Source organism: Moschus berezovskii, chromosome X (assembly GCF_049115385.1).
Source record: "Moschus berezovskii isolate FMDL1 chromosome X, NW_MosBer_1.0, whole genome shotgun sequence".
Classification (NCBI taxonomy): Eukaryota; Metazoa; Chordata; class Mammalia; order Artiodactyla; family Moschidae; genus Moschus; species Moschus berezovskii.
In genome coordinates, this window is record NC_142488.1 from 134615591 (window position 1) to 134759769 (window position 144179).

Here is a 144179-nt window from a genome sequence, read left to right on the forward strand (position 1 = left end):
AAAACTAATGATAATCTATAATAGAGTGGTGGGAATAGGAGTTGTACTTCCCTTTCCTTTACAGGAGTTATTAATTTCTCATCCTTTTGTCTCTGTTGGTAGGATTCAGGTTAAAGACCATCACAAAGGAGTTTTGTCTCTCAATACTTGCAGTGTGAGGAGCGTTGAGTCTGCAAGTTTGCCCTTCTGAGATGGGCACTGGCATATTTCTCTATATGTGAACAGGTCATTCAGCTCATGCATGAAGGGCTAATCTTGTGGAATCCTGCTCTGAGCTAATTATATTTTTAAATTGCCCTCATTATAAGTTAGTGAATGTCAATAAGAATTATCTAAGTCCAGTGAAAAACAAAATGGAATGTCAAAGTTATGAGGTATCTATCTATTTGACTATTGGACTAAGAATTGCAACCACTGTCTTAGTTACAGTCTTTTCTCACTATAAAGACGTGGGGAAGATTTTTATTTTATTTTTTACTGAATTTAGTTCATGCATTGGAAAATTGGAATCACATCTTTTTCAAAAGGATGTAAGGAACATGACTTTCGCTGTGGACTAACTTGAAAAAAAACTGGAAAAAATAAGTAGAAAAACTATAGTTCAACTTTGAATTAAGTGATAAAGATGGGGCAGAAAAGACAGGGCAAGAAGAGGCCAGGACAAACTCATTGCTGGGGCCGATTTTTGGGCACTGGGGCCTGACCTGAGTGTGAACCCTTACTCTACAGGTTTGCACACAGTAACAAATAATCATTCTTCTTTTGCCTCCTTTGATCAATTAAGATACCAGTGTTTAACTTTTAAGGATTCAGTTCAGTTCAGTTCAGTCACTCAGTCGTGTCCAACTCTTTGCGACCCCATGAATCACAGCATGCCAGGCCTTCCTGTCCATCACCAACTCCCGGAGTTCACTCAAACTCATGAGAGTCCCTTGGACTGCAAGGAGATCCAGCCAGTCCATCTTAAAGGAGATCAGTCCTGGGTGTTCATTGGAAGGACTGATGCTAAAGCTGAAACTCCAATACTTTGGCCACCTGATGCGAAGAGTTGACTCACTGGAAAGACTCTGAATCTGGGAGGGATTGGGGGCAGGAGGAGAAGGGGACGACAGAGAATGAGATGGCTGGATGGCATCAACGACTCTGTGGACATGAGTTTGAGTGAACTCCGGGAGTTGGTGATGGACAGGAAGGCCTGGCATGCTGTGATTCATGGGGTCGCAAAGAGTTGGACACGACTGAGTGACTGAACTGAACTGAACTGAACTGAACTGAACTGAATTGAATCCTTAAAAGTTAAACACTGGTACATTTTAGCAGAATGGCTGTGAGAAATAAGAAAGGCACTAAAGGATGGACATTCTTTGGTAGCACCTTGTATAGAACAGGGACCGTGTTAATCATTATGTTTAGAAGACTCTTGAGAATCCCTTGGACTGTAAGGAGATCCAACCAGTCCATTCTAAAGGAGATCAATCCTGTTTTCACTGTTTCCCCATCTATTTCCCATGAAGTGATGGGACCAGATGCCATGATCTTCGTTTTCTGAATGTTGAGCTTCAAGCCAACCTTTTCACTCTCCTCTTTCACTTTCATCAAGAGGCCTTTGGGTTCCTCTTCATTTTCTGCCGTAAGGGTGGTGTCATCTGCATATCTGAGGTTATTGATATTTCTCCCAGCAATCTTGATTCCAGTTTGTGCTTCTTTCAGCCCAGCATTTCTCATAATATACTCTGCATTTAAGTTAAATAAGCAGGGTGACAATATACAGCCTTGACGTACTGCTTTTCCTATTTGGAACCAGTCTGTTGTTCCATGTCCAGTTCTAACTGTTGTTTCCTGACCTGCATACAGGTTTCTCAAGAGGCAGGTCAGGTGGTCTGGTATTCCCATCTCGTTCAGAATGTTCCACAGTTTATTGTGATGCACACAGTCAAAGGCCTTGGCATAGTCAATGAAGCAGAAATAGATGTTTTTCTGAAACTCTCTTGCTTTCTCCATGATCCAGCAGATGTTGGCAATTTGATCTCTCTCACCTATAGTTAAACTTCTGTAAACCAAGAAGTGTCTAAAGCAGAACTGTGCTGAGTAACTAATCTGTGCCATACTCTCCACAGAATATGGTTTGAAGAAATCATCTACTTCAATCATAATCATTGTTGTTTAGTTGCTCAGTTGTGTCCAACTCTTTGTGACCCTATGGTCCTTGGTTATCTATCTATATCTATGGACTATAGCCCACCAGGATCCTCTGTCCATGGGATCTTTCAGGCAAGAATACTGGAATGGGTTGCCATTTCCTTCTCCAGGGATCTTCCCAACTTAGGGACCAAACCCATGTATCGTGCATTGGCAGATGGATTCTTTATCTGGGAATTCCAGTCATAATTATAGCAACCTTCTCAAGAGAACATCAGTGATCATGTCAGAGATGTTTCCTGGTGAAGGCAGGTTAGAGGAGCTGACTGGCTAATAATACTTTCCCTTCATCTTATAACCTGTTGTCTTCATAAAGTTCTTTCACATATATTTCACTCTGTCTTCCCAAAAATCAAGTAAGAAAGCCAAAGGTTTATTGAATTCCCCAAATTTGCATAGCTAAAAGGGGAAAAGGGATTCTAACCTAGTGTGTTCTGATTCCAAAATCTGTTTTTGCCAATGTACCCCTCAGTGAACATTTGTTTCCTGAACAATGACTTGAGAGTACCACATTAAAGACTCCATGTTTCAAGATATATAACTATTAGAGTATAAAATATGATAGAAGTTTTTTTTAACAAGCATTTCCTTTAGATTTCCGTTCTTTGGCTTTCAAATGTTTTTTAAATGAAGGGTTCAAAAATTATACATGCATTCAATTGTGCTTAAAATGTGGAAAATCTCACAATGCCTTTCACCAAAGAGAAAGCATTGCTCTAGAAGAATTATCAGAGTTCCTAATTTCCCTTTTGTCTTCCCATGAATGCTCTCAAATTTTCATAGAAATTTGAACTTTAAGAAAACACAATGTTTCTCACTGCTTTCAAAACCCCCAACCCTACAACTAGCCACCCATAAAAAATAATCTTCAACTTTGGGACAAACAATTTAACGGTAAGATTATGAATAGTAATACGAACCAGAGCTTATGAGACGGAAACAAAATAGCTTGTCATGTTTAACTGTGATTACACATTATTTCAGTGAGTGCAAGGCTTGGATTATTTCAAAAGTTTAAGAATGTTTTCCTTCATACCATCATGAAATGGAGGAGTTGAAATAATCAGTCACTGAAACTTATCTTAAACTTTAACAACTTCCTATGTCTTTAACTTGAAATTTATCAACGCTGGCTAAATCTTATTATAATTCATGGGATAAAGCTTGATTTAAGATATATAACATTAAAATGGCAAAAATCGAAAGGGAAAGATATTTGGGGTTGGTGGACAGGGAAGATAGATAAGGAGAAGCAAAGGCATATGTTACCTATTTATTTTATTCCTGATTCCCTAAGATGCATGAGGATCATTCCTGGGTTATATCATTCCTCTCACAGATGCACCCTGCTATCTTATTCTTACTCCTGCCCCATACCTTTTGTACTCTCACTGTATAAAAGCCCTTTGAAACCATCTCTTACTGGGACCAGTCTGGAGAAAAGGGACTTTTGAAAGTTCACAGGACTGGTTCATGGCAAAATCACGATTACAATCATCTCTCATCATTCCCATTCCCTAGTCTTTTAAACATTTCATAATTAATTAAATAGTACAATCGATTCTTTATGAAGGCGTTAGTAAAGTTGTAAACAAGAAACAACTACCGTGGAAGGATTTTGACCAAAACTAAAAATGGAAAATATTTATCTGTGCATGAAATTGTTGTTTATAATAGCAGGTATAAAACTATCCTCAAGTTTTGAGTTTGAATATGATCTTATTAAAATAGTTTATCTTCAGTTCAGTTCAGTCGCTCAGTTGTGTCTGACTCTTTGTGACCCCATGAATCACAGCACGCCAGGCCTCCCTGTCCATCACCAACTCCCGGAGTTCACTCAAACTCATGTCCATCGAGTCGGTGATCCCATCCAGCCATCTCACTCTTATATTATAGTTATCAGGTAGATAACTTTAGTCATGAGAGCAACGTTCTGCTAATTAACTTTGTATCTTAGTAGCTATACATATAAACCTACTATATCTTCAATTACAAAGAATTGAGGCTATAAGATGACCCCCTATTTCAGTGCCTTGACCATCAAAGGATTCCTCTCTCACTGGCTAGGACTAGAAACATGGGATCTTAGTGAAAGTACCAAGGAAATATTAAAAAATGCCTTCAGGACTCACCTTCAAATCTCTTGCTGTTTTTGACTCTCTAGGCTTTATATCTGGATTCTCCTTGTCATTTCCCTTCACTTGGATGTGGCAGCCTAGCTTAGGTGAGTTAACAGTACTGAAAAGCAAGCGATGTGACACTCTATAACATGATCTCTAGTAAATGACCCACATCATATCCAAGAGAACATAAACGTGAGTTCAGCACTGCCAGGGCATCCCCCGAAGTTGTCCTGAACTACAGAAAGTAGCACCAATTCTAGTAGCTTCTTTTGCCATATGGTATGCTGTCAAAAGCTGTACTCAATATGTGAGCAAATTTGGAAAAGTTAGCAATGGCCACAAGACAGGAAGAGATCAGTTTTCATTCCGATCACAAAGAAGGGCAATGTCAAAGAATTTAAGAACAACCATACAACTGTGCTCATTTCAGATGCTAGTAAGGTAATGTTCAAAATCCTTCAAGCTAGACTTCAACAGTATGTGAACTGAGAACTTCCAGATGTACAAGCTGGATTTAGAAAAGGCAGAAGTACCAGAGATCAAATTGCCAACAACTGTTGGATCATAGAAAAACAAAATAATTCCAGAAAAACATCTACTTCTGCTTCATTGACTACATTAAAACCTTTGACTGTGTAGATCACAACAAACTGTGGGAAATTCTTAAAGAGATGGGAATACCAGACCACCTGACCTGCCTACTGAGAAACTTGTATGCAGGTCAAGAAGCAACAATTAGACCTAGGCATGGAACAATGGACTGGTTCAAAATTGGGAAAGGAGTATGTCCAGGATGTATGTCCAGTATGTCCAGCCTATTTATTTAACTTATATGCAGAGTACATCTTGTGAAATGCTGGCTGGATGAATCACAAGTTGGAATCAAGACTGCAGGGAGAAATATCAACAACCTTAGATATGCAGATGATAGCACTCTAATGGCAGAAAGTGAAGAAGAACTAGAGTCTCTTGATGAGGGTGACAGAAGAGAGTGAAAAATCTGGCTTAAAACTCAACATTCAAAAAACTAAGATCATGGCATCTGGTCCCATCACTTTGTGGCAAATAGAAGGGGAAAAAGTGGAAGTAGTGACAGGTTTTATTTTTTGGGCTCCAAAATCACTGTGGATGATGACTGCAGCCATGAAATTAAGACACTTGGTCCTTGGAAGAAAAGCCATGGCAAACCTAGACAGCATATTAAAAAGCAGAGATATCACTTTGTCGACAAAGGTCCGCATAGTCAAAGATATGATTTTTTTTCCAGTAGTCATATACGGATGTGAGAGTTGGACCTTAAATAAGGCTGAGAGCTGAAAAATTGATACTTTCAAACTGTGGTGTTGGAGAAGACTCTTGAGAGTCCCTTGGACTGCAAGGAGTTGAAATAAGTCAACCCCAAAGGAAATCAGCCCTTCATATTCATTGGAAGGACTGATGCTGAAGCTGAAGCTCCAATACATTGGACACCTGATGGGAAGACCTGACTCACTGAAAAAGACTCTGATGCTGGGAAAGACTGAGGGCAGGAGGAGAAAGGGGCACCAGAGGATGAGATGGATGGATGGCAATATCAAATCAATGGACATAAGTATAAGCAAACTCTTGGATATAGTGAAGGACAAAGAAGCATGGTGTGCTGCTGTCCATGGGGTCACAAAGAGTCGGACTCAACTTAGCAAGTAAACAACATAACAAAAGTATGGAAAGAGTAAAGGATTAAATATCATAACTTCAAGTTCCTATTTTGTGACCTCAATCTTCCTCTTTCTATTACACGTTTCTAACTTGTAAAATAAGAAATGTGACTGGTTCAAAAATTCTCAATCCTTGCTATTAATTAATATTCCAGGGATATTTTAAACATACAGACTCCTAGCAGCCATACTTCATCTATTATGTCATAGTACCAGGTTCTGGACTTAGGAAAGCTCTAATTTGTAAAACACCCCTAAGAGGCTTGATGGACATGCATTTGAATAAGTTCCATGAGATGGTGAAGGATGGTGTGCTATAGTCCATGGGGTTTCAAAGAGTCGGACATGACTGAGCAACTGAACAACAAGGGCCTTTAATACTCATTCAGTATACAACTTCACGGCATTCAGCATTCTCTACAGTCCTCTTCAGATCTATAACTTTCTCACATATTTTGGGGGAATTAGCAGATACTAACAGATTGGGGGCAGGAGGAGAAGGGGACGACAGAGAATTAGATGGCTGGACAGCATCACTGACTCGATGGACATGAGTTTGAGTGAACTCTGGGAGTTGGTGATGGACAGGGAGGCCTGGCGTGCTGTGATTCATGGGGTCACAAAGAGCTGGACACGACTGAGCGACTGAACTGAACAGCAAGAGAGTGTAATCAAGCTTTGTTATGTTGATCACTTCAAAGTCATCTGAGAGATCTTTAAGTCTTAAAGACTCCACATTTTAGATTCCACATATAAGTGAGATCATGCAGCCCTTTTCTTTCTGTGACTGCCTGGTTTCACTCAGTATAATGTCCTCCAGATTCATTCATATTTTTAAGTGTCAGTATCTCCCTATTAAAGCTGAATAATATTCCACTGCATGTTTGTTTGTGTGTGTGTTTGATATTTTCTTTATTACATAGGTTGTTTCCATATCTTGGGCTTCCCTCATAACTCAGTTGGTAAAGAATCCACCTGCATTACAGAAGACCCCAGTGCGATTCCTGGGTTTGGAAGATCCCCTGGAGAAGGGATAGGCTACACACTCCAGTTTTCTTGGGCTTCCCTTTTGACTCAGCTGGTAAAGAATCTGCCTGTAATGTGGGATACCTGTGTTCAATCTGTGGGTTGGGAAGATCCCCTGGAGAATGGGAAGGCGACCCACTCCAGTACTCTGGCCTGGAGAATTACATGGACTGCATAGTCCATGGGGTCTCAAAGAGTCAGACATGACTGAGTGATTTTTGCTGCCATATCTTGGCTATTGCAAATAATGCTACAACAGACATGTGAGTACAGATATCTCCTTGAACTGTTGATTTCATTTTCCTTGACTTTATTTTCCTATATATGCAGAAGAGGGATTGCTGGATCATATGGGTTGTTTTTGAGGGACCTCTATACTGTTTTCCATAGTGGCTGTACCAATTTACATTCCTATCCAACAGGGCACAAGGGTTCCTTTTTCTCCATACCCTCACCAACACTTATATTTCATTTTTTTTTATAAAAGCCATCTTATGAAGAATGAACTCATAGCTCCTGTTTTTGATTTGCATTTTCCCAATGATAAGTGGAAGTGAGAAATAGATTCAAGGGATTAGATCTGATAGAGAGAGTGCCTGATGAACTATGGACAGAGGTTCGTGACATTGTATAGGAAACAGGGATCAAGACCATTCCCAAGAAAAAGAAATGTAAAAAAGCAAAATGACTGTCAAAAGAGGCCTTACAAATAGCTGTGGAAAGAGAAGCATAAAACAAAGCAAAGAAGGAAAGATATACCCTCTTGAATGCAAAGATCCAAATAATAGCAAGGAGAGATAAGAAAGCATTTCTCAGTGATCAATGCAAAGAAATAGAGGAAAACAATAGATTGGAAAAGATTAGAGATCACTTCAAGAAAATTATATACCAAGATAACATTTCATGCAAAGATGGGCACAATAAAGGACAGAAATGCTATGGACCTAACAGAAGCAGAAAATATTAAGAAGAGGTGGCAAGAATACACGGAAGAACTGAACAAAAAAAGATTTTCACAACCAAGATAATCACGATGGTGTGATCAGTCACCTAGAGCCAGACATCCTGGAATGTGAAGCCAAGTGGGCCTTAGAAAGCATCACTATGAACAAAGCTAGTGGAGGTGATGGAATTCCAGTGGAGCTATTTCAAATCCTAGAAGATGATGCTGTGAAAGTGCTGCACTCAATACACCAGCAAAATTACAAAACACAGCAGTGGCCATGGGACTGGAAAAGGTCAGTTTTCATTCCAATACCAAAGAAAGGCAATGCCAAAAAACATTAAAACTACTGCGCATTGCACTCATCTCACACGCTAGTAAAGTCATGCTCAAAATTCTCCAAGCCAGGCTTCAACAGTACGTTAACTGTGAACTTCCAGATTTTCAAGCTGGATTTAGAAAAGGCAGAGGAACCAGAGATCAAATTGGTAACATCCATTGGATAATCGAAAAAGCAGAAGAGTTCCAGAGAAAGCATCTATTTCTGCTTTGTTGATTATGCCAAAGCCTTTGACTGTGTGGATAACAAAAAACTGTGGAAAATTCTGAAAGAGATAGGAATACCAGACCACCTGACCTTCCTCATGATAAATCTTTATGCAGGTCAGGAAGCAATGGTTAGAACTGGACATGGAACAACAGATTGGTTTCAAATAGAGAAGGGAGTGTGTCAAAGTTGTAGTTTGTCACCCTGCTTATTTAACTTATATGCAGAGTACATCATGAGAAACACTGGGGCAGATGAAGCAGAAGCTGTAATCAAGATGGCTGGGAAAAATATGAGTAACCTGAGATATGCAGATAACAGCACCCTTACGGCTGAAAGTGAAGAACTAAAGAGCCTCTTGATGAAAGTGCAATAGGAAAGTGAAAAAGTTGGCTTAAATCTAAACATTCAAAAAACTAAGTTCATGGCATCTGGTCCCATCATTTCATGGAAAATAAATGGGGAAACAGTGGAAACTGTGACAGACTTTATTTTTTTGAGCTCCAGAATCCCAGCAGATGGTGACTGAAGCCATGAAAGTAAAAGATGCTTGCTCCTTAGTGAAAAGCTATAACAAACCTGGACAGTGTATTAAAAAACAGAGACATTACTTTGTCAACAAAGGTCTGTCTAGTCAAGGATATGGTTTTTCCAGTAGTCATGACCATAAAGAAAGCTGGGCACCAAAGAATTGATGTTTTTGAAATGTGGTGTTGGAGAAGACTTTTGGGAGTCCCTTGGACTGCAAAGAGATGAAACCAATTAATCCTAAAGGAAATCAGTCCTGAATATTCCTTAGAAGGATTGATGGTGAAGCTGAAGCTCCATTACTTTGGCCACCTGATACAAAGAACTGACTTGTTGGAAAAGACCTTGATGCTGGGAAAGATTGAAGGCAGGAGGAGAAGGCGATGGCAGAGAATGAGATGGGTGGATGGCATCACCGACTCAAAGGACATGAGTTTGTGTAAACTCCTGGAGTTGGCAATGGACAGGGAGGACTGGTGTACTGTGGTCCATGGGGTTGCAAAGATTAGGACACAGCCAAGTGATTGAACTGAAATGAACTGGATAATAAGCGATGTTAAGCATCTTTGCATATGCTTGTTCACCATTTGTTCATCTTATTTGAGAAAATATCTACTGAGGTCCTTTGCTCATTTTTATTGGTTTTGCTATTGAGCTGTATGAGCTCCTTATATATTCTGAATATTAATCCCTTTTCAATACACAGTTTTCAAATGTTTCCTCCCATTCCATAGCTTGCCGTTTCATTTTGTTGTTTCCTTTGCTGTACAGAAGACTTAGTTTGATATAGTAGCATTTTTTAAAAAAAATTTTGCTTTTGCTGCTTATGCTTTTGGTGCTACAACCAAAAAATCATTGCCAAGACCAACATCAAGTAGTTTTTCCCCTATATTTTCTTCTAGATTTAGTTTCAGGTCTTACATGTAAGTCTTTAATCTATTTTGAGGTTTCTTTTGTGCATAGTATTGTCACCTTGTTTATTTAACTTATATGCAGAGTACATCATGAGGAACGCTGGGCTGGGAGAAGCACAAGCTGGAATCAAGATTGCTGGGAGAAATATCAATAATCTCAGATATGCAGATGACACTACCTTTATGGCAGAAAGTGAAGAGGAACTAAAAAGCCTCTTGATGAAAGTGAAAGAGGAGAGTGAAAAGGTTGGCTTGAAGCTCAACATTCAGAAAACAAAGATCATGGCATCTGGTCCTATCACTTCATGGGAAATAGATGGAAAAACAGTGGAAACAGTGTCAGACTTTATTTTTTTGGGCTCCAAAATCACTGCAGATGCTGATTGCAGCCAGGAAATTAAAAGACGCTTACTCCTTGGAAGGAAAGTTATGACCAACCTAGATAGCATATTAAAAAGCAGAGACATTACTTTGCCAACCAAGGTCCATCTAGTCAAGGCTTTGGTTTTTCCCGTGGTCATGTATGGATGTGAAAGTTGGACTGTGAAGAAAGCTAATCGCCGAAGAATTGATGCTTTTGAACTGTGGTGTTGGAGAAGACTCTTGAGAGTCCCTTGGACTACAAGGAGATCCAACCAGTCCATTCTAAAAGAGACCAATCCTGGGATTTCATTGGAGCGACTAATGCTAAAGCTGAAACTGCAATACTTTGGCCACCTCATGCGACGAGTTGAGTCACTGGAAAAGACTCTGATGCTGGGAAAGGTTGGGTGCGGGAGGAGAAGGGGACGACAGAGAATGAGATGGCTGGATGGCATCACCGACTCTGTGGACATGAGTTTGAGTGAACTCCGGGAGTTGGTGATGGGCAGGGAGGCGTGGCGTGCTGTGATTCATGGGGTCACAAAGAGTCGGACACAACTGAGCTACTGAACTGAACTGAACTGATCTTTCTTCTGCATCCAAACATCCAATTTTACCAAAACTATTTATTTGAAGACCAGGGAAGTTGGCTCAGATGGTAAAGAATCTGTCTGCAATGCAGGAAACCTGGGTTCAATCCCTGGGTTGGGAAAATCCCCTGGAGAAGGGAACAGCAACCTACTCCAGTATTCTTGTCTGGAGAATTCCATGGACAGAGGAGCCTGATCGGCCATATTCCATAAGGTCACTAAGAGTTGGAGAGGGCTGAGTGACTAACACTTTCACTTTTCATTTATTTGAAGAGATTGTCTTTTCCTCATTATGTGTTCCTGGCACTTTTGTCAAAAATTATATGTGTGTGTTTATTTCATATTTTTAAAATGTCCATACCCAAAACTACCTATATTCAATAATCTATGATGAGCCATAATGGAAAATACAAAAATGAATATATACATATATGTATATATAATTGAATCACTTTGCTATACTGCATAAATTAATATATTGTAAATTAACTATATTCAATAATTTTTTAAAAAGTAAGTTTTTTTTTCTTTTTTTTCCTCTAATATTCAAAAATACTAAATGCTGTAATAACAATTTTTAAAGAGATTCATCCATGGAATTAATCCTAAATAATTCTAGACATAAAAGGGACATTTATTAAGAGAGAAATGGGGCTTTATTTTATCACCCTAAGAGAGTTCCTTGCAAAGTAAAAGTCATTAAAAATATTCTTCAAGACCCTAAGTTCAGAAAAAAGAAGCAATATCATTGATTATCACATATACACTTAATACCTATTAGACGTGGCAAACTTTATGGTCATAGTATCTTTGTTCTTATGAGATACTGTTGGTCATATATATATGATGTATTACGTGGCAAATTACTGATTAAGAGTACAACCTCCAATACCAGCACTGTTCATTTGGGAAAATATAACTCAGTTCACAATGAATTGCTTTCCTTGAAGTTTATAGGAATGCACTGTGACAAAAAGTAGAGATTACGTGTCTACTCTGTACGTGCCTAATTTAGAATGACAATACAAAAGTTAGCCAGCCATTGAAAATCCTGTATTTGGGGGCAAAATACTTAAGAGTTTTTGCTCTTCAATTTCATGCCTTTCAAAAACTATTCCACAGTTTACATGAAATTATGTACATAAAGTCTCTATTATAGTACCTATATCACAATAGATGTTTATCAATTTCTAGACATAACTATTCCAATGGTTATATTATGTAAATATGTCACCATTGCCATATTGCTTCACCAATACATGAAATACAAATACAATACAGGTAAAATATAAAGTGCACCTTTTTCATTTTCCACAAGAAAATGAGTTTTCTTTGGTTTTCTTATTTTTCACAGTCATAGCCTCGTTTTGCTGTTGAAGGAATCCTGAGTTGTGTATCATATAAAGAATATTATAAGCACTCTGCTGAGACTGCACCACGGTACTGCTGGTTTGACTACTGCCTCTGTTGTATTTCCTTTGTACCAACAAAACCAGCCAACCATAGTCCCCCTTGGAACCTGTCAGATAATCAGATGTACTCATACTGAAATTTAACTCAGAAGAAGCACCTGTGTTATCTCATACGATCCCAACAGTAGTCCTGTGAAATAGATATATAGTGATATTTCCATTTTACAAATTAAGAAACTGAGAGTCAAGAAAAATTAAGTAATTTACCCAAGGTCGTAGAAAAAGTGCCACACCCAGAGCTAGAAATATCAACCACTCTACCACACTGTTTATTCATTTTGGCATTTGTTTAGTAACCTAATAAATTGTAGGAATCAATGAACTAAAATGGATAAGAATGGGCGAATTTAATTCAGATGACCATTATATCTACTACTGTGGGCAAGAATCCCTAACAAGAAATGGAGTAACCCTCATAGTCAACAAAAGAGTTTGACATGGAGTACTTAGGTACAATCTCAAAAACAACACAAAGATCTCCGTTTCCAAGGCAAACGATTCAATATCAGAGTAACCCAAGTCTATGCCCCAACCATTAATGCCAAAGAAACTGAAGCTGAATCATTCTATGAAGACCTACAAGACCTTCTAGAACTAACACCAAAAAAGGATGTTCTTTTCATCATAGGGGACTGGAATGAAAAAGTAGGAAGTCAAGACATACCTGGAGTAATAGGCAATTTTGGCCTTTGTGTACAAAATGAAGCAGGGCAAATGCTAAGAATTTTGCCAAGAGAACACACTGATGATAGCAAACACCCCCTTGCAACAATATAAGAGACAACTCTACACATGAACATCACTAGATGGTCAATACTGAAATCACATTGATTATATGATTATACTCTCTGCAGCCGAAGATTGAGAAGTTCTATACAGTCAGCAAAAACAAGACTGGGTAGCTGACTGTGGTTTAGGTCATGAATTCCTGATTGCAAAATAAATTGGAAAAAGTAGGGAAAACCACTAGGTCATTCAGATATGACCTAAATCAAATCCCTTATGATTATATAGTGGAAGTGACAAATAGATTCATTAGGGATTAGATCTGATAGAATGCCTGAAGAACCATGGACGAAGGTGTGCAATATTGTACAGGAGGCAGTGACAAAATCATCCCCAAGAAAAAGAAATGCAAAGAGGTAAAATGGATGTCTGAGAAGGCCTTAAAAAGAGCTGAGAAAAGAAGCATAAAGAAAAAAGAGAAAAGGAAAAATATACCCATCTGAATGCAGAGTTCTAAAGAATAGCAAGGAGAGATAAGAAAACCTTCCTCAAGCGATCAATGCAAAGATTCATGTCAATGTATGGCAAAACCAATACAAGAATGTAATTAGCCTCCAATTAAAATAAATAAATAAATAAATAAAATTAAAAATATAAAATGTGAATAAGATATGACCAAAAAAAAAGGAATACAGGAAAAAAATACAGTGAGAAAGACTAGAGATCTCTTCAAGAAAATTAGTGATATGAAGGAAATATTTCATGCAAAGATGGGCACAATAAAGGACAGAAAACATATGGACCTAACAGAAGCAGAAGATACTAAGAAATGGTTTCAAGAATACACAGAAGAACTATATAGAAAGATCTAAATGACCAAGATAACCACGGTGGTGTGATCACTCACCTAGAGCCAGACATCTTGGAGTGCAAAGTCAAGTGGGCCTTAGGAAGCATCACTATGAACGAAGCTAGTGGAGGTGATAGAATTCCAGCTGAGCTATTTCAAATCCTAAAAGATGGTGCTGTGAAAATGTTGCACTCAATATGCCAACAAATTTGGAACTCAGCAGTGGCCACAGGACTGGAAAAGGTCAGTTTAGATTCCAATCCCAAAGAAGAGCAATGCCAAAGAATGTTCAAGTTAAGTTCAGTTCATTTCGGTTTAGTTCAGTCGCTCAGTCTTGTCCGACTCTTTGCGATCGCATGAATCACAGCACGCCAGGCCTCCCTGTCCATCACCAACTCCCGGAGTTCACTCAAATTCATGTCCATCAAGTCGGTGATGCCATCCAGCCATCTCATTCTCTGTCGTCCCCGTCTCCTCCCACCCTCAATCCTTCCTAGCAACAGACGCTTTTCCAGTGACTCAACTCATCGCATGAGGTGGCCAAAGTATTGGAGTTTCAGCTTTAGCATCAGTCCTTCCAATGAACACCCAGGATTGATCTCCTTTAGAATGGACTGGTTGGCTCTACTTGCAGTCCAAGGGACTCTCAAGAGTCTTCTCCAGCACCACAGTTCAAAAGCATCAATTCTTCGGCGATCAGCTTTCTTCACAGTCCAACTCTCAAATCCATAATTGACCACGGGATAAACCATAGTCTTGACTTGACCTTTGTTGGCAAACTAATGTCTCTGCTTTTTAATATGCTATCTAGGTTGGTCATAACTTTCCTTCCAAAGTGTAAGCATCTTTTAATTTCATGGCTGCAATCAGCATCTACAGTGATTTTGGAGCCCCCCAAAATAAAGTCTGACACTGTTTTCACTGTTTCCCCATCTATTTCCCATGAAGTGATGGGACCAGATGCCATGATCTTCGTTTTCTGAATGTTGAGCTTCAAGCCAACCTTTTCACTCTCCTCTTTCACCCTCATCAAGAGGCCCTTGAGTTCCTCTTCACTTTCTGCCATAAGGGTGGTGTCATCCTCATATCTGAGATTATTGATATTTCTCCCAGCAATCTTGATTCCAGCTTGTGCTTCTTCCAGCCCAGCATTCCTCATGATGTACTCTGCATATAAGTTAAATAAGCAGGATGACAATATACAACCTTGGCGTACTCCTTTTCCTATTTGGAACCAGTCTGTTGTTCCATGTCCAGTTCTAACCGTCGCTTTCTGACTTGCATACAGGTTTCTCAAGAGGCAGGTAAGGTGGTCTTGTATTCCCATCTCTTTCAGAATGTTCCACAGTTTATTGTGATGCACACAGTCAAAGGCTTTGGCATAGTCAATGAAGCAGAAATAGATGTTTTTCTGTAACTCTCTTGCTTTCTCCGTGATCCAGCAGATGTTGGCAATTTGATCTCTGGTTCCTCTGCCTTTTCTATAACCTGCTTGAACATCTGGAAGTTCACGGTAAACTACCACACAATTGTACTCATTTCACATGCTAGCAAAGTAATGCTCAAAATTCTCCAAGCCAGGTGTCAACAGTACATCATCTGAGAACTTCCAGATATTCAAGCTGGATTCAGAAAAGGCAGGGGAATCAGAGATCAGATTGCTAGCATTCATGGGATCATGGAGAAATCAAGAGACTTACAGAAAACCATCTACTTCATTGACTACACTAAAGTCTTTAACTTTGTTATCACAACAAACTGTGGAAAATTCTGAAGGAGATGGGAATACCAGACCACTTTACCTCCCTGCCATGACACCTGTATGCAGGTCAAGAAGCAACTGTTAGAACTGGACATGGAACAACAGACTCTTCCAAATTGGGAAAGGAATATGTCAAGGCTGTATACTGTCACCCTGCTTATTTAACTTATAAGTAGAGTACATCATGTGAAATGTCTGGCTGGATGAAGGACAAGCTGGAATCAAGTTTGCTTGGGGAAATATCATCAGTTGGTTTTGCAGATGACACCACCCTTATGCCAGACAGCGAAGAAGTAAAGAGCCTTTTGATGAAGGTGAAGGAGGACAGTGAAAAATCTGGCTTAAAGTTTAACATTAAAAAAATGAAGATCATGGCATCTGGTCCCATTGCTGCTGCTGCTGCTGCTGCTGCTAAGTCACTTCAGTCGTGTCCGACTCTGTGCGACCCCATAGATGGCAGCCCACCAGGCTCCCCTGTCCCTGGGATTCTCCAGGCAAGAACACTGGAGTGGGTTGCCATTTCCTTCTCCAATGTGTGAAAGTGAAAAGTGAAAGTGAAGTTTCTCAGTCATGTCTGACTTGTAGCGACCCCATGGACTGCAGCCTACCAGGCTCCTCCGTCCATGGGATTTTCTAGTCAAGAATACTGGAGTGGCTTGCCATTGCCTTCTCCGTCTGGTCCCATTACTTCATGCCAAATAGATGGGGAAACAATGGGAACAGTAATAGACTTTATTTTCTTGGGCTCCAAAATCCCTGCAGATGGTGACTGCAGTCATGAAATTAAAAGACACTTGCTCCTTGGAAGGAAAGCTATGACAAACCTAGACAGTGTATTAAAAAGCAGACACATTACTTTGCTGACAAACGTCCGTCTCGTCAATGCTATCGTTGTCCAGTACTGATATATGGATATGCGAGCTGGAACACAAAGAAGGTTGAACACTGAAGAATTGCTGCTTTTGAACTATGGTGTTGGAGAAGACTCTTGAGAGTCCCTTGGATTGCAAGATCAGTTCAGTCGGAAATCAATCCTGAATATTCATTGGCTGCACTGATGCTGAGGTTAAAACTCAAATACTTTGGCCACCTGATGCAAAGAATGGCCTCATTGGAAAAGACCCTGATGCTGGGAAAGATTGAAGGCAGGATAAGGGGATGACAGAGAATGAGATGGTTGGATGGCATCACCATCTCGATGGACATGAATTTGAGCAAGCCCCAGGAGTTGGTGATAGACAGGGAAGCCTGGCATGCTGCAGTCCACAGGTCACAAAGAGTCAGACATGACTGAGTGACTGAACAACAGCAACAACTGATACCCGTGAATACTGGAGGCAGTTGCAACCACATGTGCCTGTGCAAATTCCATGTAGGGTCGTCTTGTGTTTGTATATATCAATTATTTTTTGTAGTCATCCTTTCCCTTTTCCTAGCTATTTCAAAAAGGTTTGTTGCTGGGCTTTCCCAGTTTAGTTCATTGAGATGGATTGTGACAACATCACAGGGGAAATGAAAATCACCTAGAGATCAGAGCACGGTAACCCAAACTTGAAAAATTGATGAGTATTTATATCACCCTTTTAGAGAGAAGGTGAATCAGGCTTTGCTTTTTCATTTATTGGTTTATTGGGGGCTAGTAGTATTATGTTAGTCTCTATCACTTGTGTTGTTGCTACCTGGGGTTTTAAGTGTGTAATAAATTAATAAGCTGGTATCAGAAACCCTAAGAGGTGAACTGGTATAGAAGTTCGTTGGTATTTTTGGTTATCCAGAATACTTGATATAGTTCCTGTCTTTGGGGAAATTTTACCATCAACTGGTTTCCTCGGAAAGCAGATCCAAACATTTGAGTGGTAACACCAATTGCCCAGTGTAGGAGAACTGGGAGTACAAAGTGCATCATCTGTGACTACTGGAGACAAGGATGACGTTTTCCCCAGATGAAACAAGTGCTGTAATTTTAGGTTTTGTCCTGTCTGTGCAGTACACTGTGATTCTCTAACATTTCTGGAGAATCTTTAAGCTTACATACTTTTTTACATAATTCATGATCAAATTTATTTTGATAAGATGGTTCACAGTAATAATATCAGACAAAATGAATTTGATCACAAGTTGAGTCAGGCATCACATGTTCAAAAATAGGGTGATTTCAACTTTTCAAATTAACTGAGATAATCTATTGTCATATTTATTTTGCTAGCACAATATTATGTTGCATCTTTAGCAGTGTTAAAAATAATTTTACCTTAAATGAGAAGCCTGTAAATGATAACAAAAGTGGTTAAGTGAGCTTATATACTTAGTTTGTCTTTGCTTTTTGCAAGAACCCTGACTGATAAAGGATTGTCGTTTAGTCACTAAGTCACATCTGACTTTTTTGGGACTCTATGGATTGTAGTCCATCAGGCTCCTCTGTCCATCAGATTTTTCAGGTTAGAATACTGAAGTGGGTTGACATTTCCTTCTCCAAGGGATCTTCCCAACCCAGGGATCAAGCCCGTGTCTGCTGCATCAGCACGTGAGCCACCAGGGAAACCCCTTAAAGGTTGTTATGTGACTTAAATGAGACAGTCTACATAAATCATTTAGTACAGTTCCTGGTTAGGGCTTCCCAGGTGATTCGAGTTGTAAAGAACCTGCCTGCCAATGTAGGAGACAGAAGAGATGTGTGTTTGATCCCTGGGTTCAGGAAGATCCCCTGGAGGAGGGCATACCAACCCACTCCAGTATTCTTGTTTGGAGAATCCCATGGCAGAGGAGCCTGGCAGACTACAGTCCATGGGGTTGCAAAGACTCAGACATGACTGAAGCAATTTAACACACACACACACACACACACACATAGTTCCTGGTTATTATTATACAATAACTGCACACTATATGAGAGTGAGTTGTGAGTGAGTTATAGAGTGATCAGAAAGAATATAAAAGAAAACAATGGTTACCTCTGCATAGTAAGATTACTTGAGAATATTTTAATACATATTTATGGACCTTCCTGAGATAGATAATAAAATACAAATAGCAAAAGTAAATACAGTAGAAAAAAAGAATAACACAATTACAAGTGAAGTTTGTTTTATACCATTTCATAATTGAAAGAGTCCTTAGAATTATGTTGGTTTCCCTGGTAGCTCAGCTGGTAAAGAATCTGCCTGCAATGCAGGAGACCCTGGTTCGATCCCTGGAGAATGGACAAGCTACCCACTCCAGTTTTCTTCGGTTTCCCTGGTGGCTCAGATGGTAAAGAATCCGCCTGCAATGCAGGAAACCTGGATTTGATCCCTGGGTTGGGAATATTCCCTATAGAAAGGACAAACTACCCACTCCAGTATTCTGGCCTGGAGAATTCCATGGCGACAGTCCATGGGGTCACAAAAGGGTCAGACATGACTGGGCAAAGTTCAGTTTCATTTTAGCTGCTGCTGCTGCTGCTAAGTCACTTCAGTTGTGCCCGACTCTGTGTGACCCCATAGACGGCAGCCCACCAGGCTCTGCCGTCTCTGGGATTCTCCAGGCAAGAACACTGGAGTGGGTTGCCATTTCCTTCTTCAATGCATGAAAGTGAAAAGTCAAAGTGAAGTTGCTCAGTCATGTCTGACTCTTCGTGACCCCACGGACTGCAGCCTACCAGGCTCCTCCGTCCATGGGACTTTCCAGGAAAAGTACTGGAACGGGTTGCCATTGCCTTCTCCGATCACTTTAGAATTACTGCCAAAGTTAAAATGAGGACAACTTTTAAATTCTATATGCAAAGGACAAAAACAAATATAATAAAAAATTTGGCCTAAACATTAACATAGTAAACATTTAATCTTATGAAGAAATAATGATTTGAATCTTCCTAGGTTAATAGAAAGTTCATGTTCCATAACACAGGACTTGTATTAGGTTGGTGCAAAAGTAATCACGGTCTTTTGCATTGCTGAAATTTACCATTTAATATTGGAATACTTTCTAAATAAATGTGATTATATGTCATTTTAATGTGCATTTCTTGCTTTATGATTTTTGCTAACGACTGATTACTTGCTGTGTATTTTATATTTATTTTAGGCCAAGGAAGTGACGTTAGACAAAAAGCATATTTGAGCAATTTTCTTATTCAAGTTCAAGACGGGCTGTAAAGCAACAGAGAAAACTTGCAACATCTACAACACATTTGGCCCAGGAACTGCTAAGGAACATAGAAATCTGCAAAGGAGAAGAGAGCCTTGAAGATGAGGAGTGCAGAGGCCAGCCCTCGGAAGTTCACAACGACCAACTGAGAGCACTCATCTAAGTTGGTCCTCTTACAATTACACGAGAAGTTGCTGAAGAACTCAGCATCAATCATTCTATGGTCATTTGGCATTTGAAGCAAATTGGAAAGATGAAAAAGCTCAATAAGTGGGTGCTTCATGAGCTGACTGAAAATTTTAAAAAATCGTCATTTTGAAGTGTCTTCTCTTATTCTATGTGACAACAACCAACCATTTCTTGGTTGGATTGTGACGTGTGACAAAAAGGGGATTTTATACAACTGGTGATGACCAGCTCAGTAGTTGGAGAAACTCCAAAGCACTTTCCAAAGTTAAACTTGCTCCAAAAGTCATGGTCACTGTTTGGTGGTCTGCTGCCTGTCTGATCCACTAAAACTTTCTGAATCCCAGCGAAACCATTACATCTTAGAAGTATGTTCAGCAAATCGATGAGATGCACCAAAAACTGCAATGCCTGCAGCTGGCATTGGCCAACAGAAACGGCCCGATTCTACTCCATGGCAACACCTGACCGCATATCACACAACCAATGCTTCAAAAGTTGAATGGATTGAGCTATGGAGTTTTGCCTCATTTGTCACATTCACCTGACCTCTCACCAACCGATGACCACTTCCTCAAGCATCTCGACAACTTTTTGCAAACAAAATGCTTCCACATCCGGCAGGAGGTAGATCATGCTTTCCAAGAATTTGTCAAATTCCAAAGCACAGATTTTTATGCTACAGGAATAAACTTATTTCTTGTTGGAAAAAATGCATTGATTACAATGATTCCTATTTTGATTAATAAAGATGTGTTTCTACCTACTTATAATGATTTAAAATTATGATCTGAAACCATAATTACATTTACATGAACATAATAGTAAGATTAATAGAGAATCCATTTATAAAATTTTAGACATTTGAACCTTAACATGATGGCTACCAGTTTACATTCTCACTTTCCTACATTATGTCAGAAAACTGGTCCTCCTTACATATTTCAGTAGATGGCAACTATATTTTAATTTCCATAGGGCGAAAGCTTCCAACTTGTATATTGAATACATTTTTTCATTCCCTCTCAGCTACCATAATGGTCCAAGTCACCATCATCTCTTGAAATAGCCTCTCCACTACATCAGTCTTTGCCTCCCTGAATGAAGCACCCAGAATCATTCCAGTGAAAAGTAAGGTCTGATCAGATCTTATCTTTGTTCCATACAACTTCTTTGTTCCAAACCCTCTGATGGTTTCCCATATCCTTCAGTAGAGAGAAAGTCCTTACAATGGCCTATATTAATGATATAATTAATTCATAAAATAATGAATAAGTGAACATTGTTCTTATAGAATAACATTATGTTTACACATTTATTATGTGTATACACATATAACTGTATTTATACATATGCTACATATGTATCTATAACCATGGTTAACTCTTTGTATCCACAAGTTCTGCATCTGCAGATTCAACCAACCATGGATCAAAAATATTTGGGAAGAAAAAATTCCAGAATGCTCCAAAAAATTAAAACTTGAATCTGTGGTGCACTGGCAAATCTTTCCACAGAATTTACACTGTCCACCCCAACTTCATCTCCTCTCTTCTCCCTCCTGTGAGCTCCCTCCAATGAGCTCCAGACAGACTGGCCTCTTCTGTTTCTTATCTTCAATATTTCAAGTACCCTCTCACTTTAGGGTCTTAATCCTTGCTGTTCCCTCCACCTGGAACATTCTTACTGAAACTACTTGCATGTGTCAATCCCACACTTCCATCAGTTGTCTGTTCAAAGATCATAAAAAAGGAGCCTTCCCTGGCCATCCTACATGAAATCAGAACATCTCCCTACCACCAATCCCCCATATCTTCTTCATTTTGCTTTATCTGTGCCACAGCATTTGTCTTCACATGACATTTTAAATATTTTGCTGTCTGATTGGCCTCCCCCCAATAGTAAATAACCCACATGAGGACAGGGATTTTTTTTAAATTTTGTTCCGTTTCTATATGCTAAGCAATCAGAAGTACAGTGATCAAAAATATTTGTTGAATGAATGAAAGCATCTCACTAAAAATCTCCAACTCAGACTAAAGATAGCAAACGATTAACTGTCAACTGGCTGAGTAAGTTTTAAGCAGAAACATGTAAGAATTAAATTGATTGAATAAACAGGCACAAAAGGCAAATAGATAGTTTTAAATAATTTATAAATAGTAAGGGCCTGTCCCATTGATGGATTATAAATTATTAATCCACTCTATTCTTGGCAGGATTTAGCAATCAACTGAGACGAATTTTTAGATATGAAGTTCTCTGAATTCATGCAGATATCTCTTTGAGCTAGTATCAAAGTTCAAAGGCAGGATAATTGCTTACATTTTTACAGTTTCATGGAACTCTATCATATCTTCCCCTTCCTTCCTTCCTCCGCTCTCTCTTTCTTCCTCCTTTCCTCCATTTCTCACCCTCCTTCCATTCCTTTCATTTTATCTCATGTTATTTATCATTAAAATATTCAGGCATTTCAACTAATGCTAAATAAACCCTGAAATGACTTCTTTTTTTACTAAATAGAGTATTAGCCATTCAGTCGTGTCCGACATTTTGTGACCCCATATAGCCTGCCAGGATTCTCTGTCCATGGAATCCTCTAGGCAAAAATACTGGAGTGGGTTGTCATTTCCTCCTCCAGGGGTTGCTAAATAGAAGCACCATGGATTTCTGTGCTCTCTATTCACTTCTGTAATAAATAAGTCATCCACATTCTATAATAAACAAGTCATCCACATCCCTATAAACAGAAAACATTAGAGATCTTCAGAGAACAAATGACCACACTCAAATACACTGGAAATGGTCGGATACGGTTGAAATGGGAATAATGTAACAGATTTTAGAAAATCTCCTTTGGCTAAAATATATCAAGGCATAAACCTTTCTGGCAAAGATAATAGCGTGCAAAAATACCATGTTACCTGAACAAGTGTTCATGAAAATTAAATTTTTATTGGACTACTATTATTACTAGGACTTCTCTGGGCATTTGATTATCTATATGCTTCCCTGGTAGCTCAGCTGGTAAAGAATCTGCGTGCAATACAGGGGACCTCGGTTTGATTCATAAGTTGGGAAGATCTCCTAGAGAATGGATAGGCTACACACTCCACAATTCTTGGACTTCCTTGGTGGGCTCAGCTGGTAAAGAATTTACCTGCAATGTGGGAGACATGGGTTGGGAAGATCCCCTGGAGGAGGGTATGGCAACCCACTCTAGTATTCTTGTCTGGAGAATTCCCATGGACAGAGGAGCCTGGTGGGTTACAGTCAATGGGGTCTCAAAGAGTTGGACATAACTGAGTGACTAAGCACAGCACATATATGTATATACATATGCATTTGGTGATACATACACACACACACATACATATATATGTATACTAAAATAAAATCTTCATTCCCAAGGAGCTCACAATCTAGAACTTCTTTGCCCAGTTAGGTAGGACCAAGTGTATGTATACAAAATGGGAAAATACAAAGAAATTACTGATAATTGGTTCAGTTAGAGGTCATTGTTATAAACTATAAAATTATGAACATATGCTCACATTCTTCTCTTGTAAAATAAATATGCAATTCACACACGTTATTCCTTAGCTGTCTTTCCACTAAAGATGATGATGTGTGATATAGATGAGTCATGGAACACTGAATGCTTTGCTTGGTGCCCAACCCACAGCCAGTGCTAAATAAATGTTAGTTGAATAAATGGGCATTCAATTAATATTTGAACTATAGTACATGCATGTCTTATAACTTAAATATTAGAAAACAATTGCTCAAAATGTCCACATTTTCATTATTACAGTGTGATAAAAATATTTTTGAAACGTCTCCATCCACATCATTTTTTAACTCACATTTGCATGTGATGTTCATTTCCTTTACTCATTTGATATTAACAAAAACCTTGAAGATAAAAGGATAGGAAAAATATATATTTGTTCTTAAATATGAAGGATGAAAAGTCAGAAAAGTCACGTGACTTGTCTAAGGATATTGAGGCTTCTGAATCTGACCTTGACTGCAGGTCTGAGGGCTCCATGTTTAAGGCACACTTAGTGACACCCAGACCATTTCAGAAGTTTTATGACACTAAATCATCTATAAGATTTGTATTTTCATTACTCAGATCACTGCCCTTATTCTTTAAGTGGTAGTCTGACAAAATAGTGAAAGAATTAAATAATGTTAAATCAAAGAGTATGTTAGTGGTCATTGAGCACAGTGAATCATTATCCAATGTTGCTGTGTTACAGAGTTGGTGGTGGTTTAGTTATTAAGTCATGTCCAACTCTTGTGATCTCATGGACTGTAGCCTACCTGGCTTCTCTATACATGGAAAGCCATCTAGAAAGGACTAACTCTAAAGTCTTTGTAAGTTTCCAGCCATACATCCATCCTCCACTCTTTATCTTTTAATACAGATATGATGAATTTCACTTAGAAAAACTTTCTGAATTGTCTTCAAAAGTCTAAACTAGAAAATCAAAAGGCGGATCAAAACTGTCTACAGAAAATTAACTCATCAAAATTCTCACAGGAGATTTTTGAGTTCAGTGGCTTGCATAAGATGAAATGGACCTTGTTTTTTTTTAAGTCATATATGTAAATAAAACAATCGGACTCTCTAGGCACCCAGGAAATTTTTATGTCTTCATTTTTTGTGTGTAGGTAGAAAAATGAAGCACATTTCCTAAAAAATATATAGGACATTTTAACATTTTTATAATTATTTTGCACACCATTGTGCTTTAAAGAACTTTTGCAGTTAAGCAACCTATTAATGTTTCAAACTATATTTTCCAAACAGATTACACTGTCCCAATGGCAATGGAACATGATAGGATTTCAGATTAAATTTAACTCTGAACCAAAAGATTTAATACAGATTATCTCTCTTAGAAACCAAGAAGCCTCAGTGGTCGGTTTTATTTCCATTTCTTCTCACTATAATGCTCTAGAATTCTGGATTCAGCCTGACATTTTATCCTTTCTTGTCTGTGAAATGGGTCTCATTACCAGAAATGAATTCAGGTTTTGTGGAACCCAAAATTTACACATTTGAAGAGGTCTTAAGAAACACAACACAGAAGTATGCACTCTATAAGGCTCTGACAGTGACCTGTGAGACAATGGCTCTTAATCATGTTCACAGTTATACCCACTTCTGCTAATAGCCATACCATCTGACATTAAGGTATGATGCCATATATGCAGAAGGGACATTCACAAATAACACACTTTTATTCTTTTACCCGTCCCATACTTCTGAAAGAACTGATAGTTATAGTACATTCCCTGTACTGCAATCCTATCTTTCTATACATTTTGCAACTTAGCATCACTTCAGAAGAACAGGTTGGTTTCTACATATAGGTGAGAGATTAAGACCACATCTACTCAGTCACCCTATTTGCATTGTACACACCAGAAAGTAGAGAAACATGATATTGATTATAATAAAGCATTAATTTATATATAGAAATTCCATTCAAAAGCCATCTACAGAGAGTTATAAGTATGCAAAGTCACATAAGTACATAGGTGGATAAAGTATCTAAAAGGTTTCTTGTTTGTATTAGAGACAGATTGATATCTACAAGTTAAAAGTAGCACAATTTATAAAAAATGACAGGGACTTCCTTGGTGGTCCAATAATTACGACTTCCTGCTCTCATTGCCAAGGGCCTGGGTTTGATCCCTGATTGGGGAACTAAGATCTCACAGGTGGCCAAAAAAAAAAAAACAAAACAAAGGGAAAAATACAAGCTGAGCACTTTAAAGAATGCACAAGTGGAAACAATTCAGAACTTTACTTGGAAAAAAAGCAACCCAGTATCTCTAAGATGGAAGGCTGAGGGAACTTGTCTCAAACATATGTACAATGAAAAAGGGGGTGACCCAGACTGAGATTTCACTGGACAAGCAGATGTTCTGGTGTGTCTGGGATGACTTTGTGTGCCTTTGTGAGTCCAGCCTCACGGTATCATCCTCCATCAGATGAATTTTTAATAACCCAGGAGGCACTGCTGAAGTCCCAACACATCTTGAACCTGAAGCTGTTTTCAACATGTTGAGAGGAATGTACTCAGATACCTAATTTTCTTTATTAGCACCAAATATGAAAACACTGAAAGAGAGCATTTAACATAAATTCGCATAGTTGTGGCAGTTCACCACACTAATTCAACTTGCTGCTGTCAAGCACTCTTATTAGTCAGAGCTAAAAATAAACAGCATTCTTCAAAATGATTCATTAGGCTATTTCCTAATCAATGGTAAATAATCCTGACAAAATAGCATTGACTTCAAAAGTTTAATAACTTCTAAAATAACAATTTTATTGTTTGCAAAGAAACTGTGCATTCAATCTTGATTTAATTTACTTGAGGTGGCAACAATTTCTTATTAATATCAAGAAATACTGAGTGTGAACAAAAATAAAACCGATCCATCCATTTTTGACAACAGACAGTAAATATCCACCAGTTTCAATAAATCCTCCACTGAATAACTTTCCTCTGTTGCTTTGATTTTTGCCAATGGACGTGATTTGAAAAAACCTGAACTTGAATAGAACTCTTCACTAGTCAAAAGTAAACATAGGCTCTGATAAGAAAGAAAACAAATATGCATTTGACTGCCATTTATTACCATCAGACTCCTAAATTTGGAATTAGGTTACACACATCTCCCTTGGGTCAGTGCCCCTTGCAGTGGCATTCCAAAATTTCTACACAGGAAATGCTCAGGGCTTAAAATCTGATTGTAAGTCAGGGAGGAGAAGGTAAAGACCTCTGCTGATGTTGCACTGACAAGTTTTACTTGGTTTGTATACTTTTGGTAGTCAGAAACTCAGAAAGACCTTCCCACATCATCCCCTTGGTACTGCCAACTGTCTCTTGGTTTACCCTAAGAAGCCCACTCTTGATCTGTCTTCTCTCCAGCCAAAAGCTGGACAGAGATGTTCATGATTGAGAAAGACTGCAAATGATCTCTCTCATTCTCTCTACAATCCATAATACACATTGGCTTCACTGGCTTAGCTTCTTATAGGATTTGAATGCTACTCTTCCATCTTTCATCCACTATTCCAGGAACCAGTCATAAAAAATGCAACTCTGAATTTCTTCAGAAATACTGTTGCAAATATCATCCTTGGTTTCCAGCTGCCCTTATATAACAATAATCACCCAACACAATGACTGGAATTCTAAAAGGACGTTTGTAGATAATGTTCTAATTCTCTCAGCAACACTGGGTCATGTCTTTGTCTCTATTCATTTTCAGATGAAACTGAGGCTTGGAGAGCTTCACATACATAATAAGACTGCAGAAATAAGGGGGTGTGGCAAAGATAATAATAGGTGTTCATCAAACTGTCCTTGTGCTTCCTTCCAGGAGGCTAAGTACATTTGCCCACCTCTCTTGGAGTTAGACGGAACCAGGTTCTAGCTAGCACAATATGGTCAGAAGTGATGTGTACAACTTCTGGTGGCCTTTAAAATCTCCCACACAATCCTCCAAGCCTTCACTTAACTTTTAGCTCCTGGCCAGATGCAGAGATTTAAGTGAATGTCACTGATGCCCGAGGAGTTGTTAGTGTCTGTGTGGAATAATCTGGATCTTTGAATGTCTACCTAAAGGAAGACACACCTTTACTCTTGCTAACACACCTGGACTTGAAAATGAGTGAGAATGAAAGATTTATTAAGAAAGCTGATGGAAGTTTTAGGATTTTCTGTTAAAGTAGGTGGATCATCCTTGCTAGTACAGTGGAGCCAGTACTATCAGCCTTTCCCACATTATTCAGCTCCATGCGCTCCCTTGAACTTCACATTCTAGGGATGACAACTTACCACGACATTATTCTCAGGTTCAACTGCCACCAAACTCTCAGTTTTCCTCCAAGTTTTACTTGTAAATGCTGTCTCTAGGGTAATGCTATCCTTGACGCCACTTTTTCCCTCTGTTCTCACCACATGCTGTTTATCCCTAAAACCTGGTAAGTTGCATGAGAATTTCCAAGCACATGGTTGTGAGCAAGTCACTTTCCCTCTCTGAGCTTCCACATATGTGCCAAGCTCTGCCTGACCTTTTCACTTAATCCTCACAACATTTGAAGCAGACACTAGCAGGATCTTCAGTTTAAGATGGAGAAATGGAGACCTAGAGAATTGCCTGAAGCTCCACAGCTGTTATACAGCAGAATCTCACCTTTTATAGGATTGAACCAGAAGATTTTATCCCCGTGACTGTCCACTTCACTATCTGGAAAGCAGGGGTCTAAATCATTTCATTATCTCCCATACTGAATATTCTGCTGTATCCAGTGTAGAGGGATGAACAGATCAGAACCAGAATCAAGTTCCTCTGATTCCAAGCCTTTCCTTTACTATGTTATACTGCCTCCTGCTACAGATGCTTTTGAACTGTGGTATTGAAGAAGACTCTTGAGAGTCTCTTGGACTGCAAGGAGATCAAACCTGTCAATCCTCAAGGAAATCAGTCCTGAGTATTCATTGGAAGGACTGATGCTGAAGCTGAAACTCCAATACTCTGGCCACATAATGTGAAGAACTGACTCATTGGAAAAGACCCTGATGCTGGGAAAGATTGAAGGCAGGAGGAGTAGGGGACAACAGAGGATGAGACGGTTGGATGACATCACCGACTCAATGGACACGAGTTTGAGCAAGTTCCGGGAGTTGGTGATGGACAGGGAAGCCTGGCGTGCTGCAGTCCATGGGATCGCAAAGAGCTGGACATGACTGAGCGACTGAACTGAATTACAGATGCAAATTTATCACAGAAACTATTGCTTCCTTCATATCCACTACATAGTAAACATCAAGTAAATATTGGTGAATGAATTAAATGGATCACAATAGCTGATGCAAGTATTATAGCAAAACAACAACAAAATTTAATCTTTATATCTATAAATCCCCTCCCAGGAAGATGGAGTCTATCAAATAGAAATACATTTTATACTTCTGAATATTTTTGTGGATCTTAGAGATGCAGGCTTGAGGATCAAGCCTGAAGCGAGACAAACAAATCTGCATAAAAGAAGATAAGAATATCAAGTTCTCAGAGCAATTATGGATGGAGGGGGGAGGTGAGGAGAAGTAGGAAGAGGGAAGAGGAGAAAGCAGCTGGGGTGGCACAGTGGTGTGAGGTCAGAGGCAACATGGGAGAAGAGTGTTAATGAACACCCAGAGAAGGGTGGCCAGTGCACATTTTCAGAGTAAGAATGTCTACTGTTGAACTTGACACTGTGAACACTTTAAAAATACAAATTCCTACTCCATAGCTCTATAATTTCAAAATTCTGCATCAAGTTTCCTAGCTTTTCAGAGAGTTTCTGGCTTCCTTGCTGGAAAATGCATCCGTGATTCACATTTGGGTTGATTCTAGGAGGGAATAGAAAGACAGGACTCCTAGAAGCAGAATCCCAACATCAAAGCTGCACATGAGAAGGGACGTTCTCCGCTGACTGGCAAAAGTCTTAGAAAGCGTGTCAGATGACCAGAAAATATATCATAAGCGTTCACATCCATTTATCATGCGCCCAATGTCTTGGTGATATCCATGGTTACTGGAAGTATTAGAAAGTCCTAATGTTTATAACATAGTGGGGATCTAAAGGCAGGTTTGCCTTCAATGGAATGAGATGCTGCAAGAAAAAAATATCTCATCATCGGCATGGGCAATGAATTATAAAGAGCTAAACATACTTTTATGGAGGGATGCTGAGGGAAAGGAGTTAGATATTTTAACACATTTCCTGAGAGGAGATGAAAAAAAAAAAAAAAGTCTTGTGTAACTCACATTGAAGTGAGCAAGGAACAGCAAAATAGTAATTTCTCCCTTCATGCAGGATGAGGAGGCATGCTCATCTAGGAAGCAAGCATCCATAAAGTAACAGCCTCGTGCACCGTGGAGGGAGAGACTTCCAGGCAGCAATCAGTAGGGAATGTATCTTTCCAGGGTCTTGCATTTAAAACTGCCTCCACGACAGCGGCATTGCACCTTCATTTGAATGTATAGGCAGTGGCACAGGCATTGGCAGAACTGAAAGTCACATCTCCAGCATTCACACAGATTGCCTAATTAGCAGTGAAGAGCAGAAACTGTCGGGGCACCAGTAATATCTGCACTTTCAAGGCAGAGTTTCCCACACGTGCCGGCATAGAAGGTGAAAACTCTCTGCAATGCATCTGCTCTAGGCAGCCGACACTCTGATGTGGACATGATCTACATATGAGCCTACAGAACCTGGAGGCCCACTGCTGATCAGCCATGCTCCTGGTGCAGCAGGCCCCACTTCACGGTGCTAGGGCCTTTGGTACAGTTTTGCTTTCTGGGCATTCGGCAGCATCTTTATGCTCTGTTTACCCACCTCTTTCATATATATTTTTAAAAGATGAAAACAGTTAACAGCAACAAACAACATCAGCTTTCCCTTCTGTTCCCAGTCTGGGAAAGGCACGATGTGAAACAGACCTTGAAGGGCTGAACATGCCAGCCTGCCACTCGGTTTCCTAGCTGAGAGCCAGCTCTGATCACCTGGACAGAAACAATAGGAGAGCCCCCTGTGTGTCTCAGCCAGCCCACCTCTGTAACTTGTGGCACTGAGAAATGGGCAGGGAGGCACCCCTTCCCCCTGCTTCCCCTCCCAGGCTTCTGCTATTCTAGTTAAGGATCAGGGGACTGAAAGGAGACAGGAAGACATGAGAGGGAAAGAAATGCTCAGCAGTTTAGCACCGATGATCACAAGCAGCTCCGACTGTCTAATCATGGGATCGGCCCTAGTTGAAAGGCAGCCTGGGCAGAGGGGACCACCAGCTATTCTGGGAGGCCCAGCCACCTGCCATTATGAGGGGGATGCCAGTACTGTCACTGTCACGAGAGAATTCACAACACAACCTCTGGAGTCTAGCATTGCAAAGGGACCCCAAAGACCCCTTGATTCACTCAGGGAAAGAACGAGGAGATGCCTCTTAATGTTTTTGTCTAGGTTCAGCTCATCAGGTGCCTCGTTTGTGGCTCAGCTGGTAAACAATCTGCATGCAGTGTGGGAGACCTGGGTTCGATCCCTGGGTTGGGAAGATCCCCTGGAGAAGGGAAAGGCTACCCACTCCATTATTATGGCCTGGAGAATTCCATGGACAGTATAGTCTATGGGGTCACAAAGAATCGGACACGACTGAGCGACTTTCACTTTCAGCTCATCAGGACCAGCTCTGTGAAGCCTCCCCTGTCTCTGCAGCTCACAGCAATCCCTTCTCCCTCCAGATAACAGACTTCTGACCCAGTGGGTACAATGCGAGCAGCAGTGTGGCACAGTGGTTCTCGTCCATCAGGTAGTGTTCCTCACATTCTTATTTAATGTTTGGAGGGTGAACCTTTACCTCTCTCTGACTGCACACCGACAGCCAGCTATAAAATTACTCCCTTTAGGTAGCAGTCAAGTTTCTTCCTCCATCTCTTCACAACCTTCTCTCCGTATGAGGAAGAGCCAGTCATCTCATGGGTTAGACAGTAAGATTCCAACTCACAAAACTCCCCAGTGAGAGAGGAGAATGAATGAAACGTCTGTGCTCACTTGCGCCCTCCACCTGCAGTTATCTCTACACTGTGAGGCAGCTGGGATCCTCCAGGCACAGGGATCTGAGTTCCAACTACTCCCAAGTGCAGGGCCCAGGGTCTAGAGTTGCCAAGAAGGAATAGGAGGCCTGTTTTATGTTAAGTCAGCTACTTCAGCCATGAGAGCGGATATTTGTATTTCCTGACTTCAGTGCATATTTCTCAGGGCAGACTATGGAACTGTTGGGAAGGAAGAAATATTCCTCTGCCCTTTTAGATTCTTCTAACTGGTCTAAGAATTATATTGACATAAGACAGATTAACAGGAAAAAATATCACACAAAAGTTAAAAAACGTGTATACTTGGGAGAGACCCAGGAGAACTGAGTAACTCAACAAAATGGCTGAAACCCTCACCTTAAACACCATCTTTAGCTAAAGACAAAAAGGGTAGTGATTTGGGACTTCCAAAAGTGGGAGAAGGCAATTCAGAAGGAGATGGAAAAGCAAATGTTTGGTAAATAAATGTTTGCTGGGCTAGGCAGAGACAATGGGACCCAGAGAGGAATTTTAACAAGTAGACTTGGCTAGGTCTGTCCCTGTCTACACTCCTAGTTCATACTACAGTCATATATGTGAGAATAAGTCCCTTTCTGGAACAGGTCCTCCATCCATATTCTTTAGGCAGTTGGCAGGGAGGTCAAAGATTCTTCCTGAGTCCTTTGGGCCTTGATTGTATGCAGCTTGAAACAACCTACATGTTAAAGAGACTTTCTTGGATGGCAAATTTCACTTCTTTACAGAAAATAGTTTAAAAAAAAAAAAAAAACAACAACACTATTCCCCCTTACACCCAGCAACAGATCTTTTAAAGCTATAAGAACTTGAGATCTAAGTAGCTTATGTAATTGCTCACTTGTTTCTTAACCCCTATGTTTCAGTTTCTTCAACTTAATTTATTACATTTACACTATATCTAGGCAGGAACTGTATCATCATTTTTCCTAAAATCAAGACAAGGTATAGGGCTGAGAATGTTCAATAATGTATCAACACACAGGAGATTTAAGTCTACTAGTGCATTATTTAAAAATAATTCAAAGTAACTTTCTGTAAGGCAGGTACTAGAAAAGGCACTTTTATTTCACAACACACTGAATTTTCATCACTGCTAAATAAGAATTCTCATATTCATTGTAAAGGCAATAAACAGTCTGAGAGCATCAAGGCAAATTGCTAAACTTCACACAACCAGAATGTGGCCAAGCTGAAATCTGAGCAAAGCTGTCTCTAAGTCAGCTTTTTGCATTTACCCACATTTTCTTACAACAGGTTGGAAAATTTCCTAATGATCTTCTAATCAGGAAAGAGGACAATTCCCCCCTCCCATCTTTGCATGGCGACACCCCTCCATGAAGAATGACAGTGGCAAAAGAGCTAATTCTGAAGGCCCCATGAGCTCATCATGGCATTTGGCACAGAGTGGGTATTTAATAGATTCTTGTAGGTTGAACAATAATGATAAATTCTACCCAAAGAAAAAATAAAGCATGCCTCCATGTATTTTATAAACTATTGAGTTGCATTCCATTGGAGAGGATCTGCTATGTTTAAGACCAAAAAAGGAAAAAAAGCAGTATTTATCAAAAGATCTAAAAATTGTCTCTAAAATCATCTAATTTCTGGTTTTCCTCCTACTGTGTTTGTTACTGTAACCACTGTGGCCTTCAGGGTCTTCATCTATACAGGGAGAATATTAATAATACCTGGCTCATCTTATAAGGTTACAGACAGAGTGAAAGAGAGAAAATCCTTCTAGGGTATGCATCTATCACAGCATTTATGAGAGTGTGATGTCATTATGTGGCTGCCTCCCACAATAGATTTTGAAACCTTTAAAGCAAAAATAATTTTATTCTACTTTGTGTTCACAGTATCTCTCAATATAAAAATAATTAAGTAATGATATAATTAATTCATAAAATAATGAATATACATTTCTCATAGAAGAGCATTATAGCATTTATTTATACACTTGTGTGCATATACAAGTCTATATATTGCATATTATTGATCCATATTTATAACTACATTTGTCCTTTTTATCTGTGAGTTCTGTATTTGTGGATGCAACCAAACAATATTTGGGGAAAAGAATTCCAGAACACTCCATAAAGCAAAACTTGGATTGGCTGTGCACTAGTAACTATTTCCACAGTATTTACACTGTACACACAGACCTCATTCTATTGTGCTTCACAGATAATATGTTTTCTTTGTTTGTTTTACAAATTGAAGGCTTATGGAAAATCTGTGCTGTCAGATGATTAATATTTTTAGCAGTATTTTTAATTTACGGTATGTACATGTTAGGCATAGTGCAATTGCATACTTAGCAGACTACAGGACAGTGCAAACATAACTTTTACATGTTCTGGGAAACCAAGAAATATGTATGACTCACTGTATTGTAACCTTCACTTTATTGCAGCAGTCTGGAAGTGAACCCACAATATCTCCACAGTGTGCCAGTATTTACAAGTATTTACAGAGCTCATTTACATTATGTTAGGTGTTACATGTGTTCTAGAGAGGATTTACCCCTTCATGGATCACAGCCTTGTAGTGGCAAAGGGGCTTGCATAACTCAATGAAGCTATGAGCCACACGACACAGGGGCACCCAAGATGGATGGGTCAGAGTGAAGAGTTCTGACAAAACATGGTCCACTGGAGAAGGAAATGGGCACCCACTCCAGTAGTTTTGCCTAGAGAACACCATAGACAGTAAAAAACGCAAAAAGATATGACACGGAAAGATGAGTCCCTCAGGTGGGAAGTTGTCCAATATGATACTGGGGAAGAGTGGAGAAATAGCTCCAGAAATAGTGAAGCAACTGGGCTAAAGCAGAAACGATGCTCAGTTGTGGATGTGTCTGGTGGTAAAAGTAGTTTGATGCTGTAAAGAACAATATTGCATAGGAATCTGGAATGTTAGGTCCATGAATCTAGGTAAACTGAATGTGGTCAAGCAGGATGCAAGATAAAGCATCGACATCTTAGGAATCAGTGAACTAAAGTGGACAGGAATGGGTGAATTTAATTCAGAGGATCATTACATCTACTACTGTGGATAAGAACCCCTTAGAAGAAATGGAGCCTTCATAGTCAACAAAAGAATCTGAAATGCAGTACTTGGGTGTAATCTCAAAAACAACAGGAGACGGTGACCAAAACCATCCCAAAGGAAAAGAAATGCAAGAATGCGAAGTGATTGTCTAAGATGACTTTACAAATAGCTGAGGAAAGAAGGGAAATGAAAGGCAAGGGAGAAAGGTAAAGATATACCCAAGTGAACACAGAGTTTGCGAGAATAGCAAGGAGAGATAAGAGGGCCTTCTTGAATGAGAAGTGCAAAGAAATAGAGGAAAACAAAATGGGAAAGACTATCTCTTCAGAAACCTGGATATCAAGGGAACATTTCATACACGGATGGGCATGATAAAAGACAGTAATTGTATGAACTTAACAGAAGCAAAAGATATTAAGAAGAGGTGGCAAGAATACACAGAACTATACAAAAAAAGATGTTAATAACTGGGATGACCACAATGGTATGGCCACTCACCTACAGACAATCATCCTGGAGTGTCACGTCAAGCAGGCCTTAGGAAATATTACTATGAACAAAGCTAGTGGAGGTGATAGAATTCCAGCTGAGCTATTTAAAATCCTAGAAGATGATGCTATTAAAGTGCTGCACTCAACATGTGAGCAAATTTGGAAAACTCAGCAATGGCCACAGGGCTGGAAAAGTCACTTTTCATTCTAATCCCAAAGAAGGACAATGACAAAGAATGTTCAAACTAGCCTACAATGGTGCTCATTTCACATGCTAGCAGAGTAATCCTCAAAATCTTTCAAGCTAACTCTCTGAAGTACATGAAACAAGAACTTCCAGATGTACAAACTGAGTTTAGAAATGGCAGAGGAACCAAGGATTGAATTGCCCACATTCTCTGGATTATAGAGAAAGCAAGGGAATTCCAGAATAGCAACTACTTTTACTTCAATGACTATGCTAAAATCTTTGACTGTGTGGATCACAAAAAACTGTGGAAAACACTTAAAAAGATGGGATTAGCAGAACACCTTACCTACCTCTTTAGAAACCTGTACACAGGTCAAGAAGCAGCAATTAGAGCCAGACATGGAAAAACGGACTGTTTCCAAATTGGGAAAGGAGTGCGTCAAGGCTGTATGTTGTCACCCTGCTTATTCAACTTATACGCAGAGTTCTGTTCAGTTCACTTCAGTTGCTCAGTCATGTCCAGCGCTTTGTGATCCCATGTACTGCAGCACACCAGGCCTGCCTGTCCATCACCAACTCGCAGAGTTTATGCAAACTCAACTCCATTGAGTTGGTGATGCCATCCAACCATCTTATCTTCTGTCCTCCCCTTCTCCTCCTGCCCTCAATTTTTCCCAGCATCAGGATCTTTTCAAATGAGTCAGCTTTTCACATGAGGTGGCCAAGCTATTGGAGATTCAGCTTCAACATCAGTCCTCCCAATGAATATTCAAGACTGATTTCCTTTAGAATGGAATGGTTAGGTCTCCTTGCAAGTCCAAGGGACTCTCAAGAGTCTTCTCCAATACCACAGTTCAAAAGCATCAATTATTCGGTGTTTCTTTATAGTCCAACTCTCACATCCATACATGACTACTGGAAAAACCATAACCTTGACTAGACAGACCTTTGTTGGCAAAGTAACGTCTCTGCTTTTTAATATGCTGTCTAGGTTGGTCATAACTTTCCTTCCAAGGTACAAGCATCTTTTAATTTCATGGTTGCAGTCACCATCTGCAGTGATTTTGGAGTCCAAAAAAATAAAGTCTGACACTGTTTCCACTGTTTCTCCATCTATTTGCCATGAAGAGATGGGGCCAGATGCTATGATTTTTGTTTTCTGAATGTTGAGTTTTAAGCCAACTTTTTCACTCTCCTCTTTCACTTTCTTCAAGAGGCTCTTTAGTTCTTCACTTTCTGCCATAAGGGTGGTGTCATCTGCATATCTGAGGTTATTGATATTTCTCCCAGGATTCTTGATTCTAGCATGTGCTTCATCCAGCCCAGCATTTCTCATGACATACTCTGCATATACGATAAATAAGCAGGGTGACAATATACAGCCTTAACATACTCCTTTTCCTATCTGGAACCAGTCTGTTATTCCATGTCCAGTTCTAACTGTTGCTTCATGACCTGCATGCAGGTTTCTCAAGAGGCAGGTCAGGTGGTCTGGGATTCCCTCCTCTTTCAGAATGTTCCACAGTTTATTGTGATCCACACAGTCAAAGGCTTTGGCATAGTGAATAAAGCAGAAATAGATGTTTTTCTGGAACTCTCTTGCTTTCTCCATGATCCAATGGATGTTGGCAATTTGATCTCTGGTTCCTCTGCCTTTTGTAAATCCAGCTTGAACATCAGGAAGTTCATGGTTCACGTATTTTTGAAGTCTGGCTTGGAGAATTTTGAGCATTATTTTACTAGCATGTGAGATGAGTACACCCTGATTATTAAACTTATATGCTGAGTACATCATGCGAAATGCCAGGCTGGATGAATCACAAGCTGGAATGAAGATCGCTGGGAGAAGCATCAAAAACCTCAAATATTGAGTTGGTATCACTCTAATGGCAGAAAGTAAAGAGGAACTAAATATTTTGATGAGGATGAAAGAGAAGAGTGAAGAAGCTGCCTTGAAACTCAACATTAAAAATAAACAGATAACAACAACAACAACAACAACAAAAAAACAAGATAATGGTCTTCAGTCCCATAGCTTTATGGCAAAAAGAAAGGGAAAAAGCTGAAACAGTGACAGACTTTATTTTCTTGGGCTCTGCGATAGTCACTGTGACAGTGACTCTATCCATGAAATTAGAAGACACTTGCTCCTTGGAAAAAATCTATGAAAAACCTAGACTGTGTATTAAAAAGCAGAGACATCACTTTGCCAGCAAAGTTATATATAATCAAAGCTATGGTTTTTCCAGTATTCATGGATACATGTGAGTTTTGGACCATAAAGAAGTCTGAGCTCTGAAGATTTGATGCTTTTGAACTGTGGTGTTGAAGAAGACACTTGAGAGTCCCTTGGAATGCAAGGAGATCAAATCAGTCCATCCTAAAAGAAATCAACCCTCAATATTTATTGGATGAACTGATGATCAAGATCCAATACTTTGGCCAATTGATATGAAGAGCTGACTTGTTGGAAAAGACCTGTATGATGGGAAAGATTGCAGACAAAAGGAGAAGGGAGTGACAGAGGATGAGATAGTTAAATAGCATCACTGACTCCGTGGACATGATTTTGCGCAAATTCTGGCAGATAGTGGATGACAGGGAAATCTATCATGCCACAGTCCATGGGGTTGCAAAGAATTGGCTACAACCTAACCACCAAACAACAAGAAAGGATTTAAGGTATATAGGAGGATGTGCATAGGCTATATGCAAATACTAAACTATTTTATATAAGGGACTTGGGCATCCATGGATTTTCATATCTGCAGGGGTCCTGGAAGCAGTCTTCCATGGATGAGTGTATGTACATATAACTATGTCCATGTACATATCCATATGTACATATATATAAAACAAACTGAAATGTTTCCAAATTGAGTTATTTTTAGTTGAAAATTTTAATTAATATTTAATGGTCAGATTCTCTGCCACCATCACACACCTCATCAACTGGGCATTTGATGATGGTTGCACAGCTCTGGAAATTTATAAAAAAAAAAAAAGAATTGCATACATAAAATAATTTGATGATATGTGAGTTATATTTCAATCAACCTTTTTTCTTTTCTGAATGTGTCTGTTTCTTTCAAGGTGAAGAGAACCTTTACTTTTGTCTGAATTAGAGCTGGAGTTCTGGATTTAATCTAACACTTAAAGTCCCTATCAGGATGATTTTACCTGCTCTCAGAAGGCCCACCATATTCTCTTTATTTCAACTTTTTGTATCCAGTTTACATATCAGCAGTAAGGAAAGGTCCCACGGACAGTAGGCTATACTCTGAACCTTCGCTGATCTCAAGTTAAGTGTGGCACCTCTGGTTCTGTCCTGTGATTGGCAAGCCTAAATGCGACTGCTACCTCCCTGCAGTATCTTGTCCAGCATGCAGACACTTGGACTGGTGGTCCATAGCCTACGACCACAAGATCTCTGCTTTTGATGGCTTATTTTCATCAACCCCAGGCTAACTTCAGTTCACCAGTTAACTCAACCAGTAAGGACCCTGAAAAATCTTGGCTTCTTCCTCACTCTGGGATGTGTTGGGTTGGTGGCACTTAAATCAAGATCTGGGATATCATCTTCAGGCATGTCCAACCTTACACCTGTGGGGCACCTTACAGCTCAGATGTCACTAGTTTAGGTATATTTTGAAGATTCTATACATTTCTGCAGGCTATTCTCTGAGGTGCTCCATCCGGGGAATTATGCCACACACTTTCTTCTCTGCAGTGTGTCCATACAGAGAAAGAAGCTATAATAAGGTACCCCTTCAGGATCACTGTACCCTATTTTGGGAAGCCTAATGAAAACTCGCTAGTAAAGTCATGCTCAAAATTCTCCAAGCCAGGCTTCAGCAATATGTGAATCATGAACTTCCAGATGTTCAAGCAGGTTTTAGAAAAGGCAGAGGAACCAGAGATCAAATTGCCAACATCCGTTGGATCATGGACAAAGCACAAAGCAAGAGAGTTACAGAAAAACATCTATTTCTGCTTCATTGACTATGCCAAAGCCTTTGACTGTGTGGATCACAATAAACTGTGGAAATTTCTGAAAGAGATGGGAATACCAGACCACTTGACCTGCCTCTTGAGAAACCTGCATGCAGGTCAGGAAGCAACAGTTAGAACTGAATATGGGACAACAGACTGGTTTCAAATAGGAAAAGGAGTATGTTAAGGTTGTATATTGTCACCCTGCTTATTTAACTGATATGCAGAGTACATCATGAGGAACGCTGGGCTGGAAGAAGCACAAGCTGGAATCAAGATTGCTGGGAGAAATATCAATAATCTCAGATATGCAGATGACACCACCCTTATGGCAGAAAGTGAAGAGGAACTCAAGGCCTCTTGATGAAAGTGAAAGAGGAGAGTGAAAACGTTGGCTTGAAGCTCAACATTCAGAAAACGAAGATCATGGCATCTGGTCCCATCATTTCAGGAGAAATAGATGGTGAAACAGTGGAAACAGTGTCAGACTTTATTTTGGGGGGCTCCAAAATCACTGCAGATGGTGATTGCAGCCAGGAAATTAAAAGAAGCTTACTCCTTGGAAGGAAAGTTATGACCAGCCTAGAAAGCATATTAAAAAGCCGAGACATTACTTTGCCAACCAAGGTCTGTCTAGTTAAGGCTATGGTTTTACCCATGGTCATGTATGGATGTGAGAGTTGGACTGTGAAGAAAGCTAATCGCTGAAGAATTGATGCTTTTGAACTGTGGTGCTGGAGAAGACTCTTGAGAGTCCCTTGGACCGCAAGGAGATCCAACCAGTCCATTCTAAAGGAGATCAATCCTGGGTGTTCATTGGAGGGACTTATGCTAAAGCTGAAACTGCAATACTTTGGCCACCTCATGCGACGAGTTGACTCACTGGAAAAGAGTCTAATGCTGGGAGGGATTGGGGGTAGGAGGAGAAGGGGACGACAGAGAATGAGATGGCTGGATGACATCACCGACTCGATGGACATGAGTTTGAGTGAACTCCGGGAGTTGGTGATGGACAGGGAGGCCTGGTGTGCTGTGGTTCATGGGGTCGCAAAGAGTCGGACATGACTGAGCGACTGAACTGAACTGAACTGAATGAAAACTCAGCAGTGGCCACAGGACTGGAAAAGGTCAGTTTTCATTAAATCCCAAAGAAAGGCAATGCGAAAGAATGTTCAACCCACCACATGGTTGCACTCATCTCAAATGCTAGCAAAGTAATGCTCAAAATTCTCCAAGCAAAGCTTCACTAGTACATGAACTGAGAATTTCCAGATGTTCAAGCTGGATTTACAAAAGCCAGAGGAACCAGAGATCATATTGCCAACATCTGTTGTATCATGGAAAAAGCAAGAGAGTTCCAGAAAAACATCTACTTCTGCTTTATCGACTACATCAAAAACTTTGACTGTGTGGATCACATCAAACTATGGGAAATTCTTAAAGAGGTGGGAATACCAGATCACCTGATCTGCATCCTGAAAATCTGTATGCAGGTCAGGAAGCAATAGTTAGAACTGGACATGGAACAACAGACTGGTTCCAAATCGGGAAAGGAGTACATCAAGGCTGTATTTTGTCACCCTGCTTATTTAACTTATATGCAGAGTATATAATGAGAAACACTGGGCTGGATGAAACACAAGCTGGAATCAAGATTGCTGGGAGAAATATCAATAAACTCAGTGTTTATGCATATGACACCACCCTTATGGCAGAAAGCGAAGAAGAACTAAAGAACCTCTCGATGAAAGTGAAAGAAGAGTGAAAAGGTTGGCCTGAACGGCATTGTAGCATGTATATTATCATATGTGAAATGAATCACCAGTCCAGGTTCGATGCATGATACTGGATGCTTGGGGCTGGTGCACGGGGATGACCTGGAGGGAAGATATGGGGAAGAGGGAGGTGGGAGGGGGATTCAAGAAAGGGAACACATGTACACCCTGGGCGGATTCGTGTCAATGTATGGCAAAACCAACCAATATATTAATGTAAGGTAATTTGCCTCCAATAAAATAAATTAAAAAAAAAAAACAAAACAATATTTAGAAAACTAAGATCATGGCATCCAGTCCCAACACTTCATGGCAAATAGATGGGGAAACAATGGAAACAGTGACAGACTTTATTTATTTCGGTCTCCAAAATCACTGCAGATGGTGACTGCAACCATGAAATTAAGAGACGCTTGTTCCTTGTAAGAAAATGTATGCCCACTGACTCAACACACATGAGTTTGAGTAAGCTCCAGGAGTTGGTGATGGACAGGGAAGCCTGGTGTACTGCAGTCCATAGGGTTGCAAAGAGTCGGACACGACTGAGAGACTGAACTGAACTTAACCTGAAAACTGGCTCTTTTCTTTCTTACTGCTGCTGCTAAGTCGCTTCATTCGTGTCCGACCCTGTGCGACCCCATAGACGGGAGCCAACAAGTTTCTGCCGTCCCCGGGATTCTCCAGGCAAGAACACTGGAGTGGGTTGCCATTTCCTTCTCCAATGCGTGAAAGTGAAAAGTGAAAGGGAAGTCGCTCAGTCGTGTCCGACTAGTAGCGACCCCATGGACTGCAGCCCACCAGGCTCCTCTGTCCATGCGATTTTCTAAGCAAGAGTACTGGAGTGGCTTGCAATTGCCTTCTCCGTTCTTTCTTACTATAATAATCTTAATCCATTACCTCCATGTCTAGTTTTTTCTGCAATAGGTGACTCTACTGGAGGTGCAGGCTGAACACAAGGAAGAATGAAAAAAAAAAATAAAAAGCACCTCAACACATTCGAAAAATATTACCTTTATTGCATAAAATTGAACCAATTTGGGTATCAGATTCAAATCATTACTTTCAAAGATTAACTTAGAATAATTGTTTACAAGGGTAGAGAGTCAACACATCAGAGTTAATAAACCACAGAATATACATATCACATGGACACAGCAACTGAAAGGGATATTGTTCCAAAGCCAAGGTGTATATCACTATAAACCACTATCATTTTATATGACTGCCAGATTTAAGATGATTGCTCTCAGTAGCTAATTTCAACTTACAGTCAAATATATGCAAATAATGGGATCATTAGCATGAGTGTAGACAAGAATATATGATAACAGAAAATCTGCAGGTGTCTCAAAAACAAAGTCTTTGTTTGAGAACAAAGTGCTTTGTCATAAATATGTCAGACGAGTCGGCTCCAAAAATCTCTTTTTGTCTGATCTATGTCTTTCAGAAAAGTTTTTGGTAATGCTATAAACTTTTTTGAACTATTCAGGACAGCTAGGCAGCTATTAAAAGCCACAGCATGTATATTAGAAAGAAAACCATGCTTGATGTCAAATCCAGCCCATGCCATTGTTGTCCCTACCTTTTGATAAACTATGCAAATACCTTGATCAGAGCTTCCCAAGTAGGTTCAAAATAATTATTTGATCCCATGAGCATGAGAGGTGGCCACTAACCTGTGGAATCAATCTCTCTAGTCCTGAGTAGCCTTATCTGTTCATGGCACAGTGTTACACATGTGCTTTTTTTTTTTTTTTTTTTTTACTACATGCACTATGGAGTAAAGGAGGTTTAAAAGCCCTGATATAGAAGATCACAAGAGCAAAGGGGTTTCACCTCATTAAGCAAGTCACACCTATTTATTGGTAGCAGCTGACTGGAGCCCTGTATAAAGGAAGGTTCTGGCAAAATAACTAGTGTCTGTGTGAGGGGGGTATGAAACTTAATTATCATTATGTACCACTCATATGGGGGTGAAAAAATACAGCAAACTTTACATTTGTTACTCTTAGTGTATATCAATATATTACAATCCTGAAGGTGCAATAATAAACTGATAGTCTTCTCTAAGGAGCTGAGATGTTATATATAGAAGGAAATGGAATGTAGAGAGAAGAAACTTAATGTAACTTATTCTGAGAAGACATGTAACTGCAAATGGGCGTGCAATGTATTTGCAATGTATGTAATAAAGTTATTCTTGGGGAAAACATTGTCTCTATAAAGTACATGTTAAAAGAAAATGGTTATGATTATGCCTGTTTCTGGCTCCACTGTGGTCAATGTAGCCTGAGTCTGTTATCATGGCCAAAAGTGTTCAGAATGAAAAGCATGAAAAGTAGTCACCTCAGCAGCAGCATTGACTACTCTAGCAAGAATAAAAGCAAAATTAGTCAACATGAGATCGACTGGAATTATTCCTTAATGGATTTTAGAATGTAGAGATTACTACCTATTTTGAAAATGATTCTATTATTTTTTGCTGTTGTTGTCCTGTCTAATGCAATCAGATAATCTATAATGCTCATTTCTCTTATTAACCATATCTCACAACTCATACTCAATAATTCTCAAAGATACTCTCCACTATTTTCTATGTAGACATTTACACAAATAAGAGTTAGAGAAACACTTCTGAAAAACCTGAAAACCATGCAAGCTTCAGTATCGAATTAACAACAGGAAATATTTTCATCATGTTACAGCATCAAGTGTCATCTAATTGCTGTATTTATTTCAGTGTAGAAGAATAAATGAAAAATAAAATATTTCACATGATAAAAAACAATTATTTCCACTTCAACATTTAAAGCCATATTTTACAAAGGTGTAGTATTAAGTATAATAATGTTTTAATAAGAGTAATTTTCATAATTATACCTCAACTTCATACCCCATTTTAATTAGAATCTTCTGCTCTTCTGCACGATTTCTACAAAGTCTGTTGCAAATGTATTACCAACTTCTTTATCAATAGAACCAGCCTTTAGAACAATTCACAATCTTTAAGAAGTCTCAGAATACTTAAATGCTGTAAGTTCCTTTTTCCTCATCAGTGAAATAATAAATGCTACTAACTCAAAGAGAACCATGATAAAATTAAATTAATATGAGTGTGCATATTTACTTTCAATTCTAAGATAATCAAATTCTTCACAATTCCCACTGGGTGACACAATAATGCCATTTCTCTTAATTAATGATAATGGCGACCTGAGGACTAATTACAGATTAAAACAGAATACTTTAAAATAATGTAAAACCACCACTAAAGAAATGAATTTTAGAAGAACCCTATTAGTTAAAAGTATTCCCCTCACATTTTCTTAATATAGCCTATGTAGCCTCTTATTTGGCCATCACAATTCATTTCCACCTTCACCACCCTCAGGAGGAACACTCAGAGAGTTACGGATCTAGCTTTAGTCAGTTTCATCTTTAATTGTTAATTCCCTTGATGACTTCTGTTGAAGATTACTTTAACCACCAATGACATTGCATATTTAATCCCAGGCATTTAAATTCTCTGTAGAAAATGACAATACCCCTTCAAGGAGAATGAGAATTCTGTTGTCTTAGGGCTTCAGCCAGGCTCCATTTGCATTGTAAAACAATTTAAGTTTCTAGAATTCTTATTCTCAAAATTACATTTTAAGACAGATGCAAGTAGTTCTTTACTTACCCACTGACGTCTGGGACCAATAACTTGCACAAAAAGCCACTGCAAATTACACAACAGTTTAAACATTCCATATGGTTGTTAAAGGACATAGTTAGAATGCAAGCCTCAATAGAGTAGCTGAATCCCAAAAGGACTGTAAAAAGATGTGTGCTTTTGAATCTTTCTACCTCCAAGTTACCTAGCACCTGGCAGATTTTCCTGAAATTATCCAAAGCCCATTCTTTCCTACCACAATATTTCACCTACATTTCCTTGTTAAGCCCATACTTCTAAAGCATGTTCTTCCCCTTCATCTTAACTGTCAAATTTTTGAGAGCTGGATTGTAGAAAGAAAGCAGGTGGATTGCATTAAATTTCATTATAAAATGAATGGCCTACATCTTTCTACTAGTCCTCATTCATTCAGTCAATAAATGTTATACTGAATGTCTCCTATATACCAGGCACTGGGTTTGGCAAAAGAAACACAACAGTGAGCAAAAACAGACACAGTTATCAACATGACGGCTTAAAATCTAGTAGGGAGAGATAGCTATTGATAAAATAATCACAAACAGAAGGCTTTGACGTCATGAGTGGATCTGACCTCATCTTGGAACTCAGGGAAGGTGCACTTTTGAAGTGTAATGACTGAGTTGATACCTAAAAAACTAATATGAAGATGAAGTGAAGACTATTCCAGTCAAAAGGGTGTGAGAGAAGGCCAGCATGGCTACAATAGAAATCACGGGAAAGCATAGTTGAAAATGAAGCCACACAGGTAAGTGGAAACCACAGACTCAGCTATTTAAGAGGTTATGATAAAGGTTTCTTTTTTATTTTCTTGTATCCAAACAATGATGTGAAGATATTTAACTGGAGAAGGCTGTGGATGACAATGGGATATGGTTACATTTACAATTTGAAGAGATCAGTTCTGTTGCTGCATGGAAAGCAATTAGAGTCTTGAGTAGTTAGGAGGCTGCCGCATTACAACAGGTGGGACATGATGACAATGGACAAGAATGGTAAGCGTGAGCAATTCTGGACACATCCATGTGGATATTTTAAATATTAAATTAAGTTTAATTTAAAAAATTAAATTTGAGGCCATTAATACATGGCCTCAAAGTTCAGAGAGGATATGTGGGCTAGAAATATAATCTATCTCATTGGGGCAGTTACATTTTTATAAAGGATGTTGGCGAACTTTAACAATGACAGATATTTGTACAAAAGTTCCCTACCCAGTGACCTTTAAATCCCATCATTGTCTTTCTATCTAGAAGTTTGCCCCCACCTTAGTGAAAATGAGTAACTACTACTCATTGAAAACACTACTTTGTTTATAGAAAAACATCAAATAGAAAAACAATAACATTGTCAACTTACAGGTTCTCTTTTTTCCACAGCTCTCCCAGGAATGACTAGTAAAGTCATGCTCAAAATTCTCCAAGCCAGGCTTCAGCAATATGTGAACCATGAGCTTCCAGATGTCCAAGCAGGATTTAGAAAAGGCAGAGGCATCAGAGATCAAATTGTCAACATCCGCTGGATCATGGAGAAAGCAAGAGAGTTCCAGAAAAACATCTATTTCTGCTTCATTGACTATGCCAAAGCCTTGACTATGTGGATCAAAATAAACTGTGGAAAATTCTGAAAGAAATGGGAATCCCAGACCACCTGACCTGCCTCTTGAGAAACCTGTATGCATGTCAGGAAGCAACAGTTAGAACTGGACATGGAACAAGAGACTGGTTCCAAATAGGAAAAGGAGTATGTCAAGGATGTATATTGTCACCCTGCTTATTTAACAGATATGCAGAGCACATCATGAGGAACTCTGGGCTGGAAGAAGCACAAGCTGGAATCAAGATTGCTGGGAGAAATATCAATAACCTCAGATGACACAACCCTTATGGCAGAAAGTGAAGAGGAACCAAAAAGCCTCTTGATGAAAGTGAAAGAGGAGAGTGAAAAAGTTGGCTTGAAGCTCAACATTAAGAAAACAAAGATCATGGCATCTGGTCCCATCACTTCATGGGAAATAGATGGGGAAACAGTGGAAACTGTGTCAGACTTTATTTTTTTGGGCTCCAAAATCACTGTGGATGCTGATTGCAGCCATGAAATTAAAAGGCGCTTACCCCTTGGAAGGAAAGTTATGACCAACCTAGATAACATATTAAAAAACAAAGACATTACTTTGCCAACCAAGTTCCGTCAAGTCAAGGCTATGGTTTTTCCCGTGGTCATGTATGGATGTGAGAGTTGGACTGTGAAGAAAGCTGATCACTGAAGAATTGCTGCTTTTGATCTGTGGTGCTGGAGAAGACTCTTGAGAGTCCCTTGGACTGCAAGGAGATCCAACCAGTCCATTCTAAAGGAGATCAATCCTGGGTGTTCATTGGAAGGACTGATGCTAAAGCTGAAACTCCAATACTTTGGCCACCTCATGTGACGAGTTGCCTCATTGGACAAGACTCTGATGCTGGGAGGGAACGGGGGCGGGAGGAGAAAGGGACGACAGAGAATGAGATGGCTGGATGGTATCACCGACTCGATGGTCACGAGTTTGAGTGAACTCCGGGAGTTGGTGATGGACAGGGAGGCCTGGCGTGCTGTGGTTCATGGGGTCGTAAAGAGTCGGACACGACTGAGTGACTGAACTGAACTGAACTGAAATCCCAGGAATCATGAATTGAAGTCTGAGAAAGCCAGTTCTAGAACAAAAATTAAAATACAAAACATGAATTCTCTTAAAGTACACAGTCTCTATTAAAGAAGCCAAGGGAAGAATGAAAGAGTTGAGAAAAATTTCCAAAGAATTCTGAAAATTATTTATTTTTGATGATGCCCTATTGCCTTTCAAAAAAATGATTTGTGGCTTTCAAAGCTACCCATAATGCAAAGAGGGAGAAACAAAAATAAAGCTAGAATAAAATCAATTAAATGCATAGCAAATTAAATATCAAGCAATGACCTTGATATTATCAGTCATATGAAATGATTACCACAATTGGGCTCTGATTTGAGCACTCTCCATTTCTTATCAGTTAAAGATAAAGAGGAGAAACTCTCAGTTGTATCTATTATATATGCTGAGTAAAAACTGGGACATACCATCTGATAATGGAGTGAGTTTTAAAGTCAAGACTTTCCTGGACTGTCTGAAATGCCAGGTTCTCTTTGTTGTATAATTCTCCTTGCCTGACAAAAGACAACATGCCTATCTTCTGCCAAGATACATCTCCGTGTGTTAAATGCAAGTATAAATGGTGTCTCTAGAATTTGATATAAAGTTGGATATACAAGAAAAATAGGTGACAGGTAAATGGTTTGATCCTCTGTACTCTGGTAGAGCATGGCCCGTGGCTGTTTAGAGCTCCATTTTCTCCTCTTGTGTAGCTTTTCAATCACTATCCCACTTCATAATGTAGTGATTTTAACAGGCTTTGGCTCACAAATGAAGCATCTGAGTGAAACTCTGGGATAAAGACCAGCTTCTTCCAGTTCTCCTATCTTCACAGATGGGCTGCTCTTCCCTTAAAATTAAACAATTTTTTATCACTTTTTTTTTTTTTTGCTTAGTTCACAAATGACTAAGTTTTCTAAGTTATATGGAGTGTCCTGAAACACATTTCTAGTAGTAAGCTACTTTAAATTTATTTTTGTTCAGTGGACTAAAGTAATGTATTGAGATTTGTAAACATGTTGAAACAATAGTGCATCAGGACAGATTTTATTTGTAAATATAAATACCCCTTATAAGTCAAGTGGTTTACATTTCATATTTAATTGTAACTGCACTATACAAAAAGGGATGCAGTGATTTTTCTGCTTGTTTTCAGAAGAGATTTGCTTAAGGTTATGGTGCAAATTAGAGTTCAATTTCAACACAGTTGAATAGTTCATCAGTTCAATTATAACCCTCGACTTTGATGACATTTTCTTAAATCTATGGATACTTCTCTTTAGTTACTGAGAAATGCTAATAAATACTTCACTGAAAATGTTGTTACAGGAATACAAAATCCTAAACTACCAAGTCAGTTGTTCTGTTCATCATCATTTCAAATGGATCTTTATACAGTCTTTCCCCTAAAGGGATTTTTAATTGCCTCTTTAGGACCCTCTTCCCATGAAATAGCATAGATTTTAAGGAGGCAAATGCTCCAAAGACATAATGATAGATCGCATTTGTATGGAATTTAAGGATTTTGCAAAGTATTTTATATATTATACTCCTGAATATGAATACCATTCTGGTTAGTAATATATAAGATACCAATTAAAGACCATAATTCAAAGAAATATAAAATGTAGGTGTTTTGAAACTTCCGGCCTATCTTCTATTTGTCTGCTTATTATTATTGGCCCTAAGTGTTCAAGAACTTGCTTATTATTCCCATGAATCTCTTGGCTGTGTCTATATTTAGCATACTATAAAATGAATGTGAAAGTTGCTCAGTCATGTACAACCACATGGATTATACAGTTCATGGAATTCTCCAGGCCAGAAGAATGGAGTGGATAGCCTTTCCCTTCTTCAGGGGATCTTCCCAACCCAAGAATCGAATCTAGTTTTCCTGCATTGCAGGTAGACGCTTTACCAGCTGATCCACAAGGAAAGCCCAAGAAAACTGGAGTAGGTAGCTTATCCCTTCTCCAGTGGATCTTCACAATCCAGGAATTAAACAAGGGTCTTCTGTATGGCAGGTGGACTCTTTACCAACTGAGCTATCAGGGAAGCATACTATAATGAACATATTTTTTTCCAGTAGTCATGTATGGATGTGAGAGTTGGACCATAAAGCAAGCTGAGCACTGAAGAATTGATGCTTCTGAACTGTGGTGTTGGAAAAGACTCTTGAGAGTCCCTTGGACTGCAAGGAGATCCAACCAGTCCATCCTAAAGGAAATCAGTCCTGAATATCCACTGGAAGGACTGGTGCTGAAGCTGAAGCTCCAATACTTTGGCCACCTGATGCGAAGAAATTACTCATTAGAAAAGACCCTGATGCTTGGAAAGACTGAAGGTGGGAGGATGGGACAAGAGAGGACAAGATAGTTGGATGTCATCACAGACTCGATGGACATGAGTTTGAACAAGCTCTTGGAGTTGGTGATGGACAGGGAAGTCTGGAGTCCATGGGGTCACAAAGAGTCGGACAGGACTGAGTGACTGAAGTGAAATGAACTGAAGGAATATGCTTGGCCTCCTCCATTTTTCTACCCTGGGTCATTTTCAGAAAGCAAATGGTCCTCAATCAAGACATACAAATTGTTAATTCCTTGCTGATGGGTGGAATGGGTTCCTTTTCAAGATTGAATTCAACAGTATATTTATGGAGTCTCCACTGTATGACTCATTCATGAGGGATCTGGATGTGGCTAATGCATAATCTCTGCTTTCTTGGAGCCTACAATCTCAGAGAGTTGAGGGAAATGTATACCATGAAGAAAAGCAAGAAGGAGACAATTGCTCTATTAGAAACTTAAGCAAAGCACTTCTGGCATACAGAGCAAAGAGAAGGAGCTATAGAAGTTTTCCACAAGTGAGCTTGGTCTCACAATTGACTAGACTTTATGCAGAAGTAGGTATAGGCAGAATAAATTTGCCTTTTGGTGCAGGGTGTTTGGAAATCCTGATGTGGTGATCATGGCTGATCAAAACACACTTTTGCAAATTTCAAATACAATAAAACACAGCAATCTATTCAGAAATAACATCTATATAAGAATCATACTTCCAACAGTGGCATGCTCAAAGCTGTGTTTCACACTTTCGCAATCATCTAAAAAATAAAATGTGGATCTTTAAATAAACATCTACTATAAATTTCCCATCAGTTCATTTGCTCAGTCATGTTCGACTCTTTGCAACCCCATGGACTGTAGCACGCCAGGCTTGGCTGTCCATCACCGACTCCCAGAGATTACTCAAACTCATGTCCATCTAGTCAGTGATGCCATCCAACCATCTTATGCTGTGTCATGCCCTTCTCCTGCCTTCAATATTTCCCAGCGTCAGGGTCGTTCCAAATGAGTCAGTTCTTCACTTCAGGTAGCCAAAGTATTGGAGTTTCAGCCTCAGCATCAGTCCTTCCAATGAATATTCCAGACTAATTTTCTTTAGAATAGACTGGCTGGATCTCATTGCAGTCCAAGAGACTCTCAAGAGTCTTCTCCAACACCACAGTTCAAAAGCATCAATTCTTCAGTGCTCAGCTTTCTTTATAGTCCAACTCTCACATCCATACATGACTACTGGAAAAAACGTAGCTTTGATTAGATGGACCTTTGTTGGCAAAGAAATGTCTCTGCTTTTTAATATGCTGTCTAGGTCTGTCATAACTTTTCTTCCAAGGAGCAAGCGTCTTTTAATTTCATGGCTGTAGTCACCATCTGCAGTGATTTGGAGACCAAGAAAATAAAGTCTGTCATGGTTTCCATAGTTTCTTCATCTATTTACCATGGAGTGACGGGATTAGATGCCATGATCTTAGTTTTCTGGATGTTGAGTTTTAAGTCAACTTTTTCCCTCTCCTCGTTCACTTTCATCAAGAGGCTCTTTAGTTCTTCTTCGCTTTCTGCCATAAGGGAGGTGTCTTATGCATATCTGAGGTTATTGATATTTCTCCCATCAATCTTGATTCCAGCTTATGCTTCATCCAGCCCAGAATTTCTCATGATGTACTCTGCATATAAGCTAAATAAACAGGGTGACAATATACAGCCTTGACATACTCCTTTCCCGATTTGGGCCCAGTCTGTTGTTCTATGTCCAGTTCTAACTGTTGTTTCTTGACCTGCATACAGATTTCTCAGGAGACAGGTTAGGTGGTCTGGTATTCCCATCTTTTCAGAATTTTCCACAGTTTGTTGTGATACACACAGTCAAAGGTTTTGGAGTAGTAAATAAAGTAGTAGATATTTTTCTGGAACTCTCTTGGTTTTTTGATGATCCAACGGATGTTGGCAATTTGATCTCTGGTTCCTTTGCCTTTTCCAAATCCAGCTTGAACATCTGGAGGTTCACAGTTCATGTACTGTTGAAGTCTGGATTTAAGAATTTTGAGCATTACTTTACTATCGTGTGAGATGAATGCAATTGTGCAGTAGATTGAAGATTCTTTAGCATTGCCTTTCTTTGGAATTGGAATGAAAACTGAACTTTTCTAGTCCTGTGGCCACTGCTGAATTCTCCTATTTTGCTGGCATATTGAGTGCAACACTTTCACAGCATCATGTTTTAGAATTTGAAATAGCTCAACTGGAATTCCATCACCTCCACTAGTTTTGTTTGTGTGATGCTTCCTAAGGCCACCTGATTTCTCATTCCATGATGTTTGGCTCTAGGTAAGTGATCATACCATCATGATTATCTAAGTTGTGAAGATCTTTTTCAAATAGTTCTTCTTTGTATTCTTGCCACCTCATCTGAATATCTTATGCTTCTGTTAGGTCCATAGCATTTTTGTCCTTTATTGTGCCCATCTTTGCTAATCTCAATTCTTTTTACATTAAATCAATAGTCAGGTGCCAGCAGATGCAAAGTACTATATATAATGGATGAACATATCTATGAAACAGAAACAGATTCACAGACAGAAAGAACAGACTGGTGCTTGCCAAGGGTGAGGGACTGGAGAAGGGATGGATTGGGAGTTTGGAGTTAACAGATGCAAACTCTTTTATACAGAATGGATAAACAACAAGACTCTACTGCATAGCACAGGGAAATATATTCAATTTCCTGTTATAAACTGTAGTGGAAAAGTATATGAAAAAGAATGTGTATGTATGTGTGTGTCTGTGTGTGTGTATACATGCATTTATATACATATCACATGCATTTATATACATATACACACATGCATTTATATATACACACACACATATATATATACATACATATATATATATATATATATAACTGAATCACTTAGCTATACAGCAGATATCAGCAACATTTTAAATCAACTATGCTTTTCTGTGAGTGCCTCCAGGATCTCAATATACATGCTTATATACTAGTGTTGATGGGAAGATCAGCAAGCATCCCATGTGGAAGTTCTGTGTTGACTACATTTAAGAGACAATATGTACTTGGAGTTAGCTGGGAATCCCATCTTTATAAAATATGTAAGTCTTACTAGGACATTTCCCTACGCCTTTCTATTATTGGAGAAAAAACAGCCTCGAATATAGATCTTGCTCTACTCAAACAAAACAGAAATGAATCCTGCCTGAGTAGTAATCAGATGGATTTTACTTAGGGCATAATCAGCCCAAGCTTTACCTTCTGTTTCATTATGTATCTTGGGCTACATAATCAAGTTCACTCATACTTGAAAACATGCATTACCATTAATGGAGCAGATCTGCAACTGGTGGGAGTATAAAGAAGTGGGTCTACAACTTTTCCACTTAGAGTAATGGCTGACTGAACAGGTTCACATATTTGTTTATCATGTACCAACTCCAACTTTAACCTGCACAAAGATGTTTATTTTCCATAGATTTACTGAAGTTATCTGAGATTGACATTATAGGGACTAATGCACTTTTCATTTCTTTCTAAAAAATAGAAGCCACAACATGACAACTGCTAGATTTTCCCAAAGTCATACAGTAATGTAAAAAAATACTGAACTGATGCTCTAACACCACAAAGTTAAAGCAGTAAGTTGATTTTTTGGTTTCCAGCTACTTGTAAGAAGGGTATATGTATATAGCACATGTCCTTTCTCCTGAATAAACACTGCTTACTTATTCAAACAAAGAGAAGAAAGCAAGATTTCAGTCACTAGAGTCCACAATCATTCTTGTTCATTTCTGTGTCCCCATGGCACAATGTACGGCGTCTTGAATATAATAGGTAGTTTTAACTATTGATTGAAATTAATTATATTATGCAAAAATCATAGCATAGAGTCTACAGGCTACTGCTAGCATTTTTGCAGTTTTAATGTTTAGTACATTTGTTGCATCTTTGGTTGAATCAACACTGTGAAAACATCATCACAATATAGTAGGTGATTACAAACAGAATTCATCTCACATCTGAGAAATCCATTATAAAACTTAAAATTAGATATAGTCTAATATTCATATATAACATGTTGACAAATAAAAATTAAAATATTAAACATGATACCAAATTTCTTCTCAGGCATTTAAGAAATTATGTTTTTTTTTTTTTTTTTCTGGAACTGATGAAAGACATTCTGGTAGCTTCATATGGTTGAAGAATAAATGACCACAAACTTAGAAACTGAAAACTTCTGTTCATTGTCTCAAATTTCTGGAGGTGAGAAGCCTGAGCTGGAGTGGGCTGGGGTTAGCTGGGTTCTCTTGATTAGGGTCTCATGGTTCCAGATTGATTGATCTATAATCTGAAAGCTCTGGGGGAAAATTGTTTTCAAGATCATTGAAGTTATTGGCAAAAATCAGTTTCTTGTGGCTGTATAGGTCTGCTGCTGCTGCTGCTAAGTCGCTTCAGTTGTGTCCGATTCTGTGCGACCCCATAGATGGCAGCCGACCAGGCTCTGCCGTCCCTGGGATTCTCCAGGCAAGAACACTGGAGTGGGTTGCCATTTCCTTCTCCAATGTGTGAAAGTGAAAAGTGAAGGTCTGCTGCTGCTGTTAAGTCGCTTCAGTCGTGTCCGACTAGTAGCGACCCCATGGACTGCAGCCCACCAGGCTTCTCTGTCCATGCGATTTTCTAGGCAAGAGTACTGGAGTGGCTTGCCATTGCCTTCTCCGTGTATAGGTCTGATACCCCCGTTTTGTTGCTTACTGTTGGCCAGGGACTGTTCCTTGAGGCTATTCACATTACTTGGCATATGATCCCCTCCCTCTTCAAGCCAACAGCACTGTCGCAAATCTTTCTTATGACTCTTATCTTTCATGCCCTTCTCTACAACCAGCTGAAGAAACTTCTGAATTAAAGGGCTCTTGTGACTAGGTCTGACTTACCCAGATGGAGGACAGCAAAAACCATAACCATACACACCACTGGAAATTGGAGTCCACGTATTCATCAGCCCACTGTGTTTTCTACAGATTTGGAGTCACCAAGGAGGACTCAACAAATAAGGCCTTGGTTGGAAAAGGCTTTCCTCACACTCAAAAGAAGAGATGCAGCAAGGGCAGCATTGGGAGTGTGTGCTGGTCTCCCCTGGCCAGCTGGGTCCCTTGTGAGAGTGACTGCAAGTAATGGGTTACATGTACCCCAAGACCTTGCTTCCATCCCATTCACAGGAGCCAGATATCCTGGTGGGGCTGGCCGAGTGCCCTATGAAATATATACTTAAGTAATATAAGGAAGTTCATGAATACCCAGGGCAACAGTTTCTCCGAAAAAGAAGAGTCTGGGGCCAAGTGACAGCTTTGGCACCTGGATTCCAATTGGAGAATATTCCAGGCCCAGGACACTGATTAGCTGGTTGAGTGATAGTTGCATCCACCACACTTTATCTTCAGGTCAACTAATTTGAATCCATAGTTACATCTGGAAAATTCATGCCTATCAGTACCTAGATGAATATTTCATTGAATAACTGTAACAAGGTGGGCAAAGGGGACAAGGAGTCAGGAATATTTTGGTTCAGAGAATTCTCCCAACCACAGAAAAGCTCCACAAAATGAGGGAGTGATCTATAGGAGAGTAGACAATCAAGAAATAGGGGCTCATTACAGGAGAAACGAGAAGACAAGGAAGTGATCATGAAAGCTGCTACACTACCTTACAAGTCCAGCCTGGATCAGACCACAAGGGACCATGGAAAGGAATCCTTGCAAAAAAATTTTGAATCTGTTCCTATGTTTTAATGTTTGGGGAAACAGCATTGAAAGGCTGTTTACAGATCTGGCATACTTTAAATAGATTTAAGCCAATTAGATATGTAAATTTAGTGCTGTGACACAACAAAAAGTTGGACAAAAAAGCAGATGTAATTAATTACAGGATCTTATGTGGCTCAACTCTGAACAATATTTACATAATCCCAACAAACATAACTACTGAATATTAACCAAAACAGAAATTTCATTCTATTGATAAAATTGGAAGAAAGGTGAAGAACTGTAAGAGAACAAAATCCTCATCTACCATAAAACAGTCAATAGGATACTGTACACAAGCAAAAAATAAAAACAGAGCAATCAAAAATCTTACTCAGAAATGTAGAAGAAATACAAGAATCTAGAGTTAAAAAAGAGGTGGTTGCTTTGAAGGGGAGGTTCATGGGACTTCTCTTTTCCATTATATGCATTTTAGTGCTTTTTTGACTTTTTATATTATGGACATAATTTACACTGATTAATATTAAACTAATTACAAACATATTTTATATGTATGTACTTTGGTCAATGATCCATGGAAGTATATTTAAACTTTAGGAAATTCAGTTCAGTTCAGTACAGTTCAGTCCAGTCTGTCAGTCGTGTCCGACTCTTTGCGACCCCATGAATCACAGCACATCAAGCCTCCCTGTCCATCACCAACTCCCGGAGTTCATTCAAACTCATGTCCATCGAGTCGGTGATGCTTAGATAGTCTCAAATTCTACCTTTCACAGTGCCACTACTAAACGTTAGAAAATTACTCAAAGGCATATGCCATGTGAGTTACTTTACTTAAGATAATACATTAACAACTGACAAATATCTAACTTGACTAATTTGCTGGAGAGCAGCATTAACTAATGAATGCATATGATTTCATGTCAGACCTGCTGAAGTGAGCTGGTACTCAAATATTTTGCTAGCCTCAACATCATGATAATCTTTTCAAACTCAAAAACACAATTTTGCTAATATGTCAAAATTATTTGCTAATAATTTTGCTAATATGTTCAGATGATACCACGGAAAGTAAATTAACAAGTCTTTACTTTGGGAAAAGAGCAGTCAACACAGGCTTCATCCACTAATAGGCTAATGGTTTAGCAGACAGTTGCCAGGCAACTACTAGACTCAGACAGACTTTCTTAAACTTCCCTTGCTCATCAAGGAGGGAGTATTTTAGTACTTCACTTTAGTACTTCCACTGTCTCTCTTCCAGGCCAACTATAGAAACTCATAGAAGATCTCAAGAGACACCTTAATAGAGGTCAAGGAATTCAAGTAATAGGATGAATGCAGGGAGAATTGTCAGTATTGTGATATTAACTGGAGCAGGAAATGGCAACCTACTCCAGTATGTGGTTAAGGTGCTGGGAGGGCCTGTGAAAGAGCTCTGTGAAATCATTAGTCTTGAAAGTGTTACTTGCTCAAGATATTGGGATATCATTTATTGCAATATCCTAGTGATATACACATGAGCAGTCAATTAACAAGCCATTACATAGAGAATGTGGCAATCAGTGAGACAGATTCTCACATTACCAGAAGCACTGGCACCTTATTGTATTTTATTTTTAATCTTAGTATTGTTATCTCTTCCAGGCTCTTTCTGAATTTGGGGCATTACTACTGTCTTGCATAGTATGTACAACTGTAAACTAGATTTGAGGGTAAATATTATTATAAAGGAAGATATTAAAATTCAAATGACCTCTCTCCAGCTAGAAACTCAGATACTGTATATGTACAACACAGCCTCTGACACATTATCAAAAATTAATAATTCTGTATCTAAATGCAATTTTCAAACATCTCCTGCATTCCTCAGGATGATTTTTAATATATCCAGGAGTCAATAAGAGTTGTTTTATAACCAGTAGAATGAATGTTTAATTTCCTTTTGGAAGCCCATTGCAAGGGAAGATTCACTTAACATAAATTCATTTTACAAAAAAGTTGGCTGGAACACATCCCTTCCACTTAGAAAAAGATATCTAACACCAAAAGCGAAATCACCATATACTGAGTCTATTTTGATCTCTAACTCTCATCTCTAATACTTGGCTTAGCTAATATGGTCTATAAAAAATGCACAAGGTATCGATTTTACATTTCTTTTGAGATTATTCTAGCTCCTTAAAAATTTAAGTGAACCAATTCTTATTGTCAGCAAATATGCATATCCAGCAGGCATACATACCATCTTTCATAATTCTTTCTGAAATGTCCTAAGGAATCACAGTAGAAAGGTCCTTAAATATATATTGTTAAAAGTATAGGTAAGACTGAGTAATAATGGTGAGTGGAGGTCTCTGAATGCCAAGAATAATACATCATTTAATGAACAAAAAGGGGGGAAAAAAAAGCAATAGATGGATTTTGGAGCAGCACCCACCGCTAGAAGGTATTTTTCTCACAGTCACAAAAATTGTTCCCCTTTTGACCTAAGAGAATCTGTATGTTAAAGCAATCCAATGCACATATATTCTAGTTAATTTATACACCAATATAAAAACATTCAAATTTTTAACATCTTCCACTCAAATAATATTTTTTTCTCTCTGGCTTTATTTTCAAATTAAGCATTCTATTCCAGAAAGGCAAAATAATGATTTTGCCCACTAATCATAAACTATTGTTTTCATGTCATCACACACTGCTCTTATGTGTCCTGTATTTGAAGGGCATATCAATTCCATCTTTGCTAATTCTCACCATCCCTATTTAAGAAGGATGGATAATACAGAATTCGATTCTCTTTCCAATTAGAGAAACTGAGGCACAGGAAATTAAAACCCCCTTTTCAGCCTTAGAAATCATTCGCCAGAGCTGTGATTCAAATTCAAATTGTCCTGACTCCTTATTGTGAAGGATTAAGACTAATTCACTCTGTGATAGGGGTAGAAGGACATAGTTCTTAGGAGACAGGTTCTCTGTTTTCTCCCCTGGGAAATGTGCCAACTTAAGACAAAAATCATCATTCTTCTATGTTGTGTTTTTGTCCCATAATGACAATGTTACAACAAATTCTGGTTGAATAAATGTATGGGTGAAGTTAGTTTTAATGACTTCCATAAATGATAATTTAGTTCACTCTCTTATCCACATTAAAAGTCAAATCAGGGCCTCAGAACATATTGCAGACTGTCTCTGGAATGTCGAGTGACACTAACGCTTAGCTTCATAGTGAGTCTATCATTTGCTTTTCTGCCTAAAGCTCTCCATAGGCTCTTTGTTCACTTATTTGACAAGTTCTATCAGAAATTTTACATATGGTTCCACCAGTGGACATTTGTTGCTTTCTGTATTGCATATCTTCTAGATAGCTGTGGCTCCTGATACTGTTTTCTGATCATAGATCTCACCACAATTAGAATATAAGCAAGATATATATAATCAAACACTGCCAAAGGAGTTCTAATACTGTGATCAAACTTTTTTTTTCACAAACAGTGGTCTCTTATTGTTCAAATTTCAATAAAGTAGGCATAAAAGACATTAGAGTAACTGGGAATTTGAATTTCAGTTCAGGCCTCTACATCTGTGCAGACTTTAATTTGTAAAGACAACTCCATTTACATTTTTTGAAAATACATTTTAAGCCAAAAAAGAGTCGTCTATGCTCCCATTAGTTTTTTGGTTTAACATTTCTCTATCATGTCCAATGTTTTTAGTGGTTTTTTTCCCCATAATATTTTCCATTCTATAAAAACACAAAGTACTAAAATGTTGCTGTGATTCTATTTCTATTCCAATAAACACATATATATGTGTATATATATGGGCTTACGAGTCCCTTTGTCAGCAAGGAAATCAAACCAGTCAATCCTAAGGGAAATCAGTCCTGAATATTCATTGCAATGACTGATGTTGAAGCTGAAACTCCAATACATTGTCCACCTGATGCGAAGAACTGACTCTTTGGAAAAGACCCTGATGCTGGGAAAGATTGAAGGCAGGAGGAGAAGGGGACAACAAAGATGAGATGCTTGGATGTCATCACCGACTCAATGGACATGAGCTTGAGCAAGCTCGGGGAGTTGGTGATGGACAGGGAAGCCAGGCATTCTGTAGTCCATGGGGTCACAAAGAGTTGGATATGACTGAGCAACTGAACAGCAATAATGGGCTTCCCAGGTGGTGCTAGTGGTAAATAACTCACCTGCCAATTCAGAAGACCTAAGAGAACCAGGTTCAATTCCTGGGTCATGAAGATCCCCTGAAGAAGGGCATGGCAACCCACTCCAGTATTCTTGCCTCTAGAATCCCATGGACAGGAAGCCTGGTGGACTACAGTCCATGGGGTTGCAAAAAGTCAGACATGACTGAAGTGATTTAGCACGCATATAGGTGTATTATGTGTATCACACACATCATTTGAAACAATAAAATTGGCCTATTTTGTGAAAGAAGTTAGTTACCCCCTTGATTTTCATAGGAGCCGCCTCAAATCCTTGAATCCTAGGTTTGGAGGGCCTTGCTTATGTACGGTGATTCAGTGGACCCAAGGTGGGGCTAGAAATCTGTTTCTGGAAGTACATTCCAGTATTTCCGTTAGAGCTGGTTCTCTTGTCCAAACCTCTGTAAGAAAATTTGCAACTTCTGAGTTTTTATAACAGCAATAGACTATAGTCAAAATTACAGCACATCTGCAAGATGTACCAGCTATAATTCCATATTCTTCTGTGTCATTTCAATGGCTGATTTCATTATTCCAAACACTGTTTCACTTTAAATATCATGGGTTGACCAGATGGTGTCTCAGTTCAGTTCAGTTCAGTCGCTCAGTCGTGTCCGACTCTCCGCGACCCCATGAATCACAGCACGCCAGGCCTCCCTGTCCATCACCAACTCCCGGAGTTCACTCAAACTCATGTCCTTCGAGTCGGTGATTCCATCCAGCCATCTCATTCTCCATCGTCCCCTTCTCCTCCTGTCCCCAATCCCTCCCAACATCAGAGTCTTTTCCAGTGAGTCTAGAAGTACTTATTCTTCTGAAAATAAAATTTGGTGACTCTGATTCTTTCTCAAAATGCTTTTAATCTCCAAAGGTCTATATTTAAAGTAATGTAATAGGCAGTTGCTTAACTGTTCAATGCTGAGTTTGATTTGCTTACATTTAAATAATTTGTTTCACACTTATTATAAATACCTTATTTTAATACATAATATGCATAGTAACTCAATGCTTCATGATGTAAGAATGAAGATTATACTGCATTCAATTTCTCTTTTAATTAATCTTGTATCATAAACAAAATCTACTTTCAGCTCTCGAGGCAGTTGAGCAAGTTTATCTAATCCATGTAACTGTTGTGATATTACTAGATGACTTCTTTTTTTTTTTCCTTTAAAAACTTAATAGCATTTATACTTTGAAGGTATTTGATTTTCTTGTAACTAGCACTTCAAATGCAACAAGCATTTGAAGCAACAAGCATTTGACCAAACAAGTAAAACTTTCTACAGTTCATAACTTTTATAAATAAATTAAATTAAATGTACAGTGAATAAGTTCTCTGAAATATTTCAATATTTCTGCAGGTTTAGTAACATCGTAAAATACATTTCAATTAAAACTCACAAATCTAAAAACCTGTTAGGCATTTTTAGGCGTTTTAAGATGGAAATGAAGACCAATGTTACATCGTAATATGCCAATTACAAATAGTACTTCAAATAGCAAATACTACAGTTTGTCCCAAACTTTAAAAACTATTCATGAACTCAACACTGAACTATTGATGGCTATGAGAATTGTTTCCTAGCCTTTTTGAAAATTTCAACCCATTTACTTTTAAGGTAATTATTGATAAGTATGATCCCGTAGCCATTTTCTTTATTGCTTTGGGTTCAAGTTTATACACTCTTTCTGTGTATCCTGTCTATAGAAGATCCTTTAGCATTTGTTGGAGAGCTGGTTTGATGATGCTGAATTCCCTCAGCTTTTGCTTGTCTGTAAAGCTTTTGATTTCTCCTTCATATTTGAATGAGATCCTTGCTGGGTATAGTAATCTGGGCTGTAGGGTATTTTCTTTCATCACTTTAAGTATGTCTTGCCACTCCCTTCTAGCCTGAAGAGTTTCTGTTGAAAGATCAGCTGTTATCCTTATGGGAATCCCCTTATGCGTTATTTGCTGCTTTTCCCTTGCTGCTTTTAATATTTGTTCTTTGTGTTTGATCTTTGTTAATTTGTTGATTAATATGTGTCTTGGAGTATTTCGCCTTGGGTTTATCCTGTTGGGGACTCTCTGGGTTTCTTGGACTTGGGTGATTATTTCTTTCCCCATTTTAGGGAAGTTTTCAACTATTATCTCCTCAAGTATTCTCTCATGGTCTTTCTTTTTGTCTTCTTCTTCTGGGACTCCTATGATTCGAATGTTGGAGCGTTTAACATTGTCCCAGAGGTCTCTAATATTGTCCTCATTACTTTTAATTCATTTTTCTTTTTTCCTCTCTGTTTCATTTATTTCTACAATTCTATCTTCTAGTTCGCTTATCCTGTCTTCTGCCTCTTTTATTCTACTGTTTGTTCCCTCCAGAGTGTTTCTGATCTCACCTATTGCATTATTCATCGTATATTGACTCTTTTTTATTTCTTCTAAGTCCTTATTAAATCTTTCTTCCATTTTCTCAATCCTTTTCTCCAGGTTATTTATCTGTAACTCCGTTTTGCATTGAAGATTTTGAATCATTGTCACCATCAAAATTTGAAATTCTTTATCAGGTAAATTCCCTATATCTTCTTCTTTTGTTCGTGTTGGTGGGCAATTATCTTGTTCCTTTACTTGCTGGGTATTTCTCTGCCTCTTCATCTTGCTTATATTGCTTTGCTTGGGGTGGCCTTTCCCTCTTCTTGCAGTTTGTGGAGTTCTCTTTATTACGTAGTTTCTTCGCTGTGTGTGGGGTTGGACGGGTGACTTGTCCGGGTTCCCTGGTTAGGGAAGCATGTGTCGGTGTTCTGGTGGGTGGAGCTGGGTTTCTTCTCTCTCCTTTAGAAGACAATGGGCTGCTTTTCTGGGAGCCTGATGTCCTCTGCCAGTATTCAGAAGTTGTTTTGTGGACTTTACTCCACGTTCAAATGTTCTTTTGATGAATTTGTGGGGGAGAAAGTGGTCTTGCCATCTTATCCCTCCGCCATCTTGTTCCTTCCTCCCTAGAACACTGGATTCTTATATTCCACTTGGTCGTGGAGTATCTCTTCCCAGCTGCTCCAGCAAGGCGCAGCTGCTGTACCTTACCTTGGACAAGGGGTTTCTCCTCAAGGCCGCGCCTCCTGCTTTGAATGTAGATCAGCTCCTCTCTGCCCTCTGGTGCCCAAGCAGCCACCGCCTCCTGAACGTGGTACAGCTCCTCTCGGCCACCGCCCTAACCCTGGGCACGGGGTAGCTCATCTCAGCCACGATTCTGCACGTGGTCGGTTGCGCCAGAGCCGGGCGTCTCCCGCGTCTGCGCCGCCGGAGCCGGGCGTCTCTCGCATCTCTAGATGACTTCTTAATAAGGACTTCCAAACAGGTTAAATCAATGGTAATAAAAGAATGACTGCTTTCTAATGAGAGTCACTGATTTGGTGGCTGATTGTAATGACTATAAGGGCTTCCCTAGTATCTCAGTTGGTAACGAATCTGCCTGCAATGCAGGAGATGCTGGTTCAATTCCTGAGTCAGGAAGATCTGCTGGAGAAGGAATAGGCTACCCAATCCAGTATTCTTGGGCTTCCCTAGTGGTTCTGCTGGTAAAGAATCTGCCTGCTAGGTGGAAGAACTGAGTTCGATCCCTGGGTTGGGAAGGTCCCCTGGAGAAGGGAAAGGCTACCCATTCCAGTATTCTGGCCTGGAGAATTCCATGAACGGGGGAGCCTGGTGAGCTACAGTCCATGGAATCACAAAGAGTTGGACATGACTGAGTTACTTTCACTTTCACATAATGGCTATACAGTGTAAAAACCATGTAGAACCTAACAGAATTTCTGCATCAGAACTCAGAATTATCACTCTGTTGAAAAATAGGAACTCATTCCACAAGGTATCTTATCTTTAAAAAACTAAGGGAGGGTCTAGATTTTTCTATTTCCAGTTCAGTCAGATTCTGACTTCACCAATGAATCCTACTAAAATGAAATAAGAGAAAACTTAGAAAATAGCATATTATTTTTTTCTTTCTTGCAGTTCTTGTCAACATATTTCAAAGGGGTACGAGGATGCTGAGTATTATCTGTCCAAGCACTTGGGATTATTCTTAAGTGAATAGTGATTATCAGGGGTCTAAGGAGAAGCCTAACTAGAGCACACAGCCTTGGCCCTTCCCATGGGAAATTGAGGTAAAATATTTTCTAAAGATTCAAAATCAAATTTTAATGTAGCTTCTTGGCTGACACTTAAAAGAATACACATACCACAGATGGTTATAACTTTCCTCATTTTAATACCTTATTTTTATTTCATGTAATTTGTCTCAGGCCTGCAACATAGCTGAATTTGTCTCAGCTTAAGCTCTGGACTCAATCTTAAGACATATGCAAATTAGATTACTCCCTGTGTGACCTTGGGGGCATGCTCGAGCTCTCTGTGGAGCAGTTTTTCCATATGAAAAATAGCCAAAATTATACCTGTCTCCTCTCGTGATTGGGTACATTAGATGTACTAACACATTTTGTGCTATTTGTGGCTTATACCAGCTCGTGAGAGGCAGTTGTATGCATTACACACAAAGTCCATACTTACTTTTATCATGGAACTTAGCAAATGCTATACACCCAGAGCATTTCTGCTCAGAAAGTGAATTGTTGAGCATTACTAGCACACAACTGATTAATACACTTAAAATCATTCATACCACAGTGTTTCACTCAATAAGACAATTTTGTATAATATTAGCAGCTCTCAGAATACTAAAACTAAAGAGGACTAGAGAGACTTAACAAAAATATAAGTCATTTAATGAGGTAAGTCACTCACTTAAAGAGGTGCTAAAAGTATGGATCCTGCACACCCATGGAGTTTCCACTGAATTGTGTGTGCTGTGTGCTCAGTCAGTTTAGGTATGTCCAACTCTTTGTGACCCCATGAACTGTAGCCCACCAGGTTCCTCCATCCATGGGATTTTCCAGGAAAGAATACTGGAATGTGTTGCCACGTCCTTTTCCCAGGGGATCTTCCCCACCCAGTGATCAAACACACGTGTCTTAGGTCTCTTGTATTGGCAGGCGGGTTCTTTACCACTAGCACCAACTAGGAAGCCTACACTGGATTAGGACAGATGGAAAACACATAAATACAATACATAGTGTGTTAGATGAGGTTTAAATAGAAACTTTAAGCTCTAGAAAACAAGAAGCAGAGGAAGATGGAGGGAGGAAGTTTTTTTCTTTCTTTCTTTTTTTTTTTTTCAGAGTGCCCAGCAAGGAAAGCCTCAATGAAAAGATGTCATTTGAGTAAAGACTGAGAACTTGTTATGGAAGAAAGTCAAGACGGTGTCAGGGGAAGGGTATTCTAGGCAGAAGGAACAGACAGTGCAAAGGCTCTGAGTACAAGCACGTACAGAATTTTAAAAACAAAATAAAGGAGGTATTGAGCTCACACTTTGTCCTTGGGGGACCCCAGTAGGAAAGGCCCCAGGAGGGCAAGACCTCCAGGCTGGAGCTCTCTCAGCTACTGCAATTGGCTTATAGGATCCCTCCCTATCATCGTGGATTAATGGCCTTTGCCATCCAGTAAAACGCTGTGACTTTTGGGTGCTTGCTTGCTCCTAGGGAAACCAGCTACCACGTCCTGTTCCAAGGAGAGACCCACGTTCAAGGAGCTGAGGGAGGCCTCCAGACAGTGGGCAGGTGAGGGAGCATGGAAATGGTTCCTCTTTCACTGGAGCCTTCAGATGGAGAAATATTGAGGCTACTGTAAGAATAAGATTGAAAACCAGAGGCAGGAGCCTTAAGTCCAAAACCTGAGAACACCAGCAAACTCCTAAGTCCAGGGAACATTAATCGATAAAAGCTCATCAAAAGCCTTCATACCTACACTGAAACCAAGCAACACCCAGGAGCCAACAAGTTCCAGAGCAAGACATATACACAAATTCTCCAGCAATACAGGAACATAGACCTGAGCTTCAATATACAGGCTGTCCAAAGTCACACAAAACCCACTGACATCTCAAAACTCACTGCTGAAAACTTCATTACACCCCAGAGAGAAGAAATCCAGCTCCAATCACCAGAACACAAACACAAGCGTCCCTAACCAGGAATCCTTGACAAGCCACCCGTCCAACCCCACCCACAGCAAGGAACCTCCACAATAAAGAGGAATGCAACCTGCCAGAATACCGAAAAGTCACCCCAAACACAGCAATGTAAACAAGATGAAAAGGCAGAGAAATACTCAGCAGGTAAAGAAACAGGATAAATGCCCACCAAACCAAACAAAGAGGAAGAGATAGGGAATCTACCTGCTAAAGAATTCCAAATAATGATAGTGAAAATGATCCAAAGTCTTGAAAACAAAATGGAATTACAGATGAATAGCCTGGAGACAATGATGGAGAAGAAGCAAGAAAAGTTTAACAAGGAACTAGAAGAAATAAAAAAAAGTCAATATATAATGAATAATGCAACAAATGAGATTTAAAAAAAAAAAAACAATCTGGATGCAACAAATGAGATTAAAAAAAAAAAAAAACACTCTGGAGGGAATCAACAGTAGAATAACGGAGGCAGAAGATAGGATAAGTGAGGTAGAAGACAGAATGGTAGAAATAAATGAAGCAGAGAAGAAAAAAGAAAAACAAATTTAAAGAAACGAGGACAATCTCAGAGACCTCTGGGATAATGTTAAACATCCCAACACTCGACTCATAGAATTCTCAGAAGACAGAAAGAAAGACCATGAGAAAATACTTGAGGAGATAATAGTTGAAAACTTCCCTAAAATGGGGAAGGAAATATTCACCCAAGTCGAAGAAATCCAGAGAGTCCCAAATAGGATGAACCCAAGGTGATACACCCTAAAACACATATTAATCAAATTAACAAAGGTCAAACATGCACACACACACACACACAAAAAAAACAATATTAAAAGCAGCAAGGGAAAAACAACAAAGGGATCCCCATAAGGATAACAGCTGATCATTCAATAGAAACTCTTCAGGCCAGGAGGGAATGGCAGGACACACTTAAAGTGATGAAAGAAAATAACCTACAGCCCAGATTACTGTACCCAGCAAGGATCTCATTCAAATATGAAGGAGAAATAAAAAACTTTACAGACAAGCACAAGCTGAGAGAATTCAGGACCACCAAACCAGATCTCCAACAAATGCTAAAGGATCTTCTCTAGACAGGAAACACAGAAAGGGTGTGTAAAGGCAAACACAAAACAACAAAGTAAATGGCCAAAAGATCATACTTATCAATAATTACCTTAAATGTAAATGGGTTGAATGCCCCAACCAAAAGACAAAGACTGGCCGAATGGATACAAAAACAAGACCCCCATATATATTGTCTACAAGAGACCCACCTCAAAACGAGGGACACATACAGACTGAAAGTGAAGGGCTGGAAAAAAGGTATTCCATGCAAATAGAGACCAAAAGAAAGCAGGAGTAGCAATACTCATATCAGATAAAATACACTTTAAAACAAAGGTTGTGAAAAGAGACAAAGAAGGACACTACATAATGATCAAAGGATCAATCCAAGAAGATGATATAACAATTATAAATATATATGCACCCAACATAGGAGCACTGCAATATGTAAAGACAGATGTTAATAATTATGAAAGGGGAAATTAATAATACAATAATAGTGGGAGACTTTAATACCTCACTCGCACCTATGTATAGATGAACTAAACAGAAAATTAACAAGGAAACATAAACTTTAAATGATACAATGGACCAGTTAGACCTCCGTAATATCTATAGGACATTTCACCCCAAAACAATGAATTTCACCTTTTTCTCAAGTGTACATGGAACCTTCTCCAGGAAAGATCACATCCTGGGCCACTAATTTAACCTCGGTAAATTAAAAAAAAAAAAATTGAAATCATTCCAAACATCTTTTCTGACTACAATGCAATAAGATTAGATGTCAATTACAGGAGAAAAACTAATAAAAATTCCAACATATGAAGGCTGAACAACCCGCTGCTGAATAACCCACAAATCACAGGAGAAATTAAAAAAAGAAATGAAAATACGCATAGAAATGAATGAAAATGAAAACACAACAACCCAAAACCTATGGGACAGTGTAAAAGCAGTGCTAAGGGGAAGGTTCATAGCAATACAGGCTTACCTCCAGAAACAAACAAAAAAAGTCAACTAAATAACCTAACTCTACAACTAAAGCAACTAGAAAAGGAAGAAATGAAGAACCCAGGCTTAGTAGAAGGAAAGAAATCTCAAAAATTAGGTCAGAAATAAATGCAAAAGAAACAAAAGAGACCATAGCAAACATCAACAAAGCTAAAAGCTGAATCTTTTAGAAGATAGAAGATAAATAAAATTGACAAACCATTAGCCAGACTCATCAAGAAACAAAGGGAGAAGAATCCAATCAACAGAATTAGAAATGAAAATGGCGAAAACACAACAGACAACACAGAAATACAGGAGAACATAAGAGACTACTATCAGCAAGTACGTGCCAATAAAATGGACAACTTGGAAGAAATGCACAAATTTTTAGAAAAGTACAATTTTCCAAAATTGAACCAGGAAGAAAGAGAAAATCTTAACAGACCCATCACAAGCACAGAAATTGAAACTGTAATCAGAAATCTTCCAGCAAACAAAAGCCCAGGACCAGACAGCTTCAGAGCTGAATTCTACCAAAGATTTAGAGAAGAGCTAACACCTATCCTACTCAAACTTTTCCAGAAAATTGCAGAGGAAGGTCAACTTCCAAACTCATTCTATGAGTCTAGCATCACCCTAATACCAAAACCTGACAAAAATGCCACAGAAAAAGAAAACTACAGGCCAATATCACTGATGAACATAGAAGCAAAAATCCTTAACATATTCTAGCAAACAGAATCCAACAATATATTAAAAAGATCATACATCATAAGCAAGTGAGCTTTATCTCAAGGATGCAAGGATTCTTCAATATCCACAAATCAATCAACATAATATACCACATTAACAAATTGAAAGATAAAAATGATATGATTATCTCAATAGTTGAAGAAAAAGCATTTGAAAAAATTCACCATCCATTTATGATAAAAAGCCTCCAGAAAGCAGGAATAGAAGGAATACCTCAACATAATAAAAGCTATATATGACAAACCCAGGCTTCCCTGGTAGCTCAGAGGTTAAAGCGCCTACCTGTAATACACAAGACCCAGGTTCGATCCTTTGTTTGGGAAGGTCCCCTGGAGAAGGAAATGACAACCCACTCCAGTATTCCTGCATGGAGAATCCCATGGAGGGAGGAGCATGATAGTCTACAGTCCACGTGTTCACAAAGTGTCAGACATGACTGAGCTACTTCACTATTTCCTATGACAAACCCACAGCAAATATTGTCCTCAGTGGTGAAAAATGGAAAGCATTTCCCCTAAAGTCAGGAACAAGACAAGGGTGCCCACTCTCACCACTACTATTCAACATAGTTTTGGAAGTTTTGGCCACAACATTCAGAGTAGAAAAAGGAATAAAAGGAATCCAGATTGGAAGAGAAGAAGTAAAACTTTCACTGTTTGCAGATGACATGATCCTCTACGTAGAAAGCCCTAAAGACTCCACAAGAAAATTACTAATGCTATCCAATGAATATAGTAAATTTGCAGGATATAAAATTAACACACAGAAATCCCTTGCATTCCTATACACTAACAATGAGAAAACAGAAAGAGAAATTAAGGAAACAAACCCATTCAGCATTGCAATGAAAAGAATAAAATACTTAGGAATATATCTACCTAAAGAAACAAAAGACCTATATATAGAAAACTATAAAACACTGATGAAAAAAATCAAGGAGGACACAAATAACGATAACCCTGTATACGAGAGAGCAAAAGAGACACAGATGTATAGAAGAGTCTTTTGGACTCTGTGGGAGAGGGCGAGGGTGGGGTGATTTGGGAGAATGGCATTGAAACATGTATATTATCATATGTGAAATGAATCACCAGTCCAGGTTCGATGCATGATACAGGATGCTCGGGGCTAGTGCACTGGGATGATCCAGAGGGATGATATGCGGAGGAAGGTGGGAAGGGACTTCAAGATGGGGAACGCATGTACATCCCGGGTGGATTCATGCCAATGTATGGCAAAACCAATACAATATTGTAAAGTAATTAACCTCCAATTCAAATTTTTAAAAAAATCAAACACTGATGAAATAAATCAAAGAAGACACAGATAGATGGAGAGATATACCATGTTCATGGATTGGAAGAATCAATATAGTGAAAATGAGTATACTACCCAAAGCAATTTATAGATTCAGTGCAATCCTTATCAAGCTGCTGCGACTGCTAAGTCACTTCAGTCGTGTCTGACTCTGTGTGACCCCATAGACGGCAGCCCACCAGGCTCCCCCGTCCCTGGGATTCTCCAGGCAAGAACACTGGAGTGGGTTGCCATTTCCTTCTCCAATGTGTGAAAGTGAAAAATGAAAGTGAAGTGGCTCAGTCGTGTCCGACTCTTTAGGACCCCATGGACTGCAATCTGCCAGGCTCCTCCGTCCATGGGATTTTCCAAGCAAGATTACTGGAGTGGGTTGCCATTGCCTTCTCTGCCTTATCAAGCTACCAAAGGTATTTTTCACAGAGCTAGAACAAGTGATTTCACAATTTGTATGGAAATACAAAAAACCTCGATCAGCCAAAGCAATATTGAGAAAGAAGAATGGAACTGGAGCAATCAACCTGCCTAACTTCATGTTCTACTACAAAGCTACAGTCATCAAGACAGTATGGTGCTGGCACAAAGACAAAAATATAGATCAATGGAACAAAATAGAAAGCCCAGTGACAAATCCACATACCTATGAACACCTTGTCTTCGACAAAGGAGGCAAGAATATTCAATGGATAAAAGACAATCTCTTAACAAGTGATGCTGGGAAAAATGGTGAACTACTTGTAAAAGATGAAACTAGACACTTTTTAACACCATACACAAAAATAAACTGAAAATGGATCAAAGATCTAAACATAAGACCAGAAAATATAAAACTTCTAGAGGAAAACATAGGCAAAACACTCTCTGACATAAATCACAACAGGATCCTCTATGACACACTTCCCAGAGTATTGGAAATAAAAGCAAAAATAAACAAATGGGACCTAATTAAACTTAAAAGCTTTTGCACAACAAATGAAACTGTAAGCAAGGTGAAAAGGCAGCCTTCAGAATGGGAGAAAATAATAGCAAACAAAGTAACTGACAAAGAATTAATCTCAAAAATATACAAGCAACTCCTCCAGCTCAATTCCAGAAAAATAAACAAACCAATCAAAAACTGGGCCAAAGAACTCAACAGACATTTCTCCAAAGAAGACATAAAGATGGCTAACAAACACATGAAAAAATGCTCAACATCACTCATTATCAGAGAAATGCAAATCAAAACCACAATGAGGTACCATTTCAAGCCTGTCAGAATGGCTGCTATCCAAAAGTCTACAAACAATAAAGGCTGGAGAGGGTGTGGAGAAAAGGGAACCCTCTTACACTGTTGGTGGGAATGCGAACTACTACAGCCACTGTGGAGAATAATGTGCAGATTCCTTGTAAAACTAGAAATAGAACTGCCGTATGACCCAGCAATCCTACTGCTGGGCATACACACTGAGGAAACCAGAATTGAAAGAGACACGTGTACCCCAATGTTCATCACAGCACTGTTTATAATAGCCAGGTCATGAAAGCAACCTAGATGTCCATCAGCAGACGAATGGATGAGAGGTGTGGTACATATACACACAATGGAATATTACTTAGCCATTAAAACGAATACTTTTGAATCAGTTCTAATGAAGTGGATGAAACTTACTTACAGAGTGAAGTAAGACAGAAAGAAAAACACCAATACGGTATACTAATGTATATATATGGAATTTAGAACGATGGTAACAATAACCCTATATGCAAGACAGCAAAAGATCCACAGGTGTATCATGGTAATGGTCAGGATTTATTTGAAAGGGTAAATTCTCTCATTTCTGTTGAGTCATTAATACCCTGGGCATCAACACAGATGTTGATGATCTAGGGTGAATAAAACATTGCTTGTAGCTTTCAAGATGTAAAAATAAATAAATAAATACACAAAATAAAGCAGGAAATGGCAACCCATTCCAGTATTCTTGCCTAGTGAATCCTGTGGACAGAGAAGCCTGGTGGGCTGCTGTCCATAGGGTCTCACAGAGTTGGATACAACTGAAGCGACTTAGCAGCAGCAGTAGCCGCAGTGTATTCAAAGCAGGAAAAAATTGGTAAAGTTCAGAGAGGTAAAAATTGTGAGTTTCTGTGGTTGTAGTAGTGTTTTATTTTTTTGTTTTCATTTGTTTCTTTTGTTTTTAAGTGTGAAGACATTGATTGAAAATTTTCAGCAGAGAGCCAACGTCTGATCTATATCTTCACAATATTATTTGAACTGCACTGTTGAAAATAATCTGTGAAGGATGGCAAAGGAAGTAGTAGCAGTAGCTTTTAGCAGGTTTATTGCAATGGTCTAGATCTGAATAGATGGTTCCTTGGACAAGATTGAAAGAAATTGTGGGAAAGCAGATTAGTGTAGATGATTCTATTGGTTAACCAATATCTGGCATTTTTAGACCAAATTTTGTTTTCATTTTATGAATTCTATCTCATGAATCCCTATTAAGTCTTTGAAAAACATTATGAAGAGCTATTTTGTTTCTGTGGTTTTGTTGTAGTTGAAAGGAGATCCATATTCACCTATTCAGTTCAGTTCAGTCGCTCAGTCGTGTCTGACTCTTTCTGACCCCATGAACCACAGCATGCCAGGCCTCCCTGTCCATCACCAACTCCCGGAGTTCACTGTAACTCATGTCCATCGAGTCGGTGATGCCATCCAGACATCTCATTCTCTGTTGTCCCCGTCTCCTCCTACCCCCAATCCCTCCCAGCATCAGACTCTTTTCCAGTGAGTCAACTCATCGCATGAGGTGGCCAAAGCATTGGAGTTTCAGCTTTAGCATCAGTCCTTAGTGACATTTAAAATCCTGTAATTGCCTGCAAATAAAACAATGTAGTCAGCCCAAGAATGAATTTCAGCTTCATTTAGTATTTTTCTAAAGCCAAATGTTGTTTTCTTAATAATTATTTTTCCCTTGTAAAATGGTTCCAAGTCATCTGCACCACCTAAATGTTGTAAAGTACACTGTTTTAAATTCACTTTGATCACATCTCAGAATGATATTCCCAGTAGTATTTCATATCAAACTATCAGAGCAGGTTTTTTTTTTTTTTTCCTTTAATGTTCTTCACACATTTTATCTGATTTCTCAGTTTACTTATAGGGATATTCCCAGTGATCATAAATTGGTAAATTCTTTTTTACTAATAATATAAAAAAGAAGGAAAACTCTGATAGCAGTTAAAAGGAAAAAAAAAAAAATGTGTGGGGAAGACTGAAATTGTAGAGATGGGCAGTGCTATCTCCTTTTGTTTTCCAAATTCATCAGTAGTTTAACTTGGGATCAGTTGGTGTGAAGCATATAGTGATAAGCTTACTTTCTTTGAGGCTAGTGGTTGCTTTTCATTCATTATTTTGTTTTCTATCCTCAGCACACTGCAACTGTTCCCTATTATTTGTTGGAGGATTCACTGTGTGTTTTCTCCCAACACCATCAAGCAGTTCTGCAAGAACAGTGGGCTGTCTCACAATTTAATTCAATTCTGGTATTTTCTACCTAGAGATTGTGTCAGACACCATAGGTTAAGGTCTCAGACCAACAAGATTGCTCTCTCCTCTTGCCCTGCCCCACTTTAAAAGCCAATCTCAAGTTCAAGTTGTGGTCTCCTCAGATTTGATCCATTTGCTAGAGCCATTCACAGAACTCAGAGAAATATTTTCTTGTGTTTCACCAGTTTATCATAAAGGATACAATATAGTTAGATGAGAGGTACACAAGGCAAGGTCCAGAGATGTCCTGAACTGGGAAGTACCACCCTCCCTGGATATGGATGCATTCACTAACATGGAAGCTCCTCAAATCTTATTCAAGAAGTTTTCTGGAGTTTCACCTCCAGCCCAACACACTCCCCTTCCCAGAAAGTGAAAGTTGCTCAGTCATGTCAGATTCTTTCTGATCCCACAGACTATACAGTCCATGGAATCCTCTAGGGTAGAATGCTGCAATGGGTACCCTTTCTCTTCTCCAGAGGATCTTCCCAACCCAGAGATCGAAGCCAGGTCTTCTGCACTGCAGGTGGCTTCTTTACCAGCTGAGGCACCAGGGAAGCCCAGAGGTCAGGGAGTTAAGGCCGATAGCTACAACCCCTGAAACTGTAGGCCTTTTTGGTGACCTGATCCACCCTGAGACTATGTAGGGATACCACCGAAAGTGGCCTCGCTACCATGAGCTCAAAAGACAGGCCTATCACTCAGGAAAGTTTCAAAGTTATGAGAAGCTTTGTGCCAGGAACCAGGGACAAAGACCAAGTATATTTCTATGCTTCACCCACTTGCAATAATTTTTCATCTGAGATCCTTTGCTCTTGTGACTGTGTATTTTTGTACACAGGTACTTGTTCAAATTGACATTTCAGGTAGTGACAAGTGCTAGAAATTCCTATACTGCCATCTTGCTGACATCATTCACTTCTTATACTGTTAACATCTTATACCAGAATAGATTTGTTCTAAGTAACGGACCATTACTAATACATTTTTATTACTTAAAGTCCATATGTTATTCACATATCCTTAGTGTTTACCTAGTGTGCTTTTTCTGTTCCAGATCCCATCTAGATACAAATTTTTACTTTTAGTCATGCTTCCTGAGGTTTCTCAGGAATAATACATTTCTAAGATAGTTCTGTTTTTCAGGTTTGATTTTTTTTTTCTCTTTGTTTTAGTTAGGATAGTTTCTTTCACTCTATCTTCAAGTTTACTGATCTCTATTTTTCAGCAGTTTTGAATTTGCTAATAAGCACTCCAAATTATCTTGTTGTTTTTTCATTTCAGGTACTGTATTTTTACACTCCAGTAGTCCTTATTATATTCATATTTCCTTAGAATCCTTGATTTCATATAATAAAATAATTTACAGTCACTTTATGCTTATCCCATCATATATGTTATTGCTGTGTCTGTTTCTTTTGTGTGATTTTTCTCTTGGTTATGTGTTACATTACACTTCTTCATCACATAATCATGAAATTCTGACTGGTCATTGTATACTGTAATGTTATATTATTGGCTGTCTGGATTTTGCTTTATTCCTTCACAAAGACTTCATATTTTCCAAAGTATTTGTGCATCAGCCTGATCCTTCTGAGGCTTATTTTTAAGTGTGGTTAAAGTAGGTCAAAAGTATCTTTTACTTTGAGGCTATTTTAGGTCCACTCCTGAGGCCTGACCATTCTGATGTTTTTACTGGATGCCCTGGGTGCTCAGAGTTCTTTCTACTCTCGCTGTTAAAAATAGCTCTCAGACCAGCATGAGTTCTGGGAACTATTCAGCATACAGCTTCCTGGCAGTTGTCCTCTGTCTGGACTCATGGAAATTTACCTCATCAATGTGCTTTCAATCAAAGATGCAAGGGGATCAATATGTAGGTCTCTAGAGCCCTTTTTCTAGGTAGCTAGCCCTCTTTTGTTATTCTTTCCTACAATTTCCAGTTGGTGAGACTTCCTGACTTCAGTCTTTTCACCTCAGTAAGACTACTAGAATAAGCTGGGATTGCCTCGCCATGCACAACAGCCTTGAACTTGCCTCCAGGGAGAAATCCCGTGGACTCATGGTTCTCTTTTCTCAGTGACTACACTCATTAAATGCCTACTTTCTACTGTCTGTCTGAGAGTTTATTTAATGTGCTTCTCTAGCTTTTTTTTTTTTTTTTTTTTTTGATAGGAGAGAAAATAATTCTGGAACCAATAACTTTGTCATGGCTCAATAAATCATTTTAATGAATTATCAGGTAAGATGAAGATATAATATATGACACATATTTCCTCACTTAATAGAAAGGAAGGAGTCCCATTCATCATGATCTGAGATAACAGATTAAAATTTGATCTGTTTCAGGAAAAACAAGAATAAAAAAGAATAGATTAAGGGACTGTTGGATGGAAAATAAACTGTAATCATAGGAGTTAAGAGTTGAAACAGGAAAACTAGTTAACAGGCCACTGTAGAGACTGTGGCCAGGAATATGCTGATATTTGTAGAAGTGATAGAAAGGCAAATGTATTTGAAATAGTTTGGAGACTGTGTTACAGAGGAGTTGAATGGTGAGGGAATGGAGAAAATAAGCTAAGCAAAGATTTGAAGTATCTCCATCATGTATATTGGAATCACATATTTCCATTGACTGATGGGAGTAGTGGCAGAAGGAAATTGTTTGGAGGGAAGAATGGCCATTTCAATATTGTCTGTATTGAATTGTATATACATGTGACACATCTTAGTATACTTAAGTTATAGGACTATAAATGTTGGATGTGGTGTGGAAAGTCAGTGTGGCCATGGCAGGAAATGAAAATAAAACTTAGAAAGAAGTTTATTATACTCACAGGTCCCAGAAACCAGGGTCACTTCATGCCACATAGGACCAAAGAGGAAACACCAGACAGGTGGCAGAAGACAAGAATGCAGGGAAAGTCTAGGTCAGATCCTTCATTGGGGTTTCCTTTTGAAAGATAAGGCAGGTAAAATAAACAGCTACAGTGGTGGTCTCTAGTTGTCTCATAACTGGCTTTGACATGAGTTAAGGAAAGGGAAATACTGTTAGTTTGGTGTATGAGAGCTAAATAAGGTGATGGCAGCAGCTGATTTTTTTCCCTGCCTTTGATAACACCAAGAATGGGCTAGTCCTGGAGGGGCACTACCTCCTTATCTAGCATAAACTATTAAGTAAATTTTAAACATTATTATGTAATATGAAGGGAGAAAGTGAGAATTCATTCATTGTAAACAGATCAGTCTGATTTAAAATCTGAGGTCAGTATTAAAAACCTGTGTACAGGAAAGTCTCTGTCTCTTGAAACTAGTAGTAACTTAAAAATTAGGCTTGGATTACCTCTTTGTTTTTATATGCCATTCATATGTTAATATACTGGATTTTAAAAAATTGTTAAACCATATTAAATTAGGGACAAAAAATAAAATTATTCCAACAGATAATTTGAGAAATGCATACCAAAAGCACAAAGCCTAGTGACGTTTTATAAAGGGAAGTTGAAAAAACCCACATTTTTTAGCTTGTTTTGTGTACACAAAAGATGGCTAGAGATGATAAGATAGTCACAACTGCCTACTTACATGTAATCTAATATTTCTAGTGCAATCTAAGTATGTAATGTATATAATGTGCATAAAACCACCAAGTAATTACACAACAATATTAACTGTGTTAAAATTGTACTAATTGACTGCCTGATGAAACAATTAATGCCCATTTTGGGGGAAGTTAAATGTCGACCAATACATTAATTCGGTTTGGGATTGGACTAGAATTTTAAGATTCCCTAAACTTGAGTTATACAATTAAGGTAATTCATAAAATTATCAATTAAATAATTATTTATTAAAAACAATATTCAGCCACTGTTGTTCTGCTGAGAATATAGCAGTGAATGAGACAGTTATGATTTCTGTCAAAGGGTTTCTAAAAATGCACTGCACTATATTATTTGAGGCAGTGATGAATACCATGTTGAATATTTAGGAAAGGTAAGCTGGAATACAATACAATGATCACCGAAAGACTCTCTGATAAGGAAAGACTTGCACAGAGATGTGAAAGAGAGGACAACACTGATCTTTAGGAAGAGTGTTTCAAAACTTTGGAATAGTGAAGGCAAAGGTCTTGACATGGGAACGTGTATATTATATTTGGTGAGTGGGTTCAGTTGCTCAATCGTGTCTGACTCATTTGCTACCTAATGGACTGTAGCCCACCAGGCTCCTCTGTCTACGGTATTCTCCAGGCAAGAATACTGGAGTGGGTTGCCATTCCTTCCTCCAGGGGATCTTCCCAACCCTGGGATCGAAACTGTGTCTAGTGCATCAACTGTATTGGCAGGCAGGTTCTGTACCACAGGACCACCTGGGAAGCCAACGTACTGTATTTAAGGAACACTAATGAGGCCTTTTTTTTTTTTTGGGGGGGGTGTTAGTTCTAAAAGGTCTTGTAGGTCTTCATAGAACTGTTCAATTTCGGCTTCTTCACCGTTACTGGGTGGGGCATAGGCCTGGATTACTGTGATATTGAATGGTTTGCCTTGAAAATGAACAGAAATCATTCTGTCTTTTTTAAGATTGCATCCAAGTACTGCATTTCGGACACTTTTGTTGACCATGGTGGCTACTCCATTTCTTCTAAGGGATTCCTGTCCACAGTAGCAGATATAATGGTCATCTGAGTTAAATTCTTTGGCCTTCCCTTTCTTTGGGACTGGGATGAAGACTGACCTTTTCCAGTCCTATGGCCACTGCTGAGTTTTCCAAATTTGCTGGCATATTGAGTGCAGCACTTTCACAGCATCATCTTTCAAGATTTGAAACAACTCAATTGGAATTACATCACCTCCACTAGCTTTGTTCGCAGTGATGCTTTCTAAGGCCCACTTGACTTCACATTCCAAGCCGTCTGGTTCTAGGTCAGTGATCACGCCATCGTGATTATCTTCGTCGTGAAGATCTTTTTTGTACAGTTCTTTGGTGTATTCTTGCCATCTCTTCTTAATATCTTCTGCTTCTGTTAAGTCCACACCATTTCCGTCCTTTATCGAGCCCATCTTTGTATGAAATGTTCCCTTGGTATCTCTAATTGTCTTGAAAAGATCTCTTTTTTTTCCTATTCTGTTGTTTTCCTCTATTTCTTTGCACTGATCTCTGAGGAAGGCTTTCTTATCTCTCCTTGCTATTCTTTGGAACTCTGCATTCAGATGCTTATATCTTTCCTTTTCTCCTTTGCTTTTCGCTTCTCTTCTTTTCACAGCTATTTGTAAGGCCTCCTCAGACAGCCATTTTGTTTTTTTGCATTTCTTTTCCATGGGGATGGTCTTGGTCCCTGTCTCCTGTACAATGTCATGAACCTCCGTCCAGAGTTCATCAGGCACTCTATCAATCAGATCTAGACCCTTAAATCTATTTCTCACTTCCACTGTATAATCATAAGGGATTTGACTTAGGTCATATCTGAATGGTCTAGTGGTTTTCCCTACTTTCTTCAATTTCAGTCTGAACTTCGCAATAAGGAGTTCATGATCTGAGCCACAGTCAGCTCCTGGTCTTGTTTTTGCTAACTGTATAGAGCTTCTCCATCTTTGGCTTCAAAGAATATAATCACTCTGATTTCAGTGTTGACCATCTGGTGATGTCCATGTGTAGAGTCTTCTCTTGTGTTGTTGGAAGAGGGTGTTTGCTATGACCAGTGCATTCTCTTGACAAAACTCTATTAGCCTTTGCCCTGCTTCATTCCGTGCTCCAAGGCCAAATTTGCCTGTTACTCCAGGTGTTTCTTGACTTCCTACTTTTGCATTCCAGTCCCCTGTAATGAAAAGGACATCTTTTGGGGGTGTTAGTTCTAAAAGGTCTTGTAGGTCTTCATAGAACCGTTCAACTTCGGCATCTTCAGCATTACTGGTTGGGGCATAGACTTGAATTACTGTAATATTGAATGGTTTGCCTTGGAAATGAACAGAAATCATTCTGTCGTTTTTAAGATTGCATCCAAGTACTGCATTTCGGACTCTTTTGTTGACCATTTCTTCTAAGGGATTCCTGCCCACAGTAGTAGATATAATGGTCATATGAATTAAATTCACCCATTCCAGTCCGTTTTAGTCTACTGATTCCTGGAATGTCAACGTTCACTCTTGCCATCTCCTGTTTGACCACTTCCAATTTGCCTTGATTCATGGACCTAACATTCCAGGTTCCTATGCAATATTGCTGTTTACAGCATTGGGCCTTGCTTCTATCACCAGCAGAAAGTGAAGAGGAACTCAAAAGCCTCTTGATGAAAGGGAAAGAGGAGAGTGAAAAGGTTGGCTTGAAGCTCAACATTCAGAAAACCAAGATCATGGCATCTGGTCCCATCACTTCAGGGGAAATAGATGGGGAAACAGTGGAAACAGTGTCAGACTTTATTTTTTTGGGCTCCAAAATCACTGCAGATGCTGATTGCAACCAGGAAATTAAAAGACGCGTACTCCTTGGAAGGAAAGTTATGACCAACCTAGATAGCATATTAAAAAGCAGAGACATTACTTTGCCAACCAAGGTCCGTCTAGTCAAGGCTATGGTTTTTCTCGTGGTCATGTATGGATTGTGAGAGTTGGACTGTGAAGAAAGCTGATCGCCGAAGAATTGATGCTTTTGAACTGTGGTGTTGGAGAAGACTCTTGAGAGTCCATTGGACTGCAAGGAGATCCAACCAGTCCATTCTAAAGGAGATCAGTCCTGGGTGTTCATTGGAAGGACTGATGCTAAAGCTGAAACTGCAATACTTTGGCCACCTCATGCGACGAGTTGACTCACTGGAGAAGACTCTGATGCTAGGAAGGATTGGGGGTGGGAGGAGAAGGGGACGACAGAGGATGAGATGGCTGGATGGCATCACCGACTTGATGTACATGGGTTTGTGTGAACTCCGGGAGTTGGTGATGGACAGGGAGGCCTAGCGTGCTGTGATTCATGGGGTCGCAAAGAGTCAGACAGGACTGAGCGACTGCACTGAACTGAACTGAGTTAAATTCACCCTTTCCAGTCCATTTTCGTTCACTGATTCCTAGAATGTCTATGTTCACTCTCGCCATTTCCTGTTTGACCATTTCCAATTTGCCTTGATTCATGGACCTAACATTCCAGGTTCCTATGGAATATTGCTCTTTACAGCATCTGACCTTGCTTCTGTCACCAGTCACATCCACCACTGCGTATTGGTTTTGCTTTGGTTCTGTCCCTTCATTCCTTCTAGAGTTATTTCTCCAGTAATCTCCAGTAGCATACGGGGCACCTACCGACCTGGGGAATTCCTCATTCAGTATCCTATCATTTTGCCTTTTGATACTGTTCATGTCCAAGATTCCCTTGGACTGCAATGAGATCCAACCAGTCCATTCTAAAGGAGATCAATCCTGGGTGTTCATTGGAAGGACTGATGCTAAAGCTGAAACTCCAATACTTTGGCCACCTCATGCGGTGTGTTGACTCACTGGAAAAAGACTCTGATGCTGGGAAGGATTGGGGGCGGGAGGAGAAGGGGACTACAGAGAATGAGATGGCTGGATGGCATCACCGACTCGATGGACATGAGTTAGAGTGAACTCCTGGAGTTGGTGATGGACAGGGAGCCGTGGCGTGTTGTGATTCATGGGGTCGCAAAGAGTTGGACACGACTGAGCGACTTAACTGACTGAACTGAATTGAATGAAGCCTTTGCAACTGAAGAAGAATGAGTGAAGAGTGGAAAAGTAAAAGAGAAGTTTAGAGAGATGATCGGAACACAGATTTTCAGAGCATTTTATTCAAAGGTAGGTCTTTTTCTTTCTTGTTCATTTTTCTGTTGTTGTTTTTGCTTTTACTTTGACTTAAATTGGAAGCTACTGGAGATGTTGCAGCAGAGTTTTCATTATGATTTGTCTCACATTTTAAGGATAATTCTGTTCTATTTTTTTTTTTTTTAATGTAAGAGGGCAAATGATGAGGCAGAAAGAACATTGGCAGACTACTGCACCAGTTCAAGTGACAGACTATGGATAAAAATATCAGGTAGATAAGGGCTGGAGAGTCAGTTGTGGTGAGCCGTGATGGGTTTTAACCACCACAGAAATCTTTCTATAATTTAGACCTGATGTATTCTTCAGGATAAATTTTTATTATGTCTTGCCCAATGATAATTATGACATCAATAATAATAAAAAATACTGAGTGCACACTATGTTCCAGACGCTATTTTATGCAGTCATGGAATAGGTGAAGAGAAGCAAAGGATATAATTTCCTATTATGCCTGTGTTAGGACTCATATGTAACACTCTCTTGCCATGAAATTATGAACTCTGAGAAAAGCCAAGTCTTAGTTACCTTTAAGTCTCCTACAGTATGAAAAACAGTGCCCTGAATGTAGTATTTACTCAATAAATATTTGTTTTGTTTTATCATAAAGAAGGGAAGATTAATTAAAGAAATTACCCACATATAGCATTCAAAAGATAATCAGTGTGGAAAAAAAATGAAATACAGAAACCCAAGGCTATTGGGAATTATTATCATAAAACTGATCCTGAATAATAGCTATTTCACAAGTTTCCCTTTATAACAGGCTCTCACAGTACCATGTAACTGGCCACCAGAGAATATAAAATAGTTATAATTTTACAATGATATGTGATCAATGTTTGGATCCTCCATGAGATTACAAACTCAAAGGGAACAGAAACTACAACTGTTTTTTTCAATGTTTCTCATCAAGCCTATAATAAGCATTTGATATTTATTAAGCAAATGGAAAAAGGTAATCAATTTTTACTGGATGCTAAAAGCAGTGGCCACAGGACTGTAAAAGGTCGGTTTTCATTCCAATCCTGAAGAAAGGCAATGCCGAAGAATCTTCACACTACTGCATAATTGCACTCATCTCACACAATAGCAAAGTAATGCTCAAAATTCTCCCAAGCCAGGCTCCAACAGTACTTGAACCGTAAACTTCCAGATATTCAAGCTGGATTTAGAAAACGCAGACGAACCAGAGATCAAATTGCCAACATTCATTGGATCACAGAAAAATGCAAGAGAGTTCCAGAAAAGAATCTACTTCTGCTTTATTGACTATGCCAAAGCCTTTGTGTGGATTACAAAAAAACTCTGGAAAATTCTTCAGGATATCAGAATACCAGACCACCTTACTTGCCTCCAAAGAAATCTATATGCAGGTCAAGAAGCAACAGTTAGAACTGGACGTGGAACAACAGACTGATTCCAAATTGGGACAGGAGTATGTCAAGGCTATATATTGTCACCCTGCTTATTCAACTCATATGCAGAGTACATCAAGCAAATGTCAGACTGGAAGCACAAGCTGGAATCAAGATGGCTGGGAGAAGTATCAATAACCTCAGATATGCAGATGACACCACACTTATGGAAGAAAGTGAAGAGGAACTTAAGAACCTCTTGATGAAAATGAAAGAGGAGAGTGAAAAAGCTGGGTTAAAACTTAACATTTAAAAAACTAAAATCATGGCATCTGGCCCCATCACTTCATGGCAAAGAGATGGGGAAAAAGTGGAAACTGACAGACTTTACTTTTGGGGGCTCCAAAATCACTGCAGATGGTGACTGCAACCATGAAATTAAAAGACACTTGCTCTTTGGAAGAAAAACTATGGCCAATCTGTGTTAGTAACTCAGTCATGTCTGACTTTGCGACCCCATGGATTGTAGCCCACCAAAGTCCTCTGTCCATGGGATTCTCCAGGCAAGAATACTGGAGTGGGTTGCCATTCCATTCTCCAGGGAACCTTCCTGACCCAGGGATTGATATTGGGTCTCCTGCATGGCAGGCAGATGCTTTACTATCTGAGCCATGAGGGAAGCCCATGACCAACCTACACAGCATATTAAAAAGCAGACATTTCTTTGCTGACAAAGGTCTGTCTAGTCAAAGCTATGTTTTTTCCAGTAGTCATGTATGGATGTGAGAGTTGGACCTTAAAGAAAGCTGAGAACCGAAGAATTGATGCTTTCAAACTGTGGTGTTGGAGAAGACCCCTGAGAGTCCCTTGGACTGCAAGGAGATCCAACCAGTCAATCCTAAAGGACTCAGTCCTGAATATTCATTGTAAGGACTGATGCTGAAGCTCCAATACTTTGGCCACCTGATGCAAAGTGCTGCCTCGTTGGAAAAGACCCTGATGCACGGAAAGATTGAAGGCAGGAGGAGAAGGGGATGACAGAGGATGAGATGATTGAATGGTGTCACCAACTCGATGCACATGAGTTTGAGCAAGCTCCAGGAGTTGGTGATGGACAAGGAAGCCTGGCATGCTGCAGTTCATGAGGTTGCAGAGAGTCAGACACGATTGAGTAACTGAACTGAACTGAAAATCTCTTTCAAGTGCTTTATTCATATTAACTCCTTTAATTTTTGCCACAACCCTATTAAGCAGAGACTCTTTTATTCTTATTTTACTGTCCTGAATTTTTATTATTAATTAACTATTAATTCTATATTTTAATTTTCCTCTCTTAAATAGATATAATGATATATAATGATCATTACTGAGAAGAAGGTTATGCCCATAGCACAGTCAACCTCCCTCCTACACACACACACCTCTGAAAAGTAACCCATGGAATAATAAACCTCTTTTTTGGGCATAGCACTGACTCCAATTTAGGCTGTCTCCTTATAAGAAGTCACTGAATTGTTTGCTTTTCAATGAATACTTTGCTTCAACTAAGGGATTCCAAAAGAAATTACCTAATGGGTTTATTCAACCAATTAGCATACCTGGTTAAATTGATAAAATTTGTTTTTCACAAGTCATTGCTGTAGCCTAAGTAGGTTCCCATCAAAAGAAATACATGCCTGTGACTAAATTGACAGGTGAATGTCTCTTTTGATGGCCTCAAAATTCCTTATGAATTCAGCTCTTTTTTGCCATTAGAAATGCTATCCATTACTCTTGGATATTCGTTTTTCCACAAATTAACTCACACAATTAATCTCATAGAATAATGTATTTAATTAGATGTCTATTAAATTTTTTAGAATGAGAATGAATCATAAGGTTCATTCTAAACAAGTAGAGATTCATGCAGTTAAAATATAGAGCTGTTGCAGTAAGTCAGTCTCACCTCCATACTAGTGAATAATATTATAATTAAAGTACAATGTGGCACTTTGGGGTCAGACTGAAATTTGTCAGCGCAAAACCATATTCTTAGATCTAAACTATAAAACTACTGGGAGGAAAAGAGAAGAAAATATCAAATTGCTTTTCCCTTTTGTTTTATCAAAGGATAGTATATTCATTATGACCTCATTTCCTCAAGAGGTGGATTTGTAGGTTAATGTGTCAAGAAATAAGCAAACTAAAAAGTTGCAGATGTTTTAAAGTCTGTTAGTAATTTAGCATCAAGATATTAAGGCATTGTCACAGCTTTGGCTGCATGTTCCCAACCTGTTTGAATTCCTGTGGTTGGGAAGATAATATTCCAGCACACAGAGGTCCTGGACCACAGAGGAATTCTCACAACTTTCCTACCAGATTTTTTGCTATCAACACTGTTGAATCCTTCTCTTGTCAACAGAATTAGAACCCTTTAAGTCGCAATGTTTAAGCAGAGACTGAATACTGAGATTCCATGTACATAATTTTGTTCTGGATGCACACTTAATATAAATGATCTGTGAGGATGTCATAATTATATGAACTGTTATTTAAAGTCTCCCACGGAGATACAGATTGATTAAATACAACTAGTAAAACACGTTATTTTTAGACTCTTCCTTCTAATGATTGGTTGCTCTGTCCCAATCAGTAATAACTGATGACTTGGCACAACAAAACAATATTCCTAGTGTTAAGGTTGCACAATCTGGTGATAATTTTAATTTTTTCCTGGTCACAGAACATAGGCCTATTTTCAAAGTCAGATTGAAAATAATCTTTGGAAAATATTCCACTAATGCATATTCTGCCTCAAAACTGGCCAAATATCTTTCAGGGAACCATGAAAATATATCACTTAGATATACAGAGTACATCATGAGAAATGCTGGGCTGGATGAATCACAAGCTGGAATCAAGATTGCCAGGAGAAATATCAATAACCTCTGATATTCAGATGACACCAACTTTATGGCAGAAAGTGAAGAAGAGCTAAAGAGTCTCTTGATGAAAGTGAATGAGGAGAGTGAAAAAGTTGGCTTAAAACTCAACATTCAGAAAACATGGCATATGGTCCCATCACTTCATGACAAAGAGATGGGGAAAGAGTGGAAACATTGACAGAATTTATTTTGCGGGGGACTCCAAAATCACTGCAGATGGTGATTGTAGCCATGAAATTGAAAGATGCTTGTTCCTTGGAAGAAAAGTTATGACCAACCTAGACAGCATATTAAAAAACGAAAACATTACTTTGCCAACAAAGGTCTGTCTAGTCAAAGCTATGGTTTTTCCAGTAGTCATGTATGGATGTGAGAGTTCGATTATAAAGAAAGCTGAGCACTGAAGAACTGATGCTTTTGAACTATGGTGTTGGAGAAGACTCTTCAGAGTCTCTTGGACTGCATGGAGATCCAACCAGGCCATCCTAAAGGAAATCAATCTTGAATATTCATTGGAAGGACTGATGCTGAAGCTGAAGCTCCAATACTTTGGCCACCTTATGCGAAGAACTGACTCCTTGGAAAAACCCAGATGTTTGGAAAGATTGAAGGCAGGAGGAGAAGGGGACGACAAAAGATGAGCTGATTGAATGGCATCACTGACGAAATGGACATGAGTTTGAGTAAGGTCTAGGAGTTGGTGATGTACAGGGAAGGCTGGCATGCTCCAGTCCTTGGGGTCACAAAGAGTTGGACATGATTGAACCACTGAACTGATGTAGTTAATGATAGCAAATATGGAAATTCATAACATACTTTAATGAAAATAGACAATTGGAAATCAGAACTATGGAAAATTTGACTTATACACATCTGCTTACTATGGGGAATCGTCTCATGTCCAACCCAAAACCTTCCATTTGAGCTTAAGGTAAAGTTCATAAAATAAATATATTTTTATATATTTATCATATTCCATTATTTAGAAGTCTTTTAATCAAATGAATCTGTTAATTTTTCTTGTGCTTTGGAGTACATTTTTCATTCATACAAATTATCTGTTTCTGATGACCAAAATAAACAAAGAATTTGACCAATATTTAATGAAGCCATTGAATTTGGACATCACATTTCAAATTGTGGTTTTATTCTTCTGAGACTGAGAATTATTACTGTATTCTTAAGGTAAAATTAGCTTAACATCTAAGAAATGAATAACTTTAATAACTACTTTTTCAAGCTTGTGCCATCTTTTTATCTCTTTATTTTCCACCAGGACATACAAGTAAAGATTCAAGAGATTTAATAGCTATAAATTACAGTTAAATAAAAGTACTTATTTAAAATGGATCATACTTCAGTCTTAAATGAAATACTCCCAACTATAATTATAAATGACAGGATTTTAAGTTGGTGAATAGTTTTGGAGAGGAGGCTGTGAATTTATAGATAAGGTGATGCTTGTTTCTTTTCCTTTAATTTGAAAGAAAAAATCACATCAGTGTTTTTTTTATTTGTGAGCATCAAAACCTTTTATTTGAGTCTCATATATTTCTTGTATTTTTGAAAGGTGATCCTTCATATCGAATTGTAAGAAAATCTCATTAACCTGGATTTACATGCACAATATCCTCATACTAATACAAGTATATGCACACATAAAAAACGTATAGGTTAATTAAATTTCCTGTAGAGCATTCTTCCAAATTTACCAGGTGGAAAATTGACAATCGCAGTGCTCAATATGCCAGCAAATTTGGAAAACTCAGCAGTGGCCACAGGACTGGAAAAGGTCAATTTTCATTCCAATCCCAAAGAAAGGCAATGGCAAAGAATGCTCAAACAACCACACAATTGCACTCATCTCATACGCTAGTAAAGTCATGCTCAAAATTTTCGAAACCAGGCTTAAGCAATACGTGAACCGTGAACTTTCATATGTTCAAGCTGGTTTTAGAAAAGGCAGAGGAACCAAAGATTAAATTGCCAACATCTGCTGGATCATGGAGAAAGCAAGAGAGTTCCAGAAAAACATCTATTTCTGCTTCATTGACTATGCCAAAGCCTTTGACTGTGTGGATCACAATAAACTGTGGAACATTCTGAAAGAGATGGGAATACCAGACCACCTGACCTGCCTCTTGAGAAACCTATATTCAAGTCAGGAAGCAACAGTTTGAACTAGACATGGAACAACAGACTGGTTCCAAATAGGAAAAGGAGTACGTCAAGGCTCTATGTTGTCACCCTGCTTATTTAACTTCTATGCAGAGTACATCATGAGGAATGCTGGGCTGGAAGAAGCACAAACTAGAATCAAGATTGCCAGGAGAAATATAATAACCTCAGATATGCAGATGACACCACCCGTATGGCAGAAAGTAAGGAGGAACTAAAAAGTCTCTTGATGAAAGTTAAAAAGGAGAGTGAAAAGGTTGGCTTAAAGCTCAACATTCAGAATACTAAGATCATGGCATCTGGTCCCATCACTTCATGGAAAATAGATGGGGAAACAGTGGAAACAGTATCAGACTTTATTTTTTTGGGCTCCAAAATCACTGCAAATGCTGATTGTAGCCATGAAATTAAAAGACGCTTACTCCTTGGAAGGAAAGTTATGACCAACCTAGATAACATATTAAAAAGCAGAGACATTACTTTGCCAACCAAGGTCCGTCTAGTCAAGGCAATGGTTTTTCCTGTGGTCATGTATGGATGTGAGAGCTGGACTGTGAAGAAAGCTGATCGCCGAAGAATTGATGCTTTTGAACTGTGGTGTTGGAGAAGACTCTTGAGAGTCCCTTGGACTGCAAGGAGATCCAACCAGTCCATTCAAAAGATCAATCCTGGGTGTTCATTAGAAGAACTGATGCTAAAGCTGAAACTCCAATACTTTGGCCACCTCATGCGAAGAGTTGACTCACTGGAAAAGCTTCTGATGCTGGGAGTGATTGGGGGCAGGAGGCGAAGGAGACGACTGAGAATGAGATGGCTGGATGGCATCACCCACTTGATGTACATGGGTTTGAGTGAACTCCGGGAGTTGGTGATAGACAGGGAGGCCTGGCGTGCTGTGATTCATGGGGTCACAAAGAGTTGGACACGACTGAGTGACTGAACGGAACTGAACTGAACATAATATCCACTTGAGTAGAAAAATAAGAGATCTTGATTGAATCATGTTAAATTGTAACGAATTATATAATTCAAAGCATCAGATCAGTCTACATGGCCATTGCAAGCCTGGTCCATAATTAGCAGTGGCTCACGTGATATTTACATTTTCTGTACTCGAGTGGTACTTGCTAACATATCCTCTTAAAAATTGTTCTAGACACCTGACTCTATCTGCTTGAAGTTAACATCTTTCCACTTTCAGTAACAGTATGAGCTCTATAGCTCACAATATTTTACTCTGTTTTCCAGTATATTTAGAGGTTAAATAATACATGATCCATGATTTACCTTTATTTTTTTAAATTTTTTATTATTTTTTTTCAAATTTGACTTTTAAAGTTTTATTATCTTTTCAAATTTATAAATCTTTTAATCCATTTACTTCAAAGCAGGATATTGAACTCACTCAGTTATAAGCAACATGATTTATCCTTAAAATACTCTCTCATTGAAAACTAAACAAATGGATTAACTAACTGAATGTCTAATAGGGTTTTATGAAAGAAAAGCAAACAGAGGGAATATAAACATCATATGTACTTTTGATGTATTATTTAGATTATGAATTATTTACTCATTCAAGTGCCTTTGCACAAACTACGTTTGTCCCCTTAGCATCTGTAACCTGTTCTCACTGTCTCACTGAGACTCCACTTCAGACCACTTACAGTACTTGCTACATTTAAAATATATGTTTCATCCATCAGAATATCAAAACTATGATAACTGAATGGGACATAACAACAACATTGTAACCTTCTACTGGACACTGAAACAAATGGTTGTGATGATTATTTTAGCTGAATTAACAGAATAATAAAGAGAGAAAACAGTTAAACCAGTTACTTGGTATATTAAAAAAAATTGTCTTGAGTACAACTTTTGTTTTTCACTTTTTTAAATAGATAAACCCAATTTGAAGTCTACATATCCCTGATAGAAAACATTAGTGCAAAAGGGAACATGGCCAGAAAGTCAGAATTTTTCAGGAAAATTATAGAAGCTTCTAGAAATGAAAGCACAAAATTTGAAAGGTCCAGTTTATTGAATAGAATGTCAACTTTTGCCAATAGCATTTTTCAGGCTTAATTTTCAAATCTTTCTTCGTTTGTTGAACACATTAAAAAAAAAAAAAAACTACCTATAGACTACTCCAGAAATAAGTTTTTAAAAGTTTACTTTTAATAAATTTGTTAAGATGCTAGTCACATTAATGTGTGCCATAATATGTAAAATGACATTATAATACCACAATTTAATAGCTGGAAAGTTATCATTAAATATTCAAGTGTACAGAGTAGCAAAGGCAATTTAATCAGGAACTCTGTTAATGATTTCAATAATTTGCAATTAAATAATTTTCCTCTTGTCCATTAAATTCCTCTTGGAATATGTAAATTTAAATAAAAAAGAACACACTATGCTTATACATATATAAAGACAAAAATTTCCATAATTTTTATTCCATAGAAGCAACCTGGTACTTACAATTGAAAAATGTAGCTAATTTATCTTCTAAATTCATTATGTAGTATTACTAGCCTTGTGCAAGATGCAACCATAAACAAAATTGATTGTGCCATTGTTTCAGTGTTTAATGTTTTACAAATAATTCAAGATGAAAGAATGTAGTATCTTAAAGCCTACTAACACCAGGGAATAAGCAAATACAAAGGCTATACAAAATGCAAATAATGTCTACTTAAAAACGTCAGGGAACTATTGAATAAACAAGGACCTGAGGGGTCAAGTTTCCAGACAGAGGAGAGACACGGAGAGGTAAGGTGACAAGCAGTATGTTTTTATCCCCAGGAGAGTTTGCCATTAATTGGCCAAGGGCAGCAGATTGAAAATCTGGTCTAGCAAAGAGTTGTGGCTGAGAGAAAAGATACAAAGTGTTTGTCAGTACAGAGTATCAAGAAACACGAGAGAGAAATGAAAGTTTCATGGTACAAATTCCCAAGTAGAAGGGCAGAATAGAAAACTGGTCCTTGCATTCATACGGTTTAAACTTCAATAAGTTTGTGAAGTTCTGAAGCTACAAGTTGTAGGATGCTGAGCTTGAGTCTTTTGGAAAGTGATGCAAGCTTTCCTGTAGTTTTTGTTTTTTGTCTTTTTTAGCTGACAGATGAAATGAAGGTTCAAGACCAGCCAGAGGAATGGATCCTAGTTATCACACTCTGGCATTAGTGTTGAATCAGAAGTCTGCCAAGCCTTAACCAAAGTGCAATGTAATTCTTACTCAAAGCAGTCCATATATAGACTAAAGTGAACAGACCTCACTTTCCATGGTAGCTCAGATGGCAAAGAATCTGCATGCAATGTGGAAGACCCAGGTTTGATCCCTGGGTCAGGAAGATCCCCTGGAGAAGGGAACAGCTACCCACTCCAATACTCTTGCCTGAAGAATCCCATGGACAGAGGAGCCTGGTGGGCTACAGTCCATGGGGTCTCAAAAAGCTGGACATGACTGAGTGACTCAACAACAACAATGCATGTATATGAAATCTAGGAAAATAGTACTGATGAGCCTATTTGCAGGGGAAGGATGGAGACGCAGAGAATGGACTTGACACAGCAGGGAAAGGAGAGGGTGGGATGAGATGAGAGAGTAGCATTGATAAATATACACTCAGTAAAGTTCAGTCGCTCAGTTGTGTCCGACTCTTTGCGACCCCATGAACCATAGAACGCCAGGCCTCCCTGTCCATCACCAACTCCTGGAGTTCAACCAAGCTCATGTCCACTGAGTCGGTGGTGCCATCCAACCATCTCATCCTCTGTTATCCCCTTCTCCTCCTGCCTTCAATCTTTCCCAGCATCAGGGTTTTCTCAAATGAGTTAGCTCTTCGCATCAGGTGGCCAAAGTATTGGCGTTTCAGCTTTAACATCAGTTCTTCCAATGAACACCCAGAACTGATCTAATTTAGGATGGACTTGTTGGGTCTACTTGTTATCCAAGGGACTGTCAAGAGTCTTCTCCAACACCAAAGTTCACAAGCATCAATTCTTCAGAGCTCAATTTTCTTTATAGGCCAACTCTCACATCCATACATGAGCACTGGAAAAACAATAGCCTAGACTAGACGGACCTTTGTTGACAAAGTAATGTCTCTGCTTTTCAATATGCTGTCTAGGTTGGTCATAAAGTTCCTTGCAAGGAGTAAGCATCTACTAATTTCATGGCTGCAGTCACCATCTGCAGTGATTTTGGAGCCCAGAAAAATAAAGTCAGCCAGTGTTTCCACTGTTTCCCCATCTATTGGCCATAAAGTGATGGGACCAGATGCCATGATCTTAGTTTTCTGATGTTGAGCTTTAAGCCAACTTTTTCATGCTTCTCTTTCACTTTTTTCAAGAGGCTCTTTAGTTCTTCTTCACTTCCTGCCATAAGGGTGGTGTCACCTGCATATCTGAGATTATTGATATTTCTCCTGGAAATCTTGATTCCAGCTTGTGCTTCTTCCAGCCCAGCGTTTCTCATGATGTATTCTGCATATAAGTTAAATAAGCAGGGTGACAATATACAGCCTTGACGTACTCCTTTTCCTATTTGGAACCAGTCTGTTGTTCCGTGTACAATTCTAACTGCTGCTTATTGACCTGCATACTGATTTCTCAGGAGGCAGGTCAGGTGGTCTGGTATTCCTATCTCTTTCAGAATTTTCCACAGTTTTTTGTGATCCACACAGTCAAAGGCTTGCTGCTGCTGCCAAGTCACTTCAGTCGTGTCCGACTCTGTGTGACCCCACTGATGGCAGCCCACCAGGCTCCTCCGTCCCTGGGATACTCCAGGCAAGAACACTGGAGTGGGTTGCCATTTCCTTCTCCAATGTGTGAAAGTGTAGTCGTTCAGTCGTGTCCGACCCTTAGCGACCCCACAGACTGCAGCCTACCAGGCTCCTCCATCCATGGGATTTTCTAGGCAACAGTACTGGAGTGGCTTGCCATTGCCTTCTCCAGGTCAAAGGCTTAGGCATAGTCAATAAAGCAGAAATAGATGTTTTTTTCTGGAACTCTCTTGCTTTTTTGATAATCCATCGGATGTTGGCAATTTGATTTCTGGTTCCCCTGCTTTTTCTAAAACCAGCTTGAACATCTGGAATTTCACAGTTCACATATTGCTGAAGCCTGGCTTGAAGACTTTTAAGCATTATTTTACTAGTGTGTGGGATGAGAGCAATTGTGCAGTGGTACGAGCATTCTTTGCCATTGCCTTTCTTTGGGATTGGAATGAAAACTGACTTTTTCCTGCACTGTGGCCACTGCTGAGTTTTCCAAATTTGGTGGCACATTGAGTGCAGCATGTGAACAGCATCATCTTTCAAGATTTCAAATAGCTCAACTGGAATTCCATCATCTCCACTAGCTTTGTTCATAGTGGTGCTTCCTAAGGCCCATTTGACTTCATATTCCAGGATGTCTGGCTTTAGGTGAGTGATCACACCATGGTGATTATCTGGGTTGTGAAGATCTTTTTCATATTGTTCTTCTGTGTATTCTTGCCACCTCTTCTTAATATCTTCTGCTTCTGTTAGGCCCCTACCATTTCTGTCCTTTAATCAGCCCATCTCTGCATGAAATGTTCCCTTGGTGTCTCTAATTTTCTTGAAGAGATCTCTAGTCTTTCCCATTCTATTGTTTTCCTTTATTTTTTTGCATTGATCACTGAGGAAGGCTTTCTTATCTCTCCTTGCTATTCTTTCTTGCTACCCATGGTAGAGAGGCCTGGAAGAATGTGGTCCACTGGAGAAGGGAATGGCAAACCTCTTCAGTATTCTTGCCTTGAGAACCCCCATGAACAGCATGAAAAGGCAAAAAGATAGTACACTGAAAGATTAATGCCCCAGGTAGGTAGCTGCCCAATATGCTACTGGAGCTCAGTGGAGAAATAACTCCAGATAGAATGAAGGGATGGAACCAAAGCAAAAACAACATCCAGTTGTAAATGGGCCTGGTGATAGAAGCAAGGTTCAATGCTGTAAAGAGCAATATTGCATAGGAACCTGGAATGTTAGGTCCATGAATCAAGGCAAATTGGAAGTGGTCAAACAGGAGATGTCAAGAGTGAACATCGACATTCTAGGAATCAGCGAACTAAGATGGACTGGAATGGGTGAATTTAACTCAGATGTCCATTATATCTACTACTGTGGGCAGGAATCCCTTAGAAGAAATGGAGTAGCCATCATGGTCAACAAAAGAGTCCGAAATGAAGTACTTGGGTGCAATCTTAAAAACGACAGAATGAACCCTGTGTAAAATAGACAACTATTGGGAAGCTGCTGTAAAGCACAGGGAGTTCAACTCGGTGCTCTGTGATTACCTACAGGGATGAGATGGAGGCTCAAGTGGGAGGGAATATATGTATACTTATATTAATAGCTGATTCACATTGTTGTACAGCAGAAACCAACACAATATTGTATATCCTCCAATTTAACAAATTTTTTTTAAAAAAAGTACAGTGTCTCTATCATTAAATCTAGTGCAGTGTCAGAACCCAACCTGTATTCATTGGTCAATATATGAAGAACAGACAATTTGCAACAGGGAAGCTATGAATTAAGAGGTAAAGTTGATGTAGCAAAGGTGACCAAGTTAAAACTAAAGATAAAATATTCCCAAACATAATTGCCCTAAGTCATTCCTAGCAAAAATAGGGAAGTTTAAAAATGCCATGGGGCTGGTGCACGGGGATGACCTGGAGGGAGGATATGGGGGGGAGGGAAATGGGAGGGGGGTTCAAGAAGGGGAACACATGTACACCCGGGGGACATTCGTGTCAATGTATGGCAAAAACAACCAATATATTAATGTAAAGTAATGATGCTTTTGAACTGTGGTGTTGGAGAAGACTCTTGAGAGTCCCTTATACTGCAAGGAGATCCAACCAGTCCATTCTAAAGGAGATCAATCCTGGATGTTCATTGGAGGGACTGATGCTAAAGCTGAAACTCCAATACTTTGGCCACCTCATGAGACGAGTTGACTCACTGGAAAAGACTCTGATGCTGGGAAAGGTTGGGGGCGGGAGGAGAAGGGGACGACGGAGAATGAGATGGCTGGATGGCATCACCGATTCTGTGGACATGAGTTTGAGTGAACTCCGGGAGTTGGTGATGGACAGGGAGGCCTGGCGTGCTGTGATTCATGGGGTCGCGGAGAGTCGGACACGACTGAGCGACTGAACTGAACTGAACTGAAATTAGCCTCCAATAAAAAAAAAAAAGTGAAAAAAAAGTAAAAAAAAATGCCACTAGAAAATATCAATAACATGATTAAAATTTGTCTATCAAAATCTGTGAAATGTGACCAAAATTATACACCAAGGGAAATAATCATTTTGAAATTTTCATATTTGAAAAAATAAAGAAGGAAAAATAAAACGTGAACATCCAACTCAAGGCACTAGAAAATAATAAATACATAATATGTTGGAGGAATTCATAAGCATAAAGACAGCTAAATTTCTTTTGAAAAGTCACATATCAGAAGGGCCTCCTTTAAGGGAAGATGCACATTCCTCCAGAGTGTTTCTTGTCCAGAGCAGTGGACAAGAAAGACTAAAGGCTTCGTGGTCATTTTTAAGTATGTAAATATGTTTGTTGTTGCTGTTTAGTTGCTAAGTTGTGTCTAATTCTTTTATGACCCCATGGACTATAGCCCGCCAGGCTCCTCTGTCCAAGGGATTTCCCAGGCAAGAATCCTGGAGTGGGTAGCTTTTTCCTTCTCCAAAGGATCTTCCTGACCAAGGGATTGAATTTGTGTCACCTGCTTGGCAGGCAGATTCTTTATCACTGAGCCACCTGGGAAGTCCCTATATAAATATGCTTAAATATTATTATTAATATTTTTAAAATTATCATTTTATAAAAATTTAGATTAACTATTATAGAAGTGGACTTTAATTTGTATATAACACTTAAAATGTATAAAATTTAACTAATCTACGCTAAGAAAAATAATTATAACTCATCTTTTATGAGAACTCATATTTTCATAGGGTATACATGCCCATAAAGCAGGTATCTCTAAAGCTATATTCTTCTCTTCTGGCTTCAAATTGGATTCCTAATTTGGTTAGTTCATGGATCATCTCTTCTGTTCTTTACAAACCTAATGTCTGTTGCCCTGACTAGAAGTCTAGGTCCTTCTCACAATTATGTGGGGAAATGAGAAGCAAAAGGACCTGCAGTTTGTTATCCATAAGTTGAGCAGTTCTGAATTTTTATAGGGAAGTAGATTGTATAGAGGCTTCCCAGGTAATGCTAGTGGTAAATCATCTACTTGCCAATGCAGGAGACTTAAGAGATGCAGGTTTGATCCCTGGGTCAGAAAGATCCCCTGGAGGAGGAAATGGCAATCCACTCCAGTAATCCTGCCTGGAAAATGCCATGGACAGAGAAGCCTGAATGGCTAAAGTCCATAGGATCACAAAGAGTAGGACACAACTGAAATGACGTAGCAGGCATCGATTGTATAGACCTCTACTGAGACTCAAAGTAATATTAAGTGTGGGCCTTAGGTCAGTGAGTGTTTAGAATAGCTGCTGAAAGGAGTGCAAGTAAAAAATTTTATGTACATAAAGACACAACCGAGTTTGAGTTGGGGACCACGAATTTTCACAACCATTAGTCTACACAACTGTGCGGTATTTGCTTAAATCACTCATCTGTCATAATACAGCTGCAGAGAAGAGGTGTTAGAGAATGGGTCGACCCTCCAGAACTTAGCAACATATGCAGCCAAGGCACGTCTTTCTCGCATTGTACCAGTCACCACATGTCACAGGAAGAACTTCACTGCTTTGTCAAGAGCTACAAATGCAAATATCTAGGCCATAGGGCACACGTAAATCAGCAGTCATAATAGCATCTATAGAAAGTGAAGCCGCTCAATCATGTCAGACTCTTTGAGACCCCATGGACTGTAGCCTATCAGGCTCCTCCATCCATGGGATTCTCCAGGCAGGAATACTGGAGTGGGTTGCCATTTCCTTCTCCAGGACATCTTCCCAACCCAGGGATTGAACCCGGGTCTCCTGCATTGTAGGCAGACCCTTTACTGTCTGAGCCACCAGAGAAGTCTAATAGCATCTATACAACCCTAAAATGATCCAATCCGGGTCTCCCATATTTCAGTAAGATTCTTTACCATCTGAGCCACCATGGAAGCCCCCCAAAGACTGAATCCATCCCAACTTTCACAAGTCAAATACTCTCTCAATAGTGGAGTGAAGCTGTTACGAACATTGCTCAGATACAGACATGGAGTCGAAGGCTCAATTCTACTGCTTGCTGGGTGTGAGGACTTGAGCAAGTTACTTACACTCCATTTCCTTATCTTTAAAATGGGACTAACCAAGCTTCAACCCTCCTCAGATTGTTGTGAGCATTTACTGACTTAATATCAACAAAACGCTCAAGAGTACCTGGCTCATGGTAGGTATTACATAGGGGTTTCTTATCATTATCATTTTTGTTCTTTTTTTACTTCCTAAATATTAATTTGACATTTATTGTCTGCTTTCACAACTTAAAAGTGCTAATAAGCATGAAACCACATGCCACAATCTGAGAAATTTGAAAACAGAATACTCCCACATCCCTGAACTTTTGGTTTCAGTGTTACTTATAATAAGGGGTAATTAGAAACCACTTTAATTCCTAACAAGGATACAGTTTATGTAAATTATGCCAAACCCATATAATGTAGTATTAATCATAAAGCTTTATGTTGAAAGGTATGTAACAATATGGCATTTTTTATTTGTACCTAAATGGAAAAGAAAGCAAAATATATACTGTATTATTGTGTACATTAAAGCATACACAAAACATTAGAAGAAAATACTTTTGTTGATAGGATTAGAGATAGCTTCATTTTTTCTCTTTTGGGAAAACAAAATTCTTAGATTTGCATAAATATATTTATTAAAAAGGATATAGACAGCAAGACTTTGCACTGACTGTTGGGAACAATGCAAATGGTACAGTCAATTTGGAAGATAGTTTGGCAGTTTCTTGTAAAACTAATACTCTTCCAATAAGATCAAGAAATCACATTCTTTGGTATTTACCCAAAGGAGTTGAACATTTATGTCAAAGTAGAAACCTGCACACAGATGTTTATAGCAGACTTACTTATAATTGTCAAAACATGGAAGCACAGTGATGCCCTTCAGTAAGTGAATAAACTATGGTACTTCCCAAAAATGATCTATTATTCAGCACTAGAAAGAAATGAGCTATTACACCATGAAAAGACACAGAGAAATTTAAATGCATAATTCCAAGTAAAAGAATTTAGTTTGAGAAGGTTAAATACTATGTAATTCCAAATATAAGGTGTTCTAAAAAAGGAAAGCAATGGAGATTGTAAAGAGATCAATGGTTGCTAGGGGTTCAGGGGGAAGGAAGGATGAATAGGTAGAAGATATGATTTTTAGGGTGTGGAGCTATTCTGGAGGATATTGTAATGATGGCTATGTCACTGTATATCATAACTGATATATTATACAAGACCAAAAGTGAACCTACATGTAAAACATAGACTTTAGTTAAAATTAATGTATAATATTATGAATCATATTTTAATCATCATGAATTTTATCAGATGTATCACATCACTACAAGATGTTAATAATGGGGATGTTGTATATGACAATTCTCTGTACCTTCTGATTAGATATTCTGTAAATCTAAAACTATTCAAAACTAAAATATATTATTTATTGAAATACTAAACTAAAAACCTCATAGCAAAAGAGAATAATGACAAAAATCCTAAAATATAAAGTTTATGAATCCTATTCTTGATTACACTCTTCATAATGTGTGAAAAAGAATTTTTAACTCTCAATCTTCATATCAACAAAAGGAAGTTTGTGGACTCTATGAACTGAAGTCCCATTCTTTCCCATTTTATGATTCTTTTTTTTTTACCTTAAGGGACTATCATCTAATTATTTCTAAATAATGTTAGTCCTTTTAGTTAAAAGGAAAAATTATGCAGCTAATTCACCTGCTACCAGAGTACATTTTAGTTTCCTGAATGCACTATAACTCCTTCACAAAGAAAATCAATTACTAATACATTTACTGACATATTTAGAAGCTAAACCTGAGGTGGCATATTAAGCCAGTAGGAGAAAGTATAACATTTTCAAGGAAAAAGTGAATTGATAAGTAAGATGTTAAAAGCTTAACTCAAGCAAATTACAGAGTATCCTAACATTATAGGGCTTTCTGACTTCTACTGGGCCTAAACACTTCTTCTTCTCTTGCTTTTTTTAAGGTATTAAGGGCTTTCCCTTTAGTTCAGTTCAGTCTCTTAGTCATGTCCAACTCTTTTTTTAAACTAGTTTGTTTCCCTTTGGCACTTAAGAGAGAGATACAAAAAGTGTCTGACACTTGCAGCCTATTTCCTCCATTTGGAGACCCCTGGCCTTCCTGCCTGCTACCTGTCATCCCCCACTTTTCTTTTAGGAGAATTATGTTGCCTAAAAAGCAGAGACATTACTTTGCCAACCAAGGTCCATCTAGTCAAGGCAATGGTTTTTCCCGTGGTCATGTATGGATGTGAGAGTTGGACTGTGAAGAAGGTTGATCGCCAAAGAATCGATGCTTTTGAACTGTGGTGCTGGAGAAGACTCTTGAGAGTCCCTTATACTGCAAGGAGATCCAACCAGTCCATTCTAAAGGAGATCAATCCTGGATGTTCATTGGAGGGACTGATGCTAAAGCTGAAACTCCAATACTTTGGCCACCTCATGCGACGAGTTGACTCACTGGAAAAGACTCTGATGCTGGGAAAGGTTGGGGGCGGGAGGAGAAGGGGACGATGGAGAATGAGATGGCTGGATGGCATCACCGACTCTGTGGACATCAGTTTGAGTGTACTCCGGGAGTTGGTGATGGACAGGGGGGCCTGGCGTGCTGTGATTCATGGGGTCGCGGAGAGTCGGACACGACTGAGCGACTGAACTCAACTGAACTGAACTGAAGGAAAGGGGTGTGGTTCTCATTCTATAACTGCTTCAGAGCTCATAAGGGCTGTTGTCCGTAAACTGGTGAGACAACATATTCTCCTAACCCTCTTATTGAGGGTTTCTGATCCAGGGGCCCCAGGTAGTAGATGGAGGAAGCTGCAGCAGTTGCAGGAATTTGTGCAACCATTTGTAACTTAAAAGCCTTCATGTGACTAGAAACAAATCCAGTTACACAGTTACAGATGCAGGGAGCAAACAGCAAAAACAGAACAATCAGAATTATTGCAATTACGATAGTTTTCCAGCATGGGGAACTAGTTAAAGTCTCCCAAAGTGAGGCAACTGAGGGTTCAGGAGTATGCATAGCCTCAATCCTCTTGTTCATGTGTTTAGTAAAATGAGTAACATTAGTGCTTGTATCAGGTATATATGTACAGCATTGGGTATGAATAATGGCACAAGTTCCTCCTTGTGCAGCTGTAAGAATGTATAAAGCCAACCTGTTTTGTAAAACCACCTTTCTAATTTGTGCTTGTTCAGCAACAACCTTTCAATATAATTCATGGAAGAGAAAAGGAGCAAAAATTCTAATTATACTACCTCAGATATATTTGCGATGATGACTAGTTCCAAGAATGAAATGAAGACAGGATTTTTCATAAAGACAAGTATAAGAGAACAAATGAGAATTCATGTAAATTCAACACACTAGTTTTTTAAAGTAGGAGTCATAAAAAGAGATGTTATCAAGAAAATGTCTTAAAAATAGTGTGACAAAAAAAGAAAAGAAAAACATATTGGACAAATCTCATTAATAGGAATTCCAGAAAGAAAGAACAGGGAGTTACCAAAGGGGAAAGATTACTCATAAATATGATAGTAATGAGACTTTAGATTGAACAGATTCGCCATATATCAAGGAGATTGTATTGATTATCTCAACCAGTAAGTACTGAGCACCTATTAAAAGAGCGAGCTTTTTCTGGGTGCCGGGAATACAGCATTGAACAGACAATGCAGACAAAACTCCTCCTGTCATTATGGAACTTACAGTCTAGATGAAGGAGTCAAAAATTAAATGAAGAAATAAGTGAAATATGTGTGTTAATGATAACTGCTGGAGAGAAAAAAAAAAAAAAACAACAACAAATAGGAGGTGCTGGGGTAGTTGCCATTGCCAATAGGATAATTTGTAGAGCTACTACAATAACAACACATGTGAAGAGAGACTTGAGGAAATCAAGGGACTGAGCTATATACAAATCATTAGAAGAACATCCCAGGCAATGGGAACATCAAGTGCTACTCAGGTAAATGTGTGCTTAACGGATACAAGATACAACACAGAGACCAATATGCCTGGAATAGAATGAGCAAAAGGCATGGTAGCAGATTAGCTCAGGGAGGAAAGACCTTGGAAACCACAAGAACTTTGGATTTTTCTCACTATGAAATGGAAAATCTGGAGGGTTTTGAGAGAAGTGGTGGTGACATTATCTGATTTATATTTTAAAGAATTCCTCTGGGATCTCTGGCAAGGCAAGAACAGAAATAGGGGGCTCTATTTTCAGGTAAAAGGATGAAGGAACTTCAAGTGAACACAGAGCCTTTTACTGAAGTAAAAATATCTACCAAGCATTTCATAGAATCATGCTCACAACAACTGCAAAATGAGGACCGTGGCTCCAAAGCTTTAAAAGAATTCTTCCACATTCCCATCTATTAGTGTCTCTTTCTACTGCAAATAGAAACCATCTTCTGCCACTTTATGACATTAAGTGCCCTTTTTACACCTTAGACAGTATTAAGCAATCATATCGTATTTATTTATAAAGTATATCCAACAAGTAAAATTCTAGGGTCGATAGGCTATATCACTTATTACAACACTGGTATGTGTAATTAATTTTTGCTTTTTAAAAAGAAACCATGAGATTCTCAAAGACAGAAAGGTCTTTTCCTATTTAAAATCAATTTTCTGACACAAACTAGAGATCAAAATTTAATTTCTAAGCAGAAGCTACTCCTGAAACAGACCTCTGTATCATTTTTCCATGAGAAAATTTTGCATTTAATGACTTCTTAAAGAATTTTCATAATTCTTATGAGACTGAGTAAAAATATAAATTTAGTAAGGTGAATAAGGAAAAGAGAAACAATATTAACCTCATATGAGTTCATTTTAACTATATCTACAAGTTCACTTAATCACAGTTAAATTATAGGTTTTTAAAATTAAAATGAAAGTACAAATCACAAAATTAGCCTTTTCAAGTTATACAATTCAGTGGAATTTAGTGCATTCACAATTCTGTACAAATACTGCCTCTATTTAGTTCTAAAATTTTTCATAACCTCCAAATAAGGCTAAACCCAGTATGCTGTCTTTTCTCTCAGACCCTGACAACCAACCAACCAACCTACTTTTTATATCTATGGATTTGCCATTCTGAAAATTTCATGTAAATAAAATCACATAATATGTGATATTTTGTGTCTGATTTTTTTCATTTATCATAAATGAAGTTTCATCCAGGCTGTAGCATGAATGTGTACATTATTCCCTCTTATGGTTATGAAATAATTCACAGTATGGAAATATATATTATTTACTTACTTAACAGTTGATGGACATTTGGGTTGTTTTCACCTTTTGGCTACTGTGAATGCACTGCTGTGAACACTTGTGTACAGGTATTTGAATATCTGTTTTATTACACTTGGGTATTAATATAAGAGTGGAATTACTGAGTCAGATTGTACTTCCAGTTTAACTTTCTGAAGAACCAATATATTACTTTTGAGGCCTTATATCTCAACTGATATGTAAAGCTGTGTAATACACCTAGTTTCCTATATACATTGTTCAATTTTACCAATCCTTTAAATACAGATTAAGAGCCCAATTTGATATTTTTGGTATCATGATGAAATGACTGAGATACATTACTAAGAAAAAACTTAACGTGTTTTCTTTATTTTTCAATGAACCTATAAAATTAAATTAGCATTCATTATGAAAAGCAAGCTCTCAATAATTAGGAATATGATCATTCCTCAAATAGTTAAAGTGCAAATGCACTGTCATTAAAAACTTTTGGAAAAAGGAAACCTAGGATTCCCTTAATTGCAAAAAGGAGACAGACAAGCAACTGAGAAAGAAAAAAATTTACTATCAAAAGGTGAAAAAAAAAACAAAACAAGGACCTGTTTTAATATAATTCTAGAGATGCCGGCTCTGGCGGCTCAGACACGAGATGTGCAGAAGCGTGGCCAAGAAGTGCTATCCCACGCCCGAGGTCAGAGGCAGCGGCCGAGAGGAGCTACCCATACCCGAGGTCAGGGCCAGCGGCTGAAAGGAGCTACCCCACTTCCAAGAGGCGGTGGCTGCGCGGGCGCAGGAGGGCCGAGAGGAGCTACTCCACGTTCAAGGTCAGGAGGGGCGGCCTTGAGGAGATACTCCTTGTCCAAGGTAAGGAGCAGCAGCTATGCTTTGCTGGAGCAGCTGTGAAGAGATATCCCATGACAACAGTAAGAGAAACCCAAATAAGACGGTAGGTATTGCGAGGGGGCATCAGAGGGCAGACACACTGAAATCATAATCACAGAAAACTAGTCAATCTGATCACATGGACCACAGCCCTGTCTAACTCAATGAAACTAAGCCATACCATGTGGGGCCACCCAAGACGGGCTGGTAATGGTGGAGAGCTCTGACAGAATGTGGTCCACTGGAGAAGGGAATGGCAAGCCACTTCAGTATACTTGCCTTGAGAAACCGATGAAGAGTATCAAAAGCAAAATGATAGGGTACTGAATGAGGAACTCCCCAGGTCGGTAGGTGTCCAGTATACTACTGGAGATCAGTGAAGAAATAACTCCAGAAAGAATGAAGGGATGCAGCCAAAGTAAAACAAATACCCAGTTGTGGATGTGACTGGTGATAGAAGCAAGGTCCGATGCCATAAAGAGCAATATTGCATAGGAACCTGGAATGTTAGGTCCATGAATCAAGGCAAATTGGAAGCAGTCAAACAGGAGATGGCAAGAGTCAATGTAGACATTCTAGGAATCAGTGAACTAATATGGACTGGAATGGGTGAATTTAACGCAGATGACCATTATATCTATGACTGTGGGCAGGAATCCTTTAGAAGAAATGGATTAGCCATCATGGTCAACAAAAGAGTCTGAAATGCAGTACTTGGATGCAATTAAAAACGACAAAATGATTTCTGTTCCTTTTCAAGGCAAATCATTCAATATTACAGTAATCAAAGCCTATGCCCCAACCAGTAATGCTGAAGAAACCAAAGTTGAACGGTTCTATGAAGACCTACAAGACCTTTTAGAACTAATAACCAAAAAAGATGTCCTTTTCATTATAGGGGACTGGAATACAAAAGTAGGAAGTCAAGAAACACCTGGAGTAACAGGCAAATTTGGCCTTGGAGCACGGAATGAAGCAGGGCAAAGGCTAATAGAGTTTTGCCAAGAGAACGCACTGGTCATAGCAAACACCCTCTTCCAACAACACAAAAGAAGACTCTACACATGGACATCACCAGATGGTCAACACTGAAATCAGATTGATTATATTCTTTGCAGCCAAAGATGGAGAAACTCTATACAGTTAGCAAAAACAAGACCAGGAGCTGACTGTAGCTCGGATCATGAACTTCTTATTGCCAAATTCAGACTGAAATTGAAGAAAGTAGGGAAAACCACTAGACCATTCAGATATGACCTAAATCAAATCCCTTATGATTATACAGTGGAAGTGAGAAATAGATTTAAGGGTCTATATCTGATAGATAGAGTGCCTGATGAACTATGGAAGGAGGTTCTTGACATTGTACAGGAGACAAGGACCAAGACCATCCCCATGGAAAAGAAATGCAAAAAAGCAAAATGGCTGTCTGAGGAGGCCTTACAAATAGCTGTGAAAAGAAAAGAAAAATGCAAAGAAGAAAAGGAAAGATATAAGCATCTGAATGCAGAGTTCCAAATAATAGCAAGGAGAGAAAAGAAAGCCTTGCTCAGCGATCAATACAAAGGAATAGAGGAAAACAACAGATCTCTTCAAGACAATTAGAGATACCAAGGGAACATTTCATGCAAAGATGAGCTCGATAAAAGACAGAAATAGTATGGACCTAACAGAAGCAGAAGATACTAAGAAGAAGTGGCAAGAAAACACGGAAGAACTGTACAAAAAAGATCTTCACGACCAACATACTCACGATGGTGTGATCACTCACATAGAGCCAGTCATCTTGGAATGTGAAGTCAAGTGGGCCTTAGAAAGCATCAGTATGAACAAAGATAGTGGAGGTGATGGAATTCCAGTTGAGCTATTTCAAATCCTGAATGATGATGCTGTGAAAGTGCTGCACTCAATATGCCAGAAAATTTGGAAAACTCAGCAATGGCCACAGGACTGAAAAAGGTCAGTTTTCATTCCAACCCCAAAGAAAGGCAATGACAAAAAATGCTCACACTACAGCACAATTGTACTCCTCCAAGCCAGGCTTCAGCAATATGTAAACCGTGAACTTCCAGATGTTCAAGCTGGTTTTAGAAAAGCAGAGGAACCAGAGATCAAATTGCCAACATCCGCTGGATCATGGAGAAAGCAAGAGAGTTCCAGAAAAACATCTATTTCTGCTTCATTGACTATGCCAAAGCCTTTGACTGTGTGGATCACAATAAACTGTGGAACATTCTGAAAGAGATGGGAATACCAGACCACCTGACCTGCCTCTTGAGAAAGTTGTATGCAGGTCAGGAAACAACAGGTAGAACTGGACATGGAACAACAGACTGGTTCCAAATAGGAAAAGGAATACGTCAAGGTTGTATATTGTCACCCTGCTTATTAAACAGATATGCAGAGCACATCATGAGGAACGCTGGGCTGGAAGAAGCACAAGTTGGAATCAAGATTGCCAGGAGAAATTTCAATAACCTCAGATATGCAGATGACACAACCTTTATGGCAGACAGTGAAGAGGAATTCAAAAGCCTCTTGATGAAAGTGAACGAGGAGAGTGAAAAGGTTGGCTTGAAGCAACTGAACTGAATTGAAAGCAGGAAAAAAAACACAGCAGTAAAACACATAAAAAATATACTGTCTGCTAACATCTGAAGGAAGATAAAATGATATAAATCATATTTTCATGCGTTAAAGTGGTATTGCTTTGTATAATGTTAGTACCCAGTGTTGGACAACTTCAGTTCAGTTCAGTTCAGTCGCTCAGTCGTGTCCGATCTTTACGACTCATGAATCACAGCACGCCAGGCGTCCCTGTCCATCACCTACTCCTGGAGTCCACGCAAACTCACCTCCATCGAGTCGGTGATGCCATCCAGCCATCTCATGCTCTGTCATCCCCGTCTCCTCCTGACCCCAATCCCTCCCAACATCAGAGTCTTTTCCAGTGAGTCAACTCTTCGTATGAGGTGGCCAATGTATTGGAGTTTCAGCTTTAGCATCAGTCCTTCCAATGAACACCCAGAATTGATCTCCTTTAGAATGGACTGGTTGGATCTCCTTGCAGTCCAAGGGACTCTCAAGAGTCTTCTCCAGCACCGCAGTTCAAAAGCATCAATTCTTCGGCGATCAACTTTCTTCACAGTCCAACTCTCACATCCATACGTGACCACGGGAAAAACCGTAGCCTTTACTAGACAGACCTTGGTTGCAAAGTAATGTCTCTGCCTTTTTATATGCTATCTAGGTTGGTCATAACTTTCCTTCCAAGGAGTAAGCGTCTTTTAATTTCCTGGTTGCAATCAGCATCCGCAGTGATTTTGGAGCCCAAAAAAATAAAGTCTGACACTGTTTCCACTGTTTCCCCATCTATTTCTCCATCAAAAATTATATAGAAATTTAAAGCATTTGGTATATATCTGGTAATTTTTGTACTTATGCTCAGGTTTGCTTACATAAATTTCAACTATAAGGATTTAATACCATAATATATATACAATCTAACTGTCCAACAATTAAGGATATTTAAATAATTACAGTTTGTACACAGAATGCACTGTCATGCTATCATTAAAAATGGTAGTTACAGGGTTTTATTTGGGTGTACTGAAAATGTTCTAAAACTGATCATATTAATGATCACTCAACTCTGTGAATATACAAAAACCATGAATTGTAGTCTTTAAATTCTGTGGATTGTGTGGTAGGTATCTCAAAGCTGTTACCATTAAAAAAAAACACACAAAATTACATATAGAAAAAATTGGATATAAAAAGAAAGCTTACAACATTTAAAGAAACAAAATAAAAGAGCATCTTACAAAAAACCGGTGTACAACATAGTATATTCATTTTTAGAAAATATATTAAAAATCATAAAAAAAAGAAACTAATCAATGAGCAGCTGAACACAAACGAAATTTTAGACAGCAAATAAAATCACATTAAAATATTTTTAAATATTAAGAAAATAGTATCAAACAGTTATAGGCTAATAATTTTTAATGAAAAGGATAATTTTCTATATAAAGTACAAATTCTCTTGAGGTAAAAATCAAGAGTAAGACAACAATGAAAAATTCTTAAAAAGCTGAAATATTACCTCAAACATAGCACTAGGTTCATATTATTTTATAGAAAATATATTTCAAATTTCAAGTTGAGAGATTTAATATGCTATGTAAACTGCTCCATTATTGACAAACAGAACAGAAACTCATATCTTACAAAGCTAGTCTAAGCCCATACCATGAACTTATAGAAAGAGTACAAGAATAACAGACTAATCATACATATACTGGTTAAAAAACATTTTTAATACAACCTCAGCAAATCAAATCCATTTGGGTATTAAAGATGACTAAATTTTTATTCCATTAATAAATGACCTGAGGTTATGGATCCTATTAATATATTGTATTAATATAATAAATTATATTTTATTGTGTTTAAATAGGGAGAATAAGAAAAAGGTTTAAGCTCCCCAGTAGAATCCTAAAGGATATTTTCTTTAGCATCTTCACCTGCTGTGATAATACTGAGCCCCTGCTATATGTTAATCACGGTAGCAAACATTTACATTAGATATCTAAATTAGTTCTCCCAATAATACTATAAAATCAGCACTATCAATGCTTTAGTTGCAAATGAAGGCAAAGGTTACGAAGGTTGAGTAAATTACCAAAAGTCAGTCAACTAGCAAGTTCAAAACTATTCCAAAGGCCATACTCTTAGCTACAGGGCAACACTGCCTTTCTTTCAGTGATAAAGGGTATTTATCTTAATTCCAAAGCCAACATTATTTCCACTGAAATAAAAGACAAGAATGATATCTATTATCAAAACTATTTTTTAACACAAGTCAGAGTGACTTACCCCAGTTAACAGAGAAAGAGTGAGTGATTTAACTTTTGGAAAGTTGGTGATAAAACAATGATTTTAAAGTGATATGATTACCTAATTAGAAAATACAAGAGAGGCAACTATCTAATTGCAAGTACAAACAGAAGATGTATGATAATAAACTAAATACAACAATTGCCTTATAAATTAGAAAATATAATCAAAATAGATCTTATTGAAACTTGCATTAAAATAAAGCAATACCAAAAGTAATATGAATAACATAGATAATATCTTACGAAATCTAAAGTTTTATTGAGAAGCTTATACGGATTTTCAGAATTCTATCTTCCTGGATGGAATCACTTGAACCACACAGATCAATTCCTCCAAAAGTAATCAGTACACCTGAATTATCTCTCCTCCTCACTACACGTGTATGTATAGCACGTGTGTGTTCACTTATATCTGACTCTTTGTGACCCCACAGACTGTAGCTTGCCAGGCTTCTCTGCCCACGGAATTTTTCAGGCAAGCATATTGTAGTGGTTTGCCACTTCCTTCTCTGGGGGATCTTCCTGATTGATCCAAGAACCAAACCTGTGTCTCCTGTGTCTCCTGCATTGCCAGACAGATTCTTTGCTGCTGAGCTACCTGGAAAGCCCTGTGAATTTGGGAAGGAGGCACAATTCATCCCAGTACACATTATATGCATGAGCTAGTTCATTTACCTATCAGTTCAGTTCAGTTCAGTTCAGTCGCTCAGTCGTGTCCGACTCTCCACGACCCCATGAATCACAGCACGCCAGGCCTCCCTGTCCATCACCAACTCCGGAGTACACTCAAACTCATGTCCACAGAGTCGGTGATGCCATCCAGACATCTCATCCTCTGTCGTCCCCTTCTCCTCCCGCCCCCAACCTTCCCCAGCATCAGAGTCTTTTCCAGTGAGTCAACTCGTCGCATGAGGTGGCCAAAGTATTGCAGTTTCAGCTTTAGCATCAGTCCCTCCAATGAACATCCAGGATTGATCTCCTTTAGAATGGACTGGTTGGATCTCCTTGCAGTATAAGGGACTCTCAAGAGTCTTCTCCAACACCACAGTTCAAAAGCATCAATTCTTCGGCAATCAGCTTTCTTCAGAGTCCAACTCACATCCATACGTGACCACGGAAAAAACCATTGCCTTGACTAGACGGACCTTGGTTGGAAAAGTAATGTCTCTGCTTTTTAATATACTATCAAGGTTGGTCATAACTTTCCTTCCAAGGAGCAAGCGTCTTTTAATTTCATGGCTGCAATCAGCATCTGCAGTGATTTTGGAGCCCCCCCAAAATAAAGTCTGACACTGTTTCCACTGTTTTTCCATCTATTTCCCATGAAGTGATGGGACCAGATGCCATGATCTTTGTTTTCTGAATGTTGAGCTTCAAGCCAACCGTTTCACTCTCGTCTTTCACTTTCATCAAGAGGCTTTTTAGTTCCTCTTCACTTTCTGCCATAAGGGTGGTGTCATCTTCATATCTGAGGTTATTGGTCACTCTTAATTCCTCAAATTCCACTCTGCCAATAAGCACTCTACTCTTTGTATCTATGGATTTGCCTATTATGAGCATTTGACATGGCCTTCTGTTTCTGGCTTCATTCACTTTATGCTAAGTGAATCCATGTTGTAGCAGGTATCAATACTTTGTTCCTCTGTATTGCCAAAAATTTTTCTTTTGTAAGTATATGTCGTAATTTCTACTTATTGGATATCTGTGGTGTTTCCACTGTGTGCTTACTACAAACAATATTATCATGAACATTTACATAGACATATCTATGTGGACATATGCTTTATATTTCACTCAGATTCCAATTTCTGTACGTTGTTGCCAAGACTTATTATCTTTTTTATTACAGCCATGCTAGTCAGTGTGAAGTAGTAGCTCATTATGATTCTGACCCGCCTTTCCTTGATGGCTAATACTTTTGAGCATTTTTCATATGTCTATTGGCCATTTGAATATATTCTTTGAAGAAATGTCTATTCAGATACTTTGCTATATTTTTATTGAGTTGTCTTTTTACTATTGAACATTTAGAAGTTTTAAAAAATATATATATATTCGAGACGTATGTCCCTTATCAGATGTATAAACCACAAATACTTTCTCCCATTCATGGGCTGGGGTTTCATTTACAAGATGATGGCTTATAATGAACAAAAGTTTGTATTTTCTTATGTCAACTTAACCATTTTTTTCTTTTATCACTTATGCTTTTGATGCCATATGTAATAACCCAATATCTAATCAAAGGTCACATATTTAAACCTTTGTTGTCCTCTAAGAATTTCCAGTTTTAACTTTTCATATTTAGTTCTTGATCTATTTTGAGTTGATTTTTATACATGGTGTGAGATAGCGATTTGAATTACTTTACTTATAGATGGATATTCAGTCATGTCAGTTCTATTTTTTGAAAAATTATTTCTTTCTCCATAAATTCTCTTGGAACACCCACTGAAAAATTAAATCAACATAAATGTGAGGATTTGCTACTGAAAAATTCAATTATATTCCATTAATGTAATTAATCCATTTTCACTCTGTTTTGATTACTGTAATTTTGTGCACTGTAATTTTGAAACTTGGAATTATGAGTCCCATTTGTTCTTTTTCAGGATCATTTTAAATATTCTGGGTCTCTTGAATTTCCACATGAATTTCACCATTGGCCTAGAAATTTCTGAAATTTTGACAGGGATTGCATTGAATCCCCTGTAAGGACTATTGCTATTTTAACAACCAATGCTATTTCCTCAAATCCCTGAACATGGAATGTTATCCTATATGTTTAAGTCTTCAACAAGTTATTTAAACATTATTTTTTAGTTTTCAGAGCATAAGATTTTTACTTCTTTTGTTCCATTTATTCATAAGATTTTATTCTTTTTGATTATCTTATAAATGGAACTGCTTTCTTAAATTCATTTTCTAATTGTTCATTTCACACAAGCTGAAACACAGCTGAATTTTACATATTGATCTTGCATCCAGAAATCTCACTGAAATAATTTATTATGTTTCCAATTTTTTAATTGACTATTTTTAGAGCAATTTCAGATGTAAAGAAAAAATTCACAGAAAGCAGAGTTTCCATATACACACTCATGCACACCATAGTTTCTATTATTAACCGCTAGAATTAGTGTGGTACATTTGTTGAACCACACAATTAATAAACTAGTTCTGATAGATTATTTAAAAAATCCACAGTTTATATTTGAATTCATTCTTTGTGGTGTATCTCATCACTGAATGCATGCATGCATCCTTAGGATATTTACATACAAAATATGTCATTTGCAAATCGTTTTACTTCTTTCCATTGCACATGACTCTTACTTCATTTTCTTGTCTAATTGCCCTGGCTAGAATCTCTAGTAAAATACTGAAGATAAGTAGCTGAAGTGAACCTCCTCTTGTTTTTAATCTTAGGGAGAAAAGGTACAGTCTCTCATAATTACAAATGTTAACTGTGCGTTATTCACAATCACATAAACAGCTGAGGATGTTGCCTCCTAATGTCAGTTTGTTAGGTAAATCTCTTTTCATGTAGAGGTGTTAAATTTTCTCAAATGGTTTTTCTACATCTATTGAGATATTCTTGTGGGTTTGATCCTTTATATATTAAATGATTTACAGATGTTATACTCTTGGGATAAATTCCAGTTGGTCATGGTGTGTCCTTTTCATATATTGCTGAATTTGATTTGTGAGTAGTCTGTATGGCAACACCACTATGTGGATGTGTTGTAGGTCTTTTCCTACTGTCTATTTATATTATCTTCTTTGTTGAATCGAGATAATTTTAATTTTTTTAATATAATATTTCTAATAGAATTATAGATATGCACAGATGTTTTAGAAAGTAATGTGGCACAAAAAATCAATGAAATTTAAATATGCTTTAATCCAGTAAATGCATAAGAAATAATTAATGTGAATTAGCAGGTGAAAGAAAAACATTTGAGTATATGCATCTTTATTAAAGCACTAATACAAAAAAAAAAAAAAAAACCCTAAATGTTCAATAGATAAATCAATAAATACATTATAGTCTATTCTTAAGATCTGTTATTGTATGGGCTCCAAAATCACTGCAGATGGTGATTGCAGCCATGAAATTAAAAGACGCTTGCTCCTTGGAAGGAAAGTTATGACCAACCTGGAGAGTATATTGAAAAGCAGAGACATTACTTTGCCAACCAAGGTCCGTCTAGTCAAGGCTATGGTTTTTCCTGTGGTCATGTATGGATGTGAGATTTGGACTATGAAGAAGGCTGATCACCGAAGAATTGATGCTTTTGAACTGTGGTGCTGGAGAAGACTCTTAAGAGTCCCTTATACTGCAAGGAGATCCAACCAGTCCATTCTAGAGGAGATCAATCCTGGATGTTCATTGGAGGGACTGATGCTAAAGCTGAAACTGCAATACTTTGGCCACCTCATGCGACGAGTTGACTCACTGGAAAAGACTCTGATGCTGGGAAAGGTTGGGGGCGGGAGGAAAAGGGGACCACAGAAAATGAGATGGCTGGATGGCATCACCCACTCTGTGGACATGAGTTTGAGTGTACTCCGGGAGTTGGTGATGGACAGGGAGGCCTGGCGTGCTGTGATTCATGGGGTCTTGAAGAGTCAGACACGACTGAGCAACTGAACTGAACTGAACTGAAAAATGTCACATTTTCAATGATCATTCAAGGGCAAAGGAAAGCATACGATACATATTATCAGAAGCATCAGGGTATAAACTGTAGACACTTTTATTTATAACCATATATCAGCTGGGTCACTCTGTCATTTTAGTGGAAAAAGAAATGTATTATCAATCCTTTTCACATGTTGTGTGGAAATACAAAGTTTTCCTCATGATTACAGGAAAATTCTAGAGACTACATTCATGATTCTAAAGCTTTTACCGTACTTATGTCTCAATTATATTTGTATGTCATCTCCCATGGCTATTTTCTTCCATTTGCTACACACACACACACACACACAAGGAATAAAGCATATAAATTTTTATCACTGGATTTTTGAGCTTTTAAAATTTTACTTTTATTTTTCATTAGCTTTTTTCAACATTTTAGGACATATTTTAATATAAATAATTGTAAATTAATACCAAAGAAATACTGATAGAAAATATGAAGAAAATAACAAAATTGAAAATATTTAGTATTTGATAATTTTAGTGACAGTAACCCAGGAATCTAATTCATAACTCACAGGATCTACCAGGCAAATCCATCAGAAAAATAATGAACATAGCACTAAAATTTACCATTAAGGTATTACCTAAATCAAATCCCTTATGACTATTCAGTGGGAGTGACAAATAGATTCCAGGGATTAGATCTGATAGAGTGCCTGAAGAACTAAGGAGAGATGTTAGTAACATTGTACAGGAGGACATGATCAAGACCATCCCTAAGAAGAACTGGACATGAAACATAGACAGGTTCCAAATCGGGAAAGGAGAACATCAAGGCTGTATATTGTAACCCAGCTTATTTAACTTATATTCAGAGTACATCATGAGAAACCCTGGGCTGGATGAAGCACAAGCTGGAATCAACATTTCTGGGAGAAATACAATAACCCCAAATATGCAGATGACACCACCCTTATGGCAGAAAGTGAAGAACTAAAAAGCCTCTTGATGGAAGTGAAAGAGGAGAGTGAAAAAGCTGGCTTAAAACTCAACATTCAGAAAAGAAAGTTCATGGCATCTAGTCCCATGACTTTATGGCAAATAGATGCGGAAGCAATGGAAACAGTGACTGGCTTTATTTTGAGGGGCTTCAAAATCATTGCAGATGGTGACTGCAACCATGAAATTAAAAGGTGCTTGCTCCTTGGAAGGGAACTTATGACCGACCTAGAAAGCATATTAGAAAGCAGAGACATTACTTTGCCAATAAAGGTCCGTCTAGTCAAAGCTACGGTTTTTCCAGTAGTCATGTATGGATGTGCGATTTGGACTATAAATAAAGCTGATCACTGAAGAATTGATGCTTTTGAATTGTGGTGTTGGGGAAGACTCTTGTGAGTCCTTTGGACTGCATGGAGATCCAACAAGTCCATCGTATAGGAAACCAGTCCTGAATATTCATTGGAAGGACTGATGCTGAAGCTGAAACTCCAATACTTTGGTGACCTGATGTGAAGAAATGACTCATTAGAAAAGATGCTGATGATGGGAAAGAGTGAAGGCAGGAGGATAAGTGGATGACAGAGGATGAGATGGTTGGATGGCATCACCAACTTGATGGACTTGAGTTTGCATAAGCCCTGGGAATTGGTGATGGACAGGGAGGCCTGGCATGCTGCAGTCCATGGGGACGCAAAGACTTGGACATGACTGAGCAACTGAATTTAAGGGAAGAAGAAGAAATACAAAAAGGTAAAATGGTTGTCCAAGGAGGTCTTACAAGTATCAGAGAAGAGAAGTAAAAGGCTATGGAGAAAAGGAAAAATATACCCATCTGAATGCAGAGTTCCAAAGAATAGCAAGGAGAGATATTAAACCTTTCCTCAATGATCAATGCAAACAAATGGAGGAAAACAGTAGAATTGGAAAGACTAGATATCTCTTGAAGAAAATTAGAGATACCAAGGGAACATTTCATGCAAAGATAGGCACAATAAAGGACAGAAATGGTATGGACATAACAGAAGCAGAAGAGATTAAGAAGAGGTAGCAAGAATACACAGAAGAATTATACAAAAAGATCTTCATGACCCAGATAACCACGATGTTGTGATCATTCACCTAGAGTCAGACATCCTGGAGTGTGAAGTCATGCAGGCCTTAGGAAGCATCACGATGAACAAAGCTAGTGGAGGTGATGTAATTCCAGTTGAACTATTTCAAATCCTAAAAGATGATTCTTTGAAAGTGCTACAGTCAATTTGCCAGCAAATTTTCAAAGTCAGCAGTGGTCGCAAGATTGGAAAAGGTCAGTTTTCATTCCAATCCCAAAGAAAGGCAATGCCGAAGAATCTTCAAACTACTGCACAATTGCACTCATCTCACACGCTAGCAAAGTAATGCGCAAAATTCTCCAAGTCAGGTTTCAACAGTACGTGAATTGAGAACATCCAGATGTTCAAGCTGGATTTAGAAAAGGCAGAGGAACCAGAGGTCAAATTGCCAACATCTGTTGGACCATCAAAGAAGCAAGAGAATTCCAGGGAAACATCTACTTCTGCTTCATTGACTACATGTACTTCTGATTCAAAAGCCTTTTACTGTGTGAATCACAACAGACTGTGAAAAATTCCTCAAGAGATGGGAATACCAGACCACCCTACCTGCCTCCTGAGAAATCTGTATGCAGGTCAAGAAGCAACAGTTAGGAATTGAACATGGAACAACAGATTGGTTCCAAATTGAGAAAAGAGTACATAAAACTTTATATTGTCACCTTACTTATTTAACTTATATGCAGAGTACATCATATGGAATGCCAGACTGGATGAAGCACAAGTTGGAATCAAGATTGCTGAGGAAATATCAATAACTTCAGATATGTAGATGACACCACCCTTACGGCAGAAAGTGAAGAACTAAAGAGTCTTTTGATGAAAGTGAAAGACGAGAGTGAAAAAGCTGGCTTAAAACTCAACATACAGAAAACGAAGATCATGGCATCTGGTTCTATCACTCCATGGCAAATAGATGTGGAAACAATGACAGACTTTATTTTTGGGGGCTCCAAAATCACTGCAGATCGTGACTGCAGCCATGAAATTAAAAGACGCTTGTTCCTTGGAAGAAAAGCTATGACCAAACTAGACAGAATATTAAAAAGCAGAGACATTACTTTGCCAACAAAGGTCCATGTAGTCAAGTCTATGGTTTTTCCAGTAATCATGTATGGATGTTAGTGTTGGACTACAAAGAAAGCTGAGTGTCAAAGAATTGATGCTTTGAACTGTGGTGTTGGAAAAGACTCTTGAGAGTCCCTTGGACTGTAAGGAGATAAAATCAGTCAATCCTAAAGGAAATCAGTTCTGAATATTCATTGGAAGGACTGATGCTGAAGCTGAAACTCCAATACTTTGGTGACCTGATGTGAAGAACTGACTTATTTGAAAAGACCCTGATGCTGGGAAAGATTGAAGGCAGGAGAAGGGGATGACAGAGGATGAGATGACTAGTTGGCATCACCAATGCAATCGACATGAGTTTGAGCAAGCTCTGGGAGTTGGTGATCAATAGGGAAGCCTGGCATGCTCCAGTCCATGAGATTGCAAAGAGTCAGACATGACTGAGCGACTGAGCTGAAAGAAATGAAACTTAAATCATGCCTTATCAGTTAGCCAGATAAACCCTCTGAAATTACACATATACTGAAAATCATCACAATTTAGACAAGCACAAAAAGTGAGACTAAGCACATGTACTTATATATTCACACATGTACCTTTCATCAGTTAATTGGGTATGAATGGCTAGTATGTGCACAATTCATATATTTGCCATGATTAATAATGGAAACATATACATATCACACATGTGAAGGTGCCTGATAAATCTGATTACAGTACATAGTTATTGACTGTTCTAAAGGGAACTTCTTCAGCATTTCATTATAGCTTAATCAGAGATATCAAATTTGATTATTCATCAAGAATTTTATTTTTAAATTTGACATAAAGTGGGAGCCTACTAACTTCCCCACATATTAATAGATGTAAGGAACAGTATCTAGAATTACATATGCTGTGAAAAAGAAAAGTACAGACTCTTTTCAGTTACTGAAGAGCTACAATATTCTCTGGGAATTATACCACCAAAATTATTTTCTTTAATAAGACAACTTGGAAACCATAGTAAATTAGCAATATGTAGCACAACTACTTTACATCTCAAAATTCAAAAATAAGGAAATGAGTTATTAAGTGGTGTCATTTTGAATGCAAGTACTTCTACAGGTCTGCATATACTTAAATTTTGCAAAGTATAAGTGACATATTATACTTTTATTCAAGGAGAGAGAGACAGAATAGGCAAAGTTGACTCAAGAAAAATTCAGATTCATTTAACTCTAAGTTTGACGTGATGTATTTGTGCAATGAAAAGTAAGGTAAGGAAATATATGAAATAATTGTTTGATATTACTGACTACATACTATATGGTTTGCAGTATGCTTTATGTCCCTTGTGTCATTTAATTTCACAAAATCCATATAATTAAGATACTTTAAGTTTATAGTAAAGAAATAAAGGCTCATGAAGTTTCAATGGGGACTTTCCCAAGATCATAGAGCTAAAACTGACAGAGTCTGAACCTCGATGTATATGACTCAAAAGTTGTTCCTGCTATGGGAGTCTGCTTCTGATTTCATATGATATCAGAGAATTATCCTTGTCACCATTTTGTTCCTAAACCTAAAGGGGGGATATAAATGGAGCCGACACCCAATATCCTAAAACACACTACACACAAACACACACACAAATTATTCGTTTTCACTCTTCACCTTCCTTTCTCTCAATCTTGTCTCTTTGACAGTGAGATAGTAGATAGACAAGAAGTAAGGGACGGGGGGAGAGGGAAGGAAGAAGGAAAGAAAGAAGACCAGAAAGAGACAAAGACAGAAAGAAATAGACATACTATGAGAAAAAGGCTAGATTAGAGTCAGCTTTTTCCTTCCATCCCTGCTAATGTCTCCTCCACACTACCCTTGATTCATAGGTACTCAGCCAGCACTGAAGGAACAATTCTCATGACTTCATGAAGCAGGCTATACCAATGCTATGCACTATTAGAAAGTTCTTCCTTATAGTGAGTAAAAATTCTTTGCTATAACTTTCACCTCTTAATGCTAGTTATGCCTCTGGGCCTACAGGAAAAATCCTACTCTGTCTTCCATACGAAAACTCTTCAACTATTTCCAGACAACTAACCTGTCTCACCGCAGTCTTCTAGTCCCCAGGCTAAACCCCCATGGAAGATTATACTGTAGCATTAATATCTCCACCTTGCATTTTCTACATTCCCACATGTCTTCTCCTTTGTTTCTTCCCCTCACAATGAGAAGTTATGTCATTTCTTAACCAGATTACATAATCCCAGTCACCTCCTACTTTACTCCCCCACCTGTCAGGAAACATCTAACAGGAGGTTTCCTGTGTGCTGTTTTGGATCTGTCAGGAATTATCTGTTCCTTATTAATTCCTGAATATTCGGGAATTAAGAGGAGAGACAAGCCTCTCCCCAGGGACTGAGGAATCCAGGCGTTTCAATCATTAGTTTTTCTACAGGGTGATAAGTACCCTCTTCCTTTTAATGAACCATATGGTAAAAGTGATTATTTACAACTCTTTCTCTTTAATATGGATTGCCTATGTTTTGTAAGTCTGGAATTTAATCTTTATCTTTGCTGAGAATAACTACAGTATAAATACCTACACAATGTTGAATAAAACACCTTTGCTTCATCAGAGCTTTGGTCCCCGTGTCTTGTTTGCTTTCTCCCTCTCTCTCTCTCTGTGTGTCTGTCTTTTTCAGGCTAATTCCTGGAGCATAAAGGCTCTCTGGGTTCACTTTCCTGCCGGGGCTTCTAAGACCCTCTTGAGAAGGCGCTCTGTGACTTCACCCCATCAAGAGGGCGCCTGAGGCCTTCATGAGCAAGACCCGTGCCAGGAGCTTTATTGGCTTTCTGCGTAAACCAAGGAATGTCAGACTTTTTCTCTCTCCTTTACTTTCTCATCGGTCGACTCCAGACCACCAGGTTCCTGTCCATTAAAGGACCAACACCCACCTAGTTTCTTTACAGACTTTTCAGGTAGTGAAGTGTTATAAGATTTAGGGGAAACAAATAATTCAGGAATAATTTTTAAACCAGTAATTTCTTTTTTTTTTTTCAATCCTAAAGGTCATAGAGATTGAAAAGGCAAGCTATTCTAGGATTCATCATCATTCATCGTTGAACTTAAAAACCACAGTAACTAAAACTAAACACATGTAAAACAGTTGATTCTTAAACTCACAAATGTACAGAAACAGATACAGTAACAAGAATGAAGAATGTTATTATAAGAACATTTAAGAAGAAAAGTTGTGCTTGAATTTCAGATCTGCCATTTTCTATGCTGTGTTATTCTACAATTTCTAAGTATTTTGAGTCACAGTTTGCTCAAAAAGGAAAAAAAAAAAATCTTAATTCACATGGTTTGTGTATAAAGATGAGAAAGAATCTATGCATAGCAGAGTAAAATAGGTTAACTTTATTTGAAAGCATACAAATGATCAAATTCACTCATGCGTTGTGAATAAGCAAATGAGTGACCTACACCACCTTAAAAGTTTAAGCCCAATGTTTAATATAAAGGCTATCCAGCATGGGAAGAACTTTTATCATGCCAAAATGACAAACTTTCAGGATGGCTCAGAGTAAATTACAGGAATTTATTTAATTCAACATATTGAATTTAATCCAGAAGTTAGCCTTTATTCTCAACCAACACCCAACTAAAATGACAGTAAAATATTTTAAGTCACAAATCTGTAAGGTCAAAGGAAAGAGTAGAAACAACAGATTACAAGAAGTGCAACACAATTTCACAATATGAAAAGCAGATGGACAAGTGGAAAATGACTTGGTAATCCAAAGAAATTTAAGTATCTACAAGAGAAAAGGTCAATAAAGAAACCAATCTGCTCCATAGCACCCTAGAAAGAATCATGAACTGCAGACATTAGTTGTCAGCTCATTTTTCTGCATTAAAATTTACTTGGCTAAATATCCAAGTTGATCACTTACAAGTTCAACTTTCCAGAAAAGAGTAGAATATAATTCAGCCATATTTTCTATCACTTTATAAAACAGGTTATCTCTTTTCACATTTTTAAACAGCATGATCCAAATTTGAGACATAATATATAAAAAAAGAAAATATTCATCTTCTGTGTTAACACAGAAGATAGGATTAGTGAAGTCACTGAGTGAAAAATATAAAACTCATATAACATAAATAGCAAAACAGCATAAGTCCTTCCTTGTCAGTAAACACATTAAATATAAATGGATTAAACTACACAATTAAAAGTTAGACACTGAAAAATGTGTAGAAAGCTAACAGCAAACGTGATCCAACTAGAAGAAAATCGCCTCACACCCAAAGACAGAAATAGGTTAAATGTAAAAGGATGAAAACAATATATTCCATGAAACAACCAAAAAGAGCTTAAGTGGCTATATTAAAATCTGATAATAATAATTACAATAAAAGATAGATCATTAAAAATGATAAAAGGGTCAGTCACACTATCAAAGCATAACAATTATAAACATATAGGTACCTAACAGCAAATCACCAACTTATTTGAAGCAAATACTGACATAATTCTAGGGATAAACAGATATTTGAACACTAATAGTTGCCTATATCAATATCCCACTTAAAATTACAGCTATGATCACCTATAATAAAAAAGAAGAAAGATGTCAAATCAGAAACCTATCATCTCACCTTAAAAAACTAGAAGAAGCTGAACCTAAACTCTAATCACTAGAAGATGTAAACAATAATAATAAAAAAAAAAGGTAGAGATAAATCAAACAGAGAATAATAGAGTAAATCAAGACAACAAATTTGGTCCTTTGAAAGATCAAAGTTGACAAATCTTCAGGTGAACTTACCATAAAAGCAGGAAGATGAAAAGCAGTAAAATCAGAAATAAAAAATGGAGACGTTACTATCAGACTTGGAGAAATACAAATAATTATAAGATACTACTAGAATCCGCTTGCAATGTGGGAAACCTGGGTTTAATCTCTGGTTTGGGAAGATCCCCTGAAACAGGGCATGACAACCAACTTCAGTATTCTTGCCTGGAGAATCCCCATGGACACATGAGCCTGGCGGGCTACAGTCCACAGGGTCACAAAGAGTTGGACACAATTGAGCAACTAAGGACACAGCACTAGGAATGAATTAGATAACCCAGATGAAGTAAACAAGTTACTAGAAACAACAACAACAACAACAAAAAAAAACTATCAAGATCGACTAAAGAAGAAATAGAAATATGAAGACATATAACAAGTAATGGGCTTCCTTCATAGCTCAGTTGGTAAAGAATCACCCTGCAATGCAGGAGACTTGGGTTCAACTCCTGGGTAAGGAAGATACCCTGGAGATGGAAATGGCAATCCACTCCAGTATTCTTGCCTGGAAAATCCCATGGACAGAGGAGCCTGGCAGGCTACAGTCCATGGGGTCACAAGAGTCGGACACAATTTAGCGACTCAACCACCATAACAAGTAAAGAGACTGTATCAGTAATAGAAAATTTCCCTACAAAGGAAAGTGTTGCACCAGATGATTTTATTGGTAGTCTACCAAATATTTAAAGAAGAATTAAAGCCAAATCTTATAAAATTCTTACAAAAAATAAAACAGAAAGGAACACTTGTTAACTCATTCTATGAGGGCAGTATTACTATGTTAACAAAACCAGAAAAAGACATGATGAGAAAAGAAAACAATAAGCAATATCCCTAGTGTACATAAATGTAAAAATTATCAACAAAATGCTAACAAATTGGATACAGCAACCTATCAGTATTTAGGTAATTAAATACTTATCAGTATTTAAGTACTTAAAATAATTATAAAATTGATTTTTCAAATTGATAAATTTTGACAATGACCAGGAAATTAAATCCAGAATTATATGGGTAATGCAACACAAACAATTGTTCAAGGTAGATTATCAACTCCTTAATGCCAAATTCAGACATAATTTGAAGAAAGTAGGGAAAACCACTAGACAATTCAGGTATGACATAAATAAAATACCTTATGATTATACAGTGGAAGTGACAAATAGATTTAAGGGATTAGATATGATAGAGTGCCTGAAAAACTATGGACTGAGGTTCGTGACATTGTATAGGAGGCAGTCATCAAGATCATTCCCAAGAAAAAGAAATTCAGAAAGGCAAAATGGTTGTCTGAAGATTCATACAAAGATCTGTGAAAATAAGAGAAGCTAAAGGCAAAGGAGAAAAGGAAGTATATGTCCATTTGAGTGCAGAGTTCCAAAGAATAGCAAGGAGAGATACTAAAGATTTACTCAGTGATCAATGCAAACAAATGGAGGAAAACAGGAGAATGGGAAAGATTAGAGATCTCTTGAAGAAAATTAGAGCTACCAATGGAGCATTTCATGCAAAGATGGGCACAGTAAAGGACAGAAATGGTATGGACCTAACAGAAGCAGAAGATATTAAGAAGAGGTAGCAAGAATACACAGAACTATACAAAAAAGATCTTAACGACCCAGATAATCACGATGGTGTGATTACTTACCTAGAGCCAGACACCCAGGAATGTGAAGTCAAGTGGGCCTTAGGAAGCACCACTATGAATAAAGCTAGTGTAGGTGATGTAATTCCAGCTGAGCTATTTCAAATCCTAAAAGATGACTCTGAACGTGCTGGCAGTCAATATGCCAGCAAATTTGGAAAATTCAACAGTGGCCACAGAACTGCAAAAGGTGAGTTTTCATTCCAATCCCAAAGAAACCCAATACCAAAGAATGTTCAAACTATTGCACAAGTGCATGCATCTCATATGCTAGCAAAGTAATGCAGTAATTCTCCAAGCGAGGCTTCAAAAGTATGTGAATTGAGAACATCCAGATGTTCAAGGTGGACTTAGAAAAGGCAGAGGAACCAGAGATCAAATTGCTAACATCCATTGGATCATCAAAAAAGCAAGAGAGTTCCAGAAAAACATCTACTTCTGCTTTATCAATTATGCCAAAGCCTTTGACTCTGAGGATCACAACAAACTGTGGAAAATTCTTAAAGAGATGGGAATACCAGACCACTTTACCTGCCTCCTTAGAAATCTGTATGCAGGTCAAGAAGCAACAGTAAGAACTGGCATAGAAAAACAGACTGGTTCCAAATCAGGAAAGGAGTATGTCAAGGCTGTACTTTTTCACTCTGCTTATTTAACTTACATGCAGAGTACATCTTGAGAAATTCAGGACTAGATGAAGCACAAGCTGGAATCAAGATTGCTGGGAGAAATACCAATAACCTCAGATATGCAGATGACACCACCCTTATGGCAGAAAGTGAAGAGGAACTCAAAAGCTTCTTGATGAAAGTGAAAGAGGAGAGTGAAAAAGTTGGCTTAAAGCTCAACATTCAGAAAACTAAGATCATGGTATCTGGACCCATCACTTTATGGCAAATAGATTGGGAAGCATTGGAAACAGTGACAGACTTTATTTTGAGGGGCTCCAAAATCACTGCAGATGGTGACTGCAGCCATGAAATTAAAAGACACTTGCTTCTTGGAAGAAAAGTTATGACCAACTTGGACAGCATATTAAAAAGCAGAGACATTTCTTTGCAAACATGGTCCACCTAGTCAAAGCTATGGTTTCTCCAGTAGTCATGTGTTGATGTGAGAGTTGGACTATAAAGAAAGCAGAGTGTCGAACAATTGATGCTTTTGAACCATGGTGTTGGAGAAGACTCTTGAGAGTTTCTTGGATAGCAGGGAGATCCAGCCAGTCCATCCTAAAGGAGATTAGTCCTGAATATTCATTGGAAGGACTGATGCTGAAGCTGAAACTCCAATATTTTGACCACCTGATGCAAAGAACTGACTCCTTGGAAAAGACCCTGTTGTTGGGAAAGATTGAAGGCAGGAGGAGAAAGAGACTACAAAGGATGGTTGGATGGCATCACCGATGCAATGGCTTGAGTTTGAGTAAGGTCTGCAAATTGGTGATGGACAGGGAAGCCTGGCATGCTCCAGTCCATGGGGTCTCAAAGAGTCGCACACGACTGAGTGACTGAACTGAACTGAACACCTTACATTAATAGAATGAAAAAGAGTGAGTTTTCATGATATAAATTGATTCGTAAAAAGCATCTGAAAAAACCTAACACTAATTAAAACTACTAAACAACCTAAAATATAAGGAAACTCACTCTTCCTGACAAGAGGAATCTATGATAAATCAACAGCTGAAATCCCATTTAATGGTGATCTGGAGTAAGACAAGGATTCCCACTATGGCCACTTTTATTCAACATTGTACTGGAAGGTTCAGCCAGAGCAATTAGGTAACAAAAGTTGGAAATAAAGTGGTAAAAGTGTATTTTTCGGATGACATGATCTTATATGTAGAAAATTCTATAGAACAAATAACTATTATAACTAAAAAAAAGAAAAATGACTCAGCAATGCTACAAGATACAAGACCAACAGGAAAATAATCAGCTCCTTTTATCTGAAAGTGATGAACAATCCGAAGATGTTAATTAAAAAACAATTTTAACAGTTATAAGACAAAAATCTTGTATGCATTTGTTAATATCTCAATAAAGCTGAAATTAAATCAAAAATATTTATGAATAACTTTTATTAAGTAGGTTTAAGATTTGTACTCTGAAAATGATAGAACATTATAGAAAGTCATTAAAAAGTTATACATACTAAAAACATGCATGCAAATTAAAAAAACATACTATACTTCATCAAACTAAAAGGCTTCTGTACAGTAAGAGAGACCATCAATGAAATTTAAAGGTGACTCATAGAATTAGAGAAAATATTTGCAAACAATTTATTTTATTAGCTCTATTTACAATAGTTAAATGTAGAAAGAATCCAAATGTCCATCAACTAATGAACATATAAAGTACAGCATTATCCATATGATAGAATATTATTCAGGCACTAAAAGGAAAGAACTAATGATATGTGTTACAACATGAATGTTTAAGACATTTTGGTAGGTGAAAGAAAATTGAGGCATAAAATCCAGACATAAAAAGACATATTGTATGACCCTACTAACATGAAATATTCACAATATGTAAATCTGTAGAAATAAAAAGTAGATTGGTGGTTTCCAGGGACCATGGAGAGAGAACAAATGGGCTTAATTGGTACAGTGCTACGTTTAGGGTAGTGAGAATGTTCTAGATTTAGACAGTGGTGATGGTTACACACTAATTTGAATAGATCAAAAGTCACTGAATTGTGCATTTTATTTTGTGTGTGTGTTTATTGACATATATTTGATATATAATACTGTACCAGTTTCATGTTTACAACACAGTGATTCAACAACTCCAAAGACATGGGCAACAAAAGCAAAAATAAATGGGACTACATCAAATTAAACAGTTTCTGCACAGCAAAGGAAACCATAAACAAAACAAAATGGCAATCTATTGAATGGGAAAAAAATTTGCAAATGATATATCCAATAAGGAATTAATATCCAAAATACAGAAAGAACTCATACAACTCAATGGCCAAAGGAAGCCCACCTATCTGATTTTTTAATGCAAGCTTTAAAATGGTTAAAACAGTGAATTTTGAATTTTACATTAATAAAAAAGTACATACATAATGAAGAATTTGTATCCAGAAGAATAAAGGACTCAAACAACTCAACAACAAGATGTACCAACATTCAAATAAATAAAGGGTAATGTAGTTCAACACAAATTTCACCAAATAAGATATTCCCAAGGTTAAATAGTCAAATTTAATGAAAAGATTATTAGGCACTGGGTAAACACAAAATCACTGCGGATGCTGATTGTAGCCATGAAATTAAAATAAGCTTACTCCTTGGAAGGAAAGTTATGGCCAGCCTAGATAGCATATTAAAAAGCAGAGACATTACTTTGCCAACCAAGGTCCGTCTAGTCAAGGCTATGGTTTTTCCCGTGGTCATATATGGATGTGAGAGTTGTACTGTGAAGAAAGCTGATCGCCGAAAAATTGATGCTTTTGAACTGTGGTGCTGGAGAAGACTCTTGAGAGTCCCTTGGACTGCAAGGAGATCCAACCAGTCCATTCTAAAGGAGATCAATCCTGGGTGTTCATTGGAAGGACTGATGCTAAAGCTGAAACTCCAATACTTTGGCCACCTCATGCGACGAGTTGACTCACTGGAGAAGACTCTGATACTGGGAGCGATTGGGGGTAGGAGGAGATGGGGACGACAGAGAATGAGGTGGCTGGATGACATCACCAACTCGATGGACATGAGTTTGAGTGAACTCTGGGAGTTGGTGATGGACAGGGAGGCCTGGCGTGCTGTGATTCATGGGGTCGCTAAGAGTCGGACACGACTGAGCAACTGAACTGAACTGAACTGAACTGAAAAACAACTTAAAACCATAAAGTGTTACCCCTGTATACCAACTAGAACTGCTACAAAAACAAAACCATAAAACCTGATAACCCTAAGTGTGGGTGATGTTATGGAACACCTGAAACTCACATACATTGCTAGTGGAAATGCAAAATGATAGAGCCACTCTGGAAATCAGTTTGTGTTCTTTGTAAAATGTTAAGCAGATACTACCACCTGCTCTAGCAATCCCATTCTGAGCTATTTACTTAAGATAAATGATTCACACAGAGATAGAGCCACACAGACTTGGACTTGAATAGTCACAGTAGTTCTTCTCAAAGTGGAAACCAAGTGGAAACAGTATACTGCCTATCAGCTAGTGATTGGATACACAAAATGTGGTTCATCCACAGAATGACTTTTATAAATTTATAATATGAAGGAAATTTGAAAGAGGCAAACTCCGATGAGACTAAGTCTTACTAATGAAAAAATTTGTTTTATTTTCTTCTAGAACAGTCTCCCCCTGCTCTCTCCTGTCATCCACACAATCATTCAAATTGGTTAATCTGAAAACGTGAGCCTCGACTCAATCTCAGTCAACACTATGGCTAGCCTGCAGAGTCCCAGTAAGGGAAAACCTTTTGTTATAGCAGAAAACACTTCAAGCCATTAAAGGATATGCAAGTGTACTTGAAAAACGAAAGAAAATCTTAAGAATTGGAGTAACAAAATCCTGTCCCTTTAATAACCATCTAAGATACCAATATACCATACTGAGATATAAGAATTATTAATTTAGGGACTATTTAGTAAAGTCCCATATGATGTAGAAACTTATAAGCCAAAAATATAGAAAACAAATGAAACATGATGCCTCTTTTTATGGTTTAATTGGTCTAGTCAAGTAGATTATAGAATATCAGATCTTACGGAACACTAAGATATATGCTAGCCCCATGCTTCAAACCTGCCTCTACACAGAATTATCTGGAAAGTCTTTCTCTCTGTGCTGATGCCCAAGCCCAATTCAGGACCAGTTAAGGCAAAATCTTTGTACTAGAGCTGGAGTATCACTGCTTTTTAGAACTCCTTGGAGAATCCCTACATACAACCAGGATTGCTAACCATTCTAGTCATTTATGTTTACATATAAAGTGAAGGTACTTGCCTAAAGTCACATGATGGATAATATCAAAGCTACAAGCAGCTAGTTCCTCTTTATACTACTGTACACATTATCCCTCAAGGGAAACGACATTTTAATCATAAGGAAAAAATGTATTCTGTAAGCACCATTTAGCGTCTTTGAAAGAAAAATTACAGTGATCACATTTAAATATTTTTCACTATAAAAGTCATATATCCCCCATTATAGAAAATTGGAGAAATATAAAAAGTAGAATATGATCATATTGGTGTATTAAAATACTTGTATTGTTTGGCAGTCTTTTTTTTATTTTTTCTCTCACAGAAAGCTGCTGCTGCTGCTATTTCACCTCAGTTGTGTCTGACTCTGTGCGTCCCCATAGACGGCAGCCCACTGGACTCCTCCGTCCATGGGCTTTTCCAGGCAAGAGTACTGAAGCGGGGTGCCATTGCCTTCTCCGACAGAAAGCTACACATTATTTTAGAAGATTTAGAAAATACTGTAGTATATATAAAGAAGATAAAAATCACCGTGGTTTAACTACTTTTTGCAGGTTATTGAGAATACCCACAATCATTCAACAGTTATTGAGACATTACCATGACTTTCTCACTGTTCTGTGAACACAGGATACATCAGGAAATAAAAGAAAGATCTCTGCTATCATGAAGCCTATGATGATAATTGTGTGGATGCTAAAGTAACAGTTATATATTTAACTAAGATGAGAAATAAATTTTAAATTATTTTCACTCTAATAGCCATCAAGAATCAGCAAAAATTAACATATGTGTTAATTCAAATCAAATGAAAAAGGCTACACATCACTAAACCATCTGTTTCTAAGAAATTAAAATCATCTTTAAGTACCAGTGCACAACTATGATTTACAGGGCCATCAATGATCTGGTTCATTCTGACCATCTTAGTCTAAACTGCCATCCCCAATGCATCTCCCCATACTCTTCTACAAATCCAGTCTCTTTACAAATCATCTTACCCTCCACCCGCTTACATGCTTTTGTCAAATTCAATGTGTTTTTTCTGCCTGAACTGCCCCTCATACAGGAACTCTTCATCTTGGGATATTCAGCTTCAGTATCTGTCTATGAGGTCCTCTCTCTCATTAAGCTACAGCTGAAAAATTCCTAGTTCTTGTATGGTATTATTGCTATGTATTCTTTTATCAAAACAAATGCTAAAGTGCATAGTAATCATTTATTCTAGTCTCAGTCTTTTCTGCTAGACAGGGAACCCCTTAAGGGGAGAATATTTTGTTACTGATTTATAAATACACAGTGAATATAAGAATGTCTGAGTTGTTGAGCAATTGTTTATTAAATACAATTTTAAAGCATGTTTTGTAAAGAACAGAGACACTTGTCTACTAGACTCTGTCATGTTTTAGCTACACTGCAATGAATTTTGGCTACCTAGTCCAAGTGCTTTAGAACATGTATTGTTTCATGTCCTGTAATAGAGGGATGGAATTAATGACTAACTGACTCCTCAGTGAACTGGTAGACAGCATGCATCTCCCATGCCTTGCATATGGAAAGGTAGATACAGTTATTTCTGGAGGTTGGATGGTTGTTATTTGTTTATTATAAATTATAAAAATAATGACACTATCATAATAATGCTTTCCACAGTGTAGCTTCATTTCATTTTTTGTTGCCTAATTAGAAATAGTGCCTTCGAAGAGTGTATATGAAGAGCTTTCTAGTAGGAAAGTTAGAAAACAAGTAATATAGTATAAGGTTTACCTCACACTGATAATACAACTCCCAGGTTCAAATATTGACCGTGCTACTTGCTAGCTGTGACTTCAAGTATCTTAACAAATGCTTTCATACCTCAGTGAGCAGGGCCTATAAATATGATGAGAAAGTAACTCCAGTAATTATGCTACATAAGCCTCTGTTTTAGCAGACTGAAGAGGAGAATTTGAATTAAGATTCCCCTGCTTTCTTTGGAGAAGCAAATAACCATAATGGGGAATGCTATAGACAGGCCATGTGGTAAGAACCTGAGGAAAGCCTCTGGCAGCTGACAGCTCCCCCTGGTCAACAGCCACCAAAGAAATGCAGATGTCAGCCCTAAAGGCTCAAGACTCTGAACAGAGAACCCACTAAGCTGTGTCCAGACACCTGGCCTATGGAAACTCTGATACTAAATTTGAGTTATTTTAAACCACTAAGTTCATAGTAATTTGTTACACTGCAATAGAAAGTTACCTATGTCATAGCAGTGTTATGAAGACTAAATGAATGTAATATTTAAATCCACATAAGTGCCTGTTAACTGAAAAATGCAAATCTGCAAATCTGTCAAGAAACTAAACCGAAAGCTACCTACATCTTCAGACTCTTATAGAGTAGGGAGCTATATTGGGGATGTTTCCTCAAAACTCAATCTTTATTTCCATATCTTGGACACTGTGTTTGTAATTGCACTCCTTACTGCTTTCAACTTGGAGTCCATTGTGACTACCTTCACAGAGCTGAACTATAGTTTATTTGCCATTTGGCCACCTCTTGAGATGAGTTGACTCTCTGGAAAAGACTCTGATGCTGGGAGGGATAAGGGGTGGGAGGAGACGGTGACGACAGAGAATGAGATGGCTGGATGGCATCACCGACTCGATGGACATGAGTTTGAGTGAACTCCGGGAGTTGGTGATGGACAGCGAGGCCTGGCGTGCTGTGATTCATGGGGTCGCAAAGAGTCGGACACGACTGAGTGACTGAACTGAACTGAACATATACAATATCCTCAGAAACTTATTTAAATATATTTCTTCTTCATCTAGTAACCACTTAATAACAGTCAAATTCTCTTACGATCTCTCTAAGTATAGCAGGTCTATGAAACTGATGAGATGAAAAATATTTAAATTAATCAAACACATGCAGCCAAGATGAATTAGTTTTTCACAAATTATTCTCAGTTTCTTCAGGATGATGCAAATGGAACTTCAGTTCTTTAAAAATTCTTTTGGGTTCTTTTTCACGCTCACATTATACTTAGAATAAAACATTTGTAGTGGTTTAGAAAGCTTAGCCTATTAAAACAAAATAATTGACATTTTAGCACTGATCTCAAGCTGTTCCATGAACAATGAATCATCAAAGTTGTCAATTTTACACTATGAAATAAAAATGTTTCATACAATAAAAGTTTATGCTCTTGGTGGCAACCAATTTATTATTTTATTTAGAAAGATTCATTTAACATCCAGCTCTGGTATACTAGGTATATTTTGGAGTAAGTTTGTCACTTAGATATTGATTTACATACATTAAAATTGTTAAAACAGTCTGATTTTCTCCTTTTAAATGATTGTTACAGAACCGGGTTGAAGCATTTTGAACTTATATTCATTGCTATATCATATATATATAATTGAAATTTTACCTGATGACAAAATAATTAGTTCACCAAGACTCATTATATTCCTATACAGCAGATTCTATTGGAAAATAATTATTCAATAAAAGAATTTAAATCCCTATTTAATCTCTATTTGCTATGCTTAGAACATGTCTTACTTCCTATCTTGTATTGTGTAATATAACCTTCATCATGTACTCTGCAAGCACCCACCCCTGCGTTTGATGGGCCTGAGCACCACCACGAGAAGTGCTCTCTTCCTGTGGGTGGCTGTGGGCCACATGGAGAGTTCTCCAAAGCAGGAATCCTCTCCTCCTCAAATAAAACAATTCTTTTTTTTTTTTCTTTTTTAAAAGTAAAACAATTCTTACGTATATTGTGTTGGTCAAAAAGTTCGTTCAGGTTTTAAAATATTATAGAAAACCCCAAATGAACCTTTTGGCCAACCCAAGATTTTATGATTTTTAAATGTCATAGGTTTGCATATATTTCACCACACCTGGTAGAGAGACAAGAAAATCTTAGATGACTTTTCTTTGCCAGAATGGTGACAAATGCAATCTTATTTTGGGAGACTCCAGCCTTCCAGGATGTTCGAGAGTAGAGAGGAGTACTTGATGCACAAAACTCTGGAAAAGGGTCTCACATCTTTAACATGTCACATAAACTGATTAAGTTCATACTATCAAAGTCTGTGGGAAATTCACTCCCTCCAGGCTAAGTGTGGATACAGGGTTCGTTGACCAAGAAATCCAAGGCTACATTACTAGTTACTGGTATTCAATTCCCCCAGCACACCTATAAATCAAAGTTGCTGCCAATGACAAGGGTGCTGCATAGCAGTGTGGTACATGCCTCCTGCACTTGTAGAACCAAATCTCTTGCCCGCCAAAGGCAAAAACAAACTTTTCTGACTCTCACTCCCATGATGTCTCCATACATCCCTTATATTCCCGTAACAAATGCCTTGGCAGGGCTTTATCTTCCAGTAACTTACATGCATTAATATTAAAAATATTAAAATATTTATAGTTTTGAAGTAATTATAGATTGACCGTAAAGTTTTGAAAATACAGATAGTTTCTGTACACTTTTAATTCAATTTCCCCTCCTGTTAATATATTACTTTAGTACATTTGTCAAATTTAAGAAGACATTTTAATTTTATTAAGTAAACTCCAGAATTTACTCAGATTTTACCAGTTTTTCCACTAACTTCCTTTCTTTGTTCCAGGACCCAATCCAGGATACCACATTTCATTTAGCACAATTTGGTTTTGGCTCAGCAACAAAAAAGAAAATCAAGGTCCTCCAAAGACATAAGAAGTCTAGATTCCTCTTTTTAAAATTTATTTATTTTTAATTGAAGGATAAATCCTTTACAATATTGTTTGTTTCTGCCATACATCAACATGAATCGGCCATAGGTCTACATATATCCCCTCCCTCTTGAACCTCCCTCTCACCTCCCACTCCATCCCATCCCTTTAGGCAGTCACCAAGCACCAGATTTGAGTTCCCTGTGTCATACAGCAAATTTCCACTGACGATCTAATTTTACATATGGTGATGTATGTGTTTTAATGATACTCTCTGAATTCATCCCCTCTATCCTTCCCCCATATGTGTGCAATGCAATATTACTCAGCCATAAAAAAGAACACATTTGAATCAGTTCTAATGAGGTGGATGACCTTAGAGACTGTTAAACATAGTGAAGAAAGTCAGAAAGATAAAGACAAATACCGTATAGTAACACATATATATGGAATCTAGAAAGATGGTACTGATGAACCTATTTGCTGGGCAACAATGGAAACACAGACATAGAGAACAGAAATTCAGGTTCTTAATACAAGTTTTTAAGGATAGGCCAGGTTCCCCTCCCAATCTTACACAATAACAAGATGAAAATAAGTATTTCAATCAATTATGCTGAAACAACAGTTGACAAAAACTTTTCTCATGTGATAATACACTTTTAACCATAAATATATTTTTGTAAAGAGAATCAATTTTCAGAAAAATGGATGTGATTTTACACACTGACCCAATTTTATTGGCTATAATCCTGGGAATCTTTCCACAATACCATGTAGCTTCCCAACTCTTCACTGATACATGAGAGGCTCACAGAACTGAGACAATTTTGCCACTAAAACATCATTCTAGTAGCTAATGCAATTAAAAGATAAAGTATGATTTTTTACAAATTAGCTGTTTTTTGCATAGGTGTGAGTATATGTTACATAATAGCTGATAGGGACTAAAATCATACCAGTATTCTGAAACTAGTGATAACTGTCAACATTCAACCAAATCCAATCATAATAGATTTAAAGGGACAGTGCAAATTCCTTTATTATGTTACATTTTTGTACCCAACATTGTTTGAAATTTATCAACTATCATCTGTGTTGGTGATCATTTTTGTGTGAATATTTGCACATTAGGACTGATGGTAAAATGCACAAGTAGGATTTTCTTTGAGGGCCCGTAATTCTACTTTCAATTTTCTTGTTCTACATGAAATCATGCCATCTTTATGGTATTACATAATTGAGAGGATCTGAATAATTTGTGCCCCCTTGCCCCGGTGGCACAGTGGTAAAGAATCCGCCTGCCAATGCAGGAGATGCAGGAGACCTGGGTTCAATTTCTGGGTCAGGAAGATCTCATGGAGGAGTAAATGGCAACCCACCCCAGTATTCTGTCTGGAGAATCCCATGGACAGAAGGGCCTGACAAGCTTTAGTCTATGGGGTCGCAAAGAGTCACACACAACTGAAGCAACTTAGTATGGATAACTGGTGGATATATACTCACATGATCATAGCAATATGTTACCATTAAACACAGTGATACAGACATGTTTGTTGAAATATAAGAATTCAGTGGTAAACTACAAATGCAAAAATATGATTATTTTTATCCCAGAATCAGGATACTTCCAAAGGTCCATTGCATTAGAAACTCACAAATACTAAAGCTGCAAAAGAAGCCAAAAAACCAAATCCTGTAATTCATGGAATATCCACTACTAAACATTGCTTAAGCTAATTTTATTTCTAAATAAAGAAAAGATTCTACCTTAAGTGACTATTAAACATTCTATCTCATGATTGGTAATTGGTCACATTTTAGAAGTATCTGGAATGACAAGTAGAAATATTTTTCTCTTTTAGAGTCCTCTTATAACATATCAATGTTTCTTTATAAATAGATTTCCACTGTGACAAAAAAGGTATTCAAAGCAGCATTCCATGAAAACATATTCTTTGCTTGTTTAATGAACCACATTTTCTGTGAATCTTTATGCATTTTTTCCCAATCTTTGCTGAGAGGGAACAAAAGGCATAGTGGTTTGTCTTCATTTAAAAAAATGAAAAATGTTTTCTAACTGAATATGAAACTATACTATCACCTCTCTTCTCTTACTCAGACTGGTTATTCCCACTTCAAATTGTACAGTAAGTTCCCTCTTCATTATGGAGCCTTCCTAGATTGATCAAAAGACATTTTGCTTTCTGTCAGGTCTCCCACAGACTTTCCACTAATTATATTTTTCTTTCTCACTTCACCTCCCAAAACTACTTGGTCTTGACAAGTAAAATATTAGTTTGCCCATTCATATATAATTCAGTGCTTCTATTATGTGCGCTATTATATTTGTGTGTGCTACTTCCATATCTCTTGAATGTGAGAAAAGATTTCAAAAATTATGTCTAGGAAGAGAAAGATGGGACAAAGCTCATGTAGCAAATCAAAGACAGAATTGTCGACTACTTTTTCTCTTCAGGTCCTTGATAAAAGACATTTCAATATATTTCTTAGCATAATTCTATGTGCGTTTATGCTTTTAAAAAGTGCAAACTAGTACAGCCGCTATGGAGAACAGTGTGGAGATTCCTTAAAAACTGGAAATAGAACTACCCTACGACCCAGCAATCCCGCTACTGATCATACACACTGAGAAAATCAGAATTAAAGAGACACGTGTACCCCAATGTTCATCGCAGCACTGTTTATAATACCTAGGACATAGAAGTAACCTAGATGTCCATCAGCAGACGAATGGATAAGAAGCCAGAAAGAAAAACACCAATAGAATATAATAACGCATATATATGGAATTTAGAAAGATGGTAACGATAATCCTGTATGTGAGACAGCAAAATAGACACAGATGTATAGAACAGTCTTTTGGACTCTGTGGGAGAGGGAGAGGGTGGGATGATTTGGAAGAATGGCATTAAAACATATATATTATCGTATGTGAAACGAATCCCCAGTCCAGTTTCGATGCATAATACAGGATGCTTGGGGCTGGTGTACTGGGATGACCCAGAGGGATGGGATGGGGAGGGAGGTAAGAGGGGGTTCAGGATGGGGAGCACATGTACACCCAGGGCAGATTCATGTCAATGTATGGCAAAACCAATACAATAATGTAAAGTAATTAGCTTCCAGTTAAAATAAATTTGAAAAAAAAAATTAAAAGAAACACAGTTTAGGAAAAAAAGAAGAAGTGCTAAATTTGATTATCAGACACCAAATAGAATGTTTTTGTCCTCTTGTATACTTTATCCCTCCTCTAAACTAGCTTCACTATACATCTACTCTGCCACATGGTTTTTCTGAGCTCATTTTCCTGCTAAAATCATATTCCACAAATTCAACTTCATTATACAAATGAGCTGAGAATAACTCAGTGGTGAGTGGGTGAGGGAAAGAGATGCAAAGTTTTACTTCCTTACCTGTCCTTTATTCCAGTTGTAACAAGCAGTTATTTGGTTACTTGAAAGTTGGTTGAAACAGCACTGTTTTATCAATATGGTTATGTACTTACGTCAAACATTGGGAAATTTTTTATAAATGCTTATTAATCTGTCAAACATTTGATGTAGGCAAAAGGCTGTTTTGGAAATGTATCAGGTTTCATGCTGTTTTGCATACATCACAGTCATGATGCAAAAAGGCTACTATTTTCAGTTTCTGCTTCTTTAAAGAAAAACTAGAGAATGACGTAGCAACCTGGAGAGAGGACTTCAGTGGTTTTTAAAAATTTCCCCAATATTTTATATTTTACTCCTATCATTACTCATTTGATTTAATGACTCACTGTTATAGTCTTTTCAATATATTCACTTTGTTTTTATAGATACAAGACTTTTCTTTTCAAATTTATATTTCATCAATAAACAATATTTTATTCAATTAGCTCATAATAATACAAAGTTGAAGTGGAATAATCGGGAGGTAGAGGGAAAAAAGAAACTTCTTCAGCAAATGAAAGGAGAGTTTATATAAATATATATATAAACATGTGTTACTTTATATTTCTAAGAGTATCCAATCAAGTGTAATCCCAAAATATCTGCTCTCAGACACTCTGAAGGAATTCTTCCATGAGAAATAATATTCTTGATGGGTTCATTTTCTGATTTGAACTTGAATTAATTACCTTAAGCAATTTCAGAAATGCCCCTAAAATATCTTTTTGGCAAGATGTTATTGAACTTGTGGAACATAATTAGGGCTAAATATAGAAGACTGACAACTTTACTTTCTTCATTGCTTTCTCTTTCATGTGGATATAGAATATATCCAAATATAGAAATAATGAAACCAGTAACACTTTGTTCAACAAAAGATAAGATAAGCTGAACTAAATCCTGCAAAAGTTCCTTTTGGGGTGAGAAGTGTTCTTGCATTTTGCTTACTTAATAGAATTAATGCTTTGGGATTCTTCTCAGAATTAAAGACTCTTGAAATTTTCCCATCGTTAAAATACACCTTTCAAGTTCCCCATTAGTCAACTTATACAGTGTACTAAAAATACACCAATAGAAATTATATTGAATGTGATGCTCTCTTGCTAGGAGTCCCTATTTTTAGCAAGCAGGTGACTGTTTTGAAATTAAAGATTCCTTTTATTACATAAAGTGCTCATGCCTTAAAATATTCAGTTCTTTTAAAAAGCCATCAGTCTTTTCACAATGTTCTACTCCAGGGGCATTCTCCCTACTACCAGGAATTAGGAAAGGTCAACTTTCTTTGGAGGGACAATGATGTGAGATCACAGACATCAGAAACTAAAACTTCTTTTAACCTGGGTTGTATACCACCGTGCTACTTATTCTCAGTGGCCAAGGTAGCAATGCCTAGTTCCGCCTTTTGCTAAAACTAGTTTTCTATCTTATAGCTGCTGTGATTCTTTCTCTGGTCTCCTTACCATGGTCATGAGAGAGTTTGCAAACGAACCTTATTCATTTATTTTTCCTGGAGATATAACTTGCCTTTGCAATGTCATTGGAAGTTTTTAAAGAATATAGGTATGCATTTGTAAATTAGGAAGACAAGGTCCAGCAATAGATTTAATGGGCCTGCATTCTCATTTACCTTCAGTTCACTCCGAACCTGAGGGGAGGTTTGGCAGATGCTGATACTAGACTATTCTTCAGTAAATGATTTGTAAGACTGTATATTGGGCAGTACATTCATTCTCATTAAGACACTTTTGTGTAAAATTTTTTAATTGAATGCAACTTTTTCCCAGGGAAATACAATTTCTGTTCTATTGTCAGTGTTATCATCACAGCTGCATAAGGCTTGAAATAGTCCCTGATGGCTTAAATCCCTGGTAGTGTGCCAATAAGGAAAGCATTAAGGTTGCTTTTCTATGGGCCAAGAAAATCTGATGGCTATTTTCAGAGTTGTGTGTGTATGTGGGGGGTGTTTGCATACACATATTTTTCCTTTGGAGTAGATATGTGATGTTTTACTTTCAAATCATATTCAAAACCCCCAGATATACTTCGCATTAACATTTTTTTTGAAGCTACTAACTTTAAAATAAAGCTTCCATGTGATACATATACACACATTATTATGAAAATTAAATTTATTGGATAGTCTTATTACTTGCAACCTCTGCAAAATTACTGATAATTTCAGCTATCACTCTTATTTTTGGTTATCTTGGATGTCAAACAATTTGCACTTATTTAACTGTAGGAGGTAATTGGTGGGTTTGATTATTATAATAGTCACAACTGAAACACAAAACACTTGTTTTTTAAATATGTGAACCTGACTTTTATTTGACCTTATTGAATCTATGTTTCTGTGAGCAAATGCTTATATATGACTTGGAATAAAAGATAAGATACTAAGCTCACAAAATATTTAATGGTGTTAAAGAAGGCTAATTGTTAGATACTCAGTGTTAAAATCATGGAACATGACCACATACAAAAAATATATCAATATATACAATAAGGGGCAACCACAGTTAAAAAATAATAACAGGATCCAGATACCCAATATGTATATCCCATATCTCAAAATGTGTGCATCCCTTAAAAATATTTCTAGATTTGATTTTGAATTTTGTGTATATATAAACGTATATGTAAATGAAATTAGTGGAATTATACTATAAATACCTGAAGTGTCTATTAAACAGGTTAAAATCCACGATACAAGGGCATTTATTTTCATTGCTGATAGTACTCTATTATATGGCACACTCAGTCCATTCTACTGTATGTGAACCTTTAATTTTTTTTTTTTCTGTTTGCAACAACTAAAAATTATACTGATATGAACATTCTTATATATATAAGAACTCTTTGTGACTCCATGGACTATACAGTCTATGGAATTCTCCAGGCCAGAATATTGTAGTGAGTAGCCTTTCCCTTCTCCTGGGGATCTTCCCAACCCAGGGATCAAACCCAGGTCTCCTGCATTACAGGAGGATTCTTTACCACAAAGGAACCCATAGTTGACACAAACTTGTATTATATTACCCAAGGACTACAGCTATGAGTGGAACTTTTGGTCATAGTATATGTTTATCTTGAATTTTAGTAAATAATGCTAAATAATATTCCTAACTGGCTGGAGCAGTTTATCATATTAACAACAGTGTTCAGAAATTTTTGTTTGCTCTACATTTGGGATGACTTTGATTATTTTAACTTTTTCTAATCTAAGGGATATTTGAATGATTTAATTTCACTTTCTCTGCTTATTAATGATGAGAAGAATCCATGCCTGTGTTCGTTAACATTTCAGCTTTCCTTGCTTATAACATGCCCACCCAAAAATTTCAGCCATTTTAACTGGATTGTTTTTTTCTCACTGAATTGTATATTTTCTTTACGTATTCTGAATAAGAGGTCTTTTTTTTTATTATTATATGTAATGACCTATATGGAGAAAGAATCTAAAAAAATCAGTGGATATATGTAGAACTGATGCACTTTGCTGTGAGATGGAAACTAACAACATTGTAAAGCAACTAGACTCCAATAAAAATGTTTTAAAATAATGCAAAAAATTACAATTATATTTTCAAAAACAATGGTACAGGTTTTATTGTGACCACACTAACTATAGATTAATTTGGAGAAAACGGACTTCTTAACAATAGGTCTTTACAATGAGAATTATTTATCTCCATTTATTTAGGCCTTCTTTAATTTCACTCCACAAAGGTTTAATATATTGTCTTTAAAGGTTTTAAAATTTTAATTAAATTTACTCTAAAATATCATGAATATAATAAAGCTTTATATTAATTTTTTCTTAGCTTTTAATTTTTAAAGACATTTTAAAGAGCAATTTTAAGTTTAAAACAAAATTAAGAGGGTAATGCAGAGATTTTCCAAATACATCATTTCCCCCTCATTATCAGCATCACTAACCAAATGGTACATTTTACCAAGGATGAAACTATACTGGCATAATCACAGGAGGTTCATAGTTTACATTATACTTCACTCAATTTTATACATTCTGTGGGTTTGAACACATGCATAATGGCATATGTCCATCTTATAAGAACATACAGAGTATTTTCAGTGACCTAAAAATCCTCTGTGCTCTGCCTATCCAAACCTCCCTATTCTCCTTCTGCACCAGTGACCACTGATCTATTTACTGTCTCTATAATTTTGCCTTTTCCAGAACATCATACAGTTAGACTCAAATAATGTGAGATCATTTCCTTTTCGCTCTGAATGAGATCCCATTGTCTGGATGTATCATGGTGTATTAAACAATTCACCTATTCAAGGGTATCCTGGTTACTTCCGAGTTTTGGCAAAAATAAATGTAGCTGCTATAAACATCTGTGTGCAGGTTTCTTATCAATACCTCCTGCATTTCAAGTCAACGATAAGATGGTCATGTCACTTTTCATATATTAATACTTTCCTAGTAGGTGGGCCCACAACTGTAAGCAAATTATTCTTAAATACTCTTCTCCATCATCCTTGACCCTGGTTCATTTCCTATCACTCAGCCCTAGAGATGGGCTTCCCTAGTGGCTAAGTGGTAAGGAATCTGCCTGTCAATGTAGGAGATTCAGGAGGCTCAAATTCAATCCCTGGGTTAGGAACATCCGCTGGAGAAGGAAATGACAACCTACTCCAGTATTCTTGATTGGAAAATCCCATGGACAGAAGAGTCTTGTAGGCTACAGTCCACGAGGTCACAAAGAGTCAATCATGACTGACCACACATGCACCTAGAGACATCAAAGACTGAGGAAAACATAAATGCAATTATCCAAAGAGAAAAGATTGGAGAAGGAACAAGATGGCGGAGGAATAGGATGGCGAGACCACTCTCTCCCCAACAAATTCATCAAAAGAACATTTGAACGTGGAGTAAAGTCCACAAAACAACTTCTGAGTGCTGGCAGAGGACATCAGGCACCCATCAAAGCAGCCCATTGTCTTCGAAAGGAGGCAGGAAAAAACATAAAAGATAAAAAGAGAGTCAAAATAGGTAAGGACGGAGCTCTGTCCCGGGAAGGGAGGCTTTAAAAAGAGAGAAGTTTCCAAACACCAGGAAACACTCTCACTGGCTAGTCTGTGGCGAACCTTGGAACCTCAGAGGGCCACATAACAGGGAGGAAAAAGAAAGAAATAATTAAAACCCACAGATTACCCGCCAAACGGTAACTCCCAGCGGAGAAGCAGCTCAGACACCTGCATCCGCCATTAGCAAGCGGGAGCTGGGCAGGGAGGAGCCGGCTGAACTGCTTAGAGAGAGGACTGGGCTTGAATGTCGCGAGAACAATCTGAGAGATCTAACTGGGGATAGCAAAGCAAACTAGGATAGCTTCCCCACGAAAAGGTGGAAAGCTCTAACCTAAGAATCTGCCAGCCATGCTCACAGAACAAAGGGCTGAGAGAGCCAACTGCGGTCAGCCCATACCCCATCCCTCCACCGAGACAGGCAAGGGAGGGCAGCCAGAGCCAGAGGGGGCAACCGCGGACCCAGAAAGGCATCCAACACCAAATTGCAGGCAGGCTTCGTTGCTAATCAAGACTTCTTGGGCTCGGGCCGGTTGATATCCGCCTGACAAGGTGCGCCGGTTGTACACCCAGAAAACCGTGTGGCAGGGACTGGGGAGGCGATAAGTCGCAACAACCGTGCTCGCCAAACACCTGGTCACCTGAGCTTCTCAGACCGGGGAAGGCACAAAACGCACGCCCAACCAAGTCTGCACCTTTGTGGAGTACCCAAGAACCTGAACTTGAGCTGCTCAGACCTGGGAAGTGCATACAACCAGCGCCAGCCTTGGACAGTTCCCAGCAAAGCAACCTAGAGCCTGTGCAGTGTAGACTGGGACAGCACGTGTGCTATGAGTGGGGGCAAACCCAGTGTGGTGGAGATGCTGCGAGCACTCCCCACAGACACCAGAGATATTTGTCTGCAGTGTTCCTCCCTTCCCAGAACAGGACTGAACAACTGAGCCTTAAAAAGTGTCCACCTGCAAGCTAGTGTCAGGGTGGAAATTAGACACTGAAGAGACCAGCAAACAGAAGCTAAAACAGAGGGAACCACCTTGGAAATGACAGATAGAGTAGTCTAGAGGCTACTCCAAGAATAAGACCAAAAACCAGAGGCAAGAGGCTTAAGTCCGAATCCTGAGAACACCAGAGAACTCCTGACTCCAGGGAACATTAATCGATAGGAGCTCATCAAACACCTCCATACCTACACTAAAACCAAGCATCACCCAAGGGTTAACAAGTTCCAGATCAAGACATACAACGCAAATTCTCCAGCAACACAGGAAAATAGACCTGAGTTTCAATATACAGGCTGCCCAAAGTCACTCCAAACCCACTGACATCTCATAACTAATTACTGGACACTTCATTGCACTCCAGAGAGGAGAAATCCAGCTCCACCCACCGGGACACTGACACACGCTTCCCTAAACAGGGAACCTTGACAAGTCACCTGTCCAACCCCACACACAGCGAGGAAACTACATAATAAAGAGAACTCCACAAACGGCCAGAAGAGGGAAAGGCCACCCCAAGCAAAGCAATATAAGCAAGATGAAGAGGCAGAGAAATACTCAGCAAGTAAAGGAACAAGATAAATGCCCACCAACACAAACAAAAGAGGAAGATATAGGGAATCTACTTGATAAAGAATTTCGAATTTTGGTGGTGAAAATGATTCAAAATCTTGAAAGCAAAATGGAGTTACAAATAAATAACCTGGAGAAAAGGATTGAGAAGATGGAAGAAAGGTTTAATAAGGACTTAGAGGAAATAAAAAAGAGTCAATATATAATGAATAATGCAATAGATGAGATCAGAAACACTGGAGGGAACAAACAGTGGAATAACAGAGGCAGAAGACAGGATAAATGAGCTAGAAGATAGAATTGTAGAAATAAATGAAACAGAGAGGAAAAAAGAAAAACGAATGAAAAGAAATGAGGACAATATTAGAGATATATGGGACAAAGTTAAATGCTCCAACATTAGAATCATAGGAGTCCCAGAAGAAGAAGACAAAAAGAAAGACCATGAGAGAATACTTGAGGAGATAATAGTTGAAACCTTCCCTAAAATGGGGAAATAAATAATCACCCAAGTCCAAGAAACCCAGAGAGTCCCCAACAGGATAAACCCAACGCGAAATACTCCAAGACACATATTAATCAAATTAACAAAGATCAAACACAAAGAACAAATATTAAAAGCAGCAAGGGAAAAGCAGCAAATAACACACAAGGGGATTCCCATAAGGATAATAGCTGATCTTTCAACAGAAACTCTTCAGGCCAGGAGGGAATGGCAAGACATACTTAAAGTGATGAAAGAAAATAACCTACAGCCCAGACTACTCTAACCAACAAGGGTCTCATTCAAATATGAAGGAGAAATCAAAAGCTTTACAGACAAGCAAAAGCTGAGAGAATTCAGCATCACCAAACCAGCTCTCCAACAAATGCTAAAGGATCTTCTCTAGATGGGAAACACAGAAAGGGTGTATAAACTCGAACCCAAAACAATAAAGAAAATGGCAACAGGATCATACTTATCAATAATTACCGTAAACATAAATGGGTTGAATGCCCCAACCAAAAGAAAAAGGCTGGCTGAATGGATACAAAAACAAGACCCCCATATATGCTGTCTACAAGAGAACCACCTCAAAACGAGGGACACATACAGGCTGAAATTGAAGGGCTGGAAAAAGATATTCCATGCAAATAGAGACCAAAAGAAAGCAGGAGTAACAATACTCATATCAGAAAAAATAGACTATAAAACAAAGGCTGTAAAAAGAGACAAAGAAGGAAACTACATAATGATCAAAGGATCAATCCAAGAAGACGATATAACAATTATAAATATTTATGCACCCAACATAGGAGCACCGCAATATGTAAGAAAATTACTAACAAGTATGAAAGGGGAAATTAACAACAATGCAATAATAGTGGGAGATTTTAACACCCCACTTACATCTATGGATAGACCAACTAAACAGAAATTTAACAAGGAAACACAAACTTTAAATGATACAATAGACCAGTTAGACCTAATAGATATCTATAGGACATTTCACCCTAAAACAATGAATTTCACCTTTTTCTCAAGCGCACACAGAACCTCTTCCAGGATAGATCACATCCTGGGCCATAAATCTCGCCTTGGTAAATTGAAAAAAAAAAATTGAAATATTTCCAAGCATCTTTCCTGACCACTATTCAGTGAGATTAGATCTCAATTACAGGAGAAAAACTATTAAAAATGCCAACATATGGAGGCTGAAAAACACCCTGCTGAATAATGAACAAATCATAGAAGAAATCAAAGGAAAAATCAAAATATGCATAGAAATGAATGAAA